This window comes from Pan troglodytes, chromosome 5, assembly GCF_028858775.2.
Source record: "Pan troglodytes isolate AG18354 chromosome 5, NHGRI_mPanTro3-v2.0_pri, whole genome shotgun sequence".
Classification (NCBI taxonomy): Eukaryota; Metazoa; Chordata; class Mammalia; order Primates; family Hominidae; genus Pan; species Pan troglodytes.
This window is the reverse complement of record NC_072403.2, coordinates 146,288,113-146,432,291: the sequence shown is the minus strand read 5'-3', so window position 1 is coordinate 146,432,291 and position 144,179 is coordinate 146,288,113. Positions and strand designations below refer to the sequence as shown.

Below are 144,179 nucleotides of genomic sequence, written 5' to 3'. Positions count from 1 at the left end.
TTTTCCTGGGATCCGATTATTTAAATCAAAGGATTTTACAAAATTCCTAACCTGTATCATTGGAATATATCCTTGCCTTATTCCTTATTATGTACATTATCAGACTGTAAACAAAAAAAAGAATATCTTTTTTCTGAGAAAGGGAGAATCTGCTGGGAGGCAGTCTCAACAGGATTTAGGAAATAAATAACATACAAATTAATCACATGATACATAAACAAAAAGCATGGTTCCTAAAATGAAATTGGTAGTCAATGTTGGAATGTCAAATAAAAACAACTGACTGTATCATTGCCTTAGTAATAAAAATTTTCTTGATTAAAGAAAAAAAGCCGAAGCCAATTCAGGTTTTAAAAAAAGCATATTGAAGAAACATATATATAGAAGAAGTAATGCACAGTTGACCTACAAAGAAATAGTATACACACTAGGCATCAAATTTAACTCATCATTCTGAAGTGATATACATTATTTAACCCCCAAAAGGTAATTAATTAAAAGTACATAGTAGAATTGTCCTTTGAATGTCATGACTTATCTGTAGCACAAGTTCTGTATTCAGAGTCTGTCCATGTATAATTTATGATGATGAACAATGATCTTAGGTTGGCATCAGGCTAAAGTTAAGTTTGATTGTCATAAGAAAAAATGGACTTTCTGATTGTTGCTGATAAGTTCGTGAAGGACAACAATGTGAATGTAGCTGCCAAACAGGTTAATATGATTTTAAACGATAGAGAAATATAGCTCTGGGTAGTAAAATCTAGGTTTGGGATTTAAGTCAAAGGATAAGGGTCCAATCTGCTGTGCACACTTGGGATATCTTAAAATGGTGTGTATTCTAAGATTAGTGGACAGAATGGAAACCAGATTATATTGAAAAACAAAGGAAATGGGAATATCCAATTTGGAGAAGAGATACCTCATGAGAGATTTGATAGTCATTCCCAGGTCCTGGAAGGCTGTCATAAGAATAACAGAAACATAGATCTTGTCTCTACATGTAGAAGTGTCCAAAAACAAAATGGACAGTTACAGAAGAATTCAGATTCTTGTAGTGAGAGTGTTCAAAGGCCAAGGGTCCACTTGGTGGAGATATTTCAGTTAAGAGTTTTTCAAACTGTGTTTCAAGACCTATTGGAGAATCATAAAATGAGTGAATTAGAATCCTCTAATGACTTAGAGGATCATTATATTTGTCTTTCCTTTAAAGAAAACAAAATAGGAAATAGCATTTTGAGCCTGCAGGAAAAGTACATATTATTTTGTTATTATTTTATAAAACTTGTGTTACACACACACACACAGAGTATGGTAGGTCTCAGCAAAAAAATGAATTTCTTCTTGTAAATTGCAGTCAAAAAAATGTGAAAGTCAAGGTTTGAGTCATCATCTTCATCATTGCCAGGTGAGGACCATGAACCAGACACACCTGAGCTGGCATTTCAGTTACAAAACTTTTAGTTATTTAACCTCTCTGTGGTTAAGTTTCCCCATTTGAAAAACGGAGAAAATAATCACAGTTGCCTCTGAAATGTATTTATACATATTGCATTTTAAAAACCTAAATACTTAACATGTTTTAATGATTATGTACATAATCACTTCTGCCTTTTAGTTTCTCAAAATAAAAAAGAAAACCCAGAGTTTTCTCTTTAACCTCATTTTTTCCCTTTCTTTCCTTGGACACTGATATGTACAGATAAATCAGTAGGACCACATCCTTGGGAACAGGTTGTGGGGGCAGGGAAGCGTAACAGAGTATGTGCTCAGTTCCTTAGTACAATAACACGATTCATTCCCAAACTCCCAGATGTAGCTCCATTGCATTCTGCCATGGCTTTGGAGGCAAAGGAAGCCTTCCCATTTTTACTCAATGGCTCTTTTGCAACTGTTCACTTTGGCTGTTGGTGTCTCCCCAGCTGGAACTGGACATTCATGTTATCAGAGAACTGAACGTCTCAGCCTCTCGCGTGTAAGCTCCATTGTCTAACATGGGCTGCTGTGTAGGGTGCTGTACCATTGGCCTTTATTGCTGTTTGGGTAACAGGAAGAAACCTGGTACTTTTGTACTGTTCAAACACTCATCCTATTCATGGCCACTGTTTATACCAGAGGAAAATGTTCTCACAGAGAGACCAATAATTTAGAAAATATTTGAACAGGAGGTTGAATAGCTTCTATTGGAGTCTTTATCAGTGATCTCTATTTCTGAATACAATGCAACTCTGTTATAAAGTGTTCCTCTCCACTGCAGATTTGGTTTATTGCAAGCCAAATCTTGCTCCCTGTGTACAGAATAAAATCTCTATCACCACAAAACAAAAAGGCTATACTATGTGTAGTTCTTTTTTTTTTTTTTTTTTTTTTGAGAGGGAGCTTCACTCTTGTTGCCTGGGATGGAGTGCAATGGCGTGATCTTGGCTCACCGCAACCTTCGCCACCCAGGTTCAAGCGATTCTCCTGCCTCAGCCTCCCGAGTAGGTGGGATTACAGGCTTATGCCACCATGCCCAGCTAATTTTGTATTTTTAGTAAAGATGGGGTTTCTCTATGTTGGTCAGGCTGGTCTTGAACTCCCAACCTCAGGTTATCCACCCACCTCGTCCTCCCAAAGTGCTGGGATTACAGGCGTAAGCCACTGTGCCCAGCCTACTATGTGTAATTCTTATTCCTGACTTCTGGGATAATAGAATAAGCTATAGTAGCAGTAGTAATAATAATTATATATATATATATATATACAAAATATTTTAGAAGATGAACAAACTGAAGCATGAGCTACCATTGTAGATATTTCAGAAAGTGCTAAAGTTTATTATCACTAAACATATAAAAGTTTTCCAAATTAGAATACTGAATTGGGTACATGCAAAAGAGATTTAGACTCAGAGGAATATCTATGTTTCTGGAAGTTTTGTGAGCTGCCAAGGTCTTTCTCCACTTTTGAGTAGAGTAAACCAGTATCACTGAGAAAGACACAATTATTTGAAATGGTATTTATGGCATATATTGGATTAAAGTCCTCAAAGGTATGTAGAAATAACAACTTTATTTATCTATAAATTAATTTATAAATTAATTTAATGTCTATTTCCAGCCTCCTTGACCTTAGATTGTGTATGGCATTTCCCTGGCCAAGGCTTCAAGAGCATAGTGGCATCTGGTCCTCAGGTCATCTTCTCACCTAGGCATCGTCTGAAATGACCTTGGTCTTACTGGTCTCTCATCACTGTTCATACAGATTGATGCTGGGTTGTCTCATGTCCCCAAATGCAAAGCCACATTGCATTCAGCTGTCTCTTACGTATTAGCATGGCTCTCTAGGGGGCACAGAGGTCATTCAGCTGCTCCTGAGCCCTGCTAGACCATCAGAGACTCCCTGGGCTCAATGCCATTCCCACATGAGCAGGAGACCTTCTCAATCCAGAGTTACTTTGAGACATGAAAAGACTGAGCCTCCCTAAGGATTGAACACTTCATGTTCTCAGATTCTGCTTCTTCATCCAAACTGAACTCAAGGTACCTGAAGCTCTAAGACTTTCTCTTCCTGTACACACTGTGCAGCTACATCTCTTCTGGTCTTGCTCCCTCTCTTGGGTTAGTTACACCAAGGGAAAAAGCTTTGGTCCCTGTCTTCTCAGATACCGCAAAGCTGTCTGGGGTTTTGCTGTCATTCCTCCCCAGGGTTTGGCCCCTGGGAGGGTACAGGGCATAGGAATTATCTTACTCAGGGATGCACAATGTCTCTATTTCTTCCCTCCCTCCACCAAAGACCTTCACTGGAATCCTGAGGATTCAGAAAGCTTTGTTCTTGATGCAATTGGTTCTCTTTGGGGTTGCCAGGGAAAAGCAATCTATTCACCCCTGTTTTAAATGGGGAGTCTCTTTCAATATAGAGGAAATCAAATGGTGGCTGTGGTTGATGACATATGTCACAGGTGCAGAGCACTATCCTCAATTGCAGAGGGCAGGTGGGTAGTTTGGAAGATTTCCAAGAGAACTCAGTCTTTACCTAATCTGACTCATGGGCGTTCCACCAATTCACTCATTCACTTGTACATCCATTAAGCATCTATTGAACACTTATAATGTACTGAGCACTGAGGAACAAACCTGAATAAGATATGGTCCTTGCTTTCATAGTTCAGCTGGAGAGGAAGAGAACAAAAATGCAAACAGATAATTACAATATAAAAATGTAAATTTCATAATAGAGGGATGTCTGAAGAACTAAGAAACACAGTGGAGGGAACTACAAATTCTGCCTAGGGCAGTTGGGGAAGGTTTCACAAACAATCATTGCAGTTATTTTGACCAAAAGAATATTGAAAAAGTGTGTGTGTGTGTGTGTGTGTGTGTGTGTGTGTGTAAGGGGAGGAGTATTTCAATGTATCCTAATTTGCTTAAAAAAATACACAATATATGGTCCTATTTCTAAAAAATGGAGTGAGCTCCTCTGATGTCCTAAATGCTTTATATCTTCCCTTTTTCGAAGACGTATTCATCCTTCTAATGGGCAGTATGCTTTCAGAAGGGCTTCATCAGTGTGATCAATGGACAGGCTACGTGGTATATTAACAGATATAATATGTCAATAACTACAATTCTATTTTTGACATGAATTAGCTATTTTCTTCTTAAGTTTCTCTCTGGCACAGTTCAGTTCCCTCTACTAAATCTAGTAAGTTTTTATAGCAGTGATTATCTGAGACCAGAATAGATGGTCTCGGAAGTAATTTAACTCTTCAAAGTGGTTTAAAGGAACTAAAAAAGTTGGAAAAGCAATGCTCTCATGTAAAATAAGTGAGGAGAGAGACAAAATGAGATGAGCTGAAAGCCTAGGCTTTATCTTACAGGAATGAATAATTAGTTACTCAAAGATTAAAGACTAATGGATTTGGGACTGGTACTTAAGTATGTTTCACTTTCTAATGTTCTCTGAAATGAAACCTAATGAAGCAGATTTCACAGCAGTTTCCAAAACCCATACAAAAGACAGATCCTAAGAAGTGTAGCAGAAATCAAATGAAAACATCAAAATTTATAAATATGTTTTGAGAACTTTCATTTCATATTTATCCCTTTAAATTTAAATTTCATGAGGACCCATGGAGTACTATTCAGCCATAAAAAGGAATGAAATAATGGTCTTTGCAGCAACTCGGATGGAGCTGGAGGCCATTATTCTAAGTGAAGTAACTCAGGAATGGAAAACCAAATATCGTTTGTTCTCACTTATAAGTGGGAGCTAAGCTATGAGAACGTGAAAGCATAAGAATGATATAATGGACTTTGGGGGGCGGGTAGGAATGGAGTGAGGGATAAAAGACTACATATTGGGTATAGTTTACATTGCTCAGGTGTCAGGTGCACCAAAATCTCAGAAAGCACTGCTAAAGAACTTATCCATGTAACCAAAAACCACCTATACCCCCAAAACTATTGAAATAAAAATAAATAAATAAATGAAAATAAATTTCATGAGGATGTAGTAAGCTGAGAATTGCATACCGAATGCCACAAGCAAGTCTATTTTTTAAGAGTACAAAAAAAAAAGCAGGCATATACACGTATTCAGAAACAGATGAACAAAAAGGAGGCTAGTGACTCAACGTTTTTGACACTTAACAGTGGGTTGACTTGATTTTAGTTCCAGGAACGGGCAAAGGTTCAAGTTGGATCTCATTTTATTCAAACTGGTTTTCCCACCATCTTTAGTTACATCGTGACAGTACTCCCACTACTATGCCTCAAATACCAAACACTATGCCAATACTTTTATTGGATTAAAGAAAAGAAACCGCAAGTAAACATGTCTGATACCCTCAAAGATCACATATCTTTTTTTTTCACCAGTTATTTTTGCTCTCTTATTTTCTTGTAGGTGCTTTTGCTGATATGGGCCTGAATGTAGACAAGACCACAACACTTTGCAGCTGGCTATTTTTGTAGAGGAGGAATCTGTAAAGGGCAAGTAGGCTCAGTTCATTGCCCAGACGATCTCCAAATAGGTCCAAACCTGTTTAGCTGCAAATACAATAGCAGTTCTTTCATGCATTATTTAGTACAAAACATCTAGCTGTTGTTATTTAAAGTGGACTACAATTTTCAGAACTTTCACAATCCAAGAAATGCCTCAGTTTACCTGTCATATAAATAAATGAATGTCACTTCATCCTGTCTGAGAGCATTAAGGTATTCTACAGACTATGAGATGTCTGCATCCACCAGGCAAAAAAGACTCATAGAGTTAAAAGCTATCAACTGCTCTTCTCTCCATAGTAGTAGGTTTGTCGTTGTAACAAGTACAAGGTTTGGCAAACCTCATAAAGCAAATGGGTTTGTTCCCATAATCCTAGGCCTCTGGGCTTGGTTTCTGATTAGAAATGGTATGCTGGCACACTTCTTACACAGGAAAAGACAAAATGTGGCTGTTATGAAAATACTAGGGAGAGTATTAGTTTTTGTCCTCAATAATATCATATAAGGTACCTTAGATATTTCTGCTGGTTTATCACTGTGCACTGCACTGAATAGTATGAATCCAGCAACAACGACTACAACAAAAAACATGAGACACAGGATTTAATCAATGGCAGTTCCAAAGATTTTCTGTGTGGGGTCAAAGAACAGGATTCTGCCAGTAGCTTGCCATTTCCTACAGTTATGCCAAAAAGCCAAATAGGTTTATGTGTAGGTAGAAGAGTAAAAGAGTTTAGTCTAACAATGAGCTTTAGTTTAAGAATTGGGACCAATTACATGAAATTCTTCTCTTCTCAATAAGCATTCTAGAACTACCATTTGATCCAGCAATCCCACTTCTGGGTATCTACCCAGAGGAAAAGAAGTCATTATACAAAAAAGATACTAGCGCACACATGTTTATAGCAGCACAATTCGCAACTGCAAATACGTGGAACCAGCCCAAATGCCCATCAATAAACAAGTGGATAATGAAACCGTGATATATATATATATATATATCGGTGTACATCATATATATATATGTATATATATAGGTGTACATCTATATATATATATATATATATATATATATATATATATGATGAAATTCTACTTAGCCATAAAAGCAAATAAATTAACATTTGCGGCAACTTGGATGGGACTGGAGACCATTATTGTAAGTGAAGTAACTCAGAAAAGGAAAACCAAACATCACATGTTTTCACTCATAAGTGGGAGCATCCTATGAGGATGCAAAGGCATAAGAATGATACAGTGGACTTTGGGGACTCGGGGAAAGGATGGGAAGTGGGTGAGGGATAAAAGACTACAAATTGGGTTCAGTTTATACTGCTAAGGTGATGGGTGCACCCAAATCTCGCAGATCACCACTAAAGAACTTACTCTTGTAATCTGATGCCACTTGTTCCCCCAAAAAACTATGGAAATAAAAAAAATTAATAAAAGTATGCTAGAGATTATTACGTTACTTAAAAGTGAGGTACCATAGCATGGAATGGGTCCTGCCAAACTCTGGAGAGATTGTACAAGCAATGCTTCCCACTGGCCATAATGATCCATAGCTGGCCAGCTACAGTCCCTTGCTTATCTGTATCATGGCCACAAGGATAAGTAGACCCTGGTTATCTCTCTATTCAAGATGTAGGGATGCACAGTTTGTTACAGACTGGAAAGGATGTGGTGGAAAGGTTCTAGTTGTCAATGGTGGGAGATGGGGGCACTGAAGAGAAAATATTCCTCAGTAAAATCAATTTACACTTTAAACACATAAGAAAATCATCTAAGAAATATTCTAATTGTTGCTTTAATTAGTTCTTGTTTCAAGACGATCTGTTTCTTGTGGATCACCTACATGGTAATCAGAAGGACAAACACATCATTATCTCTACCAATCACATTACCTTCACATATGACCTTTGCTGATCAGGTTGTTAAAAATTATACTAAGAGCAGTAATTCTGTAACAGTTCTTATCTCACAAGAGGAAAAATAACCAAAATGCTGTAAATGCCAATGAATCCCCAAGGAAATATTGGAGCTTCTTCTACAGATATTTTCATAAAGGAAACAAAGAAGACGACTTGTGTATTAGTCTGTTCTCATGCTGCTAATAAAGACATACCCAAGACTTGGTAATTTATAAAGGAAAGAGGTTTAATTGACTCACAGTTCAGCATGGCTGGGGAGGCTTCAGGAAATTCACAATCATGGCAGACGGAAAAGCAAACATGTCGTTTTTCACATGGCGGCAGCAAGGAGAAGTGCTGGGCAAAAGATGAAAAACCCCTTATAAAACCATCAGATCTCGTGAGAACTCACTGTCACGAGAACAGTATCAGGGTAACCGCCCCCATGATTAAATTACCTTCCACTGTGTCCCTCCTACGACATGCAGGGATTATGGGAACTACAACTCAAGATGAGATTTGGGTGGGGACACAGCCAAATCATATCAACTTGTTATGGTAGAATAGTCCTAAGATGGGAGATATTCTACTAAGAAATGTCAATGAAAATCTTGCAAAGAAAATGCAATAATATATTACCTAAATTAGCTATAAAGTGTATGTTCTAATCACTTCCTCCCCAACTCCCATTGATTTTTTTTGTATAGGAGTATAATAAACAATAAAACAGTATAGTTATTTAATGAAGTAAATGCATAAAATAATATAGAAAACAATTGCCCGGAAATCTTTAGTAAAGGAAAATCTATTGAGTGATATTAAAATTGTTTTTAATTAAAGCATGTGAAAATGTTGGAAAGGGGAGATAATAACAATAATCAGTAACAATAAATGGAAAGGTTGAGATAGGCACAGTGCATTTTCTTTCCCAGTATAAAAGAATCAAAGTAAATGGAATAACTTACCAACCCTATAAAGCTTTGAAATTCAAGTTGCTATCAAACCCAGAGAGATTCTTTTTGTATTATCTGGATGAAAGGTTGAAAATTGAGTCAGTTGTTTGAAGTGATTTAGCTACTTGGCACCAAATATCCAGAGCCGATACACAGATAGAAACTAAAATTCTGCAAGTGTACTCACAGAAAAGGTGATTCAGAGGACCCTTCACCTGCTAAAGTATATAACCAGGTTTTCTTATTTCTAAATGACTAAATACAAAGAGGATTCTACCTCCTACTTTTCAGTTAAAAGACATAAGGAACATAGGAATATGGACAAACCATTAGCTTTATTCTTGCTAGCTATTGATTTTCTTTTTCACTCAGCCAACTATTTTCAAATCATGTGAAAATTGTTCCACTAATGTGATCTGAAATAAGAACACACCCACACAAACGCTAAAAGCTGAAGGCACAGGTGAAAGATATATCTGTAGAAAGAATACTCCAATAAAACCAAGGGCAAGGGTTGGGCTGACTAAAATTCAAATTAACTTTTCCAGAAATATGGAGGCTACTTAATTGACTTGGAGGACTATCATTTTATTTACTTGTCTTTTGTTGGAACCATTCCTAAATCATCCCAGAGGGATAAATTGTAACACTGTCCAAAAACAAAAATCTCAGCATCTCTCCAAGAGACCTGCTCATAAATGACACTCCATTCCATGAAGCGGCTTATTAGTGATGGCCTTTTGGGCCTTCATTTTGCCTAGAACCTTAGGGACAGTTATTGAGTCTAAGGTATTTATTGTTACCTTAGAACTGTAAGAAAAATATGTGAAGCCCTTCACCTACAGCCAAGTGAGAGACAATATACTTCTCAGCCTGTTTTCTAGATTCAAGATTCAAGCTACGGTATAAACAGTGGAACAGTAGAAAATTGCAAAATCACTCCAATGGGAATATTTTCTACTGCATTTAGGAGCATAAAGTCAGGAATTTAAAAGCCAGATATTTTCCTGTTTCTTTATGTAAATGGAAATTAATATAGCTGTGCTAGATAAACTTTCTGACATTCTTACTGCATGTGAAACAGGATCCAAAAAAATGAATTGGAATGTTTTTCTTTAGCTCTTTACCTGTGTTGTCCAATAGGGTAGCCACTAGCTACAGGTAACTATTTAAATTTAAATCAGTTAGAATTTATGACATTAAAAATTTAGTTCTTCAGTTTTACTACCCAAATTTCAAATGCTCAGTAGCCATATGTGGTTAGTGGCCACCGTATTGAATAGCATAAAGTATTGATTATTTCTGTCGTTGAAGGAAGTTCTATTGGACAGTGCTGCTCCATAGCATAACTTATTATTTCTAATACATTATATTTGCATAAAGCGACTTCATCAGTTACTTAATATTACTATTTATATTTTCTAGGCAACAAAATTGCAATTCAAAGAGGTTAAATGACTTTTCAAGCCAAAACAGTGAGGAGGGTCTTACAGAAACTGACTTTCATGAAATTTTAAGCGAGGTCATCTGAATTCTATCAATGTACTTTCACAGAAACTCTGCAGTGATAAGCACTTAAAACAGGTCACAAATAAATTTATTCCTCACCTTAGTCACCCAAATAATCTAAATTCTCCATCTAGGATTTTGTAAATGAGATTGTCAGAGGTAAAAGGAGTCTATCATGTGGTTATAAGAATCCATCAAAATCTCCTCTCTTTGCTTTTAAATTGCTTTGAATTGCATCCTGTTTTTTATTTCATCCTTGGATCCTTCTGACTTGTATCACACTTGACATCTCTACCAATCCTGAATTTTTCTCTTTGATTTCTTTTTATCAATATTTTACCCAGATGTTCCAGGCCCTTTTCTGGGCCTAACACACATTGACTAAATTTGCCCTACAGAGCTTGAAGATTTCTCTCAGTCCCGGACTCTAATGGGAGTAGATGACCATGGTGAGGGAAACAGTAGTGTTCAGGATCACTTGGCTCAGATTGGGATCTTGCAAGTACATAAGCAATGGGACAACCATTAAATTATAAATATAGCCCATGTGCTGGGCCACTGCAGGTTCAATAACAGTTTTGGATTTCTGAGAATTCATATGGTCACAAAAACTACACTGGTAAAGAAGATGTGTAGCAACCAATAGCATAAATGATTTGAACACATTATCTCTGTTTTGCTAACTTGATGAATATGGTCAACACTGGTATATTCATAAGGTCATCACCCTAAAAATTTGCAATCTTTGATAAATTCTTCAAAGACCTAAACTTTTATATCCTTCTTCATCTCCTGTTTACTTGTTCTGTTAATTATTGAGAGACTGGTGTTGAAATCTCCAGCTACATTGTAGATTTGTCTATTTTTCTTTGCAATTTTATAGGTTTTGCCTCATGCATTTTGAAGCTTTGTTATTAGATGCATAAATATTTACAATATGTGTGTCCCCTTGATTAGCAGTTGTCATTATCATAATAAAATAAACTTCATTATCCATGTAATATTCTTTGTGCTGAAATGTATTTTTCTGGTATTAAGATAGCCATTCTAGCTTTCTTTGGACTAATTTTAGGATAGTATCTTTTTCTAGTCTCTTACTTTTAGCCTATTAACTTCTTTACATTTTAAGTAGAATTTTTGTGGGAAGCATATAGCTGGGTCTTGCTTTTTGTCCATTCTGATACTCTCTAACTTTTAATTGGTGTGTCTATTTATATTTAATGTTATTGTTGGTATGGTTGAATTTAAATGTACCATCTGCTATTGGTTTTGTTTGTTATCTAAGCTTTTTATTATTTTTATGTGTATTTTTCACATATACTTTTTACATCCAAAGTAACTGCTATTAAATTTCCTTGGGAGCTCTGCCTATTCTTCTGAATATTCCAGAATATAAATGTATTCCTTTAAAGATTTTTTGGCACAAACTTCCAGCTAAGCATGGTAGCGCAAACACACCCACTTGCTCTCTATTCTCTAGTGAAACCCTTCAAAAATGACAACGGATTTAAGAAAAATTTTTTGAAAACCAATTATAGATTTGCATGCATTTTTAGGACATAATACAGAAAAATCCTGTATATCCTTCACCCCGTTTCCCTCAATAATAGTAATGTTTTGCATGACTGAAATTGGCATTAATATAATCCATTAATCTTTTACAGATTCACCAATTTTATATGCACTCATTAGTTTGTGTATTTAGTTCTATGCAATGTTATCATAGGTGAAGATTTGTGTGAGCACCACCACAGTGAAGATATGGAGGACTTCCATCACAAGGATGCTTTGTGCTAACCTTCTATAGTCACGGCCACTTCCCTCCCCTGACAATCTCTGACAATCACTAATTTGTTCTCCATCTCTATAATCTTGTCATTTCAAGAAGATTATACAAATGAAATAATATGGTATATAACTTTTTGAGATTGGCTTTTTCACTCAACAAGTGAAGAGATCCATCCAAGTTTTAACATGTACCAACAGTTCATTCCTTTTTAATGCTGAATAGTATTCCAAGGCATATATGTAGCGTAGATGTTTAACTTTTCACCCATTGAAGGAATGTTTGGGTTGTTTTCAGGAGAGAATTTTTTGTTTTGTTTTGTTTTTTTGCTAAAGACTCTGCAAAGAGAATAAAAAGATAAGCCACAGTCTCAGAGAAAATATTTTCCAACCACATGTCCAAAAAAGAACTCGTATCTAAAATATACAAATAAATCAACAGTAAAAAAATGAGCAAAACAGTTAGAAAATGGGTGGAAGATATGAACAAACATTTTACCGGAGAAGATACATGGTTGACAAATGAATATATAAAAAGATGTTCAACATCATTCTTTATTAGAAAATACAAAATAAAGCCACAGTGAGATATCACTATATACTTATCAGAATGACTAAAACAAAAAATGTTGACCATGACAAATGCCGGTCAGGATGTAGAGAAACTGGTTCGCCATTCATCACGCATGGGAATGCAAAATGGCACAGCTTCTCTGAAAAAGATTATGGCAGTTCCTTAAAAAGCTAAACATGTGCTTACCATATGACCTAGCAATTACACTTTTGGGCATTTATCCCAGAGAAATGAAAACTTAAGTTCACATAAAAACCTGTACATTAATTTTTATAGCAGCCTTATTCATAGTAGCCAAAAATAAATGAAATTTTAAAGGGCATAAACCCAAAGCACAGAGAACACAAGTGGATTTACTAGGAAGTTAATGAAGCTGAAGCTTTAGGGCCCCTCACTGTTCATGTGGGTGCCTTCCAAAGGCTCAGGAAAGGACCCTAAAAATGTATTCAAACTGTTGTATATCTTTATAAGATTTGCAAAGGTAAGACTTTTTAACCATAACTAATTAATATTGTTGTGTATTTCCACTCAGACATCTCCTTTATCACAGATCACCTTGCATTTCACGGGGACTGTGATCACTTTTGAGCTCTGGGTAAGGAAAGTTTATTTGGGTATACATTGAGCCTTGGTTTAGAAGGATATATTTATGAGTGCAATCACTCTGTATATAAGCATGTTGCAAACAATCCTAATAGAGGTCATGGGTTCCAGGAATATTTCCGCTACCCATTTTACCAACACACTGAGCATCACAATGCAAATACATACTCAGGCTCAGAGATTGTTTTGTGATATGATAGTTCCCTATGGTATCAGCCTTCAGTATATGCAAGTAGTACACGAGAAATAACAGTCAAATTTCTTCACTTGTAAAATCAAACTTCTTTTCTATCCCTTTTCCATCCTTTTAACATTTTTTTTGCAGGACAAGTCTTCTGGCAATAAATTCCTTCAGTTATTGTTTATTAGAGAAAGTTTTTATTTCTCCTTCACTTTTGAAAGATAATTTCAATGGGTATAAAATTCAAGGTTAGTGTTTTTTGCTGTTGTTATTGTTCAACATCTTGAATATTTCAGGCCAGCCACGGTGGCTCACACCTGTAATTCCAGCACTTTGAAAGGCCAAGGTGGCAGATCACTTGAGTCCCTGAGTTTGAGACCAGCCTGGCCAACAAGGTGAAACCCCTTCTCTACTAAAAATACAAAAAGTTAGTCAGATGTGGTGGCACACATCTGTAATCCCAGACACTCAGAAGATTGAGGCATGAGGATTGCTTGAACCCGGGAGGCAGAGGTTCCAATGAGCCGAAATTGCACCATTACACTCCAACCTGGGTGACAGAGTGAGACTCTGTCTCAATTAAAAAACAACAACAACAACAACAAACCAACCAAACAAACAAAAAGAATATTTCAATCTATTCTCTTCCAGCTTATACTGGTTTTAAGGGCAAGTCCACTATAATTTTTATTCCTATTCCTCTGTAGATGAGGTGACTTTTTTCCTTCTGGCATGTTTTTGCTTTTGGCTTTTTGCTTTTTGCTTTTTTTGTTTTGTTTTGTTTTGTTTTGTTTTTGGAGACAGAGTCTTACTCTGTCACCCAGGCTGGAGTGCAGTGGTACAAACATGGCTCACTGCAGCCTTGAACTTTTTGGCTCAGATGATCCTACTGCCTCAGCCTCCCAAGTAGCTGGGATTACAGGTGCATGCCACCATGCCTGGCTATTTTTTTAATTTTTTGTAGAGACAGTGTCTCGCTATGTTGCCCAGGCTGGTCTCAAACTCCTGGGTTCACGTAATCCACCTGTCTCGGCCTCCCAAAGTGCTGGGATTATAGGTGTGAGCCACAGCACCCAGTGTCCTCTGGCTTCTCTCAAGAATTTCTCTTTGTCTTCGGTTTTCTGCATTTTGAATAATATGCCTAGGTATAGATATTTTGGTACTTATCCTGCTACATGTTCTCTAAATTCTCTGGATCTGTAGCTTGGTGTTGGTCATTAATTTTGGAAAATTCTTGGCCATTATTACTTCAAATATTTCTTCTGCTCCATTCTCTCTTCTTCCTCTGGTATTCCAATTACATGTATGCTATGCCTTTTGAAATTATCCTACAGTTCTTGGATATTCTGTTCTATTTTTAAAAATTCTTTTGTTTCCTTGCATTTCTGTTTGAGAAGTTTCTGTTGATCTAACTTAGGCTCACTGATTCTTCTCTCAGCTATTTCCAGTCTACCAATAAGCCTCTCAAAGGTATCCTTCATTTATCTTCGTGTTTTTTCTTTTTAGTATTTTTTATTCTTTCTTAGAGTTTACATTTCTCCACTTAAATTACCCATCTGTTCTTGCATGTTATCTATTTTTTACATTAGTACCCTCAGATTTTAATCATAGCTATTTTAAATTCCCTGTCTGTTGATTTCAATGTCTGCGTCATATCTGAGCCTGGTTTTGAGGCTGCTTTATCTTTCTAGATTGTGTATTTTCTTGCATTTGTTTTGCCTTACAATTTTTTTTTTTTTTTTTTTTTTTTTTGTGGAAAGCCAGATGTGTCATACTGGGTAATAGGGACAGAGGTATATTGATCTCTAGTGTGAGGTTTTATGCTAATCTGCTAGGTGCTGGGCTGTGTTTAATATCTGAGGTAATTAAGGTGCCAGAGGCTTCAAATTCCTCTAGTGTACTTTTTTTGGTCTCTTCTTCAGTTTTGGCTTCCCGGAGTACTCCTGCTCAGAGAGAGTTTGTGTGTTTCAACCCTAAGGTCATGACTCCTAAGAGTTTCTCATTCCTAGGCAAATGCACACTCGGCCTCTAGCAATTTGTCAGAATTGCCATCTAAGCGTTCTTACCAGTTTGTGAACTCCGGAGGCAGCTGCTTCCAGTGAGCAGATCTCAGCTGGACTCATTTCTGGATTCCAGAATTTTGCAGGGATAATGGGAACAGAGTTTGTTCCTCACGTCTCTGATGGGTCCAAGAAAAGTTGATAATTTTCAGTTTTTCAGTTTGATCTTGTTGTAAGGATGGAAATGACAGCTTCCAAGCTCTTTACACATCAGAGCTGAAACTGGAAGTCTCTTGGCAGAGGAGATATTTCGATAGATATTGCCAAATTGCCATTCAAAACAATTGCAACAGTTTACATTCCCATAAATAATATATGCAATGACTTAAATACAATTAGTTTTAAATAGCTTGAAACAACTAAGAACACTTGCTAGTATTTGACCTTGAGACTGTGGGACAAACCCTAATAGCATGAATATCAGAGAAAGTCTTAAAACTAAGAGGGAGGAATCAGGAGGGGAGGTTGTGTTCTAATGTATTATAAATTTAGCATTCCTCCACTTATGCTCTTTCTTAGTTTAAAAAAAAAAAAAGAAGTAATGAGTAAAAACACTAATGGTGCTAAAGAATTGGTGGGTTTGCGTGTACCTAGCCTCACACATATAAAATGCGTCAGAATTTTCCATGAGTCAGGAATCACAATTGAAATTCCTGACCTTGGTCTGGCTCCAGGAGGGAACATAGCTTCGCTATTGTATGCATGCAGCTGACTTCTTCTATACAGGAAGTAATCCTTGATGGTTTCAAACCGTGCCTCTTCTCTCTTTTTTAAAACAAAAATGTGCTCCATTAAAATTTCTCTTAATCTCTTTGATTACAGCCAGAGAAATAATAAGTGCTTTTTCCCTTACCTGTCCTTGTAGAGATGATGATGCAGCAGTGAGTTGATTTTTTTTCTTTTCCCACATGAATGTTATTTTTCCATAAGTCCTTTTTCTGTGAGTGGAAAATTCACTTCAAAATCCAGTAAATGGTTTTTTAAAGTCAGCAAGGGGCAAAACCCTAACAAACCAATGATCTTTCTATTGACCACAATCCTTCAACTTTTATTCTTACCTTGTTGGAAATTTTATCCTGGAATTTGATAATCTTTAGTATAAAGTAAAATAATTGAAAAAGAAAGGTCTGATACATATTTGAGGGTCAAAATGTTCAAAAAAAAAATAAGTCAAATAGTTTGGTGTAATAGAGCCATCTTAACTCAAGCTTTAGTTACCCCAAAAGTGACTGAAGAGAAGACTGTCTTAAATGGACTATTTCATTATTGTTAAAAGCTACAGTTTCATTTGTTCACTCACTCTGGTATAAATATCTACTAATGGTAAATGAACTCTCTATTCTAAAGAATGTAAAAAGGCTCTCCATCCTTGATAACAATAAGCTATGGACAGGAAATGAAATATGAAGCAAAGCCAAAACTCTTCTTTCAGCTTTGTTTTGTTAAGCTCTGTTCTCATAAGATATTGTCAGTCACAATGAAATGTGACTTTACTAAATGTTATCATTTAATAACATAGAGGATATAAAAATAAAACTTCACCCCCAGGTGCTGAGATTGGGACAAACTGAAGAAGTTATTTCCACATTTACATGATATTATTGCTATAAACAGTATTGAAAACTGTCCAATATTCAAGTTTCTTTTTAAAAACAATTCAAGTTCAATCCCTCTGACCATAGAATTATATCTGTTTTGTAGTTTAAAGCATCATCCAATACAAATTCAAACTTTCATCTGCATTCACTGATCCAATTCTTTAGACACTATTTTTTTACTAAAAACAATTTAAGAACATAAAAATTTGAAGTAAATATGAATTATTATTTTTTAAAGAGTCCATGTAGTCACAAAAAGTAAACTCAGTGATCCAAATGAAAGCTTATAGATGAACAGAAGGCCTTTTGCTCTCAAATCCCATTGCTTCTGTTTTAACAGTGTTTCTGAGTAGGAGAATGTACTAAAATCGCCCACTTTACAGCTCACTTTCCAAACCAGTAGTTTGGGATTAGAGGGATTTTTTTCTATGTGCAGAGAGACAACAAAAATTTAAAACCTTTTACATTCGGTCATCAGGGATTACCTTTGTTCTAGTACTTTTCCTCAAGTCAAAAAGTAGTTTCTCATAAGGTTCTTATGCTACTAAATACTAGGCTTCAAGGTGTGTTTATCTCATCAAAACTACACACCTATAATTTATGTGTCTCTCCTTTTTTCTTGGTTTACATAGAAAACATTGTTCCAGAGAAAGCTCTCAATTCTAAAAACTTTAAAACTTTGTTATCAGCAGAAAAAGAATATCAGGAATAATGGTGCCGTTTGGATGTATAGTCCTGTCAGATGAGCAAGAGACTTGATGATGAAAACCTAGTCAATTTCATGATGATCTGAGGGCTACCAATTGGTTTCTGAATTTATAAACTGAAGATGAATTACTTTCAACAAGTGGTATGTCAACACTTTAACTGTGGGCTAGATGAGAGATTCAAACATTTTATTCTGAGTTAATTAAAAATAAGAGTAGAGGATGAGATATAATGGGGAAAGAGAAGTAGAAAATAGAGTTGATTTTTTACTTTTGGAAGGATCCACTCTCAGATGCAATAGTATAGAAATAATTACAGTGACAACCATCACATATGCCATGCACTGGTGCCTTCTCAAGCACTTCTGTAATAGGGTACCAACTCTTTTTAGAGGCCCATTGCTTCCTCTCTTTCTTCTCCATCAAGTTGCTTACATTGCAACTTCTCCAAGGCTGTGTTGTTTTTCATAACCTATGTTTTGTTTCCTTTATCCTCTCATTAGTGATTTTGCTCTTTTTGAGCTACTATAGTGGTATGCTGCAACAATTTGGAGTCAGATTCACCTAAAGAAATTTATGCATTTCAGTTACCTATATGTTGAAGATGTATTATTCCTAGCCTGTTTAATGTTATCAAATACAACATCTTCTGTTGCAATGAAATAGGTTTCAGTGTAGAATAATGGATAAGAGCTCAGGTTCCAATGTGAGAAAGTTGGGGTCATATCTCATGCCTACCACTTAATAGGTGAGTGTTCTTAGGCAATGTACACTTATTCTCTAAGTCCCTATTTTCTCATTGGTAAATGAATTTAATGATAGAACTAATGGAACTTGCTTCATGGGTTTTGGGTCGATATTAAATGAACTCCTCCATGAATAGTGCATAGCATAAAGCATGGGGTATAATAGGCAGTCAATGAATGCTATCATTCAAAAAAATATCGAACATGACATTGCAAATCTATTCTAAATGGAAAGAGATGTAATACAGTATCCTCATCTTGTTGAAAGCGATTCTTTTCTATTGTGGTGAGGAGTTTAATTGATAGGCATCTTAGAACTCATGTGCTGAGTGTGCAGCTTTCTGGATGCCAACACCAAATTAGAGGGCACAGAATAGTAGCCTACTCTAATTCTAATAGATGATAGAACCTAAACATAATCCATTTGGTTTATGGCATCAGATAAACTTGTGGTATTACTATCATCAGTCGTTACTAATTAATTCAAATATTAAAGCAGGTTTATGTCCCAAGAAGAGTTCCTGTGCTAAGACTTTTACCAAATAAGGTCCAAAAACAAACCGTCCATGGAGTGATGCTGTTTCTAACAGGCTGACTTAATAAAACAGATCCTTCAGAAACTTCTAGAATTACTGAGACTTGGTCTTTTGGCTACATATCCTAACTCAGAGAAGTTTTTTTTTAAAGTGAAAGGATCAACAATTATTTTCTAGTCAGTTACTCTTTGCTAGTTTTGAGTGAACTTGAATTTTTAAAAACCATATGACTTGAGATTTAAAAGATGTATGTTAAGTGATATAAGTATTCCTCAAGCTATTAGGCTCAGTGCTCAAGTTTTGTTCTTTGCGAGCTTTTAAAGTTGCATGATGTGGTCATGCAGGGTCAAAGTAAATCGGTCACTTTTTCATAATAATAGTTCATTTGTTTGTTATCCTATGTTTATGGTTACCCAACGATGCTCTGACCCGTTCTTTGACATTTACTCCTGAGGGTCAGCAGATGACATAAAAAGAAACACGAAGTTGTAAATCGACTCTTTGTTAATAAATCTGGTTGAAATTTTGATAGAAAGTGGCAGTTAAAAACAACTGTTCAAAATGGTTTGTGAATGATGCATGGTTTCAATAATCTATTCTTTCCTTTTTCTCCTTTACCACTGATTATCAAGATTTGACTATAAATAACTCTCCAGATGCAGAGGCTAAAAACTGCCAATCAACATTCTCTGCAGTATCTTTTATGAGTTCCTGGATGAGTGCCTTCCCGTTTTTTCTGGTAATGAAATGTGTCTGGCATGTCTTCTGCTGGGTACTTCAATATTAACCCTTTTTCTTCAGGATATTCTAATTTACCGTGTACAAAGTTGTAGATGCTCGTGGACCTGTACAAGAAAGCTATACCAGATATTGATATTATCACCAAGAAATTTCTTTAAAGTGAAGTACATTCCAAGGTGGTGTTCCCAAAAATGATGGTGTTGCAACTCAAAGAAGGCAAAAGAAGCAATCATTTTTTACCTCTAGGCTCTCCCATGAAAATCCCTACAGTGTCCTGATGCCATATACCTCATATTGAAGAATCCAAGGGCAGCATTAAGTTATTCCCTGCTGTATTGCTCCTTCTTGCTTCTTGGTGGACAAGGGAGCTCTCTAAGCTTGAATTTTCCCCTTTCCCAAGACTAAAAATAGACAATGGGCCACCTACATGGGTCATTGTTGTAGGATCTTGAGTGAGTAAGATTAAATTTGTTATAGTCTTAAAGATATTAGCTCAAATTATTTCAATCTTAATTTCTATTTAATAAAAAGTCTTTGGTTCAGGCAGTTAAATCATTTGTGCAGGTGTGTTTCTCTACAATTATTTAGTCTTACTGCCTAGTTTCTATAAGGTTGGGTTATAAATTGCACTACTGGAGATTTTGTTGATCTCAAAGCATTTTCTAAATTAGGTCTGTGATAAAAATAAGAAATAATTGAGAAGAAACAATTTATCCAAAGAATAGTTAAGAATATTAGTCCTTTGCGGCTAATACCCAGAATCTACAATGAACTCAAACAAATTTACAAGAAAAAAACAAACAACCCCATCAAAAAGTGGGTGAAGGATATGAACAGACACTTCTCAAAAGAAGACATTTATGCAGCCAAAAAACACATGAAAAAATGCTCATCATCACTGGCCATCAGAGAAATGCAAATCAAAACCACAAAGAGATACCATCCCACACCAGTTAGAATGGCGATCATTAAAAAGTCAGGAAACAACAGGTGCTGGAGAGGATGTAGAGAAATAGGAACACTGTTACACTGTTGGTGGGACTGTAAACTAGTTCAACCATTGTGGAAGTCAGTGTGGCGATTCCTCAGGGATCTAGAACTAGAAATACCATTTGACCCAGCCATCCCATACTGGGTATATGCCCAAAGGATTATAAATCATGCTACTACAAAGACACATGCACACGTATGTTTATAGCGGCACTATTCACAATAGCAAAGACTTGGAACCAACCTAAATGTCCAACAGCGATAGACTGGATTAAGAAAATGTGGCACATATACACCATGGAATACTATGCAGCCATAAAAAATGATGAGTTCATGTCCTTTGTAGGGCCATGGATGAAGCTGGAAACCATCATTCTCAGCAAACTATCGCAAGGACAAAAAACCAAACACCACATGTTGTCACTCATAGGTGGGAATTGAACAATGAGAACACATGGACACGGGAAGGGGAACGTCACACACCGGGGACTGTTGTGGGGTGGGGGGAGGGGGGAGGGATAGCATTAGGAGATATACCTAATGCTAAATGATGAGTTAATGGGTGCAGCATACCAGCATGGCACATGTATACATATGTAACAAACCTGCACGTCGTGCACATGTACCCTAAAACTTAAAGTATAATAATAATAAAATAAAAAAAAAGAATATTAGTCCTTTGCTCCTTGGGCTGGCCTCATGGGCATGCAAATTGTATGATCATATAGTGCTTAGGAGACCTTGTACCTGGCTTCATGCCTTTCTATGCCATTTTAAAATTCTTGATAATTTTATCTTTGAACTTGTGGTTTGTAAGTGAGTGAAATGGGACAATGGAGCATGTGCACAAGCAGAGAAGACACATACAATGCATGATGGCTGTGATGCCTCATTACCCCATGAGCCATGTAGTATTCACCATGGCCCATAAGCAGAACATTCCGGTGGACCCATGATACATGGGAGTTCACTAAAACTCAAAGCAAGCAACGTTAAGCATGTTAGGTCTACCACTGAGTAAGTAGCGGGAGGAGAAGTGGTCTGATAACTGCAAGAGACCACTTTTCTTTTGAATGAGAACTCGCTTTGAATGAGAACTTTCTTGGAATGCAAACAGAAGGAAATAGAGTTCTAAAAAACAGGAACAGCAAGGAACTCTCTCATATCCATAACTCATGTTACTTCCCTGTATTAGCCAACCACATATGCTAGAAATTATGACATAAAGCAGAGAGAAAGATAAGTTGATCCACAGTTAACTTTCCTTTTAGTTTTTTCTTACCCATCAGTAAGTCAGAGGTAGAGAATGCTGGTAGAATGTATGCATATGAGGAAGAGAAGTAAGAACAGTTGAGTTACTGTTCTGCAGCATTTCCACTGTTCTAGTCAGAGCAAAATACATGTGCATGTATGAGTACAAAATACAAATTGTGTGATTTTGATGACTCTACATTGGGTTAATGGCTTTTAAATTTGTGTTCAAGACTGGCATTGCACAATATAAAGATGAATGGTAAGAATCCTGCTAATAATTTAAAATTTTATTTTTTCTTATTTAGAACAGAATTATAGTAACAAAAAAACCATGACAAGTCAAGAGAAAGACTGTGAAAGAAAGGAAAAAACTATTTTAGTACCTTTAACAGCATGTTATTTTCTGCTTTGTGAATAAGAGGTTCTGCATTTTCATTTTGTTCTGGGCACTGCAAATTATATAGCTGGCCCTGGTTGCGCCACAGCTGTTTGCTCCTTGACCTTGCTAAATCACTAAGAGATGGGGTTTGGGAAGAATGGAGGGGCGGGTGAGGCAGTGAGGCATACTTCAAGCCCCTTCCCTGCAAAGCCCTAGGGATTCTCTTCTGTATTGCTTTAATAAAGTCCTTTCTTGCTTTATCGTGAAATTATATTAATAATAGTAGTTTCTATTAGTTTTCCAACCAAAGAAAGGACCCTGTATTCTTCCTTATTTCTAATTTACTGAATACGCACTACCCTTTGTTAAACTCAAGTCATCTTTGCTATTGTTACTTTCTATAAGCAACTTCAAACCACCCATGATTTGACACTGTGGATTACTTTTTTCTCTTCATTTTGTTTGTTTGTTTGTTTGTTTGTTTGTTTTTGAGACAGATTCTTGCTCTGTTGCCCAGGCTGGAGTGCAATGGCACAATCTCGGCTCACTGCAACCTCTGCCTCCTGGGTTGAAGCAATTCTCTTGCCTCAGCCTCCCGACTAGCTGGGATTACAGGCCTGTGCCATCATGCCGGGCTAATTTTTTTTATTTTTAGTAGAGACGGGGTTTCACCATGTTGGCCAGGCTGGTCTCGAACTTCTGACTTCAAGTGATTCACCTGCCTCAGCCTCCCAAAGTGCTGGGATTACAGGTGTGAGCCACCACGCCTGGCCATTTCTCTTCATTTTCTTTTTTCAGTTTGTATTCGACCATCTAATTTCAAAACCATTTCCTTTTCGTTAATTTTTAACCTCATAATTTAAGGTCACTAAAAGTGTTTTACATATATCCTGCAAAGTTTGATCTTTTTCTTCTCCCTTTTTTCTTATGTCTGATTTCTTATTTATTCTTAGGTCCACAGAAATGTAGGTAAGACCTAGGCCTTTATAGCTGTCCTGTTGGTTACTTCTAAGGAAGAAAAGAATCATGTTGCTAGTTCTCTTTAAAGGTCTCCCAAGAGGCTATAAGCAACTTGCCAAAATGTCAGTAATGTTTTACCTCCGCCTTCACCTCTAGCTGTCATTCATCACCTCTAAGCCAATCTTTTGATCTTAGGAAAACCTCCACCTTGCCTTTTTAGTTTCTTTGATTTCTTACCTCACACTATCTAATTTCTGAATTCTCAGTATCAAAAGTGGTGAGACCTAAATCCTGTTCTGATTTATTTGATCTATATCTTACAGGAGCTTTAAAATTTCAAGACCATCTTCATTCTGGCCTCTGCATACATGCCTCACCCCATTTCTTCCTTGCCCTTAGCTTTTTAGGAATACCAAGCTTCTTGTATTTATTCAAATGTGCCTTGTGTTTCAGTCCTCCTCACTTTTTCTCTTGTTAGTCCTTCTGTCTAGAATATCCTTTATTATCTTCTTTACTTAAATAATTACTTTTCAAGCTTAAAGTATCAGCACAGGCATTACCTCCACTGCAAGTCTTTCCCATTCCTTCATAAGACAAGTTAGGGTCCATCCAGTTAGGGCCCATATTACCGTGGGTATCACTGTATCTCAACACACTGTATATTGTACTAAAAACATCTGTTTATGTGATTGCCTTCAGACCATACTATGATGTCCTTGAGGGCAGGGATGTATCTTTTTATTTGTTGCATTATACAGCCCTGGACACATAGCAGTATTCAACACATATGTTTTTCCCTAAATTAAGACAAATTGAATTAGATGTGCTTTAATATAATATGTGATCTCTCTTCTGGACATTATGTGGTCCCAGCCCAGAGAATATACAGACAATTGATCCTTGAACAGTGTGGGGTTTGTGCAGTTGAAAATCCAAGTAAAGCTTTTAACTCCCTTAAAACTACCATCAGCTTACTGTCGACCAAAAGCCTTACTGATAACAAAACAGACAATTAATACATATTTTGTATGTTATATGTGTTATATACTGTATGTAAGCTAGAGGAAAAAAGTTAAGAAAATCATAAGGAAGGGAAAATATATTTACTATTAATTAAATGAAAGTTGATCAACAATGGTCTTCATTCTCATTGCCTTCAGATTTGGTAGACTGAGGAAGGGGGGGGTTGGGTTGGTCTTGCTATCTCAGGGGTGGCAGAGGCCGAGGGAAATCCATGTATAAGTGTACCAGCACAGTTCAAACCCATGTTGTTCGAAGATGTGTGTGTTGTATAAATACATATGTATATATAAATTATGTGCTCCAGCATTATTCTCTAGATTTTTTTTTTTTTTTTGACAGAGTCTCGCTTTGAAGCCCAGGCTGATGTTGTGCAATCTTGGCTTACTGCAACCTCCACTTCTGGGGTTCAAGCGATTTTTCTGCCTCAGCCTCCTGAGTAGCTGGGATTACAGGTGTGCACCACTATGCCTGACTACTTTTTTGCATTTTTAATAGAGACAGGGTTTCACCATGTTGGCCAGGCTGGTCTCGAACTCCTGGCCTCAAGTGATCTGCCCACCTTGGCCTCCCAAAGTGCTAGGATTACAAGCATGAGCCACCGCGCCTGGCTAGCATTTTTAAAAAGTCATAGAATGTTAGAGTTGAAAAGAACCCCAGAGTATCCCACTCAATTTAAGAATCTCCTTTGCAAAGTTTTGGCCAGTTGTTATCCATTTTATTTAATAATTTAATTTCATTTTATTCTTTTAACCTGGGTTGGGGGAGGGAACTGATGAGGAATAGATAGTTTCACAGACCCTTTTACTCAAAGCCAATTGCTAATATAAATTCTCTTCTCCAGAAGCCTATTGTAATCAGGGATAAGTTGAGTCATAGGTAGCGGAAAGGTCATCAAAAACTTTTGCTATCCCTAGGTTTGGGCAATCCTTTCTGAAGAATTTCACAAGAAGATTCTACCAAATTTTCAGAAATTTAAGAGTTCTGTTATGAGCTCAGCTAAAGATAAGCCATTCAGAGAGTAGTTTTGAGTCCTTTTCATGAGCTTTAGCTAGAATTTTGATTTCTTGGTACTTTTTGATTCATTTCATTCTTGGGAAAGCTAAGTGCATGGATTGTCATTTTCGTCAGTGTCTTGCGTCAGTTACAAGATTGACATCTATTCTTTTTACCTTGGGACAAGAACACTGGATTCCAAGAAGCAACTTCCAGGTTTTTCAAGTTTTTCAGTATCAGTATTTCCTTATATATGGGTTCTGTCGACCTTGCCATAGACACACAGATATATGTAGGAGGTTAGCCCACTGGTGGTGATGAAAGCCAGCCTTTACAGTCAGCTGGAGACTGGTCACTTGTCCACATGCCTAAGGGATCTGACCTGATGAACAGGGCCTACCTGAGGAACCTGACATGTGGGTTCTGTACTTTCTGCTGCCAGCTCTTTATGAGGTTCAAGGGTCTTTAACTTTGTCTCTGTACTAACTCCTTGTACTGCTGAAAATAGACAATGCCTATCTAACTTTGCCAGGTTATTTTGAGAGTCAAAGGAAAAAATATGTGCAGAGTTAAAAGTGCCGTGGAAGTGAAAAAGTGTTGTGTTCTTTCTTGTATTCCTATTGGGATTTGACTGCTTATCTCATTTTGCATAATAAACTGGCCCAGATTGGGTGGAGCAGATAGAAAGGAAGAGGTGTCTAGCAAGAAAAGATGGGCTTAACAGTGTTTGCTTTTTTCTCCATGTACTGATTGAGACTATTTCTTAATCAGAGAAAATCTGTTTGGGATCCAGAATGGTTTTCTCTGAAAAGAAGATGAATTGCTAAGTTATAAAACTAGGGCAATGGGATGGAGAGACTTCTCACCCATGATATGATACTGTGGATTACTTACTTCTCTTCATTTTCTTAAGAGCCATAATTGCCCTGCAATGGATCATGGATCCCAGGCTGCTTCTGGACAGGTACTATTGGGCCAACACTCAGACTTACGTTCAGTACCCCCATTTGTGTCCTGTGGCATTGTGCCCAATGTAGCAACTAGAGTGATAAATGACTTCCTGCTCCTAAGGTCACCAAACAAGCAAATGCTCCCCAGGGTCATTAGATGGCTTTGTGTTCTTCTCCTAAATTGTTCCATCAGTGAGCCAGGATGGTGGAGGACTTGATTTTTTTAAATTTTATTTTTGATGCTCCTTCTAGGCTCCAGACTCACTGGAGACATTCTGACACATAATGCTTCGCCCAGCACAATGCGATGCCCTTTACCTAGTAAAAGGGTGAGTCCCGTAAAGGTGCTGCCTTCCCCCCAGAACAAACAAGGGAAATGCATCAGGAGAGCTCAGCTGCAGACAGAATGCACATCATGAAGCAGGAGCCACCCTGGGATTCCTCAGATGAAAGCCAATTTCAATGAACATTGTGTTTCAAAGCCCGCTTCCTCTTGCTCGGTAAGAGCTGCAGAAGGAACATCCCACTTGCGTCTGCTGACACAAAAGAATGCTGTGGCTGGGAGATCTTATCGAGCCTTCCTGTGCCACAGCAACAGAGCTCCAGTTGTGTCTTGTAAGAATTGGTCATTGTTTCATGGGGACGACTGGCTCCTTTGGGTGGGATCTGATGGCATCTCATGGAGTTGAGGTAGGTGGTGCTGGGAGGTCAGCCAGCCACATGACCTGGCTTGCTGGCTTCTCGGAAGTCAGATAGAAGAGCAAACTTCACCCAGTTTGCTGGATGCCGAATAGTTAAACATTTTAAGTTTAACCATTAAAATATGTATTTTCTGTTTCCTTAATAATATCTTCAACTGTACAAGTTAAGAACAAAAATTAGAAATGATGTTCAGATTTTCTCAGTTGGTATAAGCTGTTTATTGTTCTCTTTTAACCAACAGTTATTTGATTCTAACAAAACTGAGAAAAATCAAGTAGTGTTTTGAAAAATATAAATTTAATTATTTAAAACTATCTATGGAGAATGTAGATGCTAATACGTAAACATTTTAGTGTTGATGACATAAGTCTCAAAAATATTTATTTGCTTCGTGAAAATGAACTTCCAGTTTACAATCATCACATTTGTATATAATAGTGTAAGTTAATAACATCAACTTAATTAAATTTGGCTAATTCTAGATAGTGTCTTCTTTTCCTAGAAAGCTCGTGGCCTTTTCCAGAGAGGGAAAATTGATGGTTACTTGTTCAGTTATACGGAGAGTAGAATTTGAATTTTCTTCTCTTTCCTCTTTCTCTTCCTAAAGGTCTGCTGCAGTAATGAATACATATAGAAATATATATAACTGTCGGTAAGACATGTCAGGGAAAAGGGGGGCCATGAGTTTCCTAAAGGAACTTAAAGAAATTTTTTTTAGATTGAGGGGGTACATGTGTAGGTTTGTTACATGGCTGTATTGAGTGATGCTGAGGTTTGGGCTTCTATTCGAACAATCACCCAAATAGTGAACACAGTATTCAATAGGCAGCTTTTAAACTCTTGCTTTGCTTCCTCCCCTCTTCCCCCACTTTTGGAGTCCCCAGTGTCTATTGTTTTCATCTTTATGTCCATGTGTACTCAATATTTAGCTCCCACTTGTGAGAACATGCAATATTTGATTTTCTGCTTCTGCGCTAATTCACTTAGGATAATGGCCTCCAGCTGCATCCACATCTCTGCAAAGGACATGATTCCATTTATTTTTATGGTTGCATAGTATTCCATGGTGTGTATGTATCACATTTTCTTTGACCAGTCCACCATTAATGGACACCTAGGTTGATCCCATGTCTTTGCTCTTGTGACTAGCGTTGTAATAAACATATGAGTGCAGGTGTATTTTGGTAGAATGATTTATTTTCCTTTGGGTATATATCCAGAATGGGATTGCTGGGTCAAAGGGTAGTTCTATTTTTAGTTTAAAGAAATATTTTAAATCCCTCTTTCCCATATCTCCCTGTAGAATTTTCTAAAATGCTGTTTGTTCCATGTATTCTGATATTCAGAAAAAAACAATTATTTTCCTTTAACTTTGTACAACGTTCTGAGGATCAAGATATTACCAAAACACCATCTCTGTTCTAAATATACATTTTAAAATTATCATGCATAATCAGTTATGTGTAAATGTTTCTGCCCTCACTGAACTGTGAGCACCTTGAAGAAGGCAGCTAGACCATATTCATCTTCCTGTCTCCAGTGCTGACCACAATGTCCTGCACATAGAAGTGCTTAGTGAATATTTATTGACGGACAAGTGGATGGATGGGTGAGCAGATGGATGAATGGATGGCCATGCTATAGCCTAGCACATTTACAAGTAGGGATTTAATTCAGGCTATCCACATGGTGCTTGGCATGACTACACCTGTTAATCCTCTGGGCATTTATTATCCCACTCTTTTTGTTTGTTTGTTTGTTTTTTTGAGATGGAGTTTCACTCTTGTTGCCCAGGCTGGAGTACAATGGCACTATCTCAGCTCACTGCAACCTCTGCCTCCTGGTTTCAAGCGATCCTCCCACCTCAGCCTCCTGAGTAGCTGGGATTACAGGCACGCGCCACCATGCCCAGCTAATTTGTTGTTGTTGTTGTTGTTGTTGAGATGGCGTCTTGCTCTGTCACCTAGGCTGGAGTGCAATGGTGCCACCTCTGCCTTCCAGGTTCAAGCGATTCTTCCACCTCAGCCTCTGGAGTAGCTGGAATTACGGTGCACGCCACCACGCCTGGCTAATTTTTTTTGTAGTTTTGTAGAGACGGGGTTTCACCATGTTGGCCAGGCTGGTCTTGAACTCCTGATCTCAGGTGATGTGCCTGCCTCGGCCTGCCAAAATGCTGGGATTGCAGGTGTGAGCCACCGCGCCTGGCCTGTTACTCCACTCTTAATTACACAGAATGCAGATATTTTCAAGATCACCTTGTCCAACTCCTTCAGTTTACAGTTGAGGAAATGAGATTCAGAGAGAGAATTTGATTTATCCATAGTCACATAGCTTATAATTAAGTGGCAGCTCTTGGTTAACATCCAGACCTCTTGATTTTCAGTCAAATGCCAACTACATGATGTTGCTTTCCATGACTCATATTTGGAAGTTTTCAGGCACCCTATGGAGCAGTCTGTCCCTCCTGGCTCATCTGGGGCAATATGGGAGCAAATGGGGCTAGAACAAAACTGGATGAAAGGAGAAACTCTGGGGCTGCTGAATTCACATGCCGATGGTGCTGGGGAAAGGTATGAACAAGAATGACTCACGGTTATTCAGGCTGATGTCATTCCATGACTCCCTCAGAAGATGCCACACTCAAAATTCAGCGGATGGCATCCCATCCCTTCCCTAGGTTTCCTGGCTAACCTCTGGAGATGGTGATGTCCAGCCCTACTCCACTTACCAAAATCTCTGTTTTATGTAAAGTCCAGCCTTTGGAAACCCTTTCCAAAGAAGCTTTTTTCCCCACCACTTAATGGTGAGGCTGATGTAATGGTACTATCTCTAGACCTTCCTGATATAAGGAAATGCTCCTAATGCATTATTTCTGATGGTCTGGATTTTGGTTTCTCTAAATTATGCCCAGTTACAATGCATCTAAATGCATATGATGGATCTATACTTAACCAGAATGTTGTTTATTAATAATTTAACCTTGGGCCGGGAGTGGCGGCTCACGCCTGTAATCCCAGCACTTTGGGAGGCCGAAGCGGGTGGATCACGAGGTCAGGAGTTCGAGACCAGCCTGGCTAACATAGTGAAATCCCGTCTCTACTAAAAATACAAAAAAGTAGCCAGGCGTGGTGGCGGGCTCCTGTAATTCCAGCTAGTCAGGAGGCTGAGGCAGGAGAATTGCTTGAACCCAGGAGGCGGAGGTTGCAGTGAGCTGAGATCAGGCCATTGCACTCCAGCCCAGGCGACAGAGTGAGACTCCATCTCAAAAAAAAAAAAAAAAAAGAATTTAACCTTGTAGAGTTAACTATTTTAGAATGAGCACATAACAGAATAGAGGAATCTCAAAATAATTATGCTGAGTGAAAGAAGCCAGACCAAAAAAAGAGTACATACAGTATGATTCTGTTTATATAAAACTCTAGAAAATGCAAACCAATCTAGAGGAAGAAAAAGCACAGCAGTGGTTGTCTGGGGAGATGGGGAAGGAATGGAAAGGACAGAGGGATAGAAAGGGGAGCAAGCAAACTTTGGAGGGTGATGAATATGTTCACTGTCTTGATTAGGGGATCTGCATATGTCGAAATTTATCACACTGTACAACTTAAATATGTGCAGTTTGTTGTATGTCAATTATACCTCAAAAAGCTGTTTTTCTCAAAGAATGTAATCTTTTAACATTCAACTAAAATACTGTATTATTAAGTTTTCAATAAGAGAAGCAAAAACACTAGGATGCCTGTGTGTATGTATGTACATATATTTATACAGTTCCAGGGATTTGACATTACATAATAGTGTGGTGTGGTTAAGTGGTTAAGTCATGTCTGTAAAGCTGTTGTCTTCATATCCAATGCTGGAGCTTGAATTCCAATGACAGGTTGTCAGGAAAGGAAGATGGATATAAAGTGGGGAAGAACCAGAGCAGGCCAGAACCCCAGACACAGTGGGGGCTCACAAGGACAGATTGAAACTTGCACCAGTTCTGAATGCCTCTAACCTTGGTTGTATAACGTCCTTCAGAGGCAGAGCCCTTCATTACAGAGCTCAGTACAGGTGTGTACCTGGCCCAGGAGTTGGAGAAGCTTCAGGAGGATCCATCCAGGGGAAGGTGGAACAGTTGCAGGCCCAGCTGCTGTCTCATGCAAGAGGTGATCCAGCAGCGAAGAGACATATATAAGGTAGCAAATGGCTGCTGCTTTACTCCCCTCTCCAAATTTTGCCCGAGAATCTCTCCTGTGACCCACCCTAACCAGAAGCACACAAAAAAGGGAATTCTGGGAAACAGAGTTCAGTCTAGTTGGGTTCGCTCTTTACAAAGCCACACCTTGACAACTTGGCCTCCTACTCTCTCCTTAACTCAAACTTAATTTCCAATTACAGATAATAACAAAGTTGTGCCTGCCTCTAACATGATATGTCTGTCCCAAGAACAACCAAAATACACTTTTCTGTAAGAGAGAATCCAACATTCTTTTTTTGATTTTGGGTGATATTCATTTTTCTTTTAACAGATTCACACCAGATTCTCACCTCTCCTTTGATATCCTACAACTTATACATTGAGATATTAAGTTAAATAGTATTAACACATTTTATGTTAGATGATAAGGGAATGAGACAGAAGACAAATACAAAATAATTGGTTAAAGAAATATATATACATATATTTATATGTATGTTTGCATATAGTCCTATAAAAATGAAGAAATACTCATAATTATTACAGTACTTGTATCTGTCACTGGTCACATGACCACAGCTGGTATTTAGAACTACATTCTTCAACTACCTACTTCATGTTCCCTTTGTTCTCAGTAAGTACTTTAACTGGTCATGGGTTTTTGCCTGGTGGTATAAACCAAATCTTTGTTCCTGAATGTTCTAGGCCATTATCAGTCTTGTTAAGTTGAACTGATGTAGTTTTCTATTCACTTTAATCACAGGATATGGTAGTACTAAGAGGAAACCTAGAACTTTAGCTTTCGAGACATGCTCCTGATTCTCTTTGTGTAGAAGCAGCCTAGATTGAATCACTGCCTTCTTTGCCTGTTGATTCAATGGCATGAGTCAAAGCGGTCAGGTGGCACTCCAGATCAACCGAGTCATCATATGTCCCCTGGCAGAAGAACTCCTCCTTTTGGAACTAAGACCTCTTTACCACCCAAGCCTGATGTCACAGGGACTGGAAGCAATAGTTTGTTAGTGAACTGCTAGGGATAATAGTGAGAAGATCCTGTCCTATTTCCACCCCTTGATCCCCGTACGCATGAGTTCTGGCTAAGGAAGAAACAGAAATATATGTTGGATGCTGATCTAGAGCATACTTTGCATCCTAAAAGACCATACATGAGTCTCCAAAAGGACATTCCACCATTCTATCAAGCCAGCTGCTTCAGGGTGACGGGGAACACGGTAAGATCAGTGAGTTGCATGAGTCCATTGCTGTACCTCATTTGCTGTGACACAAATTTGTTGGTCAAAAGTGATGCTGTGTGAAATACCGTGATAGTGAATAAGTTATTCTGTACATGGTTTTTGTAGTGGTTTTAGCAGGAGCATGTGGGCAGGGAAGTCAAATACATATCCACAACAAGTGTCTATTCCAGTAAGAGCCAAACACTGCCACTTCCATGAGGGAAGTGATCTAATGTAATCAGCCTAGTAGCTGGGAATGGTGCCATGTCAGGAGCTCACTGTCAATCTCTGCTGTTAACAGATCAGGCACTCAGTTTTGGCACCACTCAGTGGTGGCTATAGCTAGATAGGCCTTGGTAAGTAGAAGTTCATGTCGATGAGCCCACGCATAACTGCCATTTTTTGCCACCATTGCCTTTTTTTTGTTTTTTTCATTTTCCAGTTGGGTAATGACAGGAGTTGGTTGGGAAGAAAGGTGACGAATGTCCACAGAATGGCTCATTCTGTTCACCTGATGAATAAAATCCTCCTCTGCTGAGCTTACCCTTTGGTGAGCATTCACATGGAACACAGATATTTTTACATACTATGCCCATTTGAAGAGGTCCATCAACCTACCTTTTCACCAGATTTCCTTGTCACCAATTTCTCAATCATGTTCCTTCCAAATCTCTGACCATACAACCAAATAGCCCATGAGTTAGTGTTGACTTGTACTTCTGGACATGTATTCTTTGAAGCAAAATGAATGACCAGGAGCATTGCTTGAAGTTCTGCAAACTAGGCCCAAGATTTTTATCCCTTTATCAGCTTGTCATAGGAAGCTCTCCAAGGGTCATAGGTGTAAGTTGAAAAAAAGAAGGCAATGTAATAGGAGTAAGGGCCACGGATATGTAGGCCACTTGCTCATGCAACGTATTTGTGCTTTCAGGCCCTGCTGAGGCCCAATTTTTTATCTACCACTTCCATTTAATCAGAGTCCTGCTGTGCATACTCAACTTTATGGCCTGGTGACTCAGACAACACTAGTAATGGGCAGCTCAGGTCATATGGTAACTTGGTAGCCCATCGTCAAACATTCAGTCTCTACCAAGGCCCGGTAATAACATAAAAGCTATTTCATAAAAGAAGAATCATTACCTATCAAGAATGGCAGGGCTTTCTTCCAAAATTCTAAGGGTCTGGTCTGTGCTGTACCTATAGGAGCCTGGCAAAGGCTTTAAACAGCGTTTCTTTCTGTTACTGGCATTTCAAGAACCATTGGCTCTTCTGGATCATGTGGTCTAAGTGGCAGAGCTGCTTGCAGAGCAGTCTGGACTTTCGGAGCCTTCTCTTGTTCTGGTCTCTATTTGTGGGGTGCCTCGACATGCCTCAGACTTGATATTTGTGGGGTTTATTTCCTACCCTTGGTGTGCAAATGTCTTACCACTATATCTAGAGCAGTTTGTACTTTTTAATTACCAGAGAAGGAATCAGAAAAGCTGAAGGAGGATACATGGGAAGATGAAACAGCTGCAAGCCTGGCCACTGCCCACACCAAGGAAGTAAGCCAGCAGATAAGCCACAGTGTTTAGGGGGCGGCTGAAATGTGGCTGCTGCTTCCCCTCCACCCTCCTTTCTCCCACAAGAACCTCTTCCCGTAGCTCACCTTACCCAGAAAGATACAAGAACAGGAATTCTGTGAAATGTAGTTCATCCTAGCCAAGCTGACACATTACACACTACATATTCAACTTAGGATCTATTATTATAGGATGGAGAATCCAGTTGTTTTTTTTTTTTTTAAAGTAGATGGCCTATTTTGGCATGATCTTCTTTCCTGAAGAATTCATCTAACAAAATTGTTTCTTACCTACAAGGCTTTGATTCCATAGAATTTGTGTGTATATTCTAGCTCTGGGGAGATGATCAAAAGGGAGCTGTTTCCAGAAACATATTATTTTTTAATAAATAAATTCTTAACAGTGTGAAAATATAGTCACAGTTTGAGTGTATTATTTATCAATTGCTTTTCCAGAGAGACTAAAATTTGCTTAGGTTTGAGGTATTTTTTTAAATATTTAATCTTCAAAGTATTAGCATTTACTTTTAAGTTAAAAAGCGTGCTGTGGGCAAACAGCAATGTGATATGCTTTTGCATTGTACCAAAAAGAACATCTCAACATTCGCTCTCCAGGCTTCTTGGAATGCAGTTCATCGTGGTGCTGTAGGTGACCATAGTGTTTCCAGAATTGATTGTCCAGGAAGTGCAGGTCATCCCAGTGTGCGTACCTGTTCCTCTGCAGAAAGCACTAATTTTCTTTTGTTTCTTTGTTTTGTTTCTGTAAATGATCTAAGAGAAGACTGATGTCAACTTTTGTCTCGTAATACACGAATCTATGAGTTTCTCTCAGAAAATGGTAAGATCATTGCTCTGTGCAAGAAAGGAGGGTGTATGTAAGGAGTATGTGACAAGCTTTGCAGGGACAGAATTCACAACAGAGAGCAGCTAAAGGAAGAGAAAGTACAAGTGACACTAAAGGGAAGATGATTTTCAAATCCACCCTTGCTTATCTCAAACCAGTGCATGATTTCCTGATGAAGCCATTTGTCCACCCTACAGTGCTGTTGTTTCTAAAAATTCCTACCACAGAATAACAACTGTCAACACCTGCCTCAGACACAGCAGTAGGGAAGACTGCAAGTGGGAAAGAGATTTAAACACACCAACCTTTTTAGGAACAAAATCACTCATATCAGCTGATTTGTTGAATTAAAGGATTTTTTAAAGTATATGGTATTCTTTGACATAGTATTGGCTGAATAATCATTCAACAAATGTCACTGGTGGATGAATTAAGTAAGAAAGGTGTCACGTTGGCTCTTCATACAGACATTTGGCGAGTAATTGGCACTAAAAGGATTCTGATTTCTTCCCCTGCCATTTTGATCTTTCAAGTTTTAAAATAGCAAATACCATTGGTCCTTAGGGTTGGTCCATGTTAGAATCACAATGGACAGAGACCCTGAAAAACTGTACAAAAGAGGGAGGAACAGAACAGAATGGAAAAAAGTTATGGAAATTTTCCACCCATGGATGGGACACACCCTCATGCAAACAAAGCTCTGCGGCGAAGACTATATTTCATAAAAATGTGATAAAACACTTGCTGAGCCCTGAGGGGATGAACAATGGTTCTTTTTATTTTATTTTTTTTAATCTTCCAAAATTCAGTCTCACATGCTGAGCAGTTGAAGGGAAAGGCCTTTTGTCATATCTGTTTCCAAACATCTATTTCCTTTCTGGAGCCCCAGAGTTGCTGTCACAGTGAGGAGCTCTCTTGTGTCAGCCACTCTGATTCTATGTCCTTGTCCTAACTAGGTTGTCTGCCAACGCTAACTGGCCAGCTCTGACAGGAGGTGCGTGGCCCAGGAGGAGCCATCAGGCCAGTTCTCTGGGATACTGCTGTGTCTCCAGCTCTGCAGTTTGCTCTGCATCACTCAGCGGCAGACGGAGAGGCAGACACGAGCCCCTTGTGAGCCCTCCTCCTTACCGTCATCCCACAATGCTCTGAAATAAGGAGGCAAATGGCTGAGGTCCCCTCAGTTGTGAGTATCTTGCTTCCTTCCCCAATGCCTCTTCAAACCACTTTGTCAAAAACAACAACAACAACAAAACAAAAACAAAAACAAACAGATTCTTGTGTTCATGATACTAAAACAAAATTGCGTAAGGTCTGTTGCTTAAGATTAAGCACTGGCCGGGCACGGTGGCTCATGCCTGTAATCCCAGCACTTTGGGAGGCTGAGGCGGGTGGATCACGAGGTCAAGAGATCGAGACCATCCTGGCTAATACTGTGAAACCCTGTCTCTACTAAAAATACAAAAAATTAGCCGGGCGCGGTGGCAGGCGCCTGTAGTCCCAGCTACTCGGGAGACTGAGGCGGGAGAATGGCGTGAACCCGGGAGGCGGAGCTTGCAGTGAACTGAGATCACGCCATTCCACTCCAGCCTGGGTGACAGAGCAAGACTCCGTCTCAAAAAAAAAAAAAAAAAAAAAAGATTAAGCACTCAAAAAAATGTCAAAGTTGGTCTTAAAAATCTGGCTGTGGTTAATGGGATCAGCTGCATTTTTCTTTAAAATGATGTAACCCATCTCCTCCACTTTACTTTTGCATTTGACTTTCCAACTTCCACGCGAAGGAACAGCATGTGGTTTACTTGTGGTCATATGTTACATGTTACTTTGGTGCTTTACAACTTTCAAAAAGCTTTTATACAACAGTGATATCATCAGTTCCTCAGATAACCCTGTGATGTGGGTAGGTTGATGGATACTCTATCATCATTTCCCATATGAGGAAAGAAGAGTAAATAAGTTACACAACATGGACGAGGTCACCCTGCACTTCAGAGGTGGAACCAAATTCCAACAGAAGCATTGAATTTCTAGACGAGTTTTTGTTTGTTTTTTATCTTTTCCATCACACCAAGCCGCCTCTGTGAAGGAAAATTGTATGCATCTCCCTAATCCAACATTTTTCATGTTAATTATCCACTAAATTACAGCCACGATTTGGTAGTCTCAGTAGCTATTCTGGTTTGAGGACAACTTTTTCCAAATTTCCATATTTTTTCTACTACTTTATCATTTTCTTCTCTACTTGGAATTCCATACTTAACATTCACAACAACACCCTCTTTTATCTTTCTTCTTTCTTCCCTTTCTCTGTTTTTTTCTTTTTCTCCCTTTGTCTCTCCTCTTTTTATCTCTGCCTTTCTCTCTCTCCTTTTTGTGTGTTTATTTTTGTTTTAGTTTTAGAGACAGGGTCTTGTTATGCTGCTTGGGCTGGTCTCAAACTCCTGGGCTCAAGCAATCCTTCTGCCTTAGCCTCTCAAAGTGCTAGATTATAGGCATGAGCTGTCATGCCCAGCCTAGTTTTGTTTGTTGATTGCATACTGAAAGTAACACATGACTGGAATATAAGAGAACTGAGTTTGAGATATTATAATTTCACATAACCTCTGTAGGTCTCTGTTGTTTTATCTCTAAAATTGTTTTTTTTTAAATAATGATTTTCTACACAAGTGAAGAAGACAGAAGGGAAAATGGGATTTTTGTGCTAATCAAAAATAATATGTGGTTAAAAAAATTGAGGGCTACCTAATTTGTAGGTTTTCTTATTTTAAGTAATAGATGATAGGATCAAATCCAGGTCTTCTGTCTACAAGTCAAATATTTAGGAAGCTGCTGGATGCAGTGACTTGCATCTGGAGAGGCTGAGGCAGGAGGATCACTTAAGTCCAGGAGTTTGAGGCTACAGTGAGCTACAATTGCTCCACTGCACTCCAGCCTGGGTGACAGAAGACTCCATCTCTAAAACAAAATAAAACAAAACCAAAAACAAACAAACAAACAAAATTATTTAGTGATTTTATTTTTTAGTGACTTTGTTAGCCTTACCAATAAGTTACTTTTACTTTTTTTTTTTTTTTTTTTTTGAGACAGAGTCTCGCTCTGTCCCAGGCTGGAGTGCCGTGGTGTGGTCTTGGCTCACTGCAACCTCTGCCTCCCGTGTTCAAGCGATTCTCCTACCTCAGCCTCCCGAGTAGCTGGGATTACAGGTGGGTGCCACCACTCCTGGCTAATTTTTGTATTTTTAGTAGAGATGGGGTTTCACCATGTTGGCCAGGCCGGTCTCGAACTGCTGACCTCGCGATCCTCCCACCTCAGCCTCCCAAAGTGCTGGGATTACAGGCATGAGCCACCACGCCCGGCACCAGTAAGTTATTTTTAATATGAAATTCCAAGACAGGATATACAAAATTTAGGAAAGAAAGAAGCCAGAATTTTAACAAGCTACTCCTGTCTTCACTATTATTAATACCAGATAATTTCTCATATTGATGGCATTTTTTTCTTAGAAACTCTAATCTAACAGTCAACAAAAAAACTACAATAAGCAAAAGAGGATATGAGACGATTATTCTAGCATTCTATTTTTCTGGTTCTCTTTGTCAAGCTAAGCGTTATGAGGTAATGGGGGTGTTTGTTCTGACTGGAAATGTGTTGCATTTAGATATTATATACAAAGGTTTTTCCTGGAATAACATCGTTATTTAGCTAAAAAGCTATAGCTCCATAGACTTGTGTGCTCTGAACACAGCTGCATAATTAGTAATCATCATTAATCATTTCTACTTCTGTACTTTTATCACCAACAAAATTATAGCAACCTATATTTTTAGTAAATTTTAATTGCAAGTTTAATTTGATATTTATTTATCACTATAAGAAGCAGTTTGCTGAACTGATTACACAAATTTAAAATGATGTTTCTGAAGATAGAAATAAAACTTCCCACCAGGAATAAACAGACTTTTCAAAAGAAGAATATCTGCCTCTTGGCAAAAAAAAAAAAAAAAAAAAAAAAAAAAAAAAAAAAAAAAAAAAAAAAAAGAAAAGAAAAGAAAAAGAAAAAAAGAAAGGCTTTTAAGTTTTTTCCACCTTTAATGTGAAAATGAGTATTCATATGGGATGGCTTTAGACTACCTATTAGAAAATGCATATCAAGTAAGAGATGTATAATTTATAGAGTTGATTGCTTTGAGCAGAGAAGCTTAAAAAGGAGTTTTTGCAGCTCAGGTTGTTCTCAAGAGGCAAACGTATGCTCATTATTCAGAATTGAAACCTGCCTGTGAAATACACAACAAAAAGGAAAAGAAACTTAGAGAAATGTTTGAGAGGTAAAATGTTTTACCACTCTTGGAAAAATTTTCTTGCTTCTTTTCTGTAAGAAGGAATGAGATAGTTGTTAACACTCTTGAAAACTATCTTAGAGAGTGAGGCTTGAACAGTTGAGGTTTTCTCATGGGACTGTGCACTGATGTTTTGTGGTGCTGTATCAGTATCTCCAGGCTTTCTTAGGTGGACAGTTGAATGGATGTGTCAACAGAAGCTGAGAAATGTTCTCTCAGCCAGGCTTAAGACATGAAAAGAAAACGGCTTTCTTCATTTACAAAATTGAGCCACGAATAGACTCAAGAACAAAAGCCTAACAAGGAAGATGAATAACATAGAATTATCACTGTCACTTACATTATGTCCAGAATAACTGGATTACAAAAGGCAAGTAATGTTGTGAACAGCCCGAGATATGTGAGGAAACTCTCTGATGAAGGCCTATGCCCAAATGTCCTGAAATGGAAATCTGAGACCTGTGAGTACAAAAGTGCCCTGAATGTTCTTAACTGGCAGGGTGAAGGCAAGGGGATGGGGCAGTTTCTAAAGCAGCTAGAACCCTTCAATCACATGCAAGGAACTGGTAATCTGAAAAAACAAACCACCAAGAAAGAGTACAGATAAATGTCATAGCAAATCAAATGGAACATGATAAGCCAAGCTCTATACTCCTATTAGAACAGGAAGTTCCAAGGAGAGATACCTTGACTTTTAAATAGTCTGCAGACACAAGCAATGCATTCTTCACAGGTATCTTATTTCCTGTTTTTGTTTTGTTTTGTTTTTGAGTTTTTAGTATTTATTTTAATGTTTTTGAAAGAGATACATTTTTTCCAATTTAAAAAGAAAGAGACATGGCCATCAAGAGTAGGTTAACATATAGCAGAATACCATATAAATGAATTAGCTGCTAGCTACAAGCAGCAACTTGGATGAATCTTAAAAACATAACATTGGGGCTGGGCACAGTGGCTCATGCCTGTAATCCCAGCACTTTGGGAGGCTGAGGCGGGCAGATCACGAAGTCAGGAGATTGAGACCCTCCTGGCTAACACGGTGAAACCCCGTCTCTACTAAAAATACAAAAACAAAATTAGCTGGGCGTGGTGGTGGGTGCCTGTAGTCCCAGCTACTCGGAAGGCTGAGGCAGGAGAATCACTTGAACCCAGGAGGCAGAGCTTGTAGTGAGCCAAGATCACGCCACTGCACTCCAGCCTGGGCAACAGAGGGAGACTCTGTCTCAAGAAACAAACAAACATAACATTGGACAAAAACACATCACAGTACAGTATGTATAATATAGTACCATCTGTACAAAGGTCAAAGCAGGTAAAATTAAACAATATATTATCAGGAATCCATAAATAAGTAGTAAAGCTATAAAGAAAATCAAGGAACAAGTACCATAAATTTCAGGATTGCTCTTAGTGGCGGGGAGAAGGAGATGTGATCAAGGAGGGCACAAAGGTGTCAAATACTGGCAGTGTTTTGTTACTTAACGCTGCTGGTAGGAGCCTGAGTATTCATTTTATTATCTTTACACCAATTATAAATGCTGTCATCTACTTCTTTAAATGTATGATTTGTAAGTTTGTTTCCTCAAAAAAGATGAGTGAAGTTTCAAAATTTTATTTCATTTATTGAGATCCAAGTATCCCTATTTTCTGAGGGTGGCCTTTATCCAGAGACACCTATGAAGAAACCCAACATGCAGAGTTTGCAGATCCATAGACAATGCTGCCAAAGTGTAAAAAATAAATAAAATAAGATAAAAATCCGAAAAAAATTATTTTTTTTAAAGTTGGTATCCATATATATGAACTGACACTCAAGGCCTTTTGCAACCTGAACCCAATCTTTCTTTCTAAGCAGATGGTATCCCAGAACTTCCCAGTGGGACCTTTTCCTTGTTAAATGTTATTCCCTGGCCAAGCCTTACGTTTCCCATGTTTGTGCTGTGATTATCTCATTCCATTTACCTGCATTTCCCACCCTCTTGCTGATTGGCCATCTTAGTTTGACCTTTTCTGGGAAGCCACCTCCGTAACCTTTGTCTGAAGTGCTCTGGCTCTCTTGAGCTCTCAACAACTGCCAATTTAATTCTCCTAGCAGTTAATCTTGGGTGCCCTGTAACAACTGCATTTTCACCAACCAAACCCCTTTCCCTCCTGGGCAGAGAGCTTGACTTTATTTTCTGTCTTCCCATGCAGGTAGATGTGATTGAGTTCTATCTACCAGAAGCATATGCCTCCTGGAAGCCTGGTTCTAACACCTCCCACAAAATCCTTCAAGCGCTTTTTTCTGTTCCAATGTTTGCTTATGGGGGACCCAGTGAAGTGCTTCAGAGCCCTAGAGATATGCTGAGTCATATGAGGGGTCAGCAAACTTTTCCTGTAAAGGGTCAGATAATAAACATTTTAAGCTTTGTAGACTGTATAAAGTCTCTGTTTCTTCTCCCCCTCCTCCTCCTCTTTCTCCTTCAGCTTCTTTCCTTTAAATATGTACAAAACCTTTCTTCTTTTCCAAAATCTGTCTATATTTGACCTGTGAGCTATAGTGTGCTGAGTCCTGCATTAGTAGGAAAGATCTTGAGTTTCAGAATGACGATGTAAAGCAGAGACCCTCCTCCCCACACCCATTCTCTGCAACCGACACTTGGATTACTTTTCTTTTACTCTTTGTCTTTCTCTGAACTATAGATGTATGGTTGGCTTTCTGAGATCAAATATAATTAAGAGGTAGCCAACCATTTGGCAAATTTGAACCAAGCAGAGTTCTGATATAAAGAATGTAGGACCCATTCACTCCCAATTAGTCTCTTCACTGGAAGGTGGCTTACACCAGGTATATCTCATTTGCTAATTTGTTTAGTCCATGTCTAGGGAACCATTGTGATCAAGCCAATATGCCCAGGCCAGAGCAGCCTACTTTAGAATCAAAGCTTTAGGCTAGGCGTGGTGGCTCACACCTGTAATTCCAGCACTTTGGGAGGCCAAGGCGAACAGATCACTTGAGGTCAGGAGTTCGAGACCAGCCTGGCCAACATGGTGAAACCCCGTCTCCATTAAAAATACAAAAATTAGCCGGGCGTGGTGGCGGGCCCCTGTAATCCCAGCTACAGCTACTTGGGAGGCTGAGGCAGGAGAATCACTTGAACCCAGGAGGAGGAGGTTGTAGTGAGCTGAGATCGCATCACTGCACTCTAGCCTTGACAACAGAGTAAGACTCCACCTCAAAAAAAAAAAAAAAAAAAAAAGAATCAAAGCTTTAAAATCCAGCAGAAGTAAAATTTCCAAGTGGGAGGGAAGAGGATCAAGAGGAGAATCTGCAAGAGTAAAAGAGGAAGAAGATGTGTGCTGCATGGCACAAAATGAATCTGCAAAGCATCTGGGAACTGCAGGTATGTCTGACTCATAATATTAATGCTTTGCTTAGGACCCCTAATCTCCCTCCTTCTCTTCAATTTTCTGAAATAACCCACATCTGTGAAGTGTTTTCCTTTGCTTGTATTTTCAGACCCTACTAATGCCTGGAACTCACTGGAGTCAGCATGTCCAGGCAGTCATTGTAGCAAGTCAGAGTGGTGTGATGAAATGCTTCAGGAGAAAAACATTTCACCACAGCCTGGTTCACTCAGATACCTTGCCAGGTACTGTGGTTCTCATGTGAAGAAATTACCCTTTACCTCTTTCAAGGTGTTTCCCCCTAAAACAGCAGATTCATTTGGACTCTGAGTAACTTGCTATTTTTTTTCTTAGGCCAACATTTGTTTTGTTCCTTGAAGATGCAGGTTCAAACTCAAGTGTGGTTTTTCTTTCTATAACACACTCAATCTTCAATGACTTACTCACATGCCAAGTTTGAGAGACAGAAAAGGAATACTGGTGCTAAGCAAAAAGCCAACAGACTCTTGCTCTTGTTCTTGTAACATACTTCTAGAACCAAAGGAATGGGGTCTCCTTTTAATTGTGATGTAAAAAGTAGAAGAAAAGAGAGTTAGCTTTTCTATAGTTGATTTAGAAAAAGGGTCTCTGAAATTACATTCATATAATATATACTTTCACTAGAGTAAGCCATATAGTAGACCTTCATTCTCAGCAATCACAACGTACTCCAAGTGACTTATTTATATGTGAGTTTTGACTCCACCTGCCTTCGTTAATTATTTGGTAAGCTAATATTAATAAGGTATTCATAGCTCATTTGCTAGGTCTTCCAGGGAATCAACATCTCTCTCGGGCCTCTGATATTGTAACTGTGGGCCTTTAAGAAACAACAGGAAACCCAACTGAATAAAAACTGACCTCCTTTGTGGCTGCCCTGATGGAAGGGGCTCAGGAGCAACAGCCTTCATGGTGCCCACCCTCTGGGCCAGAACAACGGATGCCCCACATCTGAGTTTAGTGCCTCCAAGAACCACAGGTGAGGGTTCTGGGGGAAGGGAGAGTGGGAGAAATTTCACCATCCCACAGATGAATGAACACTGGTCTAGTGTGTTTAGGGCAGTGTACCTTGACCCAAAGGGATTGCATGGAATACACTTTATGTTTAATCTCCTAACACCTTTTTGCTAATGCAATTACTTGAAATATAACTCAATAGAAAGACACAACCCTCCTGGAAGTGTCTTGAAATGCTTATTGTACAGGAAGGTTTCTGCTTATTTGCTTAATTTTTAAGGATTTGTAGCTTGATTTTTCCCCCAAAAATGGATGAAAGGATAAGCAGTGTTAAATTTTGAATATCTTAAGAAGTCGTGGCCCTTGTTAAATTTTGTTTGAGAGAATTCATAGAAAGTTACTGTGAAACAACCATATTCTTAGAAAGCTTCTCATTTAAGACTCAATTGGGTCAGAGCTTAGGTTATTCTGAGAGCTGAATACATTTGTTCTCTCTCTGAATCACAGATTCTGACATGTTATTTTAGAAGTTCTTGGTCTTTTTCTAAAAATTGACAGGCATATGGAAAAGTTAATAATTCAGTAAGTAAAATATGCTTATATCTGCAAACAACAGAGATTAAAAAAAGGTGCCCTATTTTTATTGTTAATCTTTCTAAGAGTTTTGAAAATGCAAACCCAAACTTGACATAGAAAAGGTACAAAAGATCTTGGCTCTTAAATTTTCTCTGCTGTTTTTCATTTCATGCAATGTTTTAATTTTCCTTGAGATGAAACCACTTAGATACCAGCTTTAGATCACTATGTCCTATACTATGGGATGTATAGAATTTTAAAAGGTAAGAACATTCTTGGGAAAATGTGGCTTCTATGAAATATAGTCACAAACATAAATAATGGCTATTTCTACATTATTTCTCTTAATTTTTTATTCATATTACATTAATTATATTCTTATAATTATTTCAGTATTCCTTTTTTTTTTTTTTTTTTTGAGATGGAGTCTCACTCTCTCACACAGGCTGAAGTGCAGTGGCACAATCTCTGCTCACTGCAACCTCCGCCTCCCGATTTCAAGCAATTCTCCTGCCTCAGACTCCCGAGTAGCTGGGATTACAGGCCCCCACCACCACACCCAGCTAATTTTTGTATTTTTAGTAGAGGCGGGGTTTCACCATGTTGGCCAGGGTGGTCTCAAACTCCTGACCTCAGGTCATCCCCCCACCTCAGCCTCCCAAATTGCTGGGATTACAGGCATGAGCCACCACACCTGGCCCCATTTATTTCTTTAAATTTATCTGATTTAAGACAAATTTGGGGATGATTTTCTTGTAAATGAAACCAATGTCTTTCATGAATGAGTAGTTGCAAACCAGATCTGATATCATTTAAGGCGATATGAGGAGGACTTAGCTAGTCACTAAGTTTCTCTATTTATTTTCTACACTTCCTTTCAATGATATTTCAGTTTATATTTGGAAAATAGCTTCCAAACTATAAAAATTGCCTCACAGTCCGTAAAACAATATGCCACCTTCAAGCTAAAGATGAATACTTTTTTTTTTTAGAGCATGAAAAGTTCTATTCCTTGGGTTGCTGTTCCATCTGTCCATAACTTTACAGAAAGTTACCTACCAGGAGCTCAAACTTAAGCAGATCATATGTGAGGTCATACATAAATTCATGGAAAAAAAGGAAGCCCTTCTTGCTGACAGATTTTGCTGTGAGCAATGGGATAGGGGCAGTTGTTTTCCTCCTGGGGCCTTAGTTTCTTTAACCTTGAATCTTCTTTTTCCTATTTCTGCATGACTGCCTTCATCTTTTCTTGGGATCTCAGCTTAAAGGTCACCCTAGAGTGATTTTTTCAGAGTAGGTGCCCTATTATATAATTGTCTCTGTAGCACCCGATCTAAGTTTAAGGTGCCCTATAATTGTCTACATAGCACTTATCATGAACTGATACTCTTGGTTTTTGTTTGTTTCATGTCAACCTCCTTGTAGTTGCAGAGCATGAACTCTGTCTTATTTGTTCTGTAATCTGGCACCTAGAGTGGTGCTTGGCAGGTCTTACGAGTTGAATTGTGCCTCCCAAAAAGATATGTTGATGTTCTGATCCACAATACATCAGCATGTGACATTATTTGGAATAGGGTTGTTGCAAATGTAATTGTTGGGATCGCAAGGAATAAGGTGTATCCTTAATCCCAAAAGACAGCTGCCCTTAGAAGAGAAAATAACACACAGAGAGGACACCATCTGAAGACACAGACACGCAGAGAAGATGGCCATGTAAACAAGAGGCAGAGACTGAAGTTTTGTGCTGGAAATCAAGGAATGCCCAGGGCTACTAGAAGTGGATGAGACAAGCAAGGCTCCTCTCCCACAGGCTTGGGAGGGAGCACGGCCCCACCAACATGCAATTCCCTTTTCAAATGCTGAGGGCTGACACGCTACTCCCTCAACCAGGGGCCAAATATTTGCCTTAAAAATGAAACTAAAGTAAAAACAGATTTTTGTAATAAAAACCGGCTGTATAGCAAACAGGATGAAATGTATCACTCTATTCCAGTTCTCTAGTTGGGCTTGAAATAATATTGTAATAAATTCATTAAAAGTACTTGTAGGAGGAAAATTTTTTACCATGATTTGGTAGTACAGTGGCTCCTGGCCACTGTAAATTTGCAAGTTTAAGCAAGGATCATTCAATAATTTTAAAATACTTTCCTCCCCCAGCTTTTTTTTGCAGCAGTAAGAGCATACCTCTGAGGCACTGTGAAGAATCTGATAGTCGAACTGAAGCCAAGTCCAGTCTTTACGGAAAAATTTACACAACACTTCCAGGTGGGCAGATTCAAAGACAGGATGAATCATGGTTCAGTGCAGTGGTTCCTGGCTGTAATCCTAGCACTTTGGGAGGCCGAGGCAGGGGGACTGCTTAAGACCAGGAATTCAAGACAAATCTGGGGAACATAGTGAGACCCCGTCTCTACAAAAAATTTTTAAAAATTAGCCAGGTGTGGTGGCCCGTTCCTGTGGTCCCAGCTACTCAAGAGGCTGAGGCGGGAGGGTCACTTGAGCCCAGGAGTTTGAGGTTACAGCAAGCTATGATCGCACATCACTGCACACTAGCCTGGGTGACAGAGCGAGACCCTGTTGACCCCCTTCCTCCCTGAAAAAAAAAAAAAAATAGGATGAATCAGTGTCAAAATTATGAAGAAAAATATTCTAGGTTCTTAATTCTCAAGGTCTGCATGACCAAAATGGTAAGAGCTCAGAGGGTACAAATTCAAAATGAATTTATTGCTAGAATTGATCTTTAGTGACTGCATTTGAAAAATCTGAAATCACTTGAAAAACAATTGTATATGTGCATATACGTACATGCGTGCGTATGTGTGTGTGTGACCTGAAAAATTTCATTATGAGGTCCTTTATACGGCTACTGTAGCAAGTCCTTCAGTTTATACCAAATGTCTCCTCATAAATCAGTAAACCTCTTCATTTGTTCCTTGATAATGTAAGAGCAATTTCTTTAGAAGTCATATACTGTCCTATAACTGCAGCTTTCTCTTTGTCTCATCTGTACACAATACATAGAATTAAGCACAAAGAAGCAAATGGATGTACCAAAAACAAAGAGCAAACTTTGCAGGGAGTTACGTGCAGGGTCTGAGAGCATTTCCTGTCTCATAGATAGGAAGCATTTGCATCATGGCTTGTCATCTGCGCTGTCGGGCCCAGTGTCTCCTAACTTCCTGAAATAAAACCAGACTAAGCAAAACAATAAAAGTGACAATTTCTCTGTGTTTTGGAATTCCAAACTCCTATTACTGGAACATTAAATCTTTCAACCCTACTGGCTAATGTGCCTTCCAAAATTAACAGTGTTTTTGTAATGGTTTGTTTTTAAAATATAATGCTGCAATATACATTCCATATATTATAACAACTTCTTATTATTATTATTTTGAGATGGAGTTTCACTCTTGTTGCCCAGGCTGGAGTGCAATGGCGTGATCTCAGCTCACTGCAACCTCCACCTCCCAGGTTCAAGCAATTCTCCTGCCTCAGCCTCCTGAGTACTGAGATCACAGGTGCCCACCACAATGCCTGGCTAATTTTCTATATTTTTATTAGAGACAGGGTTTCACCATGTTGGCCAGGCTTGTCTCGAACTCCTGACCTGAGGTGATCCGCCCACCTTGACCTCCCAAAGTGCTGGGATTACAGGCGTGAGCCACCGCGCCCAGCCTATAACACTTATTTTAAACATTATTCCCAAATTCTGCTAATCTTTGTGTCAAGAGAAAAATACTGGCTTATTACAATTTACTTTTCCTTTTACTCTTCTAAATGGCTTGAACAAAACTCATTCTCCCTTGAATGTTAATTGGGTTTCAGGTGTGGGCAGATGACAGAGAAATACATAATATAAAAACAATCCTTAGTTTTGTCTGTAAATTTATCTTTCTTGCCCTTCAAGTGTACTTGATGGTCCAGTGGTTTCCAACTGTGACACAAAATTTTCATTTGCCTTTATAAGAAATCATCTCATATAAAGAAGTGGTCATATTTTATCAGTATCATCACCAACAAACACATCACCATCACCACTTTTTAATTTGTAGAAAATCCGGTCTTATCTGCCAAGTTGGCAAGATATCAAAAGAGCGTGTTTTAAGGTGGTTCAGTTCTGGATGAGTTTGGGAAGTTCATGGTCGAGTCTGGGGACAACTTCTATGTCATAAACCTCCACATCACATAGGTTAACAGAGTAATAGAATTGTGTAGGTACAGAGACCTGATGAAACCTACTGACACCTCTGCTTTTCAAACCAAGAGAGTGCCCCTTCTAGGGTGCCCTTGGGAATGTGCAGCCATGAATTAGGTGTGCCTGGAGTAAAGGAACAAACAAGACTACGAGATGGGATGAGGTGAGTGTGAGTGAGTGCATAGAGAGAGGTTTAGGTAGGACATAATATCTATGTTTTAAATATCAAAACAAACTCAGATGATGGAAACGAATATAAATTTTTCATAAAATTTTAGGGAACAACTAACTTATTTTCTGTTTAGAGCAAGCATTCAGACCTGTAGAGAGTACAAATTCATTCAGCCCAGAAGAAACGCTTAAGGAGAGTGATCTGATCCCATGCTTTCATTATGCTGCAAGGAAATAGAAGTGATTTACCAGCCCACTAGAATCCTGGTTTTCTGACTGCCAGGCCTCAGCTCCAATTCATAGCTCTTTAAGAAAAGAGGAAATGCAGAATTAACTTCTATTAAATTTCATCCATGGGCCAGACAGGATGACGACTGCCAGGCATTGTCATCGTCACAAGCAGTGGTTACGAGCTCAGGCTCCCAGGCACACTTCTTCAGCGGGAAATTCGTTCCACTTCTTACCTGTGTGACTTTAGACAGGTCATTTTTAAGTCAACTGATTCCTAGTTTCTTCACTATAAAATGAGGATCATAAATGAAACTTCTTTACTGACAAGAATTAGATGAGACAATCTTTGCAAAATACTTAATGGTGCTTGGCGTGCAAATGTTAGTTCAGTGAAGACTGAATAGAAAAAAAGAAAAAAAATCCTTTGTCTGTGGGAGGGGTGAGGAAGAGGCAGTGGGGGTCGATTTTATGGCTGTTTTACAGATGAGAAAAATTGGGATTGAGTAAAATTCACTCATTTGCCAGCAAGTTGCAAAACCAGTACGTGAAGTTGTGTCTGTTTGAACCCCCACTTCAGATTGTGTCTGCGACACCGCAACGCCTTCCTGTTAAGAGAGCCGAGAGCTGGAAACTATGCTGAGGCCCTCCCTTTGGGGAGCTGGCTGCCGCACTCACTGCACTCATGCTGAGTTCTGAAAGCCCTCTGGCAGCTCCCCAGCAATTCCAGCAATCTGCAAAGTTCTGAACTGGGTGCTGCCCAGGTGGCAGAAGTCAGTGAGCATATCCAGGTGACAGTGCAAATATGATTGTAGGTAGGAGTCCGGAATGTGACCTTAACTTCTTTTAGCCATTTCCCAGTCCGTTCTCAAGGGCAGATGCTGCGTCCTCTCTCAATGCAGGGCTGACTCACTCCATGCCCAACACTGTAAGAGCTTGCTCTCTGAGAGCTCTACCAATAACGTGACCTTAGGCAGCTCACTTTACTCCTTCAAGGCAGGCTTAGGATAGATCCTCAAGCCACACCCCTGGCCAACAACTCGGATTCTACAGAGTGAGACACTGAAATATTTATATTTCTTTATGGTAACCTTTTCATTGAAGTAAACCTTACATCAGGAAAAAATGTGCAAGCCCTGTAAATATACAGATTAATTTTCACAAAGTGAACACAGTCTCACATTAAATAATAAAGCAATCCAGCCCAGAAGACACCCTCTGGGCCCCCTACTAGGCACCACTCTACCAAGATAACCACTCTATTTTGACTTTTAACATCATAGCTTACGTTTGCCAATTCTGAAATTTTAGATAAATGGAATCACACAGCATGTATTCTTTTGTACGTGGCTTCTCTCACTCAGCAGTGTGCTTGTGAAATTCATCCATGTTATTGCAGGTAGTTCTGGTTTGTTTTCATTGCTATATAGTAAGGGATCAATCTCCGGTTTTATAAATAAAGTTTTATTGAAACACTGCCAGGCTAATTTGTCTCAGTATTATCTACAGCTGCTTTCACACTACAATGGTAGAGTTTAGCTGCCACAGAGATTACATGGCTGGCAAAGTTAGAAATATTTACTATCTGGCCCTTTACAGAACAAAGTTTGCTGAACCCCACTGTATGGTATCCAATCATATGAGCCCACTCTTTCTTTCTTTTTTCTATTCTTTATTCATTGATGGACATTCAGGTTTTTTACAGTTTTGAGTTATTACAAATAGTGCTGCTGTGAACATTCTCGTAGTGTCTTTTGGTGACATTTCTGTTGGATTTATGGAATGTGTATTTTTTTAAATCTTGGACTGATGCTTATGCCAGGTTTGGGAACTCCTGCTTTACAAATGTAATCTAACCCAAAATGTTTAAATTGTCTTGCTCCAAGTCATGCAGAAAATAATTGGCAGACCTGGGACTGATAACCAAGCCCTGTTCTTGGAACAATTCTATGTTTCCACTGCTCTTCCCATAGTTATTATCTTTAGAAGAACATTGTTAGAAAGCTCTTTACTTATCCAAGTTCTTTCACAAATATGACTCTTTTCTACGGTATTTGGCTGTACATTTTCAAGAACAGAAAACTCACTGCCTTATGATAATTTTAGAGAGAAGAGATTATGTAATCACTTAACCCAGTCTTCTCACATTATAAATTAGTAAATTGATGTTTGGAGATACTAATAATTCACTCAAAATAGGCATTTTGAGCCTTGACTTTTATCCTGTACTACCAAATGATTTTGAAGCTGCGTTTTTTGTCTTTGCAGTTTGTACTACTTCAGTCAATTAACTTAATTAACTAGTATCTATTTAACTATTTAAACATTATGAAAGTGCCTGAAGTAAAACCAATAGTCTCTCTTTCACCTGCCAACTGTATAGCCTCTTTCTCTTGGCGACTACTGTTAACAGTGTTTTTCAATCATCCATATATAAACATAGGAAAATGCATTTAACTGCTATGAGTCCAAACTTTGATAAGGAAAAAATAAAATTTAATTCTTCTTTAACTCAAATTAATATCTAGTTGGAGGCTCCATGTCATTAGTTAAGTGAAGACTCAATCTTAGTTAATTTGGAATACCCTCCCTTTCCCTGTAGCTGTACCTCATTTCAGAGGGGTTAACGTAATGCCAAGAATTTGGTGTGTGTTGGGGGCTGGGGGTTCAGCATGGGAAGCATGTAGACCTTGGTAGCCATAGTGATATTGAGACATGTTTCCTCCTATGTGGGCCTTGGCCACTGGTCCCCACAAATCTCATGGCCCATGCTGCCAGATGCTGTGAGGTCTGGTGGTTTATGTGCCATGCTTGGGCCATGGCAATCTCTGCCAGGCTCACCATATGGCCTGGCTCACCACAGCCATTCCTCTGTGGCAGCTTCCCTGGCCTCCACCTGGAAATGGAGGTCCAGCTCTCTGGTTTTATTTATTTTTATTTGTATTTTTTTGAGACAGTCTCTTTCTGTCACCTAGATTGTTTGTCATCCTCTATTCTTGATATTACAACACAAATGCAGTGGCACAATCTCAGCTCACTGAAAATTCTGCCTCCAAGGTTCAAATGATTTTCATGCCTCAGCCTCCCAGGTAGCTGGGACCACAGGCGTGCACCACCATGCCTGGCTAGTCTGTGCATTTTCAGTGGAGAAGGGGCTTCATCATGTTGGCAGGCTGGTCTCAAACTTCTGACTTCAGGTGATCCGCCTGCCTCAGCCTCCCAAAGTGCTGGGATTGCAGGCATGATCCACCGCATCCAGCGAACATATTTTTTCTTAACACCCCCTCACTCCTACTCACACACACAGGTTTTGGGTTACTATAAATAACACCATAAATGTCTTTTCAAACATCTTTTCTTATGTTTATTGTACCTTTACATTTCCTCTGCTGCGAATTGCCTGTTCCCATTTGTCGTTTTCTAATTAATGTGTAAGAGCTCTTTGTGTATTAGAAATATTAAGCCATTGTCCTATATGTGTTGTAAATATTTTCTCTTAGAAGCTCATTTGTTCTCTGCTTTATACTACACAGAAATTATACACTTTTATTGAACTGACTCTGCCTTTATTTCCTTTATAAGCTACACAGTACTCTATACTATGAATAGTTTCTTTAAAATATATTCAGTTATTTACCTAACTAAGCTCCCTATCTTGCTATAGAAAGCTTTTCTCATTCCACAGCTATAAAATGTTTTCTAAATTTTTAAAAAATATATTCTATAGTTTTCCTTATTTCATATTTGGCTCCTTAATATTCAGGAATTTATTTTGGGCTATGTTACAAGATAGGAGTTGAAGGCTATTTTCTTGCATATACATAGTCAATTATCCAACCCCATTATTATATGTATTTTGTATTATATGCAAAATGAATATTATACACCTTTTCCCAAATGATTTCTGCTCTCAGATATAGTCAGACCTACTTCTGGATTCTATTGTTTTCCATTGATCTATCTGTTTTTCTATCAGTACCATTCTGCTTCGATTGCAGTAGCTTTATAGTAAGTTTTGATATCTGTTAAGGGAATTACACATCCTTTTCCATTTCTGAAACAGGACTATAAAGCTCACGAGACACCTTTCTTCTCTAGATATTTCTAATTTTCCACTAGGCCAGGGTGCTGCCTTCTTCTAAGCTGATTTTCTTATGAATTAAGAAGCATTACAATTTTTTAAGTAAATGAAGCTTTTCATGTCTGAGAAGTTATACAAGCTGACATCCTTCAAATTTTGTCAAATAATATTATTAATGAGTTGGCCATAATTTTGGATTCGAATTAGCATTTTCTTCAACTTTAGTCATTGTCTGAACAATAGGAAAATCAGCAAATTAAGGGAGAAAGCACAGTAAATTTTATGATTAATGAAGATCACTATTTTGCTTGACTAGAAATAATTTGGTTTAACAATAATTTAATGCAATTTTGTAATCTTAATGCTCAAGTAGCTGGTCTTCTAGTGCTGTGTTTTTCTTTGGTGGGGGTCCCCTGTCCCCCATCTTTATTTCTAATTTGCATCTAGCTTTAATTTTTAAGGGTTATAAAGGTTTAGATAGCATCGTATTTTTTTTATTCCAAGCTTCATTATGGATGTGAAAAGAGCTGAAGTTTATTATTTGTTTAATGCCAAGATACTAACTAATTTTCCACTAAACTCCATGGACAATTTGGTTCTTATGCTTTTTGACTAATTTATCTTTGTTTGTAAATGCAGCTATGTAGAAAGACTTCTCTGGATAAAATATTAATCAATCTAAATAGAACCATTCGGCATGTAGTATATTACTCAATTTATAATCTGGAATTAGCACCACAATGATTCATGCACTGTAATATCCACTACTGTACTCCCTCCTACACACTGAAAAGCTTTATATTTTGGGAAGAATTTTGCCTTAATAACCACCACAGTGGGATTTTGCCCTCATTTCCTGTGTATTTATTCTGGGTGGTGTTTGCAAGATGATGAGGATCTATTTTGGTGGGGTTCTTTTCCTCGAGGAGGAAGTAAGAGCACTGCGCCTGTCTCCAGCTCCATGACTGCTAGACAGATCAGACTGGGGCTCTGCCAGCCAGGCTCCAGGAAGGCTTCTCCCTTCTGATGGAACAACCAAACAATTGTTACTACTTACAATGGCCCAAATGGAGAAGTATTCTTAGAACAATAAGAAAAGGGAAAGTCAGCCCCCAGCAGGAAAGAAGGCCTTTAAGCAACATCAAACTCAGAGAATGTGACTGTCCTTTCAATGTAAACAGTTTGCACAGCACTTCTCTAAATAACAATACAAGGAGTGCTGGCCATGTGCAGGGCCCCTACATACACTATTATCTCTAATTCCATAACAGCCGGCGCAGATGTGTATTAACCCAATTGGACATCCATGAAGACACCAAGGCCCAGAGAGATCATAATAACCTATAGAAGTTTCCATGACTGGTGGATGTGACAGTCAAGCCCCAGTTTGTATAATACACAGCCATAATCTTATCTACCATTTTGAAAAATTAAACATAGATGAAATGTTTACAGTTCTTTGTGAGTGAATCTGTAATTTTGCTTAAAAAAAGCACAAGGCAGTGCTGAGGGCTCCATTAACAGTTTGAAATATATTCTTTGTCTTCTGAGTTTCTCTGAATATTATAGAGGCAATGGGAACTTGAAGGAAATTTGCTGACTGCTGTGTGTGACAGCATACTAGCTTCCTTTATCACATACAGAAGGATTCCCCTGGATCTCGCTCATTCTGCAAACAATGCACAGGGCGAACTCTTATTCTGCTTACAGTAACTTTAAATTTTGAAGGCAAGTGTGTAAATTAAGGATCTAAGCCAGGTGTGATGGAGCGCACCTGTGGTCCCCACTACTCAGAAAGCTGAGGTGGGAGGATCACCTGAGCCGGGGAGGTCTAGGCTGCAGTGAGCTGTGATTGCACCACTGCACTCCAGCCTGGGTGACAGAGCAAGACCCTGTTTAAACAAAAAAAAAAAAAGAAAAAGAGGAAGAAGAAGAAGAAGGCGATTAAACATCTACATTAACATGACCATCATACTAAGTTTCAGTAGAGCTTGGGTTATCCACTGCATGAGCATGAGTGTGACGTGCGATGTATGCATCTGAAAAATCATTCTCTATCACTAAATATTTGGTCTCTTTTCCATTAGCATTTAACTTTTCATTGATTGGTTCTATTAAATGGTAGATCAATGAAGCAATTCTTTACCTTAATTGCATGTCATTTAAAATAGGTGAGAGAAGAAAATAATGACTCTACAAGTGAGATGTCCATTGGATTGGTTTTGAATATGTAATCATGTATGAGAACAAGTCAATAATTATTGACTTAAGGACTATAATGGACCACGAAAAGTTACTAGTTTTCTAGTTGTTTCTAGGTGTGATGATGCAAATCATTTTTTAGTTTTCTATTAACTTTTTCTTAGGTTTTCCAGGGCCCAGCCTGGGCCTACTCTATGCTTAGGTAGAGTATAGAGTACTATACTAAGGTGCACTAAGATGTTTATTATTTGAAGCTCTCCTTCTCACTGCCCAGCGTGCCAATCTCATTTCAAGGTTTCCTGTTGTCAGGTTCTCCTGTATTGGCCTGCCACCAGCCACAGGAATATCCAGCATGCACACAAGAGAGGACCTCATGCTCCCACGAGCTTCTGTTGATAACACTTTCATAGATAGGGTCACAATTCATTAGTTTCCATCACAGAAAGCAGGATTCTGGGCAAATCAGTCAGAAGACAAGTATGCTGTAAAGTTAGGATGAAAAGAGTGGGGGTCTGGCATCTGGAACTCTGTTCAGGGCACCCAACATGAGGAAGATGAATTAGAATGGAAGAAGAATGCTATGAACTACATTGTGTCATCCCCTCCCCCAAAAATTAATATGCTGAATCTCTTCCCCTCAATGTGATTGTGTCTGGAGATGGAGTCTCTGGGGAGGTTAGGTTTAGATGAGATCTTGAGGGCCCTCGTGATGGATTAGTGGTTATAGGAAGAGACACCAGAGAGCCTGCTTCCTCTCTCTTGCGGTCATGTGAGGACACAGCAAGAAATTGGCTGTCTGAAAGCCAGGAAGAGAGCCCTCACTGGGGAACTGAATCAGATGGCACCTTGACCTTGGACTTCCCAGCTTCCAAAACTGGGAGAAATAAATTTCTGTTGTTTAAGCCACCCAGTCTATGGTGTTTTGTTAATGGCAGCCTAAGCCGACTAATATAAAGAATGGTAAGAAGGGAAGCATTAAAAGAGAAATCTTCTCCAAAAGGGAGGTAGAGGGTTTCCTCATCCCTTTGCCTAAGGTCACCTGAAGCTTACACTGTGTTAAAATGATCAATCTACAGGACACCAGGCCTTAAGATGGCTGCCATGCCTGCAGTCTTTTCCAGAGAGAAACACTGTATTCACAGCCCCTGCTGAGGAAGATCTCTAGGAAGTCCTTTTTTTTTTTTTTTTTTTTTTTTGAGGCAGGGTCTCACTCTGTCACCCAGGCTGCTGCACAATGTCGTGATCATGGCTCACTGCCTCCCAGGCTCAAACCGTCCTCCCACTTTGGCCTCCCAAGTAACTGGGACCACAGGCGTGTACCACCATGCCCTGCTAAATTTTTTGGTTTTTTAAGTAGAGACGGGGTTTCGCCATATTGCCCATGTTGTTCACAAACTTGTGAGCTCAAAGCAACCATCCCACCTCTGCCTCCCAATCTAGGAAGTTCTTTAAGTGTAGGTGGACATGTTTTGCTCCACATCAGTCTGCTACCCACAGACAGCTGGACTAAGGTTCATACCTAACCCAAAGGCAGCTAAACTAGTCAGACCAACAGCCTGTGAGGTGGTCTGACGCCAGAAGCTCTGCCCTTTATGAATCATGGTGATTAAGTTGACCAACCCAATCCTCTCTCTTGAGACTTCAAAGTTACCTAGTAAAAATGAGCTATATGGTAGCAGAAGAATATAGGCACACAGAGAGATGCGAAGGCAGACAGAATACTCAAGAAGCTGGAAAGGGAACAACCAATCATTAGAACTGTGTGGAATCTTGAATCTGAACTTTTCAGAACATAAATTGAGTTCTAGTCTCCATGGGAAGCTATGGTTTTGTGATTCCTTGTTGTGAGCCTTTTTCTGGACTCTGGTTTAGATTGTAAGCTTTAGAAGAGGAAACCTAGTAAAAAATTCTTTCTTACTTTATTTCCACAGGTGTTATTCCACAGGGCATAACACTCTGGCTTCATCTCTTGAGGTAGCATGAGTAAGTCTCTTTCCAGCAAACAAAAAGGCCACATAAACAATGATCTAAAATAGCTTATCTGTATATCTGTATGTTTTTTTCTATATAAGATGTTAGGTTACATAAAAGTTTAGGAAGTGGGACTTAATAGGTTGTCTTGGAACTTTTCTAGCTTAAGCTCCAATAATAAGAAAAGTAGAAAATAAGTATTCCTACGTTTTTAAGGAGATATGCTAGACAAATCTATGTAAGAAAAATAATTAATATTAATTTCTGTTACATGAATGAATTAATGAAATACCTGAAAAGAAATAAATTTCAAGTGTTTGCAGAAATATCTGAGAAGGAATTTCAAGAGTTTGTAGTATTTCAATTTTTTTTTTAGTTTTTATTTTCTCTGCTTCCTAATTTTTGATTTTTATTTCCTCTTAGTAAAAAGTAGCCATTCTCAAAATGTGGTCTGCAGACCCTTAAAAGTCCCCAGGATCCTTTCAGAAGGTCTGAGAGGTGAAAAGTATTTTCATATAGTATACGTTCCTTTTTTCATTGTTCGACATTTTCACTGAGGTTGGTAAAAAGGTAATGGTGGGTGCCTTGCTCTGACTCAAAACAGTGGCACCTAACTATAGTAGTTAGTCATTGCACCACCTATTCATATTTGAAAAAAAAAAAAAAGGCTAGCTTCACTGAAGAATGTCCTAGATGAAGCAATAAAAATTTTATTACATCTCGATCTTTAAAATAATGTTCTTGTGATATAATGAGGAGTACTGTATTAGTCCATTCTCTCATTACTATAAAGACATACCTGAGACTGGGAAATTTTTAAAGAAAAGAGGTTTAATAAATTTAATTGGCTCATGGTTCTGCAGGCTGTAAAGGAAGCATGATGCTGGCATCTGCTCTGCTTGGGACGCCTCAGGAAATTTACAGTCATGGCACCACGCAAGGCAAAGGTGGGGCAGGCGTGTCACATGGCCAGAGCAGGAGCGAGAGAGCAAGGGGGTAGGTGCTACATATTTTTAAATGAACAGACCTCACAAGAACTCAGTATTGTGAGGACAGTACCAAGAGGATGGTGCTAAACCATTCATGAGAAACCTCCTCCATGATCCAATCACCTCCCACCAGGCCCCACCTCTAACACTGGGGATTACATTTCAATATGAGATTTGGGCAGGGACACACATCCAAACTATGTCAAGTACACAGAAAGCCCCTCTGCTGCCTACTGAAGTACGGTGGTTGTCTCAAGGAAAAGCACTTATGCAACTGAGTGGTGGGCTGAACCAGCCACTTTTTTCATGAAATACTATTTTTATTTGAAAGAACAACTGACAGAAAACTGTAGTTCTTCAAACATTGGTATTGACAGACATTTTTTAAAAAAATGAACAAAGTGGGTCTGTCATTTCAAAAAAAGATTTGGCAGTATTTGTTGGGAATAATGAAATCTGAGCTTTCAAGTGAAAATTAGAATTTGGAAAACTTGTAGCTGCCATAATGAACTTGACAGCTTTGAAAACTTCAACACGTTTTTGTTGTTGTTCTGGTGAGATCGGTGATGATATTAACAGATGTGATTTTTGATATTGCATAGTGACATAGATCAACATTTACAAGATCTGCATATCTTATGGAACCAAATTTTCCAGATGACCAATACTTAATATTACAAAAGTCATGAGTCAAATGTCTGTCTCAAGCACCAAATAGATCAATGAATTTTTTTAGACCAGTGAATTTTGATGTAACAGAGTATGAAATTTTTATTGATACAGTTTCAGATATCATGTTGTAACAAACCTGTAAGAAGCTATCACTTGCTGAGTTTTAGTATAGTATCAAAGAAGAACATCCATAATTAATTATTTGAAAATGCTGTTAAATACTGTTTTCTTTTCCATCTACACATTTGTGTGAAACAAGATTTTCTCCATATACTTAAACCAAAGCAACATAATACAATAAATTGAGCACAGAAAGAGAAATTAAAATCTGGCTATCTTCTTTTAAGCCAGGTATAAAAGAGATCTGCAAAAATGTAAAATAAAAGCATATTTCTATTTTTGCTTTGGAAAATATAATTACTTTTCAGAAAATGTGTTATTTATGTTGACATGTAATGAGTTTTATTATTATTTTAAATGCATTAAAATATTTGTAAACTTTTCAGTTTTAATTTATATTATGGTAAATAGCAATAGACCTAATCCATGTAAGCGAAACCTCTTTGAGTTTCTCAACAATTCTTTTTTTTTTTTTTTGAGTTAGAGTATCGCTCTTGTTGCCCAGGCTGGAGTGCAATGGCGCAAGCTCCGCTCACTGCAACCTCCGCCTCCCAGATTCAAGTGATTCTCCTGCCTCAGCCTCCCAAGTAGCTGGGACTACAGGCACGTGCCACCATGCCTGGCTAATTTTTTTGTGTTTTTAGTAGAGACAGGGTTTTGCCATGTTGGCCAGGCTGGTCTCGAGCACCTGACCTCAGGTGATCCATCCACCTTGGCCTCCCAAAGTGCTGGGATTACAGGCGTGAGCCACCGCACCCGGACAACAATTCTTAAAAGTGTAAAGGTGGCCTGAGACCAAAACATATGAGTTACTGCTTTTATCCCTTTAACCTACCTTAAAAAGGTAGGTAAACAAAGAAAGATTATATGCATATTAACACACAAGAGAAAAAAAATACAGATACCAAAGGGAATTCTTGTTATAGAATTGAGAAGCAAAGTTCCAAATAACATGTATGAAAAATATTTTACGAGCATACTGATTTCATTTTAGCTAGGAATCCAGCATAGCATATGAATGCAGCGTCAGCTATTAGATTATATTTAAACTAAGACAATAATTGCATAATTGATAAGAAACATGCAAAACAACTCATCTAATTTGAATCAAATGAGAGACTATTCATATTTTGAAAATGTATTTATTGTCTAATGCCACCAGATTTAGTTATAAAAAGACTTGAAACTAAACAAAGATCTTATTTGCATGCTCATATTCCTGTACAATATTCAGATAACAAAAGCAAAGCTAAATTTTTAGAAGTTGTACAAGAAAGTGCTCACAATTTATTCAATACATTTGATAGTATAAGAAAGGCTATATTTTGGTGAAGGTGGTAACAAGTTTCAGTCAAATTCTGCCCATTATAATTAATTTCAACATGATTGTTTCAGTTATTCTGCTTCTGGAATTTGTTCTGTCAATACCTGAAATAGGCTGTTAGTTTTGACTTAAAATATTTCCAGTCAAGATTTTTGTATATTCATTTTAGTCAATATCTGATCTATAGCTTTTGGGGGGTTTTTGGTGCAACATTGACTAATGTTTTTCGCCAAGTAAGAAATAGGTATTTTTTTTACAGAATACAGATTCTCTCAGACCTGTCGTGCTGACCTGCTGTTTTTATAATTATACTTCTTATACAAGTAGAAAGTTAAATTTACAAACTACCTACCTAAACCAAATTCAGTAAAATTAAAGTTAACTAGCATAGTTGAATGTGATCACATAGCTTTGCAGAAATTAAGTCACTGCTAGTAGCAAGCACAGGGCTCCCACAACTGCAGTGCACCTACTTTGGGTGAGTACGTGGATGCCACTACTGAACTGTCTGATGATTGTATCCACCCACGACTTTTTGTTTTAACAACCAAATTGCAGCAAAATCTTCCTATCTACACGACACTGTGATATTGTTCTTCACTGATGTACCTATTAGTATTACTATGGTATTTTTATGTTTTCCTCCTCACACTCAAGGTGATAGTATTAGGAGTTGGGGCCTTAGGGAGGTAATTAGGCTCTGCTCTCATGAATGGGGTTAGTGCCCTTATAAAAGAGCCCCCAGAGAGACCTCTTGATTCTTCCATCACTTGAGGACATCAAATCTGCCTCGATTTTGGACTTCCCAGCCTCCAGAACTGTGGGAAATAAAATTCTGTTCTTTATAAGCACCCAGTTTATGGCATTTTGTTATAGTGACCCAAACAGACTAGACAAGTATCCAAAGCTCTAGAATTCCATGGGTACTGAAAATGCCTGTGATCAGGCCTATTTTGACCACAATAGTTGTCTAGATCATCTAGATAATCCCAAACTTGATCATATCAATTATTTTTATTGTCTTTAGAAATGAAAACACAAAACAAGAATTTTGTAGCGAACTTGAGTGACTTTAAGTGTTGTCTTCGGAGTCCAGTTTAAGAAACAATGGTTCTGATTAGGAAGACTCAAGGCTGCAGGAAAGATCCTGCCTTCAAGTGAGGGTCTCATAGGTGGTTTTATTCCTGAAGTTGAGTATTTGCAAGCTTTTCAAAGCTTTCAGAGCTATCATAATCAAAGGGCCACAAGATGGAGAAGCAATTTTTTGAAAAAACATCCTTTATGTTAGGAAAATAAAATTTTATGCATTAATCTCCACTTCCTGAAAAAGGGCTGTACATGTCTTTCCATTCAAAATAGCAAGTTTTCATGTCAAGAGCACTTTTATTTGCAAACCTCATAGTAAATTAGAGCAAATTCTGGCAACATCTGCCTCATTCTTAAAATCTAAAGCAGGAATTAGCAAGCTATACCACCTGTGAGTCAAATCAGCCCACTGCCTGCTTTTTTGTAGATGTAAGCTAAGAATATTTTCAATATTTTAAAAGTATTGTTTAAAAAGAAAAAAGAAAAAAACCCATATGAAACAGAGGACTTATGTGGTTTGCAAATTATAAAATAGTTAATATCTGGCTCTTTATAGAAAAAGTTTGCTGACCTCTGCTCTAAAGAATTGCTTCTTTTTAGAAAGCAATATTAGTTTTATCTTGAGAAAAAGGTAGATAATATTCACATTCTATCTGTCCTCTTTCTTCTTCACCCTGTTTTATTCTTTGTTTACCTTTTCTAGCTATCAAAGAAAGGCTTTTATCATGCTACTAGATTTGTTGTCTAAGTTCTATCATTCAGTCCTTTATTTTAAAAACAGGTGAGAAGGCAATTTATATTAATCCTCTTTTAAAAAAAGACACTAATATGAAATAGTCTGCTTTTTGACTTGTTTTTCTGTGGGTCAGTAATTTTTTTAAAAAAGAGAATGTGACCTATTTTACCTTAAATGCCTACATTAAAGTAAAGCTATTTCTTAATGTCTTTGATTTGCATTCTTATTTATTTATTTATTTATTTATTTATTTTACTTTATTGTTTGGAGACAGGGTCTCACTCTGTCTCTCAGGCTTGAGTACAGAGGCACAACCAGGGCTCACTGCAGGCTCTGCCTCCCAGGTTCACGTGATCCTCCCACCTCAGCCTCCTTGAGTAGCTGGGCCCATGAGCGCGTGCCACCATACCTGGCTAATTTTTTTTTTTTTGTAGAGACAGAGTCTCCCTCTCAGGCTGGTCTTGAACTCCCAAGCTCAAGTGATCCTCCTGCTTCAGCCTCCCAAAGTGCTGGGATTACAGATGTGGGCCACCGCACCCAGCCCTTTTCTTTAGTAATAATAATAATAAAGTAGGTCACTAACGTGGGAATAACTTGAAAAATGTGGGAATAACTTGAAGAATGTTTAACCTGAGTTCAGAGCATCCCAGATGGAATATATAATTGTTAAACTCAGGAAAGGACAACTGAACATTAACCTCATTTTCTAAATTTCTTTTCCCAGGAATTAAAGCATGAATAATATTTGTTTGGTAAGATCTAAATGGCTTAGTAATCTCTAAGCCTGCAGAGAAATTCACTTTCAGAATTGCAAAATGGTTTATAAGGTTCATTAATAGTCAATTTTAAGTATGATTAAGTGCTTAGACTATTGTTAAGTACCCAAGAATTACTTGTTGTTGATTAACTATTACGATCTCCTTTACCTGACTCAGAGAATGCATTTAAGTAGCCAAAGAAATGTGATAATTACTCATTAAGGAAACAAAATGTGGTGGGTATCTGGATTCCTTTTAATCTTCAGTGGTTTATTTAAGAAAGAACATTGGAAACTAATTCCACAGGGAAAATGCTGTTGCTGAAGAAGGCGTTGGGACACAGATTGCTGACAACAGGATTTGGTTTTGAGAACTGAATTTGAAAGACCAAAATGAGTTATGTTTTCTTCCCTGAAGGCAGATGGGTACTTGTTAAGAACTTCCTTCAGTAAGAAAGTTAGGATCCCTGCCACGTTCTCCACCTCCTCACAGTTTCCTCCCTTCTGGAGCTCTCCACGGGAAGCAGGCACGAGTCACCAGAAGAGGGAGGCTCTTGGTGGGGCACTCTTGGTGGTCTGAGGACTCAATCAAGGTCCTAGAGGGTGAGCCCATCTTAACCAGAGATGGCAGAACTTGACCCAAGAAGGCCTTGTGGTCATCGGGGCTGTATGCAGCACACCCGTGGCACATTCTGTGCCTCTCTTCTTTTGACTCTATTTGTTGCCAGCAAACAGCGACGTCAGGACTTTGGGGAAGGTTGTGTCCTTCAGGCCTTTGTTAAAACTTTGTAAAGATGTAGATGGCATTGCCTTCCCAGGCACCAGCAGAATCCTACTCATACCCTACTAATCCTTGTTTGCAAATGCAGGGCATGATCAGTCAGGCCCCCCTTGGCATGGTGCTGCAGGCTGCCCTTACCAGAGTCAGGGGCCACCGCCAGCTTTGCTGCTATCCTGGATTTTTAGATACTGCCCTGACCTCCCACTCTTAGCTCCATTCTTTCCCTGATTCCTTAGGCAGCTTGGACTTGAGCCTGACTTGTCCAGTTCCTAGCCTTTTATTCTTCCAAGGGTAGATCAGGGCAGCTGGAATCTTTGGATCTTAAAGCACCTCCTCTTCCACATCCCCCCAACACCCCACATGCAGGACCACACCTCCACCTTTGCCCCTGCTGGACTTTGACTTCTGGGCACACCCGGAGCAGCCAGACAGCTTGCAGTCTGAGCTTTGGCCTGCATTTTAGAATTCAACGTTGTCGCCTCTTCAGGCTTAATGTTTCTACATTTGCTGCTTTAATTTCCCCTCCAGCTCTGAGCTCTAGCTGTGCCTTGGCTTGCCTATTACCTTGGCCACACGGCCAAGCTGGCAGGTTCCCCGAAGCCAGTCTATTCATGCCCATTCCTCAAGTTTGCTGTAGCTATTTGTGTGCTCCAGCTTCCAAGAAGTCTCCAGACATAGGACAAAGGCTGAAACGAAAGAGTAATAGGAAGTAAGTTATCTTAGCAGGTTCCCCTGTGAATGCTGGTGAGGGGTTGCTGAAAGGAACTTCTCAGATCAACACTGACAAGGATTCTCAAGGGAAGGCTTGGTGATAGAGTGAGATAGATATTTAATTTAGATATAGAGATATAGAGGACAAGCCTAAATTAAAACATCAACTCTTTTACTAGCTCCTTTCATAGATGAGAAAATGGGGGACCAAAAATATTAACTGCCTTGGCCACTATCACTCTGATTAAAACAGAGCAATGTTGGAACCAGCGTCTTGCTTGCTGGATGGGTACAGTGCTGTCTACCCTTATTCATTCAACAAGTATTCATTGAGTGTCTACTCCAGGCCATGCCACCACAATTTAACAGTTCTTGGCTGTATAATAAATAGGTGCTAGAAAACATATGAAGTAAATATAATAAAAGGTAGTCGTTGTAAGGGACATTAATCTGGTTAAAAAATAATATCTTTAGAATTTTAAAATAATTCAATGTTATTTATGCTGGTGCGATGCTAGAAGTGTATGTAATAAGTTTTTATGGAAATTCATAAATAAGAGCTACCAAATTGTGCTGTGATTCTCAGGAAGGTTTCTTATGTTGGATGGTACAGAAATCAAACTGGAAGGCAAGATAAAATTTAGATTTTGAAAAGAGAGGGAAGGTTTTTCAGGAGGAGAAATGGAAGTTTTGTGTTGAGGATTTAAAAGAGAAGATTGTGTAGTTAATGTGGGAACAAATTATAGAAAGCTTTGAGAAAAAGCCAACCAAAAATGTTCATGGGGGCTCGGGCGTGGTGGCTGACACCTGTAATCCCAGTACTTTGGGAGGCCCAGGCAGGCGGGTCACTTGAGGTCAGGAGTTTGAGACCAGCTTGTCTAACATGGTGAAACCCTGTCTCTACTAAAAATACAAAATTATCCGGGCATGGTGGTGCATGCATGTAATCCCAGCTACTCAGGAGGCTGAGGCAGGAGAGTTGCTTGAACCTAGGAGGCGGAGGTTGCAGTGAGCCAAGATCCTGCCACTGAACTCCAGCCTGGGTGACAGAGCAAAACCTTGTCTTAAAAACAAAACAAAACAAAAAAAGCAAAAGTGTTCACGTGGCACTGGAGGGCCACTGAAGTATTAGCAGGGGAGTGCCATGAGGAAGCTAGGCTTTAGGAAGACTGCTCCAGCAATGCTAGATTGGGGCAAGGGTCGGGGGCAAGGAGGAAGAAGGTGAATGCCTAGAATTGGTACAATAAGTTATTTGATATCAGGCTATTAAAATAATCTTCAATTAAAGGAGATTCTTAAAATCAAATATGTCATTTTCAAGTACTTATAATAATGTGATCTTATGATTAAAACACAACTGTCATCTTCGGTCCTGATAAATGTGCTATAGCAAAGAATTTAGATTGTATATTCCTACCATGAGTCTTACAGGGAAATGGATGAAGGTAATGCTTAAAAATAATTTGTTCTCAGATTAAGCAAACCACCTCCCCTCCCCAACAAAATGGTTTTGAAATCTATAATTTCTATTAACATCTCTTTCATAGTTAGTACAAAAATAAACAAAGCTAGTTCATGCTCACATAACTAAAAATTATCCATGAATGAGCATGTGTTAATCAACCAGAAGTTTAAAGATACAAATAACATCAAAAACCATTAAAAAATTAAAAAACAAAATTCACTCCCAATCCCATTACTCAAACACCAACTGTTGTTTTTCATCTTCCCATGTTCTGTTTACCAGGTGTTGTTCATATGTTGCTGCGTCACTTTTTATGATGGTGAAACTGTGTTTACTCATAACAATAGAGATAGTGAAATTGACAATCTTTGTCCCTAACATAAGAATAGTTACCCTACTTTTTTTTTTTTCTGAGACAGGGTGTCATGCTGTCACCCAGGCTGGAGTGCAGTGGCACGATCTCGGCTCACTGCATCCTCCACCTGCCGGGCTCAAGTGATCCTGCCGCCTCAGCCTCCTGAGTAGTTGGGTTTACAGGTGCATACCCCCTCGCCTGGCTAATTTTTGTATTTTTTGTACAGATGGGGTCTCACCATGTTGCCCAAGCTGGTCTCAAACCTCTGGGCTCAATTCATCCCCATCCTCTACCTCCCAAAGTGCTGGGATTACAGGTGTGAGCCACTGCCCCCAGCCAACCCTACTATTCTCAAATGAGATTTGCACTGTGGCAGAGGGCAGTATGAAGTAGAGTTTTCACTGCCTTCAGGCTCTTCAAAGTAAAGACCATACTATGGCATCTTCTTGAGGAAGCTTGATTAAATCCAGCAAAGTGCCCTGCAGTTAACTGTCTTCTGCTCCAACTGGCTGAGTAAATAACAAAGGGTGACAGCTGCAGTACTTTCTTTGTGCGTGTGCTTGTGTGTCTGTGTTTTTGTTGACAAGTTAGACACTAATCTCTCTAGTGAGTTGAAAATTTAGCAGGTTGTATGTCTTCTGGAAAAATATCTGCATAAGGATTTTAAAGAAATTAAGCCCTGGCTATTTATTTGTAATATGTTTCTGAGATTTAGTCATTCTTGTTGAAAAGGGATGTTTTAACATTTACTCCATTAATATTTGAGTACTGTTATATTCAGTCTAGTTATATAGATTGTGCGTCCAGATTCACTTATCACTTAATGAGTTGTCCCCAGTGAACCAGATTTGCCTGCCTAGAGGCAATGGTCTGGGAGGCACTGAATTTATTCAGAGGATTTTGGTTTGTTTGCTTTAAGAACACTTGTTAGCAAAACCTAAAACTTGAAAATTATCCAAATCCACTGCCAGAATATAGCTACAACAGCTCCAATCTAGTGATAAAAGTAGAAAAAGTTTTGATTCCAAATGACCTTGATTTATATAAATTTGCATGTACATGATAATCTTTGCTTGTGAGTTGTAGAAGCAAACATGAAATGAGGTGATATTACTTTTGGGAGTTGAATACATGCTATGAAAATAAAACCAAATTCAAATAAAGCCAAAATGTTAAAATGTTTGATATTTCATCACAGCAGAGGTCTCATACCACCATATCTGTCATGAAGTTTATCCCACTGCAAAAAATAAATAAATAACATTTTGTAATATTTTAAAAAATCTAAAATATATTTTCATAGTTCAGGTTTTTATTCCATGAACTGATGTTCCATGTGATATCTATTCCACAAGACCCAAACCAAAAATTATCTGTGCAGGAAGATGTTGTTACAGTTAATGCTCTCCACTAAGGATTAAAATACTGTTTCAAAGTTTTATGGAGAGATCAACATTTTACATAAAAACATTTTTCACCATAAATTTTTCTTGTGCCTTGCTTTTTTAAAAAAATTAAATAACCCTCTGACTCTGAAAAATGTTTCTTAAAAAAATAATAATTAATGGGAATAATAAAATAAATTTATATTGGGAAACTTTTCACAAAGGCTATCTCAGTATTTTCTCATAAAATCTTGCTTGGCAGCAATTACTGTCATTCATTGATGGGTCAGGACACTGAAGCCTGAATGAATTAAAAGTCTTTTTGATTCTGATACCAAGTCAATAAAAAACCCATGATTTAGTTTCCCAGGACATTGTTCTTTTTATTAGCTTTGTAGAACAAGTATTGATTGTAATAAAACAACAATTGAAAGTCCCCAAACAAGGTTCCTCAAAAATGGTTTTATTGCTTCTGCCAAAGTACTGTGTCGTAGTCAAATGTGTAGCTGTATGCTCAATGTGCTTACCCTGCATTGGTACACCGGCAGCTTTGCCTAGCACAGTTCTAAAGCCCTCTCTTTCTATTTTTCTTTTTTCATATATATATATATATATATATATTTTTTTTTTTGTTGTTGTTGTTGTTGTTGTTGTTGTTGTTGTTGTTGTTGAGATGGAGTCTCACTCTGTCACCCAGGCTGGAGTGCAGTGGCACGATCTTGGCTCACTGCAACCTCCGCCTCCCCGGTTCAAGCAATTCTCCTGCCTCAGCCTCCCGAGTAGCTGGGACTACAGGCATGCGCTGCTACGCCCGGCTAATTTTTTGTATTTTAGTAGAGACAGGGTTTCACTGTGTTGCCCAGGCTGATCGCAAACTCCTGAGCTTAGGCAATCCGCCCCCTTCGGCCTCCCAAAGTGCTGGGATTACAGGCATAAGCCACCGCGCCCAGCCTCTTCTTTATTTTTTTGAAACAAGGTCTCACTCTGCCGCCCAATCTGGAGTGCAGTGGTGTGATCTCGGTACCCTCTCTTAGAAGTGGGAACAAGTGCCCTCTCTCTTCTCCTATGTCCACTCTCCCCTCTTCCAGTGTCCTCCTCCTCACCCAGATACTGCCACATCTAACGAGTTTACAATTATTTTTAAATTTCTTTCCATGAGATGATATCTGCATACCAGCTGGGGATAGAATGTAATCCGTCCTGCAGAAGTTAAACCATGTGTCATGTGAAGAGCAGGAGATGGTAAGTCAGGGACATTTGATGGAAAACCTCTCGGAAATGTCAACCTCAGTATCACATGTTCATCTAACTTCAGATTTCAGAGTTCGTGATATTTGTGCTAGAGCCAGTCATTAGAGTCAGTTCAAGTTTGGAGAAAATTTTCTTCCAAATTAACAAGAGAGAAGGAAGAAGGAGAGAAGAAGAAAGAGGAAGGAAGAAAGGAAGGTGGAAGGAAGGAAGGAAAGAAGAAAGGGGGAAGAAAAATAAAGGAAGGAAAAAGGGGCAAGGATTTTTGTATATGTATGTGTTCCTGCTCTTAGAAGAAAAAAGTTTAACTAAGTTACTTCATTTAGCCAATGATGATAATTTTTCTTTTTTTCTTTTTCTTTTTTTTTTTTTTTGAGATGGAGTTTTGCTCTTATTGCCCAGGCTAGAGTGCAGTGGCGCAATCTCAGCTCACTGCAACCTCCGCCTTCCAGTTTCAAGTGATTCTCCTGCCTCAGCCTCCCAAGTTGCTGGGATTACAGGTGCCGGCCACCACGCCCAGCTAATTTTTTTTGTATTTTTAGTAGAGACGGGGTTTCACCAAGTTGGTCAGTCTGGTCTCAAACTGCTGACCTCGTGATCCACCTGCCTTGGCCTCCCAAAGTGCTGGGATTACAGGCATGAGCCACCGTGCCCGGCCAATGAAGATAATTTTTCTTAGAGAATCAATAAATTTCATCTAGCCAGTGGTCTCATTTCTGCAGATTCATATTAGAGGTTATTAATAGGGGAATAATGATGTGATCAAACAATCAGACAAAAATATAGTATATTCAGGTTGAAGAACAACACAATTGCTCCTGAGAACTCACCTTGAATAGCTGCAGCATATGGTTGTAGGAGTGGTTGGGGTCCACACACTTTAGGTTTTGTCTGTGATTAGGAAGGAACATTAAGTAGACCTGATCCCCTAGCATTCTTGTCTCAGTAGGCATCACCACCAGCTTCTCAGGTGCAAGCCTGAAACCCATCTGTACTTTACACTTTCTTCTCTTTACACCAACAAAGAGAGGAAAGAGAAAGAAATCTCTTCCTGACTAATTAGAAGGCAGGTTCACCCTTCTTCATGGTGGCTGTCTTATGTTAGACACTCATTAGGTTTTGACAGTATTATAGCGACAGCGGCTTGATTCTTCCTTTCTAATCCTGCTAGGGTGATCTTCCCAAAACACAAGCACATTCAATTCCCTGTGTTTAAGGAGCTTAAACTCCCCAGATGTCCTGCCCTTGCCTCAGAATAAAATTCAAACCCAGCATACGGAGACTTTAATGAGTCAAACCCTATTTAACTCTCTTGTCTCCACTGTTCATTCCTTTGCCACTGGAACTCCATCCACTTTTCGGATAAAATGATATGCACGTCAGGCTGGGCGCAGTAGCTCATGCATGTAATCCCAGCACTTTGGGAGGCCGAGGCCAGCGGATCACCAGGTTAGGAGATTGAGACCATCCTGGTCAATATGGTGAAACCCTGTCTTTAATAAAATAAAAAAAAAAAATAGCTGGGCATGGTGGTGCACACCTGTATTTCCAGCTACTCAGGAGGCTGAGGCAGGGGAATTGCTTGAACCAGGAAGGAGAAGGTTGCAGTGAGCTGAGATCGTGCCACTGCACTCCAGCCTGGCAACAGAGCAAGACTCCATCTCAAAAAAAAAAAAAAAAAAAAAATGCAGTTCCAGAAAAGAGCACATTGTCTTGTGATGTCATGGCTATGCACGGCAGCTCCCTTTGCTGGGTCATCCTCCACTGCTGTTTCACCTGTTCACCTAGCTGGCTTGGTGCAGGCCTCATCCCTTTCAAGAAGTCTTGCCTGCCCCAGCCTGTTTTAAGTATCTGTTTTTAGTACCCCCAGTATGTTTTAAGGATCTCTCAGAGGCTACACCCATCTTACACTGACCTCTTAACATGCTGCCAACCAGATGTTGTCTATTTTCCTGTCTCCACCCTCAATTTTGAAATCCTTCCTGGCAGGCATCTAACACATTCCTGGCACAGAAGAGGTGCTCAGTACAGTAAATCCTTGCGAAATGATTTAAAGAATTAACGAACTAATAACATGGTAACCGAAAGAAATGAAGGGGCAACATGAACCTGAAGTTCGGAGTGGGCAGTAGTGGCAGTGAGAAGGTTGTTTCTCTGTAGTGTTACCTGAATTGCGTCAAATGAAAGAAATCCGGGAGAACTGGGTTCTAATCAAACTTTAACACTAATTAACTGTCTGCCTCTGTGCAAGTTATGTAACTTCTCTCCACCTGAGCTGACTTTTCTATAAATAACATGAACTCCATAGGTTTTCTGTGAGGGTAAATAAAATATTGTATATACAGTGTCTATAATATTTTTCTAGAACATATTAAGAATATAACAAGAGTTTAATAATTAAGAGTCTAATAAATATTAACTTCAGCCCCTTAAAGTTTAAAGTTTAATATTATCTAAACCTGATGAAATCAACCAATTCAAAGCAACAAAATCAAAGAGCTTTAGACTAGTAATTTCAAATAGAGAGTTACTGATTAAGAAAACAAAAACCCTCTGGCACAGAAGGTGAGGAGTAAGAAAAAAGAAGGCTGGGCACTGTGGCTCCTGCCTGTAATCCCAGCCCTTTGGAAGGCTGAGGCAGGCAGATCACTTGAGGTCAGGAGTCCTAGGCTAGCCTGGCCAACATGGTGAAACCCTGTCTCTACTAAAAATATAAAAATTAGCTGGGCATGGTGGTGGATGCCTATAATCCCACCCACTTGGGAGGCTGAGGCAGGATAATCACTTGAACCCGGGAGGAGGAGGTTGTAGTAGCCAAGATTGTGTCATTGCATTCCTGCCTTGGTGACAGAGTGAGACCCTGTCTCAAAAAAAAAAAAAAAAAAAAAAAAAGGCAGATTTAAGCTCCAAAATGGGCTGGACGTGGTGGCTCATGCCTGTAATCCCAGCAGGCTGAGGATTAGAGGCTGAGGCAGGAAGATTACTTGAGCCCGGGAGTTCGAGACTAGACTGGGCACCACGGCAAGACCCTTGTCTCTGGAAAAAAGAAAAGAAAAGAAAAGAAAAAAAAGCTCCAAACTGGTGGGGAAAATCAAATTCACAATAGTAATAATGTCTCCACCATTCCCTATGTCTTTTTGCTTCTTTTCTTCCTGTAATACTTCACTTTATAATATTTCCTAGAGAAAGATTTATACACATATCTTAAGTGTACAGTTTGATGAGTTTTGACAAATGTATATACCAATGTAACCAACAGCCTTGTCATGACAGAATAGTTCAATGGCTTCAAAAAAGTTTCCTTGCACCCTTTTCCGGTGAGTTCCTTCATAGACAACAACTGTTCTGATTTATATAACAATATATTAACAGTGCCTTTTCTTAAACTTCATATACAGTAAATGAAATCATGTGTTCACCTTCATACAGCATTAGTCTGTGAGATTCATCCATATGTATGTATGAGTAGTTCTTCATTTTTTTGTGGCTGGGTAGTATTCTTTTTTTTTTTTTCCTTTTTTATTTAAAAAAATTCTGGGGGTACCTAGTAGATGTGTATATTTATGGGGTACATGAGATGTTTTGATACAGGCATGCAATATTCTTTTGTATGAATGTCACTGTTTATCCCTTCTCCTGTTAATGGACATCTGGGCTTTTTCCCCAGCTTAGGATTATAAATATTCTTGTACGAGTCTTCTTGTAGATCTATATTTTTGTTTCTCTTGGTAAATACATAGGAGTGGAATTGCTGAGTCCTGACATGTTTAGTTTTATTAAAAACTAACAAACAGTTCTCCAAAGTGACTGTATCATTATATACTTCCACCAGCAATGAATGAGAGGTGTAGTTCCCTCCTAAATGTTTGCCAATATTTGGGGTTGTCAGCCTTCTAGAAAAGACTGTAACATTTTGCATTTCCACTAAACTGTATGGGTTACTCCACATTCCTCACCAGCGCTTGATACTAGCAGTCTTTTTAACCTTAGTCATTCTAGTGAGTGTGTAGTAGGATCTTGCTGTGGTTTTAATTTGCATTTCCCTGTTGACTAGAGATGTTGAGTACGTTTTCATATGCTTATTTGCCATCCGTATGTCTCCTTGTGTGAAGAGTTTGTTCAAATCTTTTTGCCAAATTTTTCATTGTGCTTGCCTTCTTACTATGGAATTGTAAGTTTTTTTATAGATCCTGGACACAAGCCCTTTGACAGACATATGCTTTGCAAATATTTTCTCTCCATCTACAACTTGCCTTTTTACGTTCTTCATTGTATCTTTCTAAAAGTATAGGCTTTTAATTTTGCAAAAGTCCATTTTGTCAATGTTGTCTTACGATCAGTGCTTTTCATGTCCTCCTTAAGAAAACTCTGATTAACTGAATGTCACGAAGACTTTCTCCTATGTTTTTATCTATAAGTTTTATTGTCTTAGCTTTTTTTATTTAGGTTTATGATTCATTTTGAGTTACTTTTTGCTTACAGTATGAGGCAAGGGTCAAGGTTAATTTTTTATTAATCCATAGAGATGTATAATTATTTCAGCACTTGTAAAAGACTATCCTTCCCACACTGAATTACTTGGCACCTTTATTGCAAACTAATCAATCATATAAGTGTGGGTCTATTTCCAGATTTTCTATTCTGTTCTATTCATCTATTTGTCTAGCTTTATACCAATAACACACTGTATTGAATAATGTAGTTTTATCATAACTTCTGAAATTACGTATTGTGATAATGTGAAATATCTATTTGGTTTCAGATCTATTTCCTCCTAAAATTTTTAGAATCTCCAAAGCGATGTCCTTTTGTACACTAATGAGTTGACTGATGACTGACAGCCCCTATGTAGCTTCAAGATGGAGACTGGTCACTGGAAAGACCAAGAAATCATTATAGGATTGGGATGGTTACAAGAAAGACCAAGAAATCATTATAGGATTGGGATGGTTACAAGAAAGACCAAGAAATCATTATAGGATTGGGACTTTCAGCCTACCCCACAACCTCTGGGGAAAAGAAAGGGGCTGACAGTTAAGTTGATCACCAATGGCTTAGTTTAATCAATCATGCCTATGTAATAAAACCTCTGTAAAAGCCCAAAAAGGCAGTGTTCAGAGAGCTTCTGGATAGCTGAACACGTGGAGGTTCCTGGGAGGGCATGGAAGCTCCATGCCCCCTCCTCCATACTTCATATGCATCTCTTCATCTATATCCTTTGTAATGTCCTTTGTAATAAACTGATAAACAAATATTTCCCTGAGTTCTTTGAGTCACACTAGAAAATTAACTGAATCCAAGGGGTGGAGGATGGGAACTCCAATTTCTATTTGATGGGTCAAAAGCACAGGTAAAACACCTGGGGTGTGTGATTGGCATTGAAAATGGGACTCAGTCTTGAGGGACCTAATTCTCAATCTGTGTGTTCTGATGCTACCTTCAGGTAAGTAGTATTAGAACTGAATTGAATTAGAGGACACCCAGCTGGTGTACACTGCAGAATTGATTGCTTGCTTGTTGGTGGGAAGAAATCACATATTTGGCCACAGAAGTCTTCTGTGTTGACTGTTATGGTGGGTGAGCAGCGGAGAAACAGTTCATGTTTTTCCACTTGGAGATATATATCCTCTAATTTTGATTTTTTTTTTTTTGAGATAATCTCGCTCTGTCCCCCAGACTGGAGTGCAGTGGCACAGTCTCAGCTCACTGCAGCCTCTGCCTTCCAGGTTCAAGCAATTCTTCTGCCTCTGCCACCTGAGTAGCTGGGATTACAGGTGTGTGCCACCACACTTGGTTAATTTTTGTATTTTTAATAGAGACAGGGTTTCACCGTGTTGGCCAAGCTGGTCTCAAACTCCTGGCCTCAAATGATCCACCTACCTTGGCCTCTCAAAGTGTGGGGATTACAGACGTAAGCCACCATGCCCGGCTATGTCCTCCAACTTTGTTCTTCATTTAAAAAATTATTATTGCTATTCTTTGCCTTTGGTTCTCCTTGTAAATTTCATAAGCAGCTTATTAATTTTTTCAAACAAGCCTATTAGGATTTTTATTGGTATAACATTGAATCTTTAAATCAATTTAGGAAGAATTGCTGTCTTAACAATGTTGAATCTTCTAATCCACAAATATGTATGTCTATATTTATGTCTGCTTTTGCTTTTCTCAGCAAGATTTTGTGGTTTTCAGTGTAAAGTTCTTACCATCTTTTGATAAATTCATGTCTTAGTCCATTTAGGCTCTTATCACAAAATTCCACAAACTGAGTAGCTTGTAAACCACAGAAATTTATTTCTCAGAGTCCTGGAGGCTGGGAAGTTCAAGATCAAGGTGCCAGAAATGTCTAGTTCCTTGTAGACAGTGACTTCTTGCTGCATTCTTACATAATGGAAGAGGTAAACACGCTTTCTTTGGCCTCTTTTATAAGAACACTAGTCCTATTCATAAGGGCTCCACCCTCATGATCTAGTCACCTCCTCAAGGCCTCACCTCTTAACGCTGTCGCATTGGAAATTAAGTTTCAACATACAAATTTGTGGCAGGGAAGGAGGACACAAACATTCAGACCGTAACAATCCCCAAGTATTTTTATGCTATTATAAATGGAATTTTTTTAAGTTATCTAATTGTTCACTGTTAGTCTACAGAAATATAAATTTTGTTTATTGACCTTGTGTCTTACCATTTTGCATTCACTTATTAGTTCTAGTAACTTTTTGTAGATTCTTTAAAATTTTCTATGTACAAAATCATTTTATATGTAAACAAATAGAATTTTACTTCTTTTCCAATTTATATGTTTTTTATTACTTTTTTTGTATATTACATTGGTGAAGACTCCAGTGAAATATTGAGTAACTCAGTAAAAAGTAGATATCTTTCCCTCATTTTTGATCTTAGGAGAAAGTATTCTGTCTTCCAATATTCAGCATAATGTTATCCATTAAGTATTCATAGGTATTCTTAAATCAGATTTAGGAGAAAATCACCTTTTATTCCTACCTTGCTACCTTGCTAAGAGTTTCTATTATAAACGAGTGTTGAATTTTTATAAAATGCTTTTTTTTTCTACGTCAATTGAAATAATCATTTTTCTGGTCTTTGCTCTGTTAATGTGGTGAAATACATTGATTTATTTTCCATTGTTAAACCCTATTTGTTTAATGTGTTGCCCTTTTTATACGTATTACTGGATTTGATTTGCCAAAATTTTGATAGGGAATTTACCACTTATGTTTATTTGGTGTATCAACATAATGTCATTTCTCATGATCTTTTTGTTTTAGTATCAGGATAATGCTGGCTGCATTTAACGAATTAATTATTCCCTCTTCCTTTGTTTTCTGAAAGAGTTTGTTTTGAACTATTTCATTTCTTAAACATTTAATGAAAATCACCAGTGAAGACCTCTGAGCCTGGAGTTATCTCTGTTCAAAGCTCCTTAATTATGAACTGAGTTTCTATAATTAATATAAGGATATTTAAGTTCTTAATTTTGGGGGGTTCTGATTTGGTAATCTGTTTTTCTTAAGAAATTCGTCTATTTTATCTAAATTGTCAAATTTGTTGGCAAAAGCTACACGTAGCATTCTCTTATGATCTTTTTAATGTTTGTAGAATCTGAAGTGATGCCCCGTTTTCTGATATTGGTAATTTTGCACTTGTGTCTTTTGGCTAGAGTTTTAAGAATTTTATTAACATTTTAAAAGAACAAGTTTTTGTTTTTGTCTGTCTCTATTGCTTGTCCAATTTTCCTTTCATTGATTTCTGCTACCTTTATTATTTTCTCCCTTCTACTTATTTGGGCTTAATTTTTGTGCTTCTTTTTGTAATTTCATAAGGTTGAAATGTCAATCATTGATTTTAGATATTTTTGTTTTTCTTTAATTTATACATCTCATATGTATAAATTAATACCTCTTCATAAAAGAAAAAGATCTAAGAAGAAAGAAAAAGATCTACCTATAGATTTGTCTCAATCACTGTTTTAGCTGCATCCCCCAAATTTTGGTGTGTTGCATTTTTATCACTCAGTTCAAAATATTTCCTAACTTCTTCTTGCGATTTTTTTCTTTAACTCATTAGTTACTTAGGAGATGTTGTTTAATTTCCAAATGTTTGGGGTTTTCCTAGATATCTTGTTTCTATTTGTTTCAAATTTAAACCCATCATGATCAAAGAGCATACTATGATTTCATTATTTTAGAATCCTTCACTGAAACTTGTTTTATGGCTGAATATATTATCCATCTTGGCAAATATACCACATTGCTTTTGAAAAAAATGCATCTTTTGTATTCTTTCAAATGTTGGGTGTAGGATTCTATAAATATCGAGTAGATCAAGATGGCTGATAATTTTGTAAAGAGCTATGTGTTTCTGATTTAATTTGTCTAACTGTTCTTTTATCTTTGGGAGAATGGCATTAAAATCTCTAATTATAACTTAGAAATGGCAATTTTTGTTTCCAGTATTTTTAAGTTCTGTTATTAGGCACATAAACATTTATTACTGTTATGTATTTCTAGTGGATTGCCAAATTTATTATTATAGAATGTCCCTCTTTATCTCTGGTGATACTTTTATCTTTAAAATTTTGCTTATATCTTATTTTAATATAGCTACACCAGTCTTCTTACACCTTCTGTTTTCATGGTAAGTCTTTTTCCACCCATGTACTTTCCATGTATTTTTCTCTATATATTTAAAGTGCAACTCTTATAAATGGCATATATTTTGGTCTTGCTTTTTATCCATACTATCGCTATATTCTAAATGGAGTGTTTAGATTACATTGGAGTGTTTAGATTAAATGCATTCATGTATTTATTGATATATTTATGATTGGGCCTACGATTTTATTATTTTGTATTTGTTCCTTCTATATTGTGTTTCTTTGTTCCTGTTACCTATTTTTTTAGATACTTGGAATTAAAGTTTATTCTTCCTATTAGCTTTTTAGCTATACTTCTTGGCATTATTTATGTAGGTGATTGCTTTAGGAATTGGACTTCTTACAGTCCACTTACATTTATGCATTATGGTTTCACACAAAATGTAGAAGACTTACAACTCCGTAAGATCCATATTGACTTCCCCCTAATCCTTTATCCTTAGTTGTTACATGTATCACATCTGGATATCTTAGAAACCCCACAAGATAATGATATAGATTGCTTTAAACAGTTATATTGACTATACAAAATTAAGATAAAAAAGCAAAAAAAAAAAAAAAAAAAAAAAAAAAGAGCGTTTTCTAGCCAGACACGGTGGCTCATGCCTGTAATCCCAGCACTTTGGGACGCCAAGGCAGGAGGATCACCTGAGGTTGGGAGTTCAAGACCAGCCTGACCAACATGGAGAAACCCCGTCTCTACTAAAAATACAAAATTAGCCAGGCATGGTGCCTCATGTCTGTAATCCCAGTTACTCAGGAGGCTGAGGCAGGAGAATTGCTTGAGCCTGGGAGGCAGAGAGGTTGTGGCGAGCCAAGATTGTGCCATTGCACTCCAGCCTGGGCAACAAAAGCAAAACTCCGTTTCAAAAAAAAAAAAGAGAGAAAAAAAAAAGCATTTTCTGTTCACCCAGATGGTTATTAGTTCTAGTGCTCTTCACTCTTATTCATGGTTCTGAGTTTCCATCTCTTTTTATTTCTCTTCAACCTCAAGAACTACCTTTAGCATTTCTCATAGTGTTGGCCTGCTTGCATCAAATCATCTTAGTTTTCTTTCATCTGAGAATGTTTTTCTTTCTCCTTCATTTCTGAAGGGTATAGAATTCCCAGTTGACAGCTTTCTTTTTCTTGAAGCACTTTGAAGATGTTGTTCTACCCTGCTGGCCTCTGTGGTTTCTCATAAGATCAGCTATTAACTGAATTACTGTTCTCTTATATATATGTGTCATTTTATTGCTTGCCACTTTCTAGATTTGTTCTTTAATTTTGGCTTTCAGTATGTGACTCTGATGATACCTGTTTCTGCAAGATAGGCTTTGGCAAAAATCAAAATTTTAGGTCAAATAACAGCCTCACTGATTCCTTTACTGGCTAGAATGTAAAATGTGTAGAACCATGTCAGGTTTCCAAGGAGAATCTTATCAAATCTTTAAAGAGCATGCAATTTAAATGCTATTGAGATTGACCAGAGCAAAATTCTTTGTATGAAGCAAGTATAATATTAATAACAAAATATGATTTAAAATTTACATAAAAAAGAAAACTACAGAAGAATCTCAAATATGATGACAGTCAGAATCAAATAACACATTTATAAAAGTAATACACTGGCCAAGTGCAATGGGTCACGCCTGTAACCCCAGCACATTGGGAGGCCAAGGCAGGAGGATTGCTTGAGGCCAGGAGATTGAGATCAGCCTGGGCAATGTAACAAAACTCCATCTCTAAAAAAAAAAAAAAAAAAAAAAATTAGCCAGGCATGATGGCATGCACCTGTAGTCCTAGCTACTTGGGAGGCTGAGGCAGGAAGCTAGCTTGAGATAAAGGCTGCAGTGAGCTAGGATCATGCCACTACACTCTAGTCTGGGCAACAGAGAGCAAGACCCAGTCTCAAATAATAATAATAATAAAAATAATATACCATAATCAAGTGGGGTTTACTCTGTAAATCTAAGAATACTTGGCATCATGAAGTCAATTGATACAATTTGTCAAATTTAAGGAGATTTAAAGAGAAAATTCACAAATCATCTCTGCAAATACTAAAAAGATATTTGATACAACAGAATGCCCATTCTTGATTTTTAAAATTCAATAAAATAAAACTTGAAAAGTATTTTGCTAACATGAAAAAGATATATAGATAGAAATCCCAGAACAACACAAGGATGCCCACTATACCACTGGTATTTAATGTTTCATTGAAGGTGTTAACTCTCACCATTAGATAACAGAAGAAAATAGGTAGTGTAAGAACTGAAAAGGAAGAGGAAAACTAACTCTTAATCCACCTGACAAAGGCCTAATATCCAGAATCTACAAGGAACTTAAGCAAACTTAGAAGAAAACAAACAACCCCATTAAAATGTAGGTGAAAGATATGAACAGACACTTCTCAAAAAAAGACATACATGTGGCCAAGAAATATGTGAAAAATAGCCCAACGTCACTGATCATTAGAGAAATGCGAATCAAAACCACAATGAGATACCAACTTGTGCCAGTCAGAATGGTGATTATTAAAAAGTCAAGAAACAACAGATGCTGGTGATGTTCCAGAGAAATAGGAACACTTTTACACTGTTGGTGGGAATGTAAATTAGTTCAACCATTGTGGAAGGCAGTGTGGTGATTCTTCAAAGATTTAGAACCAGAAATGCCATTTGACCCAGCAATCTCATTACTGGGTATGTATCCAAAGGAATATAAATTATTCTGTTCTAAAGACACATGCACATGTATGTTCACTGCAGCACTATTCACAGCAGCAAAGATATAGAATCAACCCAAATCCCCATCAATGATAGACTGGATTAAAAAAAATGTGGTACATATGCACCATGGAATACTATGCAGCCATAAAAAGGAATGAGATCATGCCCTTTGCAGGGATGTGGATGAAGCTGGGAGCCATTATCCTCAGCAAACTAACACAGAAACAGAAAACCAAATGCCACATGTTCTCACTTATAAGTAGAAGCTGAACAATGAGAATACATGGACACAGGGAGGGGAACAACACTTACTGGGGCCTGTTGGGGCAGGGTGGGGTTGGGGGAGAGCATTAGGGAAAAGAGCTAATGCATGCTGGGCTTAATACCTGGGTGATGGGTTCATAAGTGCAGCAAACCACCATGGCACACATTTAGCCTATTTAACCAACCTGCACATCCTGCATATATACCCTGGAACTTAAAACACACACACACACACACACACACACACACACACAGAATAAAATTTTTTTTTAAAGAAAAGAACAAAATAAAAAATGAATGCAGGAAAAAAATTAATATAGATATAAAACTATTTGCAAATGGTATAATATTTGATTTGTCTTATAAAACACATAAGAGAATTGAATAAAACTGCAATATTTGTAAAGTAGCAAGATTTAAATTAATATGAAAAAGTAGGTAGCCTTCACATTTGCAAACGATATACAGAAAAACAGATAATCTTGCTATTTATAATTGCAATAAACGAGATAAAATAGCTAGAAGTAAGCTTAACATGAAATGGGCAACACCTGTACCTAAGAAAAACTTTAAAATACTGTTGAAGGAGAAGAAAAGTATACTTAAACAAATGAAACAATGTATCTCATGTTTCTTAATGCAAAGACTCAACATCATTACAATGTTCATTCTACTTAATGAAGCTAACAAAATCCAAGCAAGAATAGCCAACAAAGCTTGAAAATCTCCAGATATTGCATATAACATAAGACCTCATTGATTAAAACACTTTAATATTGACCTATGAATGGAGACACCAGTGGACAGAGTAGAAATTCCAAAAACAGGGACAAACACATGTAGGAAATTGAACTGGAAAAGATGGCATCTCAAATCATCTTTAATAAATTGCATGAAGACAATTGAGTAAAAGGCAATGCTGGATCCATAGTTCATATCATACATCACGATAAATACCAAATGGATAAAAAATTTAAATGGAAAAAATAAAATCAAATAAATATTTAAGAAAATATAGATACATTTTATTATAGAACTACAGTTGGGAAGATCTATCTACCTATCATTCCACTTTCAAAACCTAAAGAGAAAATAATGATTAAATCAAATGCATAAAAATAAAAACCTTAAACATGGCAAACAACAACAACAACAACAACAAAAACACAAACACAAAATCCAAAGACAAAAGAAAAACTGGTCAAAACATTGCAATTTGTAAACAAACGCTGATCTCCTAAGTACCTAATAGCTCCCAGAAATCAAGATTTTTAAAACCTACAGTAATAGGAATGGGGAAAGGACATGACACAAAAGTTCACAAATGGCCCTTAAAAGTATGACAATATTCTGTTTTACTCGTGATAAGAAATCAGGCTGGCGTGGTGGCTCACCCCTATAATCCCAGCACTTTGGGAGGCTGAGGTGGGCGGATCATTTGAGGCCGGGAGTTCGAGACCAGACAGGCCAGCATGGTGAAACCCCATCTCTACTAAAAATACAAAAATTAGCTGGCCATGGTGGCACACATACAAGGCCTGTAATCTCAGCTACTGGGGAGGCTGAGGCATGAGAATCATTTGAACCTGGGAGGTTGAGTTTGCAGTGAGCCAAGACAGTGCCACTGCACTCCAGCCTGGGCAACAGAGAGAGACCCTGTCTCAAAAAAAAAAAAAAAAAAAAAAAAGAAAGAAAAAAGAAAAAAAAAAGAAATCAAATATTAAAACCACACTAAGAAAACACTTGTCATCTCCTGGACTGGCAAAATCCAGAAGTGTGATACACTTCCTTGGGCAAGGCTGTGTAGGAACAGGTACCCTCAAACATTTACTGGTGGGAGAATAAAATGCTACAACATTCCAGGAAGAGAGACTGGCAATAGCTATCAACATTACAGATGCATTTACCCTTTAATCCCCCAGCATCATGTCTCAGTATCTAGCCATTAGTTACACCTGTACACATAAAAAATAGCACATGAAAAAGGATGCTTCTGGCAGCATTGTTTGCAATAAAAGAGACTGAAAACTACTCAAGAGTCCAACAACTAGGAGACTGGTTGCATAAAATCTAATACATTCATGTATTAGAATAATCTGCAGCTGTCAAAAAGAGCGAGAAGGATGTCACATATGGACATGGAGAAAGCTCTATGATATATTAAGTGAAAAGAAAGGCAAGGTGTGGAACAGAAAAACCATATCTTTTGTATAAGAGAGAAATATAAGAATATTTATTCATATGTGTATAACAAAATAGTGTAAAGATAAACAGAAACTCAAATAATAATGTAGAGTGGGCAAAGGAGGAATTTGGTGGATAGAACAGAGAAGGGCAAAATGTCCCAGTGTACCTTCTTAGACAGATTTTTATTTTTATTATTTTTTTTTTGACAGAGTCTTGCTCTGTTGCCCAGACTAGAGTGCAGTGGCATGATTTCAGCTCACTGCAACCTCCACCTCCAGGGTTCAAACGACTCTCCTGTCTCAGCCTCCCGAGTAGCTTAGACTATAGATGCATGCCACCACAGCCAGCTAATTTTTGTATTTTTAGTAGAGATGGGGTTTCATTATGTCAGCCAGGCTGGTCTTGAACTCATGACCTTAAGTGATCCTCCTGCCTCAGCCTCCCAAAGTGCCACCATGCCCAGCTAATTTTTGTATTTTTAGTAGCAGAGACAGGGTTTTCCCATGTTAATCAGGCTGGTCTCCAACTCTTGACCTCAGGTGATCTGTCCACCTTGGCCTCCCAAAGTGTTGGGATTACAGGCATGAGCCACTGCACCTGGCCAGTTTTGAGTTTTGAGCCATGTTCAAAAAATTTTTTTGAAGGGAAAATAAACTCAAGATATGGGAAATTTTCCAAGAATGTTGTTATTTAGTAAAATAACGCATGGCTTCTGTCTTGCTAGTTGTGGTCTTGGGGGTGGTCACATGTGGGAGAGACTCTTATCTGGCCAGGAAGACGGGGCAGAGTATAGGGCGTCAGTGCTCACAGAGGCGGCAGCCAGGCCTTAAGCCATCCAGAACGGTCAGGACATTAGCACAGTTTATCTTGGCCCCACGCATGGCCTGATTCCACTCATTGTCTTGGCTCCCTGTGGTAGCTAGCAGGTCATGGGGCTGCCTTGGGAAAAAAAAGTAATGGGCTATCCAGGCAGGTTCCACTCCCCGTAATCTGTCCCTGAGGAAGGTCCCGAGAAACATTAGCAAGACTTTTCTTTGAAATGCCTTTCTATAATTACTTTTTCTGTCTCAGGAAGACAGTTTCATTGCACCTAATCTAAATTTAGGTTTCCTGATTCCATTCCATTCCTCATGGAAACAGTTTGGACGATCCAAATAATGACCGCCTTCACTGATGTTTTAAGGAGGTGAAATTCATACATGATTCCCCTCACCAGAGCTTAAGCTAGCTAAGGGTGAACAGCCTCGAGTGTTTCCCCTGGTAGCCCTGGGGAAACTGGAGCTGTGGGCTTGTTCACACTGTTGCTCAAGTATCCTGACCTTCTAGGGCAATGAGACAAAAAAAAAAAAAAAAAAAAAAAATCACTAGTTCTAGCATTGTCCTTTTAGCTTTGCCTCTAGCATTCTTTAAAAGACCATATTCTCCACAATTCACAGAAATGGAGGACAGCATTAATGTTGACAAAAAGTACAGGTAACTGTCCCAGGGCCCCAACAGATGCCCCTAGGGCCAGATGAAAGTGCTATCTGCCTTAATTCAAACTGTGCAGCGGGGAGATCAAAGACTTTGAAGGACAGTCACCCCACATTCTGTCCTCTCAGGAATATGCAGCAAACAGTAATGAAAATATATGCCTAACCCAGGTGTATAAGATCCCTCTGCCTTCCAGCTGGCATGTCCTCTAACTCCTTGCTACTGAAAGCATGGTCTATACATAGACCCTAGGATCAGCCACGCCAGGGAGCTTGTTAAAAATGCAGAGTGTCAGGCCCTACCCCAGATATGCTGAACCAGAATCTGCATTTTAACAAGATCCCCGGGTGACTCACAATCACATTCAAGTTCACAGAACGCTGCTCTGACCTGCGGGTGCAGGCAGAATGTTATCTCATTCTGGTCTGTGCTCTTCCTTTTACCTGCCCTGCTCTCACGATTGAAACATCTTCCAGGTACGGAGTCTTAGTCCACCCTAGAGGTGCATGGGAACCACAGAAGCAAAGGGGTGGGAAGAATCTCCCTTTCCTGGCCATCCTCTCCTCTCCATGTCAGCAAAGCAAAACCACCAGTCAGCAGCTCAAAGCAACTATCTCTATTTTGGAAACTGGGGACACGTTTAGGAGCACTTCCTAAACTAGGAGAGGGTAAGTTAAAGCTCTCACCCATTTGAACTCTACCCATCTCAAGATTCCTCTTCTACAGTTCCATCCACCTCCCAGGCATGGGGGCGGCCTTCCTACCCCCACTCAAAAAGAGCTCTGACGTCTCACTCTTCCTACCATCCTCCCTTCACCCTTGCAATGAGCCATATCTGTGAATTTCTTTCTAAAGTTCTAGGTTTCAGTTAGGCAGGGACTGGTGCTGGTGACTCTAGGGCCCCTTGTTGGTGGTGGAGATGGCACTTCCTGATCTGATTTGCTGCTCCACTTTCGCACCAGTGTGAGTTGCAGATGGATGAGTTCTTCTAACTGGGGGACTTATTAAAATAGTTTCTCATGGAGAGGCAGTTCAGTGTAGTGGATAGAGCAGAGTATGGAGCCAGAATCCTTGAATCAAATCCCAAATCGACCTACAATAGCACCAGGTAGGCACTGGATAAGTATCTGCTATCCTTATATAGGTGCAAATAATGTCTGGAAATATTTCAGAATGCTGCAGGCTTGTGAATTGAAAGAGCAATTTGAAGTGATTATCTGAGAGCTTCATACAGGCTCACTGGAGGGAAAAGTAACATTTATGCTTAGGAGCCCCAAGACCATTTGCAATAGGTAGAGAGAGGAATCAATGTTTCTTGTTGCTTCTTCCTCAAACTTCATCTCCTGACTTCACAGGTAGGCTTATCACTCCCAGCTTGAATTGCTTATGGACATTGTTTCCCATTGCTTCTATTCTGTTGTTTTACTTGACTATCCCAGTGCTCTTTTCCTATTGCAGAAGTTTGTCTAGTGGGCACCTTTACTAACCTCCTTCTTAAAAATGATGTTGGAACACAGAAGTTAACATGAAATAATTTCCACATAATTGTATAACTATAAGGAGTAGCACTCAGGAATCAGAGGAGCTATATACAGATAGACAGGGAATTTCTCTTTTTAAAGGTACACTAATTGTAATAAGATCTTTTTTTTATTCAGGAGTACTTAGAATAGATTTCAGCAAATTTGGATCTTTGAGAACAATACTCCTTAAGTTACTAGGTCTTCTGTGTGGTGAGTCAGCCCAGGGGTGTCATCCTGCACTGTGTAATTGCTGGCATGGCTTTGGGAACCATTGCCAGGCTGGTTAACTTAGTTTAGGTATTAAGAAGATATGAATTCTAGTTTGACTTGTGCCAAAGCATACAGAAAAGAATAAAAGAAGGTGTTTTTTAATTTATTTTTATTTTATTTTATTTTTTACAGAGCCTTGCTTTGTCACCCAGGCTGCTGGAGTGCAGTGGCACTATCTCTGCTCACTGCAACCTCCGGCTCCTGGGTTCAGGTGATTCTCCTGTATCAACCTCCTGAGTAGCTGAGATTACAAGCGTGCATCAGCATACCTGGCTAATTTTTGTATTTTTAGTAGAGACAGGGTTTCACCATGTTGGCCAGGCTGGTCTCAAACTCCTGGCCTCAAGTGATCCGCCTGCCTCAGCCTCCCAAATTGCTGGGATTACAGGCGTGAGCCACTATGCCCGGCTGGAAGGAGCTCTTTACTGTCACATCGGTTGCAATTTGTGTGTGGGTTTAGAGCATTTCTAGATTTTCTATGAAATTTGGAAAGTTATTTTTACTTTCTTTAAAATGGTAGAGATGTCTAATGAAGTGAATCTAAAGAAATAGAGAAAAGGACCGTTTGCACAATATAACTATAAAAATTCCAATTTGAAGAAACCAAAAGATCATCTACTACAACAATTCGTAAAATGTTGGCATCCCTTCAGTAGTATCCTTGTTAGAGATTGCTTTATCATATAGCGGGGAAATATACAGCTGTAGGAACCAAATAGACCAGGGTTTAAATATCAGTCCCATCACTTCCTGGCCATTTTACCTAAGTCAAATTGCTTAATTTCTATTAGCCTCAGTTTTCTTATCAACGAAATGGTGCATAAAAGCTACCCTGTATGTGGTGGGTAAAAATTAAATGAGATTTTATATATATATAAAGCACTTAGCACTATGCCTATGTATACTATAAAAAATGTCATACATACTGGGCACAGTGGTCATGCCTGTAATCCTACCTACTACTTTGGGAGGCTGAGGCAGGAGGATCACTTGAGGCCAGGAGTTCAAGGCCAGCCTGGGCAATATGGTAAGACCCTGTCTCTACAAAAAATTTAAAATTTAGCCAGGCGTGGTGGCCCCTGCCTATGGTGTCAGCTACTCAGGGGGCTGTGGCAAGAGGATCGCTTGAGCTCAGGAGGTTGAGGCTGCAATGAGCTGTGATTGCACCACTGCACTCCAGCCTGGGTGACAAAGTGAGACCCTGTCTCAAAAAAAAAAAACACATCATACAAAGCACTTAATAAAACTTAAAAGCAAAACCTTACAAAACTCTCAGTTCTGTGAGCTTTTTAACTTGCCTACCTACTTTGAAGTGTTATCATTAGGGATAGAATTATATATTTAAAGCACCTATCACATGGTAGAGACTCATTAAGTTAGAAGGGCCATTATTATTTCTTCCAGATGATCATTCTACATCATTCATTCATTCATCAAATATTTAGGTGGAATTGACTGTGTGCCAGTGGTTGGAAGGAACTCAATGAGTGAGACACTTGTGTTCCTTGTTCAAGTCTGGAGGTGATTGGCTTGAGGTGGTTTGAGTGTGACAGGCAGAGAGAAGCAGAAGTTTGGGGCTAAATGACAGGTAGGTGTTGGTGCCATTGACTAATCTAGGGCAGGTTGGAGGAAAATAAGACTTTGGGGCAGAAGAGGATGAAGAAGAAATCAAGGGTTCTATTTTTCCTGTGTTGAGTTCAAGATGCTCATGAAACATTCAAGTGGAAGGTCATGGAGGTAGTTGAATATATAAGGCAAGAGAGATTTGACTGGAGAAAACAATGGTTTCATTATGACATATACATGGCATTTAAAGCAACAGAGCTTGATGTGGTGCTGAAGAAAAAGTGTGTAAAAGAGAAGAGAGGTCCAAACTGAAATCTGAGGAGCCTCAACATTCAGAACTCAACTGGGCGCTGTGGCTCAAGCCTGTAATCCCAGCACTTTGGGAGGATGAGGCAGGCAGAACACCTGAGGTTAGAAGTTTGAGACCAGCCTGGCCAACATGGCCAAACCTCGTCTCTACTGAAAATATAAAAATTAGCCGGGTATGGTGGCGAGCGCCTGTAATCCCAGCTACTCTGGAGGCTGAGGCAGAAGAATCTCTTGAACCTGGAAGGCGGAGGTTGCAGTGACCCGAGATCACACCACTGCCCTCCAGCCTGGGCGACAGAACAAGACTCTGTGTCAGAAAAAAAAAAAAAAGAAAAGAAAAGAAAAAGAAAAAGAAAAGAACTCGATGGAGCACAAGTAGCTGAGTAATGCCCCAGGAAGCCGGCATCATTGTTGGACAGCTCAGATGTTCAGGATGTTTCATTTTGAGCCTACCTCATTGGAATTTCAAAATATTGGCCTCTTTGGAGCAATACAGAGCAAGTCTGTTCCTTCAAGTAGGTGAAAAGCTCCCTGCATGTCTTCCATTGGACTTCTCCCCTTTAGCTTAAAAATATCCACAGTCCTGAAACATGGCTCAGAAGCAGATATTACCCAAACCCTACTCTTAGAGCTCAGCCAGCCAGCCACATGCAGGACCCTGAAGCAAATAAGAGGGTAAGTACAAGGAAAACAGATGAATCACTTTGAAAACCCACTGCTGTTGTCTGAATGAAGCATGACTGTGGCTACAACAAACAGCAGTTGTATAAAGCAAGGTCTTTCAGAGAAAACCGTAAGACAAAGAGAGCACATTCTACAGTCAGTTGTGCTTCAAGCAGTATCTTTAAAATTATGGAGTAGGAAGGCATGTGCTAGTGATGTCAAAGCAACTGCAAACCAGCTGGACTTCAACTAGAATTTAGTCAGATGTTCATGTTTCCTCCTGGAGTTCATTATTCCAGATAATTCATTTGTCTTTGCTCAACTTTTGTTTTTTGTTTTTGTTTTTGTTTTAAAAGACAGGGTCTCAGGCCAGGCGTGATGGCTCATGGCTGTAATCCCAGCACTTTGGGAGGCCAAGGCAGGCAGGTCACTTGAGGTAGGGAGTTTCAGACGAGCCCAGCCAACATGGTGAAACCCCATTTCTACTAAAAATACAAAAATTGGCCGGGCGTGGTGGTGAGCACCTGTAATCCCAGCTATTCAGGAGGCTGAGGCAGAAGAATCGCTTGAATCCAGGAGGTGGAGGTTGCAGCGCGCCAAGATCGCACCACTGCACTCCAGCCTGGGTGACAGAGTGAGATTCCATCTCAAAAAAACAAAAAAAAGACAGGGTCTCACTTTGTCACCCAGGCTGGAGTGCAGTGGCTTTGTTTTGTTTTTAGACGGAGTTTCGCTCTTGTCACTCAGGCTGGAGTGCAATGGCACGATCTTGGCTCACTGCAACCTCTGACTCTCGGGTTCAAACAATTCTCCTGCCTCAGCCTCCCAAGTAGCTGGGATTACAGATGCCCACCAGCTTATTAAGCACACCCAGCTTATTTTTGTAGGGATGGAGTTTAATCATTTTGGCCAGGCTGGTCTCGAATTCCTGACCTCAGGTGATCCATCTGCCTCGGCCTCCTAAAGTGCTGGGATTACAGGCATGAGCCACTGCTCCCAGCCTAGTGCAGTGGCTTGATCATAGCTCACTGAAGCCTCGACCTCCTAGGCTCAAGCAGTCCTCCCACCTCAGTCTCCTAAGTAGCTGGGACTCAAGGTGCATGCCACCACGTCCAGCTCAGTTTGGTTTTGATTTCCATTTCACAACTCTGATAGAGTGCGTTTGTTACTCAGCTATGTAACTTTATATTTGAATATCCATTAATTGACTTTGACATCACCCCAAGCTTTGCCCTCCACTCTTAATTTAGGATCCAATATTTACCTACTACTTTAGTTCTTACCTAGGTTTTGGTCCTGCTGTATCCTGACATATCTAGGGAAAGCCACATGCAAAAACCAATACTGTAGGTAAACACTCCAGCCATTATCCAAAGGTCATATTTTACAGATGTGCTATGTGTGGAACTGGAAATTGATCTGCATTCATTTTTCAGACACCTCTGCATATATAACAGTGTTGGTACCTAGTAATTTCCCGAGCAAGAGACAGCTGATAATCAAAGTGTTTGGACTGCTCCTGCCTGACAGAACTGTGAGATATGGTCTCCACATCTAGGTACTAAGTATCTGACCAGATAGATTGTTGAGGTAGTTCTACTCAGGGTACTATGATGCAGGTCTGGAATTTACTTCTCTTTGTGATGTTAACCATCACCCAACCATGGGACCATTGGTGTGAGTCTTTCCACCTTTCTAAGGTTCACTCCCTCATTAGCATCTCATCCTAAGGACACCTTCTACCTCCTTGTCCTCTAAGCAATGCTTTTCAAACCCTACAGACCAGTGGCTGCATCAGAATAATGAGGAAGGGCTTTTGGAATACTATGCAGCCATGTCCCTCTGCAGGGACATGGATGAAGCTGGAAACCGTCATTCTCAGCAAACTAACACAAGAACAGAAAACCAAACACCACATGTCCTCACTCATAAGTGGGAGTTGAACAATGAGAATACATGGACACGGGGTAGGGGCATCACACACTGAAGCCTGTCGGCGGGTGGGGGGCTGGGGGAGGGAAAACATTAGGAGAAATACCTAATGTAGATGACAGGGTTGATGGCTGCAGCAAACCACCATGGCACATGCATACCTATGTAACAAACCTGCACATTCTGCACATGTACCCCAGAACTTAAAGACTTAAAATATATATATATATATAGTATATATATGATATGAATATTATATTTTTCTGGAGATTTTGATTCAATAGGCCTCAGGTGAGGCTAAAACCCTACCTTTTCTAGTGTTCCTTGTATGATTCTGATGAGTAACCAGGTTGGGAATCACACTTACAGAAAGTCCAAGTCAGGAACAGGAGGTTATGACTTCCTGGGCCACATCTTCTCTCTGGTCTCACTCTATCTGGTTAGCTTCATCCAGTAAGCCCTTTGGTCAGTTTGTTCCCATTCTGACCATTACGATTCCTCATAATGGTTCTGTTCTAATTCTCCTGACTTAATGGACTCATTGGTCATTCCAGATGCTCTGATCCTAATAATCCTTTTGATACTCTGTTCTAATTTACTAAGAAGAGTCACCAATTTTGTTTCTGTGGTTTGGTATGAAATAAGGTGGCAGAAACAGCACTCTCCAAATATCCATGCACTCCTGACATTTTTCAGCAGCCCACATTACTAATTCTGGCCGAGGGATTGGGAGCAGAAGAGACACGTGTCATCTCTGAGTTGAGGCTGTTAAGAGCTGGTGCAACTTTCCATTCTTCTCTTCCCCTCTAGCGGTGACCTGAGAAGCTACATATTGACATGGCGCTACCACGGGTGGAGGAGCCTGCCTTGCTGAATCACAGGATGAAGGCGAATCCCTGCCAGCCTCCATCCATCTCTGGGTGAGCAATAAGTAAACTGCTTGCTGAGCTACAGAAATTTCAGGGTTGATTTGTTACCACAGCATGGCCTACCCTGTCCAGGACTAAACAAAACTGATTTCTTGGTAAAATGCTGCCAAGATAACGAAGCCGACCCATCACGACCCAATTTCCTAATTTCTTCTTCTCTTTCCTTTCCGAATAGCACATAGCGGACACCCATTGGAAACCACAAAGACAAAATAATGCTAGTTACAAGGGATGAAACAGCTCATTAGTGAAAGAAAAAGTAGCTCCCACTTAAACTGTGATTGACGTTCCAGGAAAGTCATTTTCAATCATATTTAAATCCTTTAACATTTCCCTCCTCTTGTTCATTCTATACCAAAGGTGGCAGACTCTTATGTGAGGGTAAAATGCATGGAGTAAGCAGATCTAAAACAATGGGTAATGTGGGGCTTTGCACTTAAGAACAGAGCAAATAGAAAAGGGCTTGGCCATCTGAAGATATTCAAATCAGTAAAAGTAATAGCTCTGGCTAATTAAGAGACTGCAGCCCCAATCAGCCTGCCACCAGAAGCTAGGAACTGAAGCTAGACATACCACTAGAACTCCATCAGGTCTAAAAATCATTTTTGAATTTTAGTATATACATGTCAAAATACTATGCAGCCATTCAAAAATATGAAGCATGCTGTATGCAGTAGCTCATGCCTATAATCCCAACACTTGGAGAAGCTGAGGCGGGAGGATTTCTTTTCTTTTCTTTCTTTTTTTTTTTTTTTTTTGAGATGGAGTCTCACTCCATTGCCTAGGCTGGAGTGCAGTGGCACCATCTCAGCTCACTGCAGCCTTCACCTCCCCAGTTCAAGCGATTCTCCTACCTCAGCCTCCCAAGTAGCTGGGATTATAGGTGCGTGCCACCACACCCAGTTAATTTTTGTATTTTTAGTAGAGACGGGGTGTCACCATGTTGGCCAGGCTGGTCTCGAACTCCTTGCCTTTGGTGATCCACCCACCTCGGCCTCCCAGAGTGCTGGGATTACAGGCTTGAGCCACCACGTCCGGCCTGCCTTCCTGCCTAATACCCACAGAATGAGCACTCTCCAGAGGAGTCAACAATGCCTGTTTGGTAGGGAGTATTTCTTTAGCCCAAGAGTTCAAGAATGGCCCTGGCAACATAGCGAAACTCCATCTCTATAAAAAATTTAAAAAGTTAGCTGGGCGTGGTGATGCACGCTTTTAGTCTTAGCTACTTAGGTGGCTGAAGTGGCAGGATCTTTTGAGCCTGGGAGGTTGGGGGCAGTAAGCCATGATCTCAACATTTCACTCCAGTCTAGGCAATAGAGTGTGACCCTGTCTCCAAAATAAATAAATAATAAATAATAAACAAAAATATGACAAAGAAGAATAGTAACTGGGAAGAAAAATTACTTACAATATATTCGTAAGTAATATATTGTATTTGTAAGTACAATATATGACTTATAAATACAATGTTACTTGTAAATTAACTTGTAAATTACTTGTAAATTGTAAAGTAAATACAATATTACTTACAAGTAAATACAAATAAATACAATGTATTTGTAAGTACAATACAAAAAATACAATATATTTATGTGTTTTTAAAATTAAAAAACAATTATAATATCTAATTTATTAAAATAAAATGTGTAGAAAAAAAGACTAGAAGTAGGGTTCATGTACCTAATTAACGGTTGATATCTGTAGGTTGCAGGCTTTTCCCACTCTCCTAAAATAAACATGTATTGTTTTGTAGTCATCAGGAAAGAAAAGTTATCTTAAAAATTCGTATCTTGGAATAAAGGGCAAATATATCACTATGTTAACTACAAAAATTACTGATTTTTAAATTCTAACTATATAATGTGTACTGTGATATCTTGTGTGTTTGGTGTGCTTTAAATCAATGGTTGTACTAAATTACACAGAAACTAACCTGCAACTGCCACTCATCTACAAGTTCTAGTTAAGTTGAAACATATATCTATTACCCTTTACATATTTCAGAAGAAAATTTTGCTCATTTTAGTGATCATCATAATTATATGGCAAAAGAGAACAAACCACATCTTAAAAACATAACAGCACGGGGGCAAGTGGTAACAGACAATGGAAAATATCCTGTAATTACAGCTGCCAAAAGAATGCAAATAATTAAGAAAACTTTTTGTTCTCCAAGTTTTTGTTCCACTGTTTATTCATTGGAATGACTTGGTATTTGGTGGTTCCCAACAGGCTTGAGACTGGTTCATTAAGCTCTAATCTGATTAGGACTTTTTGTTTCTTTGTTCTCTGTGTCCTCAGGTGGCAATTTTGGCAGAACATCATAAATTTTTGCCCTGCATCTAGGTACAGTAACATAACTTTGCCTATGTATTACATAGTAAGAATACAATTCTCGGGCATCAATCCTAAAAAGGCAACTCTAGTTAATCAAGTCTACTTCTGTCCAAATAATCTTCAACATATGAATTTTACTTGTAATACACATGTGTATCACTGCACTAGATACACATTTATGTATGGATAGCCAGGCATATATATTTTCCCAGAGCAATTCCCAGATCAACATTTTAGTTTTTAAAAATGTTTTAAAAAGCTTTTTGAAAAATTTTCCTAAATCTTATTTCTCTAAATAAAGGTTGACTTAATGTATTTGAATCAGGTGGCAAGATGGGTGAAAAACATGGTAAGGAAGGTTATTTGTCAGGAAAAGAAACTGCAATATAAGACCAGTTGGATAAGAAGAATTACAAGACCATCAGGAGAAGGCTTTAAATTAAATATGAAATACAGCTAGGGCCCAGTAAAGTCTTCAATATTGAAGAGCTAGTATGAGTCACCTTGCTATGCCAGGGGGCAGAAAGATTGTTGGGGGGAAATGGCCACTAGACGCTATCTACAGTCACTGCCGGATTATCCTGGAGGCACAGATAAATAAATAAATACACATCAGAAAATTTTCACTTCAATAAATTCACCCAGACTTTTATAATCAATAAATCATCTAGAAAGAAAAGCCGTTCTGCTACCAGCATACTTATGAACTTTACGTTAGTTCAAAAAATAAAATGGTATTTGTATTTATGTATGGAGGAGCTCAGGGGCTCTAAAAGTCTTATTCTGGTCCTGGCAACAATTCAGGTGAATAGGGAATGAAAATGAAGACCCATGTCAGGGCAGGTCCTGGATGAGATTTCAGAAAGTTTTGGACGAGACAAAGGTCCTAATAGAGGTGGGTGGGCTTAAGGTTCTGGGCAGCTCTGGAATGGTGGCTGTGTGCACTCTAGCAGGGTAGAAGTAGTGGTCTTCATACACTTTGCTGACAGCATGCCATCATCTGGATATGCAGTCCTCAGCTCTTGGAGCAGCAGGTGGTTTAGGGGAGACCTATGCTTCCTGCAGGAGGCATTTGAATGGCAATCAGTTTTGTAACATGTGCATTGTTTAAGGTGTTTCGTTCCTCACACATGAGTATGGAAAAAGAGTAGTCTAGAAAATGTACTGAGTATAGAAAATGTATGGAGAGTATAGTAAATGCATTAAGTATAGAAAATGTATTGAGTATAGAAAATGTATTCAGAGTATAGAAAATGTACTGAGTATAGAAAATATACTGAGAGTATAGAAATGTATTAATTAGAGTATAGAAAATGTATTTAGTAGAGTATAGAAAATGTAATGAGTATAGAGTATAGAAAATGTATTGAGTAGAGTATAGAAAATGTATTGAGTACAGAAAATGTATTGAGAGTATAGAAAATATATGGAGTAGAGTACAGAAAATGTATTGAGTAGAGTATAGAAAATGTATTGAGTAGAGTCTAGAAACGTATTGAGTATAGAAAATATATTGAGTAGAGCATAGAAAATGTATTGAGTATAGAAAATGTATTGAGTATAGAAAATGTATTGAGTAGAGTATAGAAAAATGTATTGAGTATAGAAAATGTATTGAGTAGAGTATAGAAAATGTATGCCAAGGCCAGTCTCAGTGGTTTTCGCTTGTAATCCCAGCACTTTGGGAGGCCAAGGTGGGAGCCTTGCTTGAGGCTTGGAGTTTGAGACCAGCCTGGGTAACATAGTGAGGCTCTGTCTCTAAAACATTTTTAAAACTAGCAGTGCATGGTGGCATGCACCTGTAGTCCCAGCTACTCAGGAGGCTGAGGCAGGAGGATTGCTTGAGCCCAGGAGTTCGAGGCTGCAGTGAGCCATGATCACACCACTTTACTCCAACCTGGGTGACAGAGTGAGACCCTGTGAAAGAAAGAAAGAAAAAGAAGGAAGGAAAGAATGAAGGAAGGAGAGGGGAGGGGAGGGAAGGGAAGGGAGGGAAGAAAGGGAGGGAAGAGAGAGAGAGAGAAAGAAAGAAAGACAGGGAGAGAGAAAGAAAGGGAAAGAGAAGAGAAAGAGGGAGGAAGAGAGAGAGAAAGAGAAAAAAGGAAGGAAGGAGAGAAAGAAAGCAAGAAAGAAAGAAAGAAGGAAAATGTCAGACTGGTTGTCAACCTATGAGTGACAGGCAGCATCATACAACAAAAATAGACATGATGACAGAATCTCAAATTTGATCTAAAGCAGATCGTCTCAAGTTCTGTAATGGCATCAAAATGAACTGTCCTCAATTGAAAAGAGCCAGTACATCCTATTTTAAAATCTACAGAAATGCACCTGTGTTTCCCATCACTGTACCATGACTCCAGTTTCCAAGTTTGCAATGCAGTGAAAAAAAAAAAACACCCTAAAATCCTTCTCTATCTTAAGCTTCAAACTACTGCAGACTTGAAGCGAAGATAAAAGAAAGGCTTCTAACCTCCATTTTTTTACTTTTTGGTGCTTAACAGGCAATCCTAACATTAACAGGTTTAGTTCCATGAAACACCTTCTGGGCCAAAAGATAAGACTTCCTTCCCCCATAAATCACATTTTCTCAAACATTTTTCAAAGCTGAGGTGTAAGCCTTTTAATAGAATTATGCAAATTTTGCCCCAACTCTAAATGTTTTAGGAACTAAATAACCACTTTGAAGAATCACAGTTTTGCAGTGTCCACATTGGAAAATAAATGCTAGAAACTGCAGGCAATGAAAGGGACGGCGGTGGCGCCCCAAAAGTGGGAATTTGTCTTTAACGTTCTTTTGCACAAACCTAAAGCAACCTCTGCTACTGAAAGGTCAGTTTTGACTCTCTGGGATGAAAATGCTGACCCATCATTAGGGGATTATCTGCTTGGCAGAGTAGAAGAAGTCCAGATCAAATGCATCTCATTCCTGTTTTGAACTGGCTGAAGGACTAAAAACATCTCAGGCACAAGTCAGGGCAATGAACAGTGAGGCTAGAGACTTGTATAACTCCTAAAACTGAGATGCCAAAGGACATCTGAAAAAGGGCTATGGCTCGTTGTGAAGAAATACGATATTTCCTAGTTGGTTTTTTTTTTTTTTTAAATAATGGAAGTCATTTTCTTTTAAATGGTACTTAGAAAAAGATTATTATGAACAATGTCTTCCAGTCCGACACATGCTTAGCACTGCAGACTGGGTAAGACACCCTGTTTAATGGAAGATTAGTATTGTCATATACATAAGCTAGAACATGGAAAAGCACACAAACTGTTCTGATTCTGCAACTCTTGGGCCTTCTGCATGTGGGTAAAGAAAAGCAGTTATGTGGAACTTCCAGAAGCACTGTCTTATCACTAAGGGCACTCTTTAGGACTAAATGGCTAATAAAAAAACAGTGATTTATTTTTTTGGACTTAGGTAAGGTAGAAACAAGAAAACGTTTTCTTGTTGCAAACTCATAGACCCTGTGGCATGGCTTTAAAACAGTTAGGAGTGTCCCTGCTCCCTCTGTGGGCTGGTTCTTTTCTCAGCTGTTCCCTTTTCTGGGAGAATGGTCTCTTCTCCCTAAAAACAGTGCTTGAAGGTGGCGTGTGTGGCAAAGCAGGCTCGGGACAAAGGAAGAGCACAAAAGAAGGAGTGCAGCATATGGGAACCTTTGCCAAGTTATTATTTTTATTCCAGTTTAGCTTTTTAAGGGTCACTAGCTAAGGCTGACATTTATTGCCATCATGTTATTTCCTAAGAATAAGGCCTCAGCTGAAAATCTGACCCCAATCAACTTTCAAAAATGCACTGATATATTTTAAAACACACACAATGATGACAAAACCCCCAAATTGCAGCCTGTCCTCTCTCTTTGTATGATGCCTATCTGCTTTGGCACTGTCCAGACTGTATGCCCTTAGAAGCAGCTCCTTGCCTGCAGCTGTGAGGTGTCTTGTTTGCCATCGACCACTTGTGCTATGTGCACACTCAGCTGGCATTTCTGCCAAGAAGCTAAAGTCAGGAACACCAGCAATTTCAAATATGTAATCAGGTTTCAAATTAAAGTCCTTGTGCTTCTGGTATATGGGAGTGTTCCCAGAAAGAGTGGGGGTTCTGCTGTCACTCTTCTAGCTGCTGTGTAATTGTTTTTTGCAAGGCGCTTGGTATGTATCTGGCTTTAAAACTGACATTGCCAGGCATCAGAAGTTGAGAAGTGTCGTCCTTGATTTATTTGTTCTCGTTTGTGTTCAATTATGATTAGAAGTCACCTCTACACAGCTGCTCTACAATTTGTACTGCATTTGCTTCTGGGATTTCTAACCGCACTGTTCAGTGGAATAACATTAACAATATGAAAATGAAGTCCATTTTTATAGCGCAGTGGATAGTGTTTTATTAAAAATGGCTAACAGCTGTAATTTGTAGGTAGTTAACTCATGTGAAGTTTAACTTTAGCATGTATTTTTCCCTAGGAAAATATTTTATATAAACAGAAAGACAAATGTGAAAAAGTAAATCAAACCCAAAACACACCTACCAAAGTCATTCTGATCACAACAGCGACATCTCTGCTGCTGCTATGTTTCTGGGAAAAAAAAAGGGGGGGGCTCCCCACTTTAGTCTGGAATGATAGTAAGTAATAAAAAGAAAATATATAGCTGTTGATGTTTTTGTTTTCTTTTCTTTTCCCCACAATAACAAGGACTTCATAGACACAGATAAGCTACATGTTCTTTTCCAAAAGTTTCCTGCAATAGAGTTTTCTGACAGGGTCATATTACAATTCTAAATGTGAATAACACAGCAAAAAGAAAAAAAAAGGATATTTTTTGGCTGGTACTCATGGGTATTAGTTTGTACTCTTGCAAGCTAACTGAATATCCACAGACCTTGTGTAGAGTCCAGAGGATGGCTTTGATGCTCTTTCTGCTACAGGCTGGTTTGGGTGCCTGAGTTAGAAGTATTAAAAGGGCACAGAAAACAGATCTCCTGATTGGCTTCTTTTTCTGAGCACCATTACCTAGGGCACAATTGTGAAAGAAGATATCAGGAATGATAAGAAGACAGGATCATACCTCAGGGAAAAAAGAGACCAGTCATAACTACAGATGGTGCCTCTAATGTAAAGGTGGCTACAAATGTGTGTGAAGAAGTGGATAGTATTCTCGTTTTGCAGTGCCTAGAGTTTAAAATTTAGTATAGTAGGGTCTATGGATATTCCATTAGCTTTCAAGAGTACAAACTAATATCCATGTATACCAGCCAAAAAAAATCCTTTTTTTTTTTTTGCTTTTTGCTGTGTTATTCATATTTAGAATTGCAATCTAATCCCTTCTGAAAACTCTGTTGCAGTAAACTGTTTTCCATTATTCTTATCATCTTCTGACATGCCATTTGATATGTTAGAAATATTAAATGTTAGCCTGTTCTTTATTTCCTGCACACTCTTCCTCCCCAACCAGAATGTAAGTGCCAGGGAAGCTTTGTTTGCTTTATTTACTCCTCTGGCCCTAACCCTAGATCAGTGTCAGGCACATAGTTGTCTGTTGACTTAGTAATGAGTAATCCATTTTAGTCCTGTGTTTCTATGAAGCTGATTGATAATAAGCTTATAGCTTCTGAAATTACATTATATTATTCTATATTCATTGAACACCAAAGGCAAAATCTCTATCTTTTTATTTCAAGGTACAGTGCAGACTGCTAACACTTGGAGAATTTTAATGTTATTACTTGAAGTGAGTTGAGGCTCCTAATTGGAGAATGACTGGTTGGTTATCAATTTAACTGCTTGTGAGATTGCTAGTTTTTTGAGTAGAGGTCAGGAATAACACTGCAAGAGAATATGTTTTCCAAACTCCTCCTATAAATGCACCATCCAATTAAAGAAAGCTGAGATAACATTACTTCAAGGCACTTTCAAAAAAATGATGTCAAATTTTGCACACAAGTGGAGTGCTGCTTTTATTTCACATACATGCTCATATCTGTTTTTAATAGAATGTTGATAGAGAAATCTTGTTACTGCTGGAAAGAAATGAAGAACAAATGTTCTCTTACAACTTGCAAATTTCAACCAGTAAGTTCTGGGTTTCTTGGACTAGTGAGCATAAGTATCAGCTAGTGTGTTTTCTAAAAAAAGGTTTGTTTCTGGGCCCATATTCTGGGAGCTTCTGATTCAGTAGGTAAAAGTAGGGTGCAGCAATCAGAAATGTTTATAATTATGCCATGGGATTTGGATGCGGGTGGTCTGCAGACTTCACTTTGAGAATAATAAAAAATAAGAACCCTGATTTGTGAAAGGTCCTATAGGATCTTGGTTTCGTCTTGAGCGCAACTGTTACTAAATTATAATTCAGGTACCCAGCTGCCAGGTGAATGGCTTTATGTTTTGATTATAAGAAAAGTCAAATGGCCAAGAAACTCTTAGAACACGCTTTACAGTTCTAAAAATGTTTATCTTTTCTATTCTTTAATTGACTGAGGCTTCTGTGTAGGTTAATGCCACAAATGTTGATGCCACAAGAGTGAAGTACAGAAAGAAAGTTCATAAAAATATTTATTTGGCATCTGGCAAACTATAAAATATTTTCTCACGTTACCTAATTTGATTCTCATGGTAGCTCTGTCGGGGAGTCAGGGCACGTATGTGTTAATTTTGCCTATGAGCAAACAGAGGTCTGAAGAGGTTCTAACTTGCCCAATGCCAGATAGTAGAAATAAACAGCAGAGAAGCCACTCCTCCTGGGACTGCTCATGCCTAGGGTATGCAGTGTTGGTTCAACTACCTTTCATGGTCCCCTAATATATCCAAATATATTCCTTAATGTCTTTCTCTCCTGACTCTTTCATCTCTAGAGACATTGCATAGGGAACATTTAACACTTTGCTCAGGAGGAAGAGGAGGAGGGTTGGATGCTATTGTGTGTTCAGGATTAAATGAGATAATATATGTGAAAGTCTTTGTAGTTATAAAATATACATATACATGCATATATTATTATTGCATTGTATATTGCATATTAGATTATTGCTTATCCTTTTCAGAGCATGACTGCATCATATAGGAAACTCTTGGCCAGGCACAGTGGCTCATGCCTGTAATCCCAGCACTTTGGGAGGCCAAGGTGGGTGGATTACTTGAGGCCAGGAGTTCAAAACCGTGTCTCTACTAAAAATAGAAAAATTAGCTGGGTGTGTTGGCACACACCTGTAATCTCAGCTATTCGAGAGGCTGAGGCATGAGAATCGCTTGAACTGGGGACATGGAGGTTGCAGTGAGCCAAGATTGCACCACTGCACTGCAGCATGGGTGACAGAGCAAGACTCTGTCTCAAAACATAATAATAACAATAAGAGAAATTCTTGAAACTTAGAGTTTCTGAGAAAAAGAGTTACCAACAATAAATTTAATAATACATTTTTAAAAATTGAGGAAGGAATACATGCAGAAATAAATAATAATTTAAAAGATAATGAGAAACTAATTAGAATAAGCTGAAACATGATTGAAGTTCAGTTGTGGGAGGAGATAAATGACTCATACTGAAAACTACCTAAAATAGCACATACAAAAGCGTTTATAAGCTTAGAATTTCTTATTTTATTTTCTCAGAATATTTCTGGTAGTTAAATTTGAGGCTTCCTGCGATGTGGGCATCTCAGAGGAACCATATAGATTGGCGCTTGTACTACAAAATATCCTAAGTTGACTGGGTTTAAATGTGGTTTTTTAAATTTACTTTTATTGTCATTTTCCCCACTTACCCTGACTTGAAGCTCATGAAAGTAGTTTTTATACCCTGAAGTCAAGGAGGCATTGTTCAGCCGCATCATTTGCCTACTTCTCATAGCTTGAAAGGGGAATAAAAGGCAGATTGCCTCACCACCTTGCTATTTTAGTCTCCTGATGTCTTGTGGTCTCGGCACCTCTCCCTGCTTGTAATTCCATATTGCTAGTTGTAATCAAATCCTACCTTGGAAAGGTCAGACTTGAGCAGGAAGAGTGCAGTCATTCCAACAGCTGTCGCTCTGGGTTCTCCCGCTGTGTCGCAGTGTGAGGCGTGTGCACCACTGCACTCCAGCCTGGGTAACAGAGGGAGACTCCATGTGAAAAATAAATAAATAAATAGAATAAAATAAATGAAATAAAATTTCTTTGGAATGGCTACTTTCTCGTCTTCTTGAGCTTCATGAGGGGCTTAAAAGCAAAGAATATTTTTCTGTGACATTTAATGGCAAATACAGATAGAAAGAAATACGTTTAGGATGTTCCAGGGGTTCGAAAAACATGTTCATCCAGGCCCACTAATTTGGTCTTTTTCTTCTTATTATTCTTATTCTCACTCTTCTTTTGTTTTGGACACGGGGTATGACTCTGTCACCCAGGCTGGAGTGCAGTGGAGTCATCACAGCTCACTGCTGCCGTGGTCTCCTGGGTTCAAGGGATCCTCCCACCACAGCCTCCCAAGTAGCTGCAACTACAGGTACACGTCCCCACACCTGGCTAATTTTTGATTTTGTCTTTGGGTAGAGATGGGGTTTTGCCATGCTGTCCAGCGTGGTCTCAAACTCCTGGACTCAAGCAATCAACCTGCCTTGCTCAGCCTCATACAGTGCTGGGATTAAAGGTGTGAGCTACCATGCCCAGCCTAATCTGGTCTTTAAAACCAGAAAGTTATCAAAATATTTCAAATTCCTTATGGACGCAGAACTTCAAGCTGAAACATCCTTTCTAGGCTCTCGTTTACACTCCATTTTACTTCCATATTTGAATAATGTTTTTTCTTTTTTTCTTCCTTTTTTTTTTTTTACCCTTTTTGTGTCACAGTATAAATAATCTTTAGAAGGATAAGCCTCTGCTGACAATAGAGCTCTATTTACTAAGTATCTACTATATACCACACCCTGGAGCAGGACCACCAACATTATCTCATTTGGAATTCTTAATCGCTAGAGATGGTGTTTACCATCTTGCAGATAAGGAAATGAAGATCAGAAAAAGTAGGTAATTTGCTTAAAGCTACAGGAATGAGACACAAAAATGTGAAGTCAGGTCTATCTTACTCCAAAGCCTGTGCACCATGTTTGAGTGTAAACATATGTGTGATTTGTTTTAAAGAGATAATACGCCTCTATTTGTTCCAGCTTCTCTACTTGCTAATTGACCACATGCAAGTCACTCGACATCTTACAAGGTCAGTTTCTTTGACTGGAGAATGGGAATGACAATTCTTTTTTTTTTTTTTTTTGTCAGACGGAATCTCTCTCTGTCACCCAGGCTGGAGTACAATGGCGCGATCTTGGCTCACTGCAACCTCTGCCTCCTGGGTTCAAGCAATACTCCTGCCTCAGCCTCCCGAGTAGCTGGGACTACAGGCATGCGCCACCATGCCCGGCTAATTTTTTGTATTTTTAGTAGAAATGGGGTTTAACCATGCTGGCCAGGCTGGTCTCAAACTCCTAACCTCGTGATCCGCCCGCCTCGGCCTCCCAAAGTGCTGGGATTACAGGCGTGAGCCACCGCGCCCGGCAGGAATGACAATTCTTATTCCTTGCACTTTATAGGATTATTGAAGAAGTAAAACGAGAAGACATAAATGGTGGCTTCTAAGAGCACCCAAACACTTTCAAATCACAGGTGTGCATTAGTGAAGGTTAGGTTTGGCTGCCCATGATAGAAAATCCAAAATGACTGCAGCTTACACAAAAAAGAAATCTACTTCTCTCTCAAGCTGGGCACAGTGGCTCACACCTAGAATCCCAGCACTTTGAGAGGCTGAGGTGGGCACTTGAAGCCAGAAATTCGAGACCAGCCTGGCCAACATGGTGAAACCCCATCTCTTTTAAAAACACAAAAATGTTGCTGGGCATGGTGGCACACGCCTGTAATCCCAGCTACTCAGGAGGCTGAAGCAGGACAGTAATTTGAACCCTGGGAGGTGGGAGTTGCAGTGAGCTGAGATCATGCCACTGCTCGCCAGCCTGGGCAATAGAGCAAGACTCTGTCTCAAAAAAAAAAAAAAGAAAAAAAAAAAGAAAAGAAATCTACTTTTCTCTCACATGAAAGATGACCTGAAGAAAGCAGTCCAGGGAAAGTGGGCAGATTCCTACCCATCTGGTCCTGAGAAACCTTCAGTCAGGCCACTGTCTTTGTCCATATGTCACCTCGTGGTACCAGGTGGCCCCAGTGAAATGGTCTACTGTGTTCAGCACATAAAGAGAAAAGTCAAGAGAAGAATGCACTTCCTAGGCTGAAGCGGGTGGATCACTTGAGTTGAGGAGTTTGAGACCAGCCTGGCCAATGTGGCAAAACCCCGTCTCTACTAAAAATACAAATATTAGCCAGGCATAGTGCACACCGCCTGTAGTCCCAGCTACTCGGGAGGCCGAGGCAGGAGAACTGCTTGAACCCGGGAGGCAGAGGTTGCAGTGAGCCGAGATCCCACCACTAGACTCCAGGCTGGGCGACAGAGTAAGACCTGTCTAAAAATAAATAAATAAATATTTTTTTAAAAATGCACTTCCTTCCTAGAAATTGTACACAAAATAGTTCAACATTTCCTTTTTTCCCATAATCTTAGGCTACCTACTGAGGCATATGGAAACATGAAAATTATCCTCAGATGAGAGGATTAATAAGGCTTTAAATGCAATGTGTCATTTTTCCTCTGTGAGCATAAAGTATGCTTTCAGAGAATTTCTGAAAGAGGATACATGTCAGATATTATCCTCATTTCACAGGTTGTCTAAGTGAAACAGAGTGGTCATAGGGCTTGTTTCAAGTCACACAGTGGATGAAAAACATTACAATGAAGACATTTGATAGTTATATGATAGTTATAGCTCCTACACAATTTTTTTTTTCACAAAACAACTATGCAGAAAACATAAAATTAACCCAATCAACAGGAGAAAAATCAAACATCCTGAAAACTGACTTGAATTTGGCTTTGGGTAAACATAATTGAAACCAAGGTTGTTTCCAATAAACTGGAATGCTACAACCCAAAGTCTTGACAAATTGGAGGTAGAGAGAAATAAAAATTCTAGCTATATACTCACTCACCTTGTCTTTCGTTTTCATTTTTATTTTAACAACAACAACAACAAAAAGCTGTATAGCCTCTGACTATTGACTGTGGTGCAATCCCCAGCTCCTTACCATTAGTGATTGGAACCTGACCAATGAATGGCATGGCAGCATGCAACCTCATAATTTTGAGATACATGTAGAAACAACCTCAAATTTGCATAGCCTATATATGGCTATAGCACATTATTTTAAAACTAAAAAGCGCACTATAATATCATAAACATTGTACACAGAATTTACGCTACATTTTTACATCGAATAAAACATCGTACACAGAAATTAGGCTAAAAACACAAACTCGGGCCAGATGTGGTGGCTCACGTCTGTAATCCCAGCACTTTGGGAGGCTGAGACAGGCAGATCGCTTGAGCCCAGGAGTTCGAGACCAGCCTGGGCAACGTGGCAAAACCCCCATCTCTACAAAAAATACAAAAATTAGCTGGGCATGGTGGTGATGGCCTATAGTCCCAGCTGCTTGTTGGGGTGCTGAGGTAGGCAACATTCTAGACCCTAAGGGTATAGCAGGAATCAGATAGTCCCTGCCTTCATGAAGCTTATATTCTAATAGGGAGAGAGACAGACAATTGGGAAATAAGCAAATTGATATATATTTTGAAGGATAAGAAATGCTATGGATACTGTCACATTGGAGATTGAAAAAAAAAAAAGAAAGAAAATTTAAAAATAGAAAGGATGTGGAAAAAAACAGAGCAGAGTAAGAGAGCTGCGTGTGGTGACCTGGGGAGATTTAGGGAAAGGCATTTGAAGAAATAAGGCAGTTAGGTACTGCAGAAATGGTGGGGAGTGTGTGTCTTGGAGGGAGGAAGCTCCGGGCACAGGAGATCCAACAAGAAGGCCTTGAGACGGTGGCATGCTGGGGGTGTTCTGAGACTAGCAAAGGGGCAGTGTGTGGGAGCTGCCTGGGAGAAGGTTGTAAACCTGGGGCCAGTGTGTGTGGAGAGCAGTGAGTGCAGAAGGAAGCGGGTGCTTGATAAAGTTAGAGACAAATAACAAGGGAGCAGCCCCTTTAGGGTCTTGGAGGCCACAGTGGAATTCTTTAATCAGAGTGAGGAGGGTTCTAAGAAAAGGAGCAGCATAATCTGATTTACTTTTTGAAAGATCACTCTAGTACCTGGGTAACAATAGGCTATGGGGGTGACAGCCTCTGGAGAAAGACAAGGCTGGGCACAGTGGCTTATGCCTGTAATTCCAACACATTGGGAGGCTGAGGCAGGAGAATTAATTGAGGCCAAGAGTTCAAGACTAGCCTGGGCAACATAGTGAGACCCCATCTCTATTAAAAAGTTTTAAAAATGAGCCGGGTGTGGTGACATGTGCCTGTATTTACTTGGGAGGCTGAGACGGGAAGGATCCCTGAGCCCAGGAGGTCAAGGCTGCAATGAGCCATGATCTCGGCATTGCACTACAGCCTGGGCAACAGAGCAAGACCCTGTCTCTAAAAATAATTAATGCTGCTATTGAGAGAAATGGAGAGAAAGAGGGAAGTCATGGATGGATCCAAGCAACTGGCTTAGGACATAGTTACCATGCACTGAAATGAGGAAATGGGAGGAGTGTGGGGGTTGAGGAAATTAGGGTTTGGGGCACACAGTTATAAGGAGCCAAACTCATTCAACCTTTTTAAGCAGCAAAAGAATGGAGCAGCATTCAGAACTGTTGCAAGAAAGCCAGAGAGCCAGCCTTGGAGGCCATGCACCCAGGAGCACAGCCCAGAGGTCTCCATGGCCGCTTCCCCTGACACTGCACAGCCACTGGGCAGAGGCAGCCAAAGTCTAGGCTGACACTGGAAAACAAACACCAGAACCTCTGCCCCTGCTGCCAGAAGCTCCAGTTGTCACTGTCACCTCCCAAATAAAAAATATAAATAAAGGACTCCGTATGGTTCCTACTTTTCAGTTCCCTCTTCTGATATGGAGTACCTGATGGGCAGAGCCTGGTGTGGGGCTGCAGAGGAGCCTGGCTCACCAGGCCTCTGCTTTCCACTGCCAGGGTTTGAGAGCAGAGCCCCAAACAGTTATTCAAAATGGCTTTGCAAACATGGTAACCTTCACAGATATTCTTGCAATCACGGTTTTTGCCTGTTACTACTCAGTGAACAATTCAATGTTTTTTAAAAAAAGAATTTGATTTTTTTCCCCTCTATATCCATCTCTAGACCGACCAGGTTTCTTGTAGACTAGGTGCCCAGTCTTTCGCCAGACTGGGTAAAGGCCTGAAGCAGGGTAATAAAACTGACATCCCTGTTTGAGAAATAGTTCTGGGAGAAAATGTGAAGATACTTGAAATCTGTAGATAAATTCAAGAAAAAAATTAATGATAGTCTTTAAGCATAGGAGGGAATATATAGCAAGTAAATGATAAATGGATAACTAACACTGCTTAGGTCGATATGAAAAAAAATTGGAAATTTGGAAAATCCTGGTCTAGTGTTCCTTAAGAATAATCATCACTAGATTAATTAGAAAATATTAATAAGGAATTATTAACTATTTGTTGCTACATTTATTGAGGGGTTAGCAGTTGCAATGAACTGAAGGTTTTTGTCCCTCCAAAATTTATATATTGAAATCATAATCCCCAAGGTGATTAGGCAACAGGGCGTTTGGGAGGTGATTAGGACGTGAGGGCAGAGCCCACAGGAATGGGACTAGTGCTCTTGCAAAAAAGGCCTAGAGAAACCCCTGGCACCTCCTGCCGGTAAGAAAGTGCTGTCTGTGAGGAAGTGAGCCCTCATCAGACACTGAATCTGCCATCACCTTGATCTTGGACTTCTCAGTCTCCAGAACGGTGAGAAATAAATCTCTATTGTCTACAAGCCGCCCAGTTTTGGTATTTTGTTATAGCAGAATGGACTAAAACACCAGTGCTAAATAATGCTGTGTTCAATGCTGATTTTCAACATCTCACTTGATTCTCACAATAACCCCAACAGGCAGGACTAGGCTTAGAGAATGTAACTACTTTGTCTTGCTAGTAAATGGTGGGGGTCCAATGTCCTAAGCTCTTGGCTTCAAAACTATATGCCCCAAGTTAATCTCTAGTAAGGAGGAAAGGAGAGGACCTGGGTGATCCACAAACTTAACAATCTGCCCTGAGTAATCTCATTAAATGTGTATTTTAACTTTGTTTTTTAAGTGTCATTAACATGTTCTGCTAAATCTTCACTGCTGGGAATTTATCCTTATTTACCTACAAAAACACACATATAGGTACAAAGGTACATTTTCCAGTTTTCGTTGTGAGAAGAAAAAAACTGGAACTCTAACATCATCATTTAGGAATTTTTATCAAGTTTCATGAATTATGAAATATCTATGTGATAGAATACCATGCATCTTTTAAAGGTATGGGAGTATCTTTAAGCTATACTTTCAAGTTGAAAATATCCAGATGAAAAATAGTGGATATCGTGATTCCATTTGTGAATAAATACACACAGATTTTTATGCTTGTAGATACATTAAAAAATTCTAGAAAGATATACAAATACTTGTGGGAGAAAGGGGAAGTTTTATAAAGGTCAAGGAAGACCTTTACTGCTCAGTTACTATCTGTTCGTATGGTTTCAGTTTTCTACCTTGCATATAGATAGATAACTTTTTATTCTTATTTAAAATGAGTGTTTTTAATCAACTCTGTATGTTTGAAAGATTGTTGAGCCTTTTGAAAAAATTCGTTTAGGTCTTTATATACTTCATTTTAAAAATTATAAAGCTGGCCAGGTTTGGCTCATGTCTATAATCCCAGGACTTTGGAAGCCCAAGACAGAAGGATTACTTGAGACCATGAGTTCAAGGCTAGCCTGGGCAACATAGTGAGACCCTGTCTCTAAAAAAAAAAAAAAAAAAAAAAAGATGAAAAATTAGCCACATATAGTGGCACTTGCTTTAAATTTAATTAATTTTAAAATTTAAAATTAGCCATATGTAGTGGCACTTGCTACTCCAGCCAGAGTGACAGAGCAAGATCCTGCCTTATAAATATATAAGTAAATAAATAGCTATATAAAACTTTGCGTTAATACCAAATATTTTTTGTTAGTCTGATTCTTAAGTATTTATTGCTAAACTACATGTTACTATGCAGACATTTACTACAAATGGTCAGTTTCCCTTTAAATTAAAAAATACACAGATCTATACATTCACAGCATGAATAATCAAATGGAAATTTAATAATCATAGCTAAGGCTTAATTTGGTGCTTCCTCAGTGCCAGGCTTTGTGAAAAGCATCTCATTCACGTTATCTCCCTAAATCTTCACACCTCTGCAACCTTGATGCTTGCCCTGCCCATTTTGCGGAGAACAGAGGGAAATGATTTGCCCGAGGGCATGTATCTGGGGAGCCATGAAAGCAGAGGAGCCCAGAGACTCTGAATCCAGATGTAGGAGCCCAGATGTATTACACATGACTCCTCACTGCCTCCATATTCAAATAAGTTTGACTCTGGAAATATGATTGTGACATTCCCAGAGACATTTGGCTCACACCTCCTTATACATATGTAGTGCAATGTAAAGCTTTAAAACACTAATGATTACTTAACACTAGTATCTGGGAATGTTAGGGCTATATTTTCTGATCTATATAATATTAATTTTGCCAACAGTACTTGGTATTCATGGTATGATTACTGATCGATAGGTTGAATTTTTCATATACCATAGGTAACTAGAGTACACTGGCTAATTATACTTGGTGGCTATATCAGTGGTAAATAGAAAGCTCCTTTTGTTTTCGTCTTTATTACTAAGAATATATCTGAAATCTATTAGTACTCATTTTCTTAGTAGAATAGCAAAGAGATTTTCTTTTGATGAAAGAATTTCTTATGGAATCGTTATAGCTATCAATGACCATAATCTAAAAATATATTAAGCTGAATTTCTATTAGAAGTGTACTATATCCTGAAAAAAAAGTTCTTTTTTTATACTAAGTCAGTAATGTATGTTTGTTTTAGGTAATTTTCTCATATTTTCTTAAAAAATAGAATTTTTACAATGATTCTAGCTAATTGGATTCCAGTTTGCTAAGGTTCAACTACATACTAAGATTTCAACAAATTCCACAAATGGGTAATTTGTGGATTGCTGGGCTTGGGGAAAAGTTCTGCAGTGAAAGACACTAAATGCCGTGCAAAAACTGAAAGCATTGTTTGTAAGAAGGAAGATGCTGTGGTTTTACAGATTATATATTCCTGACACACCTGAAGCCTCTCTCCCCTGTCCTACCCCGAAACTCCCTTGGAGTTGTGATTCTTGTTCCTCGTGCACCCCCTTTAACTCCTCCTTTAAGATGATTCATGGCCAGGTGTGGTGGTTGACGCCTGTAATCCCAACACTTTGAGAGGCCAAGGTGGGTGGATCACTTGGGGTCAGGAGTTTGAGACCAGCCTGGCCAACATGGCAAAACCCAGTATCTACTAAAAATACAAAAACTAACTGGACTTCGTGGTGTGCACCTGTAATCCCAGCTACTCGGGAGGCTGAGGCACAAGAATCACTTGAACCCGGGAGGCAGAGGTTGCAGTGAGCCGAGATCACGCTACTGCATTCCAGCCTAAGTGACAGAGCAATGTCTCAAAAAAGAAAAGAAGAAAAAAAAAAGAAAACAAAAAACAAAAGACCATTCATATGAGAGAGAGAGGCTCTTAATCAAATTTCTTACCTAATATAGAAATGTCTTGAATGCATTCCTGAAAGACAACAATCCAGTAGGAATGTTAATTCTTTTCATTATACAAAATGCCTTATGTCACTGAATATTTCTTATGTCAGACAATTATAACTACTATAGTCCTTCAGCCACGAAACAGTCAATTATTGACACTACTTCTGGCAGCTGGAGCAACTCAGATTATAAATGCTAGTTCCTCTGCAGACTTCCCAAGACTTGTTGACCTAAAACCTTTCCTTATCCAGTTAGGGGGTTGTTGAAAATAATAAAGCCAAAGACCGTGCAATGCTCCTTATCATCTCTAGACAAAATATCTCTTGGAATGCATAGCCTGCCTTGTCTTACATGATAAAGCATCCCAGACTAAATTTATATTTCACATGGATGGAAGTAGTGCATTTTCCATTAGGAAATGGAACAGTAAGGATGGATTGTTCTCAGGTACCCACATCCAGGGACACTATCCAAGAAGCCACACAAAACACGTTTTAAACAGACAATATTCCTTTTCTCCTTGTAGGGTGCTTAGCAGAATCCTCAGCTCACAAGATGAATAAATGCAGACTAAATGATGCAAAAATAATCTTCACACACAACCATCAACACACGGAAAGACAGCAGGACGGCCAGATCCCAAGCTAACAAACAGGTAAAATTTGCATAATTAGGTCTTCAGGTGTCTTTAGTTATGAAATGTGTCTGATTCACTTGGTGATTCTGGGCGTCTTAAGCTGGGTCTGTTAGAAGCCAACCTGGCTCACGTTCTGCCAATCCGCTGGGTGTTTGCTGTGCTGGGTATCATTAACCAACCAGTTTGATAGGAGTGCTTTGTTTTCTGCACTGATGAAATTTGTTTTCTGAGCTGCCTGAACAAACAGGTTATTTAAGCCATTGTGTGGAGAAGGTTGGAGGTGGTTTTTGGAGAAGACAGATCTCTCCTCCAAGGAAGGATTATTATGTGGTTGCAGTAAGAGATGAGAAATTATTCTCTTGATGTCCACATGTCATTGAGGCCACAGCAGGGCAGGGAGGCAACCCTTCATATTGATGTGAATGGTGGAGTGTAACTCATCCAACCAGTTTCCCCTGAGGAATTTCTCAGCCAAACACTTCCTAACCTCTCTCCTCCCTTATGTATCCCTAATAGATTGGAGTGGGGGAGGGGTGGCGCTGACACTGAAACCTTCAGTGCTTGTTAGGAAGACATCTAAAATATTTTATTTGAGGGCAGTAAAATGAAGAAACCAGGTTGCCTGGTGGGAAAACCATCAGCTTTTGAATCATCAAATTTTGAATCAAATCCCAGCTCTGCCAGCATTAGCTTCATAACCTCAGACCCTGTCTGCATCTCAATCATCAACTGTAAAAGACTGCTGTGAAGTTTAATAAGACACCTAGAATAGTGTCTAGCGGTGTCCAAAGTGTGGCCTGGCCCAGGACCAGTATCTGCATCACCTGGAAACTTCTTAGAATTGCAAATTCCCAGTCCCATCACAAACCTAATGAATTAAACTGGGATGGAGAGAAGGTAGCAGCAACCTGGTTTTAACAAGCTATCCAGGTGATTCTGATTCACAAGAAAATTTAAGAACCCCTGGCCGGGTTTACAAAAGTCCCTCAATAAATGGCAGCTGTTCTATGATATTAGTGTAGTGTTTTACAGCTTACTGATTTGCTTTTTCATTCACACTACCATCTACTTTGCTCAGGTTTACATTCCCTTTGACCCAGTAACTCCACTTTGCAGAATTTTCCTAAGGAAATAATTAGAGATGTTCAGAAAGATTTATTTGAAGAATTATTCATGCACGTGAAAATTTAGAAACGAATGTCAAATGAACAATATGAAACTGGTTTAATAAATTATGGCACACCTATATGATGGAACACAGTGCAGCATTTTAAAATCATATTGTAGATCAGTGTTTGTCAGAGCAAGCTCTGAGAATCACCTCCATCAGAATCTTCTGGGGTGCTTCTTCAAAAGGCAGATATCAGATTTATGAGTCATCATCTGAGATTATGAATGAGAATCTCTGCGAGTGAGAGACTTCAGAATCTTTATTTCCCACATGCTCCCAGGTGAGTGGTATGCACCCAAAAGTTTTCATATAATGTTTTAGATTAATAATAATATATGGAAGATATTCATGGTGTATTATTGAGTGAATGAAAGTGTGTTTTAAAGCAATATTTACAATATCTCAATAACATATGCACCATAGCCGTATATGTAAAAAGACCAAAATACATACGCTAAAATGCTAAGTAATTATTTCTGGACAGTAAGATGGCAATTCTGGTGATTTGTTTTCTTCTGTTCTCGATGTTTTGCATTTTCTGTAATGTATAGCTTTTCCATGAGAAAAGTAAAACCACATAATAGTGCATGTGTCATTAAACTATGGAGTGGGAGCTTCACATTTCATTAATTTTTTTAAATTTTTGGTTTCAGTAGAGATGAAGTCTCATTAGGTTGTTCTCAAACTCCTGGCCTCAAGGGATCAATCCCAAATTGCTGGGATTACAGGCGTGAGCCACCATGCCTGGACTTCTTGAGGAATGAAGGCTAAGATAAATCCAGAATTAAGCTGTGTATTAGTCTGTTTTCACACTGCTATAGAGAACTGCCAGAGACTGGGTAGCTTATAAAGGAGAAAAGTTTAATTGACCCACAATTCTGCATGGCTGGAAAGGCCTCAGGAAACTGACAATCATGGCAGAAGGGGAAACAAGCCTGTCTTACATGGTGGTAGGCAACAGAGAGCATGTGAGAGTGCAGGAAAAACTATCATTTATAAAAACACCAGATCTCGTGAGAATTCACTCACTATCATGAGAACAGCATGGGGGATACTACCCCCATAATCCAATCACTTCCTTCTCTCAACACGTGGGGATTACAATTCAAGATGAGATTTGGGTGGGGACACAAAGTCTAACCGTATCAGGCTGTAAACAAGTCCTCCTCACCTCTGCCCAGGGGATGCTGAGGCAGTCAGCCATTCATTAGGCAATGCAGGTGACTGGGCATGCTGCTGACCCCATCTGTAGTCCCTAGATAATCACTGGGGGCAGAAAGAAAGGAAATCAGAGCACTATTGACCTGGCACAGAAGTTATGGAGCCTTCTGTGGACTTCTTTTATAACAGGAGAGTTGCCCATCTTTCATGGGTGAAGCCCCTTAAAATGCGTAACAATTTCATCTTGGAGTTTGTGTTTTGTAAGTGAAGTCCAGAAGGACAATGGAACGGGGGTGAGGAGCTTCCTTATACACTCTCATTATCTCCCACCCCTCCACTCTCTGCTCCCTAACCCGCTTCCAGTGACTACAGCCATTTGGGCAGGCAGGGGCCTGGGCCTGCAGGGGGCGTGGGAGCTGGGTGCACACACCCCATGCACCAAGTGGCTGGGCAGGCCTGAGCTACCTGAGACCATCTGCACTCACCCTGTGAATACCCCTGTATCAAAGAGAGCATGAAATTAAATAGCAAGTAAGAGACCCCATGACAGGCCAAAAGAGAAAGAAAGGAAATCTTCCACGCCTCCCCCCACCACCACCCCTGCTTTTTGAAGGGACTTTGAGGGTTTTTTGTGTGTGTGTTTTCACTTGGGCTCTGCAAATTAAGGTAGCAGTCCAGATGAGGACTTAGGGATCGATGCACACATATCAAAGAAATGAAAAGAGGGCTTATCGGAAGAGGTTCCTCCCTTGGTAATCATTTCTGGTGTGTCTGAGAAAACTAATGTACTCCAGAAGGGTGTATCCCTGAAGGCACTACTATGTAGAATAAATTGTGTGGTTAAGTCAGGAGTATTTTCTCAGAAGGGTGTCTCTAGTGATTATAGACCAGGACACAGCCCTACTTAATTATATGCAGTATAAATAATCATTCTAAATAGTCTTTTCATATATACATGAAAGAGTATTTCATATATGTATATATACACATATATATGAAGCCAGGACTAATTAGAGAAAGTATCAGGAGTGTGACAGACAAGTTCTTCAGCTTTTGCTAAACAAGATTGAGAGGAAAAACATAATTATCAAAAAGAGCTGAGTTCACCTTTCTTTCTAGAAATTATCTTTCCAATAGCTTTCTCTTGTTCTCACTTTGAGAAAAGAGTTAAAAATAAAAATGAAAATAATGAATTTTGCTATGTAGAAAGCACACTCTAGCACTTTGTTCATTAGCATCTGGAAAGTCCAGGGCACTCATGCACAAACAAATTACAATGCAAATGCTTATTAATGAAAAATCTACAATATGCATGTTTATAAAAATCAATTACACTTCACACCAATTTCTAAATTACTCCCACAGAATTAAAAAACATTTTAAGTTTCTAATAAATAAAAACTCAATTTTACTGCTCCGTGGAAGTGAGAACAATTCATTAAACTCCTGAGTCCTGCTGGTTGTCTTGGTGAGGGCCAAAGAGAGTTTAGTAATTACTCACATGTGGAAAAATGGGTGTGTATGTGTTTGAAGGAGGTCTCTTTTGGACCCAAACCTTGGCCTGGTTTCCCCACATCTCATGGACTTCTTGTCTTACTCTAACAAGAGAATTAGCCAGGGTCCTCTTTCCTATTTAGTATAGATACATATATTAATAAAATGTGTCCAGTTGCAAAGAAAATGATGTAGATTAAGGAGCTGGCTTAAGGCATAGCTCTGCTTCCTCTCAGGGTTAAGACACAGCTCCATGGCTGGATCTGGCTGAAAGACTGGTGGAATAAGATTTCCAGACAGTTCTTCCCTTGGACCCAGGCAAATGGTATCCTAGCCTGAGGTGCCTGCTTTAGTTTTAAGAGGAGAGAGACCCATGAAGCCAAAGAGACATGCCCACCTGGAACCAAGGCACCCCCTTCTAGTCCTTGCTTTGGGTACCTTGAACTCTGAACTTTCTCTCCCAAATACCCTAGCCCTTCCACAGCCTGTGTGGGCTACTCTTCAAGTCACAGCATTACAGCTGTTAACTGCACTCCTAACCTGAGAAAGTCCAAAAGGCAACTCTTTGCAGGCTCCCGGGTTGCAGCTGCAATGTTCACATCCACATGAGTGTGCATGGGGGTCAAGTTGCAGGACTGAGCATCAGCTAAGAACATAAAAGGGGCAAACTATGAGTTGGAAGGGTGGAGGCCTTCATCTGTACTCTTGCACCGTCTGCAAATGTTAGAGATGGATCTGCTGCCAGGAGACCACATGTGCAAGGGCCTGAGTAACCTCCTAGGAGAAAACATCTTAAAGGAAGAGGGAATGAAGGGATGATTGTGAGGGCAGCATAGAGTCTACCCCTTAAATTTCTCATTCATAATGATGTGAAACTCAGCCCACTTGAAGCTAAAACTTATTGAATAGCATTTAGTTTAACATAGGAAATGTTCACTAGGCCGGGCTCAGTGGCTCACATCTATAATCCCAGAACTTTGGGAGGCCAAGGTGTGCATATCGCTTGAGGTCAGGAGTTCGAGACCAGCCTGGCCAACATGGTGAAACCCTGTCTCTACTGAAAAAAAAAAAAAAAATTAGCTGGGTATGGTGGCGGGTGCCTGTAATCCCAGCTACTCAGGAGGCTGAGGCAGGAAAATTGCTTGAACCTGGGAGGCAGAAGTTATAGTGAGCTGGGATCGCACCGCTGCACTCCAGCCTACACAACAGAGCGAGACTCCATCAGAAAGAAAGAAAAGGAAAGAAAGAAAGAAAGAAAGAAAGAGAAAGAAAGAAGAAAGAAAGAAAGAGAAAGAAAGAAAGAGAGAAAGAAAGAAAGAGAAAGAAAGAAGAAAGAAAGAAAGAGAAAGAAAGAAAGAAAGAAAGAAAGAAAGAAAGAAAGAAAGAAAGAAAGAAAATAATGTTCACTAAACTGCCAAAGTTCCCTGGCCTTTTACATATAATTAAATCTTCTGGAGATTGCTCCCTGTGAGATATTGAATATCCAGCCATTTAAACCTATGATGTGGCCAACCAATGCTGCCAGAGAGGACAGATGCCACGCTAAGACTGAGTCCACTATCAGCTGTCTCCTCAGTGCTGCTTTTCTTGCTAAGCACAAGGATATCTCTCTGCTTGCCTGAAGTTTCACCTGTCATTCTTTGGGCTGAACTGATAGCAGCTAAAACATGGGACCCCAAATTTCAAGCTTTGGTTAAGCTAAGAGCAGAGATGTTCTTCTCAAAGGCAGTGTGGAGGCAGACATAGGCATGGAGAAAGAAGAGTGCACAACTTTATAAAAGCACTCAGTACCTGAAGGGCACTCAAACAAAACGACAGGAAAATCCCAGAAATGAGACAGGAGGGGCAGAGACAACCAGGCCTCATCCATAGACTTGCCCACCGCAGACCCTGTGAATCTGTATAATTTCAGTTTAGGTTTAGTTGCTTTAATTGGCTGAGAAATGAGGCTGTCTATATGGAAGGAACCACAAACAAACATTTTTTAGTTCATTAAAATTTTCACCATATTGAAATAGGCTCGTTTTTGGTTTCTTTCCTTTTAAAAACGTATGTGGTGTTTGGGAGCTATATCTCAGAGTCATCTATGTGGTAACGTCACTTTTATGTTAACAGTCATTTGGTACCAGGAGTATTTTTTGAATAATTTCTTTGTTGAGATATAATTCATATACCATAACATTTACCCCTTTAAAGTGTAAAATTTAGTCGTTTTTAGTATAGCCACAAAGTTATGCAACTTTCCATACATCTAGTTCTTAAAATGTTTATCATCACCCGAAAAGTCCCATTATCCATTAGCCCTCACTCGCCATTCTCCCTGTCCTCTCAGCCACTGGGAACCCGTAATCTACCTTCCATCTCTATGGATTTGCCTGACCTGGACACCTCATACAAATGGAATCATACAATATGTGGCCTTTTGTGTCTGACGTTTCACTTAGAATAATGTTTCCAGGGTTCATTCATTGTTTATAGCATGAATCAGTTCTTCATTCCTTATTATGCTTCATAATATTCCATTGTATGAGTGTATCACGTTTGTTAATCCATTCATCAGCTGACGCACATGTGGGTTGTTTCCACTTTTTGGCTATTATGAATCATGCTGCTATTAATATTCATATGGGTATTTGTGTGGACATATGTTTTTAATTTTCTTGGGTATATATTAAAAAGTGGAATAGCTGGGTCATGAGTGTATTTTTTTTTTGTATCTTTTAAAATCTCAAAAAGGGGAAGATGATGTTTCAAATGATCATCTGAATGCTGGGTTTCCACCTTCCACCAGGAAGTCATATGGTGTGAGTATGATCTCTCCTTCTCTAGGCTAATGAAAAGTTCTACATCCTGTAGAAACCATTGGTTGTTGAAACAAATCTGAACAGATCTTTCTCTCTCTCTCTCTTTTAATTTTCTCTCATTTTTTATTTTTAGCAAATTATCCCGGATCCTGAAATATATCTTTTGATAGAAATGACTCTGGTACTTTCCACAACTTACTTTCTATGGAGCACTTTCCTAAAACAAGATTTGTATTTAAATATTCCTCCTTCTACAAAGTATTAAACAGTAGTAAGTTCTGCAACGTTGACAATGGAAACCTGGCAATGTGCCCTTGTTTGACTATTAAGGAATTGCTTCCAAGTACCACAGGGCCTTGAAGACCAAAATAACACAATTACCTGGAAGGTGAACAATGGCAACTTATCAGGTGTGGTAAACACTTTTTTCCCAAGAAGATCCTTTATTCCTTCTGAATGCACATCAAGAAGGAGCGAATACATAAATCACATATTTGTTAATAAGATGTGCATTGCATTTTTGTCCATGTAAGCAGCTGACTTGATTGTACACCAACTAGTTGAAAATGAAAAATTAAGTCACAGGGGCCACTTAGCATCAAGTCACTTAAAAATAATAATTTCATGTTATTTTTGGCAGACTTTTCTCCCCTTAAACTTGTTTGTAGACATAGCTACAGTTTGAAGAAGAGAATGCTTCCTCAGAAATGTGCTACATTGATAAGTTATGCCATAAAGAGGCAGAATCTATTTTTGACTTTTGAATTTGACTATTGTAACTGATATTTCTCACTTTCCATGTGTGTCATCATAGGTTTTTTCCCTGTAGATGTTTTAATCCTTTCTGGTTTTTCCTTGTTTTTTTTCATGTTTGACCTCCCAAGTCCTGAATCACCAATTTCACCACTTGTGATTGTTTTCAAACTAATGTATTTCACACATGCGTTTCGGGGATACATCCATCAGGAGAAATATGCTAGTGCCAGTACAAAGTCATCTTTCTAATTTGTTAATGCATGTCTGAAAAATACAGAGAGTGTGAGATGAGCATAAAAATAACTTGAAACAGAAGGCTGAGAAGCAAAAGGGAGAGAAAATACACATAATAAGTAGTTTGTTGATTCTTTTCCTCATAAACTAACCCACATGTCACTGCCTGCTATGGGGCTTGTCTAGTGCCTGCACTTTCACGCTTACACCAGCGGAGTTCCAGGCCACTGATTCTCAGGATTCATGCTTGTCAGTATTCATGCTTGTCATGCATGCAGCATGTTCATATCCTGGCAACCCTTCTAAGAGATGGAATATTGTAGCCTCATTCTAATCACAAGTTTCCTCGGAAAAATTCCTTGGATGCTGTGCAAACCACTCAAATTCAATCTTTCAACAGAGATCACTGAAATGTATGACATCTGCAATTATGATTTGTATTTGTGGTCCTTGTAATTTGTGTGAATATCAAGCATCCAACATGTCAGAAACAGTTTGCTGTGTAAACAAAGGCACCAATGAGATGTAGGCTTGGGCTGCATACAGAGCTTTGTACATGCCACTCCGCGTAGCAGAGAAGAATAGGGTGACACAGTCTGTGTTTTTCTCAGTTCAGCTAAGCAGACATTACTAGGCACAGTGAGCTCAAGACATGGAGGGATTATAAGAATAACTTGTTTCTGAGAAGCACAGGAGATAAACTGAAAAAAAAAGGTCTATTATAATAGAGCAGTAGATACATAAATAGCTGCCGTGGTGGTATAACCTGTGCATATACATTATTAGAAAATGAGGAATTTATTATGTGGAAATAATCTCAGAGGATTTCATTACAGGGTTAATTGCTAAGCAGACTACTGTAGGAACTATACGATTTTGTTTGTTGAAGTAAAGAGAGAATGTCTTTTGAACTGTGGATGAAGAGTAAAAGCAGAAGGGTAGAAAGTAGCCAGGCATTGTGGCTTGCACCTGTAGTCCCAGCTACTTGGGAACTAAGGCGGGAGGATCGCTTGAGCCCAGGAGTTTGATTCTGCAGTGAGTTATGATTGCACCTATGCACTCCAGCCTGGAGACAGAGTCTCCAGTGCAGTCAAGTGCAGTGGTGTGGTCTCGGCTCACTGCAACCTCTGCCTCCCAGGTTCAAGCAATTCTCGTGTGTCAGCCTCCTGAGTAGATGGGACTACAGGTGCACACCACCATGCCCGGCTAATTTTTGTATTTTTAGTAGAGACGGGGTTTCACCATGTTGGTCAGGCTGGTCTTGAATTCCTGACCTCAGGTGATCTGCCTCCCAAAGTGCTGCGATCACAGGCGTGAGCCACTGCACCTGGCTGAGATCCTGTCACTTAGAGAAAAAAAAAAAAAAAAAAAAAGGAAAGTAGAAGGCCCTGGCAATGTAGTTTGAAATTTAAAACTCATCTATTCTACAAGTCTCCTCTAGTTAAAGGAGTTCATGTGACTTAATTCTGGCCAAAATGTCAGCAGAATCCTGCTAGGTGTCAAAGTGAGACAACTTTGCTATTCCCATGCAGAGGCAGGTGTGGCTGGCCCTGACCTTCCTCGGCTCATTCCTGCCTGGAAGGGCATGGCAATGGGGTCTGAAGCTGCAGTGGCTCTCCCAATGTGAGGGAAAGGCCAGAGAATCCTGCAACGCTGCTCCCAACATGTGGGTTCTCTTTCTGAATGTGAGAAAACGAACCTTTCTTACTTATAAGTCAATTTTTTTTATTTTTGGAAGCCAACCAAATTCCTAATTGATATTCTTAGGTGGGTTTTTGGCCAGGAATAAGCTGCTTATATTATAGCTGTATTTGGTAAAAACAAATTTTAAAATAAAAAGTGCACATGATCATAGAATTACTTCATGAGAAAGCTTTATATCTTTCAAGTGTATTTGCTTGAAGAATCACAATAAAATAATTATATATCTCCATTTCATAATTTGTGGCTAAAAGTAGATTTCCTGATCTTTCAGCCATATTTGGTCCATTAAGCTTCACTATCTCAGACAAGCACATCTAAAACCCTCTGCATGGCTATGAATTTAATGTCAGCTAGGATTTCAAAAGACAGGTACATTTACAGTGTCATTTATTTTCCTTTAGTTTCTCTTCCAACCCCATGAAGTAACCTATTTCTGCTGGCTTTTTTTTTTTCATATTTAGAAGATTATTTTATCCACTCCAAAATCTAAGCTTTTTACAGTGCCTTCTCAAATTTTATGAAATAAAAGTGGTTTACAAATTCATACTCCCTAAACCCTTCAAGAATTGCTTTCCACCAATTCTAGTAACTATCAACACTGGGCAGGGAGAAGGAGAGCATTATCTTGAAGGCTGGCAACTTTTGTCAGAGCAGACATCGACTATGAAAACTACAAGGAGGCTGGGTGCTCATGCCTATAATCCCAGCACTTTGGGAGGCCAAGGCAGGCGGATCACTTGAGGTCAGGAGTTTGAGACCAGCCTGGTCAACACGGTGAAACCTGTATTTTTAGTCTCTACTAAAAATACAAAAATTAGCCAGGCATGGTGGCAGGTGGCAGGTGTCTGTAATTCCAGCTACTTGGGAGGCTGAGGTGGAAGGATTGCTTGAACCCAGGAGGCAGAGTTTGCAGTGAGCTGAGATCAAGCCACTGCACTCCAGCCTGGGCAGCACAGTGAGACTCCATCTAAAAAAAAAAAAAAAAAAGAAAAAGAGAGAGAGAGAAAACCACGGGGAACCATTTCAGCTAACGGATCCCATCACTTGTTGGTTCTCAAAAGCTTTGGGGGCACTTTTTAAAAATAAAAAGTCTGAGATTCATCTCCAGATATTCTGACCCAATATATCAGGAATAAAGGCCAGAAATATGTATTTTTATTTTATTTATTCTTTTATTTAAGACAGGATCTTGCTCTGTCACACAGGCTGGAGAGCAGTGGTGCAATCATGGCTCACTGAAGCCTCGACTTCCCAGGCTCAGGTGATCCTCCCACCTGAGCCTCCCAAGTATCTGGGACCACGGTCACACACTACCATGCCCAGCAACTTTTTTACTTTTTATAGAGCTGGAATCTCACTATATTGCACAGCCTGGTCTTGAACTCCTACTCAGGAGGCTGAGGCAGGAGAACTGCTTGAACCTGTGAGGCAGAGGTTGCAGTAGGCTCAAGTGATCCTCCTGCCTCAGCCTCCCAAAGTTCTGAGATTATAGGCATGATCCACCATGCCCAGCAAAATACATGTTTTTTAATCTTTACAAATACTCATCCAGGTTTGAGGACCACTTACCAACTCTAGTGCTTCCCCAAATGTGCACACAGCACAGCTAAGGAACTTGTTAAAATGCAGATTCTGTTTCAGCAGACCTCAGGTTGGCCTAACAAGTTCCCAGGTGATGCCCATTCTGACAGTTTCTGAAGCACACTTAGAACAACGAGGATCTAAGCTGCACCCCACCTCTATACTTTTGTGCTACAGAGAAGAAAACTGAGACTGGGAGAAGTTAAGTGAGTAGTCCAGATCATACAGGCATGTAGTGGCAGCATGAGGATCAGAAACCAGGTCTTTTAATTCCCAGTCCAGGCTCCTCTGCGATTTTACACTGACTCCAGCAAAGAGCAGCCTGTGAGACCTGTTGGTGTTGATGAGGACTGAAGAACATGAAGCTGCTTTGGTTCACTCTTTTGTTTTATTATGGGCCCTTTGAATAGCTCATGATCTCATTTTCCACCCCTCTTCAACTTCTCTCTCCACCTCATATCTAACCAGTGGTGTGCTGGTAAATGCTTAACTACTGACTTTCTGGAGGAAAAAGAAAAAAAGATCTGATCCGTGATGTTTGCTGACCTCCATGGTATAAATACTCCCACTATGGTTAACGTGAAGCTGGAAAGAGATGCACACAAACAGCTCTCATGAAGTAGTGGAGGCCAGCTCCTGCACACCATTGCATCGACGTGTGCATTGCATTGCACACATTGCATCCTCTGCCCCAGAGCTGAAGCCACAGGTCAGGACAATAGCCGGGTTCCAGCCTGACTACAATGAGTTGGTACTTGGCTAGAAGAAATAACACTATTGCTTTTTAAGCAAGCCAACCTCTAGTGTAACTGGTAAGAGATACTGATTGTGTATGTTTTAGGAATGCTAATACAAAGAAGAGAGGAAAGATAATGGAAAAAGCATCTGCTCATGAAATAACTGAAACCTTTAGAGACCAAAAACAAGCAAACAAAAATCAACAGATAAATCCCGAAGTGGACAAGTATATAGAGAGATGCCTTTACTTAGTCAAAATACAATCAAAGAACACTGGATCAATTTGGAATTCAAGTCAACAGTATTGGCTGGTTGCTTCCTGTGTTTGGGACATTTAGTGAGGCTCTTGCACCACAGGTTTTCTTTCCATGGGGTCTTACTGTAATTTTTTTTTCTTCTCCTAGTAGAAACTACTTCTGCCAGGAGATTCACTGGGGAAGATAAGACAAACAGTCTCCTATGCCAGTGCAGAAGTGACTGCATTCCATTTGCCACTGTCCACCAGGTATTAGGTTGGTACAAAGCAATTGTGGTTAATGGGGAAAACTGCAGTTACTTTTATACCAATCTAATAATTAATATTTTTAAAAGAAAAGTTTTGCTATCAAAAGAGATTCATTATAGTCAGCAAATTATACACTTCTAGAGAGAGACTACACACAGTCATGCACAGCAGATGACATTGTACTGAACAATAACTAAAGTCTATACAACAAAAAGTTTACGTTGTTTAGACATGTCACACAAAGTAGTGCAAACAGCACTATTAATCTTATTTGTTAAAAATGGTTATACATTGCATAGAAGTGTTATTTTCCCATGTAATTAATGAACAATGAAAGTGAAGTACAAGAAAAATAAGAACAATAAATACGGATTTTCAACATGGAGGAAATTCAGATAGCATAAATATTTCTATCAAAAATGGCCTTGTTATACAAAAATTAGCCAAGTGTGGTGGCACACACCTGTAGTTCCAGCTACTTGGGGGGCTGAAGTGGGAGGATCACTTGAGCCTAGGAGGTCAAGGCTGCAGTGAGCCATATTTGTGCCACTGCACCCCAGTCTGGGTGACAAACTGAGATCCTGTCTCAAAAACAAACAGACAAAAAATGGCCTTGTGTTTCCCTTAGTTTTCTATTCTCACCTGGTCTCTTTCCCTATTAAAAGTTCCTTTTACCAATAAGAAACATTCTCCTCACCCACCACCTAAATGTTTTTACCACTCACTAACTCTCTTGGGGAAAGAGAAGAGTAACTCTTTCCCATTATCTAATTTAGTAAATGGTGCCTAGGATCAGAAACCAGGCTGCTGCAATAAGGTGGATTGTTTTTCTCTTGTTATCAATCCCTGTTGTTCATTGTGACAAGCCAAAAAGGTAATGAAAATCCAAAGATAAATTTTGTTTGAACTACATTTAGCAAAACTAAGTTAACAGATTTAGAAGCAGATAACCATTATGAAATAATCTTATAAGACATATAAGCAAAACCAAATATGAGGGCCGAGGCGGTCGCTCATGCCTATAATCCCCGCACTTTGGGAGGCCGAGGCAGGTGGGTCACTTGAGGACAGGAGTTCAAAACTAGCTTGGCCAACATGGTGAATTCCTGTCTCTACTAAAAATACAAAAGTTAGCTGGATGTGGTGGCACACGCCTGTAATCCCAGCTACTCAGGAGGCTGAGGCAGGAGAATCGCTTAAACCTGGGAGGCGGAGGTTGCAGTGACCCAAAATCATGCCACTGCACTCCAGTCTGGGCGACAGAGCAAGACTCGGTCTCAAAACAAAAAACAAAAACAAAACAAACAAAAAATATGAATGAGTTCCAATATCTTCACATAGGGATATCAAGATACTAAATTGAAAATTCCTTAAAGGGTTGTCTTTAACTTACCGGGTAAGTCCTAGACCAGTGGTCCCGAACCTTTTTGGCATCACGGACCAGTTTCATGGAAGGCAATTTTTCCACAGATGGGACTGGGGCGGGGTGGGATGTGGGGGATGATTTCAGGATGAAACTGTTCCACCTCAGATCATGAGGCATTGATTCTTGTGAGGAATGCGCAACCTAGATCCTTCACCTGCACAGTTCACAGTAGGGTTTGTACTCCTTTGAGAAGCTAATGCTACCACTGATCTGAGAAGAGGCGGAGCTCAGGCTGTAATGCTTGCCCCCTGCTCACTTCCTGCTGTGTGGCTTGGTTTCTAACAGGCCACAGACTGGTACCGGTCAGCGGCCTGGGGCTTGAGGACCCCTGTCCTAGATGTTTGATATGGTGCCTACAGAATGCTAGTGTAATTCAAGAGTCGATTTTAAGCAATATTTCTTTGCCACTATAGGCAAGATCCTGAGCAAGGCATTACAACTACATGTAATTCAGGAAATATAAAATAACCTATTCTTTTTTTTTTGAGACATAGTCCAACTCTGTCACCCAGGTCAGAGTGCAATGGCATGATCTCGGCTCACTGCAGCCTCCACCTCCCAGGTTCAAGCGATTCTTCTGCCTCAGGCTCTCAGATAGCTGGATTTACAGGCGCACGCCACCATGCCTGGCTAATTTTTTGTGTTTTTAGTAGAGACGGGGTTTTGCCATGTTGGCCAGGTTGGTCTCGAACTCCTGGCCTCAAGTGATCCACCCGTCTCGGCTTCAACCTATTCTTTTTGAACACCAGAAATATGCTAAGGATTCATTTTGAGCCATAATCTAACTTTGAATCTAAGGTACGACGACCCAGTTGGCTTAGAATATAGCTCTAATAAAGTATTGTTCTTTTATGCATCCCTGACAGTGAAAAAGTTTGTGAATATCTTGAGCACTAGAGAGATAAATGAAAATGTGGGTGTACAAAATCCAACTTCAAAATGAGAACTCAGCCCTGAGCACGGGTCCTGAACAAAAAGCAGAACATCTTTTTGTCAGCCTCACACCTCCTCTAAACCCCAATTTAGAATAGGTTTGGTATGAAGATCAAAATAGATTAACTGTATGGAGAATCTGTAAACCCAAAATACATTAACTGTATGGAGAATCTGTAAACCCAAAACACCATAAAGGTGTAAAGTGGTATAATTATTATTACTATATGTTTTTACACACCAAAAACCACAGAGTCGGCTTCTGTACAGCTCACAGTGTGAAAAGGTGTGTTTCTTCTTCCAGAAAACATTAAAATTGGTCAATATATGACTTTTTAATCTTCTTATGGTTAATCCAAGTGAATTGTAATTTTCCTCCATGGTAAGGGTTATATGTTCCCCTTTATTTCTGGAATCTTTTTGCTTTTCCTTTCTTCTTTTTCTCTGTCTCTGTATATGTCTCTGTCTTTTTGTTTTTTAAACAAACACCCTCCTTTCCGCAGAAAGCCTAAGGGCCATTATTATTGTTGTTCAAGGGGAAAAGTGGCTCCCAAATGTCAGGCTCAATTCTCTGGCTTTCTTCCTCTTCCAATCTTTGTCCCAAGATGCCTCACTGCACTGTTACTGTTCCAAAGTAAAACCAATCAGTTCTTTAAAAATCTTCTGAATGCCCATAATTTCATGTACTTAGTTTACTATCAGTCACTACATGATACACTTTTAATTTGGCAAATTTAATGTGACAAATTAATTGGACAAATTTAATGTGATGTTCAAATCATCTTGAGCTATGCAATTCAAAATAATAATTTGGATAGGCCTTAGTTTACTTTTCCCCATTTTTCTCTAACAGTGTTCAACAATTTCGTATCTGCCAAACCTGAGAAAATTCTTCATAAAATTTCAGAGCTTTTGAGCCTCTTTGAAGTGGCAATATCCACAGGGGACCCGATGTGCTCAGCTAACTTGGTAACTTGACCCTATATCCCTGCGTACCCAGACCTCTCTATTCGTTTCTCCCGGGCGAATCCCACCTCAGCCCCCAACTCTGAGTAGCTCAGACTACAAGCACAAGCCACCATGCCTGACTGATTTTTGTATTTTTGCAGAGACAGAGTTTTGCCATTTTGCCCAAGCTGGTCTCAAACTCCTGGGCTCAAGTGATCCAGCCTCAGCCTCCCAAAGTGCTGGGATTACAGGCATGAGCCATTGCACCTGGCCTGTTGGCCAACTCTTAATAGCAATACTTCTATGCTATAGTGAAATAATTAGAAAAGACTACATCCCTAAATATTTTAGGATGCATTAATCACTGTCTTTAACTAATAAATTCGTTGAATGCAAAGAGTCCATTCTAAAATATAGGGGAATTTTATCCTTCAACACAGACTTTCTACAGTAGTATTCAAACAGATTTTGAAGTCTTACGTTACAAATTAGAAAGTAGAAACACATTTCTAATCTGATATTAAAACATTTACAGAGGAAATAATTGAAAATGTCTTACCAGATCACTGTCAGAATTGGCAGTACTAGGCAGTCCTCCTGATTTTCATTCCAGAATTATAATGATAAGAAGGTAGATATTTTTAAGAGAACTAAACAGTAAGTTAATCAGCTATAGTATTCTCAGTTTTTTCCCTGAAGTTTTTTCTCATTATCTCATTTACTTTGGGGACCAATAACTTGTCCCCCTTTTGCAAACATGGGCAGAAACAATGAGTACTTTTTCATTTTGCCTCTAATGCTAAACAGTAGCTCCTTGAGGCTAGAACTACAGATCCGTTCTCTCTCTAATCCCCAGTTCCTACCACAGTGACTGGTAATAACTTTCAGTAATTATGTGCACGATGCACATTTCCTTGTTAACTAAATATTTTACTTATTTCGATTGTAACCTGTAACTTTTATAGAATCCTTGCAAGGTGACCAGAAAGCTCTTTTTTGAGGAGCATAATTCTTGTTTGCGCTATTTTTTTACTCGTGTCTTTTCCTAGTGATGATATTGTCTCTCCAGCACTCTCTCTCCTCCCCTCAACCCGTCCTTCTCCATCCCTGTTTCTGTAATCTCTTTATCCTAATTATAAGCTACTTAATAGAGAAAGAAAATAATTGTAACAAAGGGAAAATTTCCTTAAATGCATTACCTTTTTTCTGAAATTTGCAACAATGGCAGGATTCTTAGTAGAGCTAGCAAGCACCACTTACAGTTCTTAGGCAAAAAACCGAAGCCAAAGGACATCATCTGTCATGGAGAAAGACCCAATAGGGGAGAATATTTCCAAAATTCACATCATCAACAGCAGTATGAAATGAGAGTGATGCTAAGAGTCTGACATATACCAGCATGTAAGGGCCAGTCGCACTAGTGGGTGTCAGAGGTTACTTCTTCATTCATAGCTAAAAAGTGGAAGATGATTCATATGTCTTTGCTACTGATGTAAACAAAACACGGTAGGTGGACAGCACCCTCTGAGGGAGATGGAGATGCTGGTGAGTGGGTCGATAAGGAAGTCACTCTGCCAGCCGCCTCCTTCTTCCCAAATGTGCACAAACTCCACCTTGTAAGGTGTCCAAGGACAATGACTTATTCCACAGCAGGTGCAAACACTCAAGATTTCAGTGAGTGTCAACCTCAAATAGCTTAGGTGCTGAATCTAAATTCCACAATCTGTCGACCTGACATTGTCCTCTCTTCAGGTGTTTATATGGCCCTGGAAAAAGAAATAGTTCCATTACATAAAAGGAATTACAAAAATAATGCACCCAAACTCCAGAGAGTACTTACCGTCTTGCATCATTTTGCAATAGTTTCAGTTTCAGATCTGCATAGAATGTTGACCAGGGATAAGGATTAACAAATCTTAAGTATGAGCATTTTGGGTCTTTTATTTCCTTAATTTCATTGACAATAGCTGTGTCATTGACACTTTTTAGGCATATCATTATATGTATGCTCAGAATTCACTTCCAAGAGAGTAAAATATGGCAAAGGATCATTTTAATCCAGTTGTTATCTTTTTATTTATACCCAAATTTTGTATATCTTATATGACAATTGATTTCTACTTTATCTGGTTGTATGATGAGGATGAGTTATTTTTTAAAAACACACTGTTACTTATAACTTAAACCCAATTTGGGCTTCATAAGAATTGTCCTTCTTTCAGGCTAATATTTATGCTAACAATTGTCACAACCATAATGGAGGAAAAAAATATTTTAAGGACAAGAATGTCACTTGAGAATAAGTGAACACCCCCTGTGACTTGGCATTTCTTGGAAGAAAGGAAGGTGCTGTGACATGCCCCTGTCATTCTGAGGTCCTCTGGAAAGGGCTGTCGTTCACAGTTGCCTGGGCAAGGATGAGCAGGACGCATGTTTGGTGACTCAAAACATGCCGTTAAGAGTAACTAGGGTGGAACGATGCATAGCCACCATTTCAATTATGTTGGGCTATCAAAACTTTCTTAGGCAAAAGATTAAACATGTTTTTCACCAATTGTAATGGTGCTTATTTCGTTGTGTTTTGTTTTTTAAATGAGCTATTGTTAGTGCCTGTTTCTCAGAAACATAACTTACTGTAAGAATCCACACAGAGGCTTAGTCACACAGCCCACCCCTCCTTTGTGCGTTTCAGATGAACAAGGGGCGTGTCTGCAAAGCATTTGCCACTGACTCATTGCACTCCCCACACAGTGAGCGATGAGCAGTAAGTGACCAGGAAGATGACAGAATCCCATCATTGTTTTGGTATTTAGAAACTAGTAAACAGTGAAATCTTGTTTTAGCTACAAATAAAAACAAAAATATTCCATTCCTTTCTCTTCTCGAGGGTGTGCATAGGTGGAAGTGAATGTGCTCTTGTATGAGGACACATACACCTCGTTATTCAAATAGGTATGAGGAGACTCCAGAGAGCTGTGTTCTTAAGATCTATGTAGGAATAAGTAGTAGTTGCCAGATAGGGTTATTACCAAGGAAACCTAAGGCTGAAGTATATAAAAATCTGCCCACTGATGACTTTGTTTGACTTTCGGTTTTCTCATTTTAATTGCAGGATGCTCTGCAGCCTTACCATCCCTTAGTCTTTCCTCTACAAATATAGTATTCATAGTAATTCACTTAGTTTTCTATGACATTGAAATGAAAATTATAGGTATAAAAATTAGGTTTACAAAAATCATTTGGAATTCTTCTGCACTGAGGATTTGTCTACTCTCTCCTATTTGTTCAGTTCTTTAATCACTTATTTTCATCAGTATGGGCATGTGGATATTTATCTTAAGCTTTGAGTTATAGTCCAACAGTGCACTGTTGATCGATTGATTGATTTGCTTAAATTGTTTCAGTTTTGGCCATTGGGAACTTTTTCAGCCATGTGTCTTTTTGACATATTCCCATCACTGTGGATTTTTTTTTTAATTTTTTTATTTTTTGCTCTCATTTGAGTGCCTCCTTGCCTTCTGGAACTACAAGATGCTGCAGGCTTATCTTAGGTATTCCCTTCCCCGTCCTAAAATCAGCCATGTCTCCAAGTAACCATTGGAGAATGGTATTAGAAATCAAGATCGGGGCCGGGTGTAGTGGCTCACGCCTGTAATCCCAACACTTTGGGAGGCTGAGGCAGGCAGATCACCTGAGGTCAGGAGTTCGAGACCAGCCTGGCCAACATGGTGAAACCCTGTCTCTACTAGAAATACAAAAAATTAGCCGGGCTTGGTGGTGGGCGCCTTGAATCCCAGCTACTTGGGAGACTGAGGCAGGGAATCACTTGAACCCGGGAGGTGGAGGTTGCACTGAGCCGAGATCACACCATTGCACTCCAGCCTGGGGGACAGAGCGAGACTCCATCTCAAAAAAATAAATAAATAAAAGAAATCAAGATCTTCTTGCTACTGGAATGTTGACAGAACAGGGAAATATATACGTGTGTTCTAATAATTATATGTACACATATCTATAAGTATTTATATATGTAATTATTCGTATCTATATTAAGCTAAATGTGAGTGCATACAGTTGTCTCAACTCTAATCCTATACCACATGGATCATTCTAGCCTCTTTCCTGTCTTTGTATGTCACCTTCCACTCCAACAGTGAGAAACCTGGCTCCCACCATCCACCATCCACTCATTTATTTGCTCAATACCAGTACACATGAATAACGCCCTCAAAATCAAACTATACTCCTGAGATGCAACTTTATTGACGAGAATACAGTGCTTACCTACAGTTTATTTTGCCTTTGGTCTTGTAGTCTCCATTCATTTCTAAAGTTGTTTAGGTCAGCAACTTTCCTCCCACCCCCTTCAGGGAAATTATTTTATACATCTGTAATACACTTAGATTGTTTTGTCATAGCCTGCACTCCATTCTGGGATCCCCTAATATCCTAAGTGATTTTTCAAAAATTTGTATACATTAGGGTGCACAAAAAGCAATTTTTTGTGCTGTAACGTTCTACTCACCACTCAAGGACTCTGGTGTAACTCCCCACCCTGTTAAGTGTGGGCTCCACATAGTGACTTCCTTTCCAAAAAATACAGTATGAAAAGGGTGGGGCGGAGGGCAACTTTACAACAGAGAAAGCCGACAGACATCACCTCAGCCAGGTGATCAAGGTTAACGTCACCAGTGATGTCGTGTTGATAGCAAGTACCCTTGATGTGATGTGATGTGGTGAGGATGACACTTTACCTCTGTGATCTCCTCAAAACCCATAACCCCAGTCTAATCATGAGGAAAACACTCTAGAAACCCCAAATGAGAGATATTTTACAAAATACATGACCAAGCTTGCTCAAAACTGTCACCATCATCAAAAATAAGGAAAGTCTGAGAAATTGTCACAATCTAGACGAGCTTAAGGAGACAAGATAACTCAATTTTTTAATTTGTTTGTTTATTTATTTATTTATTTACTTTTGAGTTGGAGCCTCAATTTATCACCCAGGCTGGAGTGCGGTGGCACAATCTCGGCTCACTGCAACCTCTGCCTCTCAGGTTCCAACGATTCTCCCACCTCAGCCTCCTGAGTAGCTGGGATTACAGGCGCGCAGCACAATGCTCGCGAATTTTTGTATTTTTAGCAGAGAAGGGGTTTCGCTATGTTGATCAGGCTGGTCTCAAGCTCCTGACGTCAAGTGATCTGCCTGCCTCAGCCTCCCAAAGTGCTGGGATTACAGGCATGAGCCACCACACCCAGCCAGATAACTCAGTTTAATGTGATATCCTGGATAGGCTCCTGGAACAGAAAAGAGACGTGAGGTAAAAACTACGGGTATCTGGCCAGGCGTGGTGGCTCACGCCTGTAATCTCAGCACTTTGGGAGGCTGAGATGGGCAGGTCAACTGAGGTCAGGAGTTTGAGACCAGCCTAGCCAACATGGTGAAACCCCATTTCTACTAAAAATACAAAAATTCATGTGGCATGGTGATGGGCACCTGTAATCCCAGCTATTTGGGAGGCTGAGGCAGGAGAATCACTTGAACCCGGGAGGTGGAGGTTGCAATGAGCTGAGATCACACCATTGCACTCCAGCCTGGGCGACAGAGTGAGACTCCATCTCAAAAACAAAACAAAACAAAAACAAAAAACGATGGGTATCTGAATACGGTATGGACTTTAGTTAATAATGTATTAATATTGGCTCATTGGTTTTGACAAATGTACCACACTCATGTTAACAATAGGAGAAACTGGGCATGGGGTGCATTATAGTTATCTTACTTTTCTGTAAACCTAAAAGTATTATAAAGTTAAAAGTTTATTTTAAAAAATAAAGCAGAAAAAATTAGAGCTGATGCCTTAAGGAGAATGGCATTTGCAAATCTGGGGAAAAAAGAGACTTAGGGATTTTGCTTCATTTGAGTTATAAAACATATTTTTCCTACTAAGAAATCTTCTAGGGTTTTTGATTTTTTTTTGTTAATTTAAAACTGGGGCACTGCCTATGAATCTAGCAAGTAGAAATGACCCAGAGGAGCTCATCTCTAAAGATGCATTTAGATTTTTCTTGCATCAAGAATGAGCTGATGACCCCAAAACCTTATTCTAAATGTTAACGAGCATCTATTTAACTGAAAATTGCTATATTCTGAAATACTGTCTGGGTCTCATACTGAGTAATTGGGATATAAGCTCATATCTATTTTTCTTTCGAATTATTCCTTTAAAACGTATCAGACTATGTTATTGGAAGAGAAAAACTGGATTACTCAACCTGATTGTGTCCTCAAAACCTACACAGAAGGGTTTTTGTTTTTATTGTGCTAAAGTATGTATAACATAAAATTTGCTATTTTAATCATTTTTAAGTGCACAATTCAGTGGCATTAAGTACATTCACAATGTTGTATAACCATCATCACTATTTTCAAAACTTTTCTATCAGAACAGAAACTCTATCCAGGATATTCACATTTGGTATAGCCAGTGGTGGACACTGAAGCTGTTTCCACCTTTTGAATATCCTACACAATAGATTTTCTACGTGTGTTTTCTTAAAAAGAAGAAGAAAAAAAAAAGGCTGAGAGCAGTGCCTCATGCCTGTGATCCCTGCACTTTGGGAGGCTGCGGTAGGCCGATCACTTGAGCCCAGTAGTTTCAGACCAGCCTGGGCAATATAGTGAGACTCTTGTCTCTACAAAAAAAAAAAAAAAATTAATTAACCAAGCATGGCGTGTCTATAGTTCCAGCTACTCAGGAAGCTGAAGTGGGAAGATCACTTGAGCCCAGGAGGCAGAGGTTGCAGTGAACCAAAATTGCGCCACTGTACTCCAGCCTGGGCAATAGAGTGAAAATGTTGAACTTCCCTGGAATGCAAAACTTGGCTTAATTGTTCTTAGCATCAGTGCCTACCATTTGATGTCAAATGGTAAGTAAACATGCTGGAAATGAATCCATGAATTTTGTGGCTCTAGAGGCCTCAGACCAAAGTCATAGCTGAACAGGTAACAAATCTTTCAGACTCTTGCTTCTATTGTTTGTTCATTTATGCTTATTTTTGTTTTTGCACAACACTTTTAAATGTTATGCCCTTATATTCCCTTTTCTTTATCCCTGTTGTAGTGACTCTACTATTGTTAATAAACCCTGATCATTCAAGTGATTTATGTTGACTATTAACTAGTATACCAATTACTGTCATTGTTTATAAAAATCAAGTTCTGCTACTGGCACAATTTAACCAGGCTCTATATATGATAGGAACATGAGCTTGAGGAGTCGCAACTGCTGGAATTTGCTTGGGGAATTTGCCTGCCCCAAATGAAGCTCCTCTTTTCCCTTAACCTAGCTTCTCAAGATTCTCTCCCTTAGTTGAAGATACTACTCGTTACCTAATCATCCAAGAAAGATCTCAGAGAATTACTCTTGACTCCGTCCTCCTTCTTACACCCTATTATAAATCCCACATAGTTTGCCTTGTGTAAATATTTTTCAAATTACCCACCCCCCATTCCCTTTCCTGCTTCCACAGCTGTGATGGAATCCCTCAACTTTCTTTTCAATATTTCCTGTAGATTTGGACAAGAAGGACCCTGCCCCTGGGTGTGGGGCTATAGAGGGAATGGCATTTCACAAATACTTGCACACACACACACACACACAAATGGTTGAAGAACACATGGTTCCTCTGTCATTCAGGACCTGATGCTTAGCATTAGAAGAGTCAACTCAATCCCAAACATCCACTCTCATGACTAACAGTATTCAAACCCCAGGGAAACACATCTCCATTTGTCTTCTCCACATCTCTTCCCTTAACGATTCTCCAAACAGGATGGGCACGGTGGCTCACGCCTGTAATCCCAGCACTTTGGGAGGCCAAGGCAGGCGGATTACGAGGTCAAGAGATGGAGACCACCCTGGCCAACATGGTGAAACCCCGTCTCTACTAAAAATACAAAAATTAGCTGGGTGTAGTGGCGCGTGCTTGTAGTCCCAGCTACTCAGGAGGCTGAGGCAGGAGAATCGCTTGAACTGGGGAGGCGGAGGTTGCAGTGAGCTGAGATCGCGCCAATGCACTTCAGCCTTCAGCCTGGTGACAGAGAGAGACTCTGTTTCAAAAAAAAAAAAAAGGAAAGAAAAGAAAACCATTCTCCAAACAAAAAGCAACTATCTGAAAGCTATTAAAGTTGTAGGTTGGGTCATTACCTACATAAGAGAAAAAATACTGCTTCCTTCACATTGCAGAGGAATTTCAGCAGGCAGGTGTTTCGGGAACTGGAAAGACAAATTAATGAACTTGCTGTTATAGGTTAAATGGTGTTCTCCCCAAATGTTTCTGTTGAAGCCCTAACCCTCAGTACCTCAGCATGTGACCATATTTGAAGAAAGGGTCTTTAAAGATGTAATTTAGTTAAAATGAGATCATTCAAGCCGGCCCTAGTCTCATAAGACTGATTTTTTATAAGACGTTCGGACACAGACACACATGGAGGGAAGACCAGATGAAGACACAAGGAGAAGACAGACACCTACAAGCCAAAAAGAGAGGCTTCAGAAGAAACCAACTCTGACAACACTTTGATCTTGCCACCCAGTCATTTTGTTATGGCAGGCTTAGGAAACTAATACACTTGCCAAACTCTTCCTCTCAGAGAGCATAACAAAATATTGGTTCCCAATTGTGCCAGTTTCCTGTTTCTCTTTGTATTCTAATTTATGGTTCCTAGTAGCACCTCCACATTCTGGCCCTGGTCCTGTACCTGAAAAAGCTCCACCCTGGCCCTCCTCTGGCCGTGCCTTTCCTCACAGGCCTAGTAGTACAGAGGGCCAAGGTATGCCTACCTGAAGCCCATCTCTCTTCCCGCTCTAGATTTCCCTGCACAAGTAGTCCTGGGCCCATTGCCAGGACCTGTAGGGGCCTCGTCCCTGAATCCTTTCTCCTAACGATTGATTATGCCACCACTCTGCACACCACTAAGTCTGAGAGATGGCCCAGAGCAGCTGTTTGTGTGTGATATGGTCAGAGCTTGAACATGCAGACTGGGATATCCATATGCAAGTATGCAAGATCCCACAAGACATGGGGGTGGAGCTGAAGGTGGCAAGAGAAGGGGGTGTGAAAAGTAGGAGTGAGAACTGGGGGCTGGAGGACAGATTTACTTACACTTTTTTACTTATTCCTTCTGACATGGTTCTCTGAGAAGACCAAGAGTTCTAAATTTGAACGTGACTTTCCAGATCAACAACGTATATTCACAAGATTAGGAAATAGAAAGTGTTTGATGTTATTGTTTGTTAATATGATTTACAGCTTCTAAATATTTAGACACATGTTGTGTGGGTCTTCACATATTGCTTCAGGCCCCACAAATATTAAGAGCAGGCTTGGTGGTTCTAGAGGAACTCTTGAATTACAGCAGTATTTTCTATAGTTGCTCATGGAGAATGGGGAACATTTTGCAATACCAAACAATTCATATTACTCTTATATTTGTATCTATATAGGTCTAGACATAATATGTGAAGTATGATACCAATTTTAGTATCAGCAATAGGTGAATATTAAAATTAAAATTGCAAATAGTTGTGTTTTGTAAATATCATAAAGGCTTTTTAAAAACAACACAAATTTTAGCTAGTTGAAATAATTTTGATTTAAATTCTTATTAGATATTTATTATAATTTGTATTTTACTTTTAATTTTAATTATTTTAAATATTTCAGATGAAAAATATATTTTGGGAGCACGTATAATTTTATTTTCCTTACTGCGATTTTGTATTTTTTGACAAAAATACATTACATTTTGTACACATTGATTATAATTACACTTTCTGTTTTATTCCTATAGAAAAAGAAAAAAAATGGCATTATGATACAAACAGAAAATGTAACAGTGGAGTGCAGAAAATACAAAAAAAAGGGAGAAAATAAATAGAAAATCTTCAAAGAGGCAATCTGTTTAAATCTTCAAGAACTGGAAACAGTAAAAGTGAACAGGTTTTTATTGAGCATGTCAATAAAATGTTTGCATAAGACTTTACAAGTGCTTTATTTCATGAGGTTTTTATTATTGATCAAAGCAACGAAAATGAACGGGAAAATCATTCTCATCAAATCTACAACTTGGGAGGAGGTCCGATGAAATCCCTGGAAGCTCACATTTTTTATAAATGAAGAGTTAATTACCGGTGGGAACAATGAGAACCTCTGTGGTTCTTCCTGATGCTTGGATCCTCCCAGACCTCTGTTTCCAGTCTCCTTCTCCACAACCTGGCCTATGCGATGCAAGTGGTCTAACTGATCTCCGCCTAGGGAAGGATCCTTCAGCAACTTGCCGACAAGAGAAGCAGTGATGCCCAAGGCAGGTCCAAAGGAGCACTGACTGCGTGGGATTGATTACACTGGAGGAACAAAAGGTCCTGTGGCTACACAAGTTTGAAAAGCAGAAGGTACAATCATTGTATTTCTGGCAGACTTTTCAAAGACTTTAATATATGAATCCCTCATATGAATCTCCAGGAGGATTATATAATAGGCAGATCTCCCAGCCATTTTCACTGAACAGTTCTTAGAATTGGTATCCTTGAAAAATTTCACCTAACCACTCAATATGGTAGCCACTAGTCCTGGGTGGCTATCGAGCACCTGAAATTTGACTAGTCTGAATTAAGACACATTCTAAGAATAAAGCACACTGTATTTCAAAGGCAGTACAAAAATAAAAAAGAATGTAAGCTGTCTCAATAATAATTTTTGTATTGAATACGTGTTGAAATGATGTTATTTTTGATATATTGAGTGAAATAAATTGTATTGCTAAAATGAATTTTACTTGTTTTGTTTTACTTGTGCAATGAGGTTACTAGATAATATAAAATTCTATCTGTGGTTTGCATTATTTTTCTAGGATGATAATGAGCTAGAGGACAGCATGTATGTAAGACCTTCAGGATTTAGAGTCTGGCTATCTCTCCAGCTCTCTGTCTAAATACTGTCTTGCTTTGGGTTCCCATCTCTCCAGATCGCTTAAAGAAACCCCTCCCTGTCCCTGCCAACAACCACCACAGCAGACAGCCTGACATCTCTATCTTGCTCATTTCAACTTACGGGATGACATCTGGCCAAATCTTATTCAGCCTTCAGGTATTAAGCAACAATCACCCACACAGGAAGCCTATCTGGAAATCCAGGCACACCTATCCCCTGGCCTGATTAGGTGGCCTTTCTCCATGCATCTATCATTTCCTGTGTACACCTCTATCCTAAACTCACTATATGGTTTTATAAGCATCTGCTTATGTATCTCTCTTCTAATACATTGTGAGCATCTTGAGGGCAGAGATAGGTCTTACCTTTTTTTTTCTTCAACAGAGTCTTGCTCTGTCGCTCAGGCTGGAGTGCAGTGGTGTGATTCCAGCTCACTGCAACCTCCACTTCCCAGGTTCAAGTAATTCTTGGGCCTCAACCTCCCAAGTAGCTGGGATTACAGGCGTGCACCACCATGCCCAACTAATTTTTGTATTTTCAGTAGAAATGGGGTTTCACCACATTGGCCAGGCTGGTCTCGAACTCCCGGCCTCAAGTCATCCACCTGCCTTGGCCTCCCAAAGTGCAGGGATTACAGGTGTGAACCACTGCCCACACAAGTTCTTACTTATTTTTATATCTCTAGCACTAATCACAGTGCCTGGTGTATTAGGCCCTCAATACATATTTAGTAAATGAGTAAATGATTTAAGAATGAAGTAGACACGGTTCCCACCTTAAAAGAGCAAAGCTAGAAGAGGAGGCAGATATGTAAATAGATAGTTAAAATGTGTTGCTTTAAATAGTGTTAAAAAAATGGTGTTATTTTGAGTTGTATGAAAACTCTGAGCAGAGAATCTAACAGGGCTGGCTCTGTGGGCATACGACCCATGCTGTGGCACAGACCCTGCACTTACAAGAGCCTAGTGCTTAGTTTAATACTCTGTGGTCACTATCTTGATATTCTTAATAATTTTTCAACACGCAGTTGCACATTTTCATTTTGCTCCGGGCCTTTCAAATTCTGTAGCTGATCCTGCGCTAACCCATGTGGGACTAGGATGGGGTTGGAAAGTTGAGGAAGAGTGTCTGAAAGAACTAAATGAAGCCGGGCTGGGAAACGGGATGGGGAAACCCATCAAAGCAAAAGGAACTGTCTGCACAAAGGCTCAGAAGTTCAAGAGCACATGGCTGGCAGCACACCCAGGCTGCAGGACAGCAGACCGGAAGGAGCAGCAGTAGAGTGAATGCGCTGCTCCAGAGTGGACTTTACACTGAAGACCATGAAGAAGCTTTGTGTGGATTCAGGTGGAAGAGTCGTATGTTTAGATTTGCATTTTAGAAAACTTACTCTAGGGAGAGGGTTAGAATATTTTGGTGGTGTTGGTAAGGGAAAAGAGGTGTACAGATTAAAGGGCCGAAGCAGGATTACCAGGGAAGAGGCTACTGAGTAGACTAGGTGAGGTGAAGCCAGCATGAGCTGAGAATGTGTTGTGGGACAGAAGAGAGACCTAGGCTGGGCGTGGTGGCTCATGCCTGTAATCTCAGTACTTTGGGTGGATGGCTTGAACTCAGGAGTTTGAGACCAGCTTGGGTAACATGGTGAGACCCTGTCTCTAATATATATATATATACCAAAAAAAAAAAAAAAAAAAAAAAAGAATGCCTGGCTGGGTGCAGTGGCACACACCTGTAATCCCATCTACTCGGGAGACTGAGGTGGGAGGATCAGCTAAGCCCAGGAGATTGAGGCTGCAGTGAGCTCTGATTGCACCACTGCACTCTAGAGCTTGAGCAACAGAGTAAGAACTTCAAAAAGAAGAAAGAAAAAAGGAAAGAAAGAAAGAAAGAAAAAGAAAGAAAGAGGGAGAGGGAGGGAGGGAGGAAGAAAGGAGGAAGGAAGGAAGGAAAGGAAGGAAGGAAGGAAGGAAGGAAGGAAGGAAGGAAGGAAGGAAAGGAGACCTGAAAGAAGCAGAATCAATGGGATTTGACAGTCCATAGAATGTGGGAGCTAAGGTAGGAAGGCAGGTCAAGGATGCCTCCCAGATTCCAGTGAGTCAATGTTTTGTGTTTCTTCTCTATGTATAGATTTTTTTGTTTGTGTGCTTTCTCACCAATGAAGCATGAACAAACTCCACACATCTACATGATTACTTTTTATTTCTGAGCTATTATGTCATCCAAACATGGTCTTTGTGTTGTCTCTAGAAGTTGAATGTTTCTATTAATGGCAATGTTGCCATGGTCTTTTAGAAAACAGGCTGGTTCTTGCTTTTTTTGGCAGAGTTATTGGAAGGCCAATTGCAGCCCTCATCCTCTTGATGTAGGGTGAATGCCCAGCGGGTGCCCTCTGCTTCTCAGTTAACATCTCACAACAACATCCTGTCACCTAGATTGTTTTTTCCATATTTGGAGACAAGAAAACAATGACTCAGGTTAAGTAAAAGTTAATAGCAGAGTGCGGTGGCTCATGCCTGTAATCCAAGTACTTTGGGAGACCAAGGCAAGAGGATCGCCTGAAGCTTAGAGTTTGAGAGTAACATGGGCAACATAGTGAAATCCTCATCTCTATAAGAAAAATTTTAAAATTAGCCAAGTGTGGTGTCACATGCCTGTAGACCCAGCTACTGGGGAGGCTGAGGCAAGAGGATCGCTTGAGTTTAGGAATTTCAGCCTATAGTGAGCTATGCTCACTCCACTGCACTCCAGCCTAGGTCATAGAGTGAGACCTTGTCTCTAAAAAAAAGAATAAAAAGAATAAAAAGAGATAATAAGTAGAAAAGAAAAGATTCAAAGCCCTTTTTTCTGCTGTCATGTTCTACACTCTTTCTATCAAATGACACTTGCCTCAAGGGACTAACCAAAGAAAAATTGAACATATAGATGATCTTCACCTCAATATTCCTAAGCTTTCTTCCTTTGCCCATCATTTTTATGGTGGAGATGGCTGAAAAAGAATATAAACTGTAAATAATATGAGTAAGAGGGGAGAGAATCACAAGAGTAGAAGAGTTATAATATTCATTAAATGACTACAGAGGCAGGGAAAACCCGGGTGTGATGACATTAACATGGTCATGAAAAAGTCATAGAGAATCACAGTTACACAACACTATAGGTGAGTGCACCTGCTTGATCTCTCTTGTCATATCACCTCCCCCATTCTCTTTTCTTCATAGCATTTATGCTGTTTTATAGCATCCTCTGAGATTATCCTAATTATCCTGTGTTTATTAATATTTACTAATAATTATTTAGCTCCTGCATTCGAATTTTCAATTCCTTTGGGCAAGGATCATGGTGTTTTGTTCAATGCTGCATCCCCAGAGCCTAGAAAAACATTGGTGCATAGTAATTACTCAATAAATATTTGTTGAATGAATGAATGTCATCAAAAAGCAGCCAGAGGAAAATGACTTTTAAGCAACATGGTATAGACAAAAAAACTAGCTGAACTTGTTTTACTTATCAACATTGGTTATGAAAGGTTGTATATAACCAATACTTACAGGGTAATTTCTTTTCCTACAACTGATACAACTGATATTTCCTAAAAATATAAAAGGAAGTCTCAAAAATCCCTGAAAGATATGCAAGTAATCTCAGGGGGAAAAAAGTTACAAAGATTACTTCATTATAAGGCACTAAAAAGGAAACTTATAAAAGCCACGCTGTATTTTCCTGTTAGGGCAGTGTTAAATAAATTATTCAGCAAATTCTCAAATTGTGTAAGAATAGTGCTTTGGCCCAAAATTTAGGAGCCAGTAAGTCAAACTGGAAATAAGACCATTTTTTTTTTTAATGGACAATGAGCACTCACTCTCTGAAATTCTCATCTTTTATCTTACTGTAGTTTTTTAAAATACTTATGTCATTTTTACCAAATAGTAGAATTATTTTTATACATTGGAAACTGAAAAGCTGATCTTGCGCCTTTCTTATATAAATAACCTTCTTGAATAAAAAGATAAACATGAATGAATAAAGAAGTAGACTCCAAGTTTTAAACAGTCTACTTACAAAGAGTGTTTTAAAGCATCACCATTTTGTAAGTTGGGAACTGTCTGTATTTTTTATTTTATTTTATTTTATTTTATTTTTTTTGAGACAGAGTCTTGCTCTGTCATCCAGGCCGGAGTGCAATAGAGTCATCTTGGCTCACTGCAACATCCAACCCCTGGGTTCAAGTGATCCTTATGCCTCAGCCTCCCAAGTAGCTGGGGTTACAGGTGTGTGCCACCACGCCTGGCTAATTTTTGTATTTTTAGTAGAGACAGAATTTCACTATGTTGGCTAGACTGTTCTTGAACTCCTAACCTCAAGTGATCCACCCGCCTCGGCCTCCCAAAGTGCTGGGATTACAGGCGTGAGCCACCGCTCCTGGCTAGTATTTATACGTAGTAAACAATATCTTATAGGCCTTTCATCACAGACCAACTTTTCTTAAACTCATCAGTATTTAAAACGTCTGCTTCTTAGGAATTCCTTCTTGTATGAAACTATGTCTTCTAAACATTCTTTTGGCAATTCTTTAAACAAATAATAACTGATACCTACGACAATTGGCAAATTCTTCTTGTTTCTAAATTCTCCTTTGCAGTTTAATAAAAACAGTCATATTCTCTCCTGCAAAGTTCCTGTATCTCTTCTCCCTTTCCTTTTGGGGATCATAAACCATAAGTAGCCATCTTTCATAGCTTTTACTTACACATTTTCCCTACACTTTCACTTGTGTTTTACAGTCAGAAAAGAAGAGGAATGGTTAACGCAGACACAAGAGTGTGCAAGCCAGCCCCAGTCCTTCCTCACCTCCCACCCAACAGCATCAACCTTGCCCTGTCTTCCCCAGACATGGCCACAAATCTATCTCATCACTTATTCTCAGTTCCCTCTTCCTGAACCCTCCCAACACCAAAAGTGGCAGCTCTGACAGAAAAATACCAAACCCATTTCCATCTGAGTTCCCTAGGTTTGGTGCAGTCAAAACAACTGCTTCGCCAGTTGACTCATCTCACAGGTCACTCACCAACTCATGGTCGTCATCATTATCTATAGAGCATGGAACATTCTATCCATCTGGTTAGAAAAGTGACTAATAGTGTTGGGATTTTTTCGCCACAAAAACAAGCATTCCGTCTCTTTCATTTTGGTGTGGAATGTGAGGCCTCCATTGCTGAGTACTTTCACCACTGTGATTGAGGAAATTTTCATTTGGTAAGAAATTGAGCTCATGATGAAGACGTGTTTACTAATAGCTGTCTGTACTTCTGTTTTATTTTTACCGTACTTGGGAATTGTATTGCCTCTAGTTTTATCTATCTTGAATTCTAAGCATAACTGGGAAATGAGTTAAAAATTCCATATAAAGATTTGGCTTTTCTTTGACCAATAATGCAGTGGAATGCAGAAGTGGGAGATACAGGTAGAAAGAGAGAGAGGAAATGCATTTTCCCTGGTGCAGAGTAACCTTCTGGTTCTGTTAAAGTTAAAAAAAAATTACTAGCTATTCTGTGTTAAAAGTAGCCTTAAATTTTTAAAATTACTATGATATTGAGGCTGGGCACAGTGGCTCATGCCTGTAATCCTAGCACTTTGGGAGGCCAAGGCAGGTGGATCACCTGAGGTCAGGAGTTCGATACCAGCCTGGCCAACATGGTGAAACCCCGTCTCTACTAAAAATACAAAAATTAGCCAAGTATGGTGGCAGGTGCCTGTAATCCCAGCTAGTTGGGAGGCCGAGGCGGAAGAATCTCTTGAACCTGGGAGGCGGAGTTTGCAGTGAGCCGAGATCGCACCACTGTACTCCAGCCTGGGGGACTGAGCAAGACTCTGTCTCAAAAATAAATAAATAAATAAATAAATAAAATAAATCGCTGTGATATTGGACAAACATTATCATAAAAATTTATTTTTTAATAAAGAACAAAATCACATTATCATATAAGTCTGGCAAATCTGCTTTGATTTTTTCTAGATTGAGTTATTGGATCTCTGTTAAACTGTTATTAGATAGAACAAATATATGCATTATACTATTATCTTCTTTTCCCCTGGGCCCTTCTATTTAATTAGGACAAGGTAACTTGAAAACATGTAAAGTACTGTCATCAAAAACATATATCTACTGAATGCCTCCCCTTACCCTCATTGGCCAAGTGTCATATTAGGTATACTGAAGATACAAAGATCCTTGCCTTCTGGGACTTTACATTTTAGTGTCAGAGACAGAAGAGATGTATGAGAAAATAAACATAGAAGAAAGAGCAGATGCTATGAATCCCCATGACACATCTGTTTTCAAATGAGAAACAGTATAAACAATGTGAAGGCTGAATTCCACACATCATTCTCGGGTCCAATTTATTTGCCAACTCTAGGAAAGATAAACTCAGATATTATTGTGATATCCACACAACTATCACCATGAAGAACAGATTTTCTGATTCAAGGAGAAGGAAAAAAACAGCTTTCTCTTCTTGAGAACTGAATTATTCTTCCCTCTTAACACTTCTGTGAATTTTTCCTGCTAAATATAACAGCCAAAACAAGGGGCCTGAAGCCCAATTTGGTTGCATTGCAAGACAAATAACATCCATACTAATAACAGCAGCTATAATGTATTGAACCCCTATTGTAATAGGCTCCATGTTAAGTATATTTACATATATCTTTTCATTCAAACATCATAACAATCCTGGAAGAAACGT

The 144,179-nt window shown here is 39.1% G+C and overlaps 3 long non-coding RNA genes across 3 annotated transcripts; 2 read left to right on the top strand and 1 right to left on the bottom strand.

Annotated features, from left to right (window-relative positions):
- The first annotated feature begins 26,937 nt into the window (after positions 1-26,937).
- Positions 26,938-41,711, top strand: LOC104006990 (uncharacterized). The gene is made up of 2 exons (XR_010157774.1): positions 26,938-27,126; positions 35,915-41,711. It is a non-coding gene; the product is annotated as an uncharacterized LOC104006990 (long non-coding RNA).
- Positions 41,712-63,033: 21,322 nt separating this feature from the next.
- Positions 63,034-91,705, bottom strand: LOC101057999 (uncharacterized). Its single transcript, XR_001718745.3, has 2 exons — positions 90,613-91,705; positions 63,034-64,250 (listed from the first exon to the last, which is right to left on the bottom strand). It is a non-coding gene; the product is annotated as an uncharacterized LOC101057999 (long non-coding RNA).
- LOC104006989 (uncharacterized) lies at positions 87,669-136,481 on the top strand. Its single transcript, XR_001718746.4, has 5 exons — positions 87,669-88,383; positions 91,114-91,223; positions 110,870-110,998; positions 117,543-117,610; positions 136,295-136,481. It is a non-coding gene; the product is annotated as an uncharacterized LOC104006989 (long non-coding RNA).
- The last annotated feature ends 7,698 nt before the right edge of the window (positions 136,482-144,179 follow it).